General features: G+C 41.3%; 4 protein-coding genes across 10 annotated transcripts; 3 read left to right on the forward strand and 1 right to left on the reverse strand.

Moving 5' to 3' along the window:
- The first annotated feature begins 3796 nt into the window (after window positions 1-3796).
- parp3 (poly (ADP-ribose) polymerase family, member 3) lies at window positions 3797-28499 on the forward strand. 6 transcript variants are annotated; one of them, XM_060919538.1, is made up of 13 exons: window positions 3798-3893; window positions 11104-11306; window positions 14687-14812; window positions 17180-17359; window positions 17563-17701; window positions 18609-18832; window positions 18962-19117; window positions 19798-19875; window positions 20097-20274; window positions 20423-20566; window positions 22513-22617; window positions 24438-24463; window positions 28260-28330. In XM_060919538.1, the coding sequence occupies exons 2-13, from the start codon at window positions 11127-11129 to the stop codon at window positions 28263-28265; spliced, it is 1542 nt and encodes a 513-aa protein (XP_060775521.1). In that variant the 5' UTR covers window positions 3798-3893; window positions 11104-11126; the 3' UTR covers window positions 28266-28330. The 6 variants fall into 6 exon arrangements, with proteins under 6 accessions (XP_060775518.1, XP_060775516.1, XP_060775521.1 ...); XM_060919534.1 differs by lacking the exon at window positions 28260-28330 and adding an exon at window positions 10055-10099 and having other exon boundaries at window positions 3839-3893; window positions 24438-24921; XM_060919535.1 differs by lacking the exon at window positions 24438-24463 and having other exon boundaries at window positions 3797-3893; window positions 28260-28499.
- Window positions 28500-29201: 702 nt separating this feature from the next.
- Window positions 29202-33901, forward strand: gpr61l (G protein-coupled receptor 61-like). The gene has a single exon (XM_060919539.1). The coding sequence runs from the start codon at window positions 30010-30012 to the stop codon at window positions 31285-31287; it is 1278 nt and encodes a 425-aa protein (XP_060775522.1). The 5' UTR covers window positions 29202-30009; the 3' UTR covers window positions 31288-33901.
- Window positions 33902-55586: 21685 nt separating this feature from the next.
- cav3 (caveolin 3) lies at window positions 55587-61228 on the forward strand. 2 transcript variants are annotated; one of them, XM_060919542.1, is made up of 3 exons: window positions 55587-55648; window positions 55758-55894; window positions 60390-61228. In XM_060919542.1, exons 2-3 carry the CDS (start codon window positions 55784-55786, stop codon window positions 60729-60731), a joined length of 453 nt encoding a protein of 150 aa, XP_060775525.1. In that variant the 5' UTR covers window positions 55587-55648; window positions 55758-55783; the 3' UTR covers window positions 60732-61228. The 2 variants fall into 2 exon arrangements, with proteins under 2 accessions (XP_060775525.1, XP_060775524.1); XM_060919541.1 differs by lacking the exon at window positions 55587-55648 and having other exon boundaries at window positions 55655-55894.
- Window positions 61229-62304: 1076 nt separating this feature from the next.
- On the reverse strand, window positions 62305-74979 carry oxtra (oxytocin receptor a). Its single transcript, XM_060919540.1, has 3 exons — window positions 74889-74979; window positions 73653-74646; window positions 62305-63735 (listed from the first exon to the last, which is right to left on the reverse strand). The coding sequence occupies exons 2-3, from the start codon at window positions 74578-74580 to the stop codon at window positions 63482-63484; spliced, it is 1182 nt and encodes a 393-aa protein (XP_060775523.1). The 5' UTR covers window positions 74581-74646; window positions 74889-74979; the 3' UTR covers window positions 62305-63481.
- Between the last annotated feature and the right edge of the window lie 69200 nt (window positions 74980-144179).

The following is a 144179-nucleotide window of genomic DNA, read 5'->3' on the forward strand; positions in this document are numbered from 1 at the left end:
TTTCTTCCGGTGATCTGGTTTCCTTCCACAGTCCAAAGACATTGATACTCTAAATTGCCCATACTGTAAGTGTGAATGAGTGTTTGTCTCTGTGTTAGCCCTGTGATAGATTAGTGACCTGCCCAGGGTGTACCCTGCCTCTTGCTAAAAGTCAGCTGGGATTGGCTCCAGTTTCCCTTGCAGCCCTAATGGATAAGCGGTATAGATAATGGCTGGATGAATAAGAGAGAGGTCATTATTGTAACACCTCTAATTTCCTTTCTGTAGGCTATCTCATCTCTGTTTGTGATAAGGCCCAGGATGGTTGCATCCCAGGACGTTGCTTCCATTTTCGGTTGAGAGTATGCTGTGTGCATTTTGGCTGCTGCTTCTCACCGCAGTTATTTATTTTTATTTTTTTCCTTTTGTGCTTGTATGGTTTGATGTTTGTTCTTTATTTGAATGTTCTTTGATTGAATGTTTTATCCGCCGATTATGGTGTAGTTCCAGACCCAATTTTGGGCGTCAGTTTCCTTCAGGCCTTGGTTCGCCATGGGTGATGCCTGTTCTGCTCACTATGGACTGCAGTGAGCGCATTGCTCTCTTTAACATTGGGGTTGTCCAGCAATCTGTGCAGCGGTGCTTCTGGGCTCGCTTTGTGGATCCATGGCGTGGTGTTCCAAGCGATGCTACCCAGTGGCGTCGTGGTGGCTTTGCAAACGGTGTGGGACATACCTTTAGGTGGGATTGTGGGCAGCTACACCACTGGAATTACATCCTGACACGCTTTTGGCGGACTTTTTTTTCCCTCTGTTTATTTTGTAATTGTAAAGTGACCTTGGGTGTGATAAAGGTGCTGTTAAAGTTAAACTTGTTATTATTATTATTATTATTATTTTTAATTATCAGCAAACTTCAAAATTCTTGTGTAACCAGGGAGTACAGCCAGAGGGTTGAGTACACATCCTTGTGGGGCACCTGTGTTCAGAGTCCAGTTGCCAATTCTCACCACTTGGCATCTGCCTGTCAGCTATAGTGTTGCCTGTCAGATCTTTGAGTTTTGTGATGAGCTTGGTGGGAAGGAAGGTGTTAAATGCTGATACACTAATAAATAAACAATATTCTTACATGTGTAGGCATTCCTTTTCTCTCGCAGCATATATCATTAGAGCAATGGCATCATCCATGGAACTGTTGGTGCAGTATGCAAAATGGAGAGTGTCCATGGTTGTAGACAGGGATGAGCAGATGTGTGTTTTAACTGGCTGTTCAAAGGACTTCATGATTGTGGAGGTCAGTGTGACAGGGCAGTAATGATTCAGGCAAAAGACAACAGGAGCCTTGGGGACAGGAACAATTGTGCTCCTCTTGAAACCTACTGGAATAGCTGAAAGGCTTAAGTGGATGGTGCATGCTCTAAGGACCCGACCATACATGCCAATCATGTCCTGGTGCCTTTCAGGGATTTACCACCTTGAAAGTGTTGTCCACATCAGAGACAGACAAGACTAGTGTGCAGTTGTTCGAGCTCACAGGAAGACAGTTGAGTAGGTATTATTTATCTCAAAGTGAGCACAGTACGTGTTGGGCGGCACGGTGGTGTAAGTGGTTAGCACGGTCGCCTCACAGCAAGAAGGTTCTGGGTTTGAGCCCAGCGGCCGGTGGGGGCCTTTCTGTGTGGAGTTTGCATGTTGTCTGTTGTCTGCGTGGGTTTCCTCCGGGTGCTCCGGTTTCCCCCACAGTCCAAAGACATGCGGTTAGGTTAATATGGGACGGCCTTGGGCTGAGGTGCCCTTGAGCGAGGCACCTAACTCCCAACTGCTCCCCAGGCGCTGTTAGCATGGCTGCCCACTGCTCTGGGTATGTGTGTGTGCATGTGTGTGTTCACTGCTTCAGATGGGTTAAATGCAGAGAGGAATTTCACAAGTATGTGATGAATAAAGTTGTGCTTTCTCATCTACTAGTGAAGTAGACAGGTCTATATTGTTGTTTTTCTCCCTTTGTAGTCTGTTATTGAACACAGGACACTTTACATATGCTTTAGGTCAAACCTGTGGTGGCAGGTTTGGAGTTAATCTTGTCCCTGTAATTAATCCCTTTTAGCTATTCTGATAGCATTCTGTAGGTCGTATCTGGCCTGGTTATTGTACAGATGTCAGAGATTTACCTAAAACTAGCAAAAAAAAAAAAAGTGCTTAAAACCTTTTAGTTTTTAGTGTATTCTGGTGTCTCATGAAGCAAAAGTCTCAGAAATAGTATTTAAAACTACAGTGAATAATATTTGTTTTTCATTGGTAATGACTGAGTCAGAGGAGAAAACAATTTGTATTATCAATATGAAATAATCTAAAAAGACTGAAAGACATCCTTGCTACATTCTCTCTCTCTCTCTGGCATATCACTACAGTGACATGGCTGCTCTGAAAGTTTCTAGGGAAGAATGACAGTAGTGGTTTCCCTTCTACTGGATTATTATAGAGGTTTTTTCCTCTTAACCATTCATACCTATGGGCAATTTAGAGTAGACAGTTAACCTCTCCGCATGTCTTTGGACTGTGGGGGAAACCAGAACACCCAGAGGAAACCCACACAGACAAAGAGAGAACATGCAAACTCCACACAGAAAGGCCCCCAGTCAGCCATAAGGTTAGAACCCAGAACCTTCTTACTGTGAGGTGACAGTGATGACCACAGTGCCACCCTACTTGGTATATTATGTTTGTCTCATCTCATCATCTCTAGCCGCTTTATCCTGTTCTACAGGGTCGCAGGCAAGCTGGAGCCTATCCCAGCTGACTACGGGCGAAAGGCGGGGTACACCCTGGACAAGTCGCCAGGTCATCACAGGGCTGACACATAGACACAGACAACCGTTCACACTCACATTCACACCTACGGTCAATTTAGAGTCACCAGTTAACCTAACCTGCATGTCTTTGGACTGTGGGGGAAACCGGAGCACCCGGAGGAAACCCACGTGGACACGGGGAGAGCATGCAAACTCCGCACAGAAAGGCCCTCGCCGGCCCCGGGGCTCGAACCCAGACCTTCTTGCTGTGAGGCGACAGTGCTAACCACTACACCACCGTGTCGCCCCCATATTATGTTTGTGATATACCAGTTTTTGACCAAGCACACACCATGCAATTTTGCTATTATTATTATGGTTTAATGTGTGCTATTTTTGTCTTAAAACATGTGGACAGAAACCTCACTAATGCAAGTCAGCAACCTAAAACTGCTACTTTAAATACGAATTTCTAAGTTACATATAATTCGTAAATATAAAACTAGAAAACGTCTCGTTATTCTGAAATGAAATTATTCATGCATTGTTATTTTTGTTTACAAATGTTTTTTTTTTGTTTGTTTGTTTCTGGAGTTGTCTCACTTCCGGATTTGGTTGCGAAACTCCCAGATTTCCGACTTGTATTTCCCACCCGGAGGTGGGAATGAGCGGGTTTCCCTCACCGAGCTCTGGCTAGCTCATTGTCCAATCCCCGCTGAAGAGACGAGTGAAGCCATTTGGCCGCCATATTACCACGCACATCGCGTGTATTTGGTTTATGTGTTAAATTTGATACATTTACCCCAAGAAAAGTATTTCTTTACTTTTTTCCCTTTCACTATCTTCTCAACAATTAGATGAATAACATGTTCAGTTTTGCAGAGCTTCCTAGGCAGTGACATGACCGTACCGATCCGATGTGCGTGGTAATATGGCGGCCAGATGGCTTGACTCTGATGAGCCAATGAGTTCTCCAGACTTTTTACGTAGAGATCAGTGGTTTTCTCAGGTGGGATGTGAGAATACCCTTTTGACGTGATTGCAGCATTGGGGTGTGGCTTTACGGGATGCGGAAGTAGCTTCTGCAAGACTCGGTAAAGCAGCCGTTTTGATATTGTGCACTCAGGTGAGGCTGATGTTAACAACATGCTTAAAAAAACTAAATTAATAAGTCTCACATCTTACAGTGTGATTTTTCCATTGTACGGATGTGGAGTTATTGAATGATGAGCTTGTATTGTTTTTGCATGTTGTTGCTAATGCTGCGCTTAAACTGGAATTCTTTTCGTGCTGGTTTCACTGGTTAGTCTGGTAACTGACAGTGCAGTCAGTTGTTGTTGTATTTAAGTCTCTGTGCAAATATCATCTAACAAAATCCCTGCTGACAGACCGACGAGTTACCTAATGGGGAAAATCCGTTTAATTTAGTAGATTTTGCTCTTTCAGTTTCAGAAGAAATGTGTCCTGACTCATTTTTAAGAGTAAAAACCCCATGATCCCATTACTGCTTTATAGGGTCTGAACCGTAGAGCGGCGGCTACAGTTATCGACACCTTAACGATCTTTTGGCCATTGCAAAAGTAGAAAAGACTTTCGATATGTAAATTGTGCATGAATAGTTACTCAAACTTCCACTGGGGAAGAAAAAAAAAAAGAGTTGATTCCCGATTACTTGGTGCATCAGATCACGTGACACCGTTCTACAATTATCGACACCTTTGTTCACAATTATCGACATCCAGATGATTTATTCTTAAAATAATTGGTATGTGGTATTAAGTTAAAATATTTTTATTTAAAATTTGTTTTACATAGACTTTTTTTATATTTAGTACAAAATATTTTTTATATAAATATATCAATGTTGGTGCTTACATAAATGAAGTAATTCTGATGTTTGTAAACAAATGAACTGATAATGTGTCAGAAAATTTTTTTTCCACTTCTTTCTTCTTCTTTTGGCTGCTCCCGATTAGGGGTCGCCACAGCGGATCTTTCGTCTCCATTGCTCCATGTCTTCGGCATCCTTCTCTTCCACACCTGCCACTTTCATGTCCTTTCTCACCACATCCATGTATCTCCTCTTTGGCCTTCCTTGTTTTCGTGTGCCTGGCAGCTCCATCCTTAACATTCTCCTTCCAACATGCTCTGCATCTCTTCTCAGGATGTGCCCATACCATCGTCTCATCTCTCTTAGCTTCATTCCCAAGCTCTCCATATGTGCTGTCCTTCTGATGTGCTCGTTCCTTATCCTGTCCAACCTCGTCACTCTCATCGCAAACCTTAACATCCTCAACTCCGCCACCTCCAACTTTGCCTCCTGTCTCTTCGTTAAGGGTACGGTCTCCAATCCATCCATCACAGCTGGTCTCACTATGGTCTTATACATCTTACCTTTCACTTTTGCTGGGACTTTCCTATCACAAATGACTCCCAAAATCCTTCTCCAACTGCTCCACCCTGCCTGCACTCTCTTTCTCACCTCACTATCGCAGCCCCCATTTTCCTGCACAGTTGACCCCAGGCACTTGAATTCACCAACTTTCTTAATGTCTACTCCTTGCATCTTCACTACACTCTCATCCCCATTCTCATTGATGCACATGTATTCTGTTTTGCTCCTGCTCACTTTCGTTCCAGTGCATCTCTCCAAACCCAACTCAACCTCCTTTCTACTTTCACCACATATCACGATATCATCCGCAAACATCCACTTTCTACCCACTTTCTAAATATTTTCGTAGCTCACATTTTATTCATTCGTTGTTGTTTGTATTAATTTCTAGTTTTGTAGTTTACCAATAAATATCAACAGGCACCTGACATCATAACCACATGAAAATCTAGGTCAAAGGTCACGTCATTCTTCGAGCCAAAATATAAAATGCCGACTGATATTGTAATATGTGGCAGATATTTACAACAAACTGCAAAAAAATAAATTTTTCTGAATGGAATAGAAAAATCTGAATATTTCAAGCATGTAAATTTTTTTTAAAATATGCTTGGAATTTAATTCTGGTCTAATTCTATTTATTGCAATAGGATTCCAAATACTCTATAAACATTCCATTCTGTTATGAATCAGGAAATTATTATAAATCCCAGCACTTTTATTTTTTAAAGTACTTAATCTACTTCAACAATGTTACACAAAGATCGAATAATAATAATAATTTCCGTGTATATAGTGCCTTTCTCAAAACCCAAGGTCGCTTTACAATTATAGGTCAGGATGTCATTCAAATGGTGTAGCAGCCACAGTCCCACCAAAAGGCGCGTGAAAACAAGTCCCGCACAGCCGCCACACTGCTGCCGGGCGACAATCACTCGGAACACTGCGCTATGGATCCAAAAAGCGAGCACAGACGCACTGCCACGCAGAGCACTGGTATGTCCCAAGTTGCTTGCACAGCTGCCGCGACGCCACCGAGCAATATCTCTCAGAACATCACGCCAAGCACTGCTGCACAGAGCGCTGGAGAACCACGATGTTAAAATGAGCAACGAGCTCACGACAGTCCATAGCTAGGAGCACAGGCATCACCCATGGCGAACCAAGGCCTGGAGGGAACCGATGCTCAAAACTGGGTCGAGAGCTACACCACAACCGGCAGACAAAACCACTAAAACAAACATCAAACTACACACACAAAAAAAGGAGAGAAAATAAAATAAAAAGCTCTGGTGAGAAGTGGCAGCCAGAATGCGCACAACGTGCTCTCAACTGGAAATGGAAACCAACGTATGCGAATGTTATAACAGTTGTAAATGTCACTTAATTCCACAGGCTGTCGATAATGGTGGACACCGATGAAAGTGATCACTATTATCGACACCTCATGTGACTTCTCAAATACTCGTTTAGATACAGAATGATGACTGTCAAATGAAAGCGTAAGAAACAAAGTAGGTTTCGACAAGATCATGAAACATCGGTGAATTTGATCAGTAAAATCATGTTCATGATCTTTCCACCATCCTTACCTGTGATGATAACGTCCAGGTTTTCCTCAAATTGCTGATCGTGCTAAAAAAATTCCATCTCAGGTAACGAGCTGTGTCATCAGACGACAAGCTCAAAGGGTGAGGCGGGTCTTCCAGTTGATTGATTAACCAATAATAAGTGTTGTAACTGAAACTCACCTTTGTAAAATTGTTTTTTTATTGGTAAATCTGAAAAGGTGTTGATAATTATGGACTGTCGATAATTGTAGCCGCTGCTCTAGTAAATGGATGTGAAATACTAGGTTTTTTTGTTTTGTTTTTTTAATTGTTGTTTTTGTTGTTGTTAATCTTTAGGTTTAAACAATGTGTGTCCAAGTGATTTGAGTAGTTTTGCATGGTCTAAGAACACTTGACTGTTTACCTCAAGGGTTAATGAAACAGCATTTGATCCTCAGAGCAGTGTCCTTTTACACTGTTGCCTCTCTGACCACGAGGCGGCAAGACAAGTCCGGACAGGTCCCCAGTACCGACTCCTCTCCCTGCTACTGACAGCTGTCATATACGTTCACTTTACTCACACCTTTACAGTTTAGTTATATTTTAAAAGTCCATTTTTATTAAAAGGAATCCTTTAATAAGGCTATTTATATTTTATGCAAACCTTTACAAACATTTGTAAATAATTATTGTTGATTGAAAGTTTTTTTTTTTTTCTTAATTTAACAAACAAGATTTTTAAGTTTATAAATAAGAAGGAAACTGTTACATTTTATGGTAATAAACATTTTTGGTTTTTTTTTAAATATCATGGGAAAGTCTAATCTTGAATTGAGAATTGGATGAATCTTTACATGCTTTATAATACATAGGGCCAAATTACTCAATTCTGATTGGTCAATCAAGGAGGGTTCTTTTCCTTAACACGGGGCCGTATTTCTGAAATGCTATTGGCTAGTTCGTTGCTTGGTTACGGTTATAAAAAATGAGCAAATTTTGTCAACAAAATGGCTGACTCAGCAATGCCGCGTTTCCCTATATTTGACGAAGAAATGACAAACCAGTTGAAAGCTGCAAGCGAAAATGAAAATACCAGTAAAGTACGAATTTTTGGCTTTCCGTGTTTAAGAAACGGGCCGCAGAAAGACAAATAAACGACTCTCTAGTGGCATATGAATGCTGTGAGTTAGACAAGGTGCTATCGCAGTTTTATGCAGAAGTGAGGAAAGAACATGGGGGAAACTACGAACCAGACTCTCTTAAAGTAATTTAGGCTTTTGTAAAGAAGTTCCAATAAAATTTTGTAAACCATTTTCAAAATTCTCGTGTCGTGTCGCCGTGTCATGATGAAAGATGCTTTAGAAACTGATTCAAACGTGCAAGATAGTCTCACGCCCTGATTGGTTCAGAAAATGTGAATGACAAATGTTGTGAACTTGAATGGCTTCCGAAGTATGAATTTGGCCCTATATATTATAAACAAGTAATCATATGGTTCCTCGTAAAACTAAGGATCAATTTCACTCGTGATTTCAAAACTTCGAAATCACTCGTGAAATTAATCCTTAATTTTACTCAGCCTCATACGATTACCTATACTAATCGGCACGGTGGTGTAGTGGTTAGCACGGTCGCATCACAGCAAGAAGGTTCCAGGTTCGAACCCAGCGGCCGGCGAGGGCCTTTCTGTGTGGAGTTTGCATGTTCTCCCCGTGTCTGCATGGGTTTCCTCCAGGTGCTCCGGTTTCCCCCACAATCCAAAGACATGCAGTTAGGTTAACATGGGGCGGCCTTGGGCTGAAGTGCCCTTGAGCAAGGTACCAAACCCCTGACTGCTCCCCGGGCGCTGCAGTATAGCTGCCCACTGCTCTGGGTGTGTGTGTGTGTGTGTGTGTTCACTGCTTCAGATGGGTTAAATGCAGAGGATGAATTTCACTGTGCTTGAAGTGTGCATGTGACGAATAAAGGTTTCTTCTTATACTAATCGTGTAATTAAACTTCGGATCTGAAACAGCCCATTTGTAATGTGTGGCTGGGTTAGTGTTCATGTGATTAGCTGCTACCTGGGCAGGGTCTTAAAATAGCTTCTTCATTCTTGGGCCTATAAATTCAGGAGGAGCAAGACCTTTACTTAACCATTTTTAGTATAAATACACAGGTGGTTATAGAAAATCGTGCATGCTGATTGGTTGAGAAATTTTGACTATTGCTCGATAATCATTATGAGCGACTCGGCAGAATGGCGGCCAATCGCTTTGTCACCGTAAGTGAGGAAGAATTAGAAATGATGAAAGAAAATGTTGGTCCTAAAAGCACTAAAGATACTCCGAAGTTTGGTCTAAAACTATTCAAAGGTAAGGTGGAGTTGTGATTTATTTTATCTCTTTCAAAAGTATTTTATGTGATTTGGCATAGATAAGTGACAGAAGTCTGTGCCGCACCGTTATTACATTTGCGTGATGCCTTTTGAAGTTTGAAATAAATGATTTTTTTGTAAATACGATTTTTAAAAAATTTATAACCTGTCTATTTATTCTGAAACAATTTCCTACTTCAGTGAATAAGAACTGAAATGAATCGACTTTATCTTGGTTATTATTTACCAATATTCACGGAGCCTGAGGCGAATAATTGTTAAACATGAACATTTGTAAAGGCTGCTGTCTGCTTGCAGTCTGTAAAAAGAGAGCTCAGATTTCTTGTCAAATCTATTTTTACAGTCAATCCCACAATAGCTCTTTCCCCTTTTAGATCAGTTTTTTTGTGTTTTCTCAGACATCCAGCTGTGTTACTTCTGTCAAAGTAAGGCCAGGTGCATTCCCTCTATTGTACATTATTCCGCCATCTGCTGTCTAAACAACACAGTTACAGCTAAGCGATTATGCAGCCTCATAATCATGGTTCGTTTTATGTTATATTTCCTCGATTATAATTATCATAAATTTGTATCGTGACTTATTGTCATGCAATTTATCGTTACACACCTACACACGATTATTACCTCGCCCACTACGGAGTAAGCGGGGCAAGGTATTGTTTTCGGTCGGGTTTCTTTGGGGTTTTTTTTGTTACGGGAAAACGGCTGGACCAATCTTCATGAAACTTTCAGGATAGATGGACAGTGGTCTCAAATAGAACCTCAAACATTTTGAGGGTCATCCGGTCAAGGTCACCAAAAAGGTCCAAATCATTTTTTCAGCGATCTCTTCCTTCATATTCATCATAAGTGCTCCCGGGCGAGGTTTGTTTTGCCTAGCAACACTTGTTACACACTGTTTTGTTTTGGACTATATGCAGCTTCATTTATTCGTTCATCTTCAGTAACCATATTCTTCTGGTTAGGTTTGCGGTTAATCCGGAGCCGATCCTGGGAACACTGGGCATAAGGTGGGAATGCACTCTGGTTGGGGCACCCGTCTGTTCCAGCGTACCATGTGTACATATTAGCACATTCCTTCACATCTAGGGGTACTTTAGTGTAGCCGGTTCACCTACAAGCATGTTTTTGGGTGGTAGGATGAAACCGGAGAACCTGCAGTCTGGAACTCACATGGACACAGAGAGCGCGTGCACAGAAACTCCACAGAGACAGTAACCCAAGCTTAGGACTGATCTTTGGACTCTGGAGCTGTGAGGCGGTAATGCTAGCTACACTGTCCGAATGTTGCTTTAGTGGGACCACTTTTGAATGACCCTTATGTGTCAAATCTCAGCTACATTTGGTGCAGAATCATTTGATATCTGCATATGCTTCATAGAGGCACTCTTGGCTTTCATGTGTAATCTTTCCAGCCTCTTCTGTGTATCTACCGTAGTGTATCTATGGCAACATGCTTACACCCGTGTTTCTCAAAGTGGGGTCCATGAAACATAGACTGGTCGGTTGCAGATTTCCAGTTTTATTACCCACAATTATCAAAGTTGTTTATTGTAATAAAAATAAGTTATATGGCAGGAAAATTCAGGCATAATTTTAAAAAATCATCTGACTCTAATGTACATGTTTAAATAATGTGCGTACTTTTTAAATAATTTGTAAAATAAATCAGGGCTCCGTGAGTAGGGTCCCTGATAATATGCCTTGTTTGACACGTGATCTATAAACTGTAGTGTGCTAGCATATAATCTATAGTAACTGCTGATTAGGCATGAAGGCCATTTTATATTGCTTATTTTAGGTAAATGGCCTCCCCACTATAGAGTTTACAGACTACATGAGGTGAAATTGTATTAAATCTGATGGGAACTCTCTCTGCTTCTTGCTGTAAATTTGTTAATCGTGTAAATCCGGCAAAATAGAAGAGGACAGAGGAAAAAGAAAGATGCAGAGTATGAGGTTTCTGGATAAGCTTGCCATCTAACTATGAAAAATGAATTTATGACTGTTGTAGCTGTTCCAGGACAAGAAGAAAGGATGGCGCCAAAGAGAAAGGCAGCATCTGCCACCAAAGCAGGTGGAAAGAAGCTAAAAGAGGAGGCTGAAGCTCCAGTAAAAGACAAGTTCACCTCTGCTAAAGAAGCTCTGAAGGCCACAGGGCCACAGGTTAAAGCCAGCCGGAAACCAGACTGCTCATGTCCCCTATCAGATGCCGAGGTGAGGAGACATAATTTATTTTAAATTTGTTTATTTTTTCAGCTTCGTCATATATAGTTTACAATATATCAAATGAAAAATCTCATCTCATCTCATTATCTCTAGCCGCTTTATCCTTCTACAGGGTCGCAGGCAAGCTGGAGCCTATCCCAGCTGACTATGGGCGAAAGGCGGGGTACACCCTGGACAAGTCGCCAGGTCATCAAATGAAATATATAACAAAAAAAAAATCTCATTCATATATAAACAAACCGCAACAGCATTAAGCCAATTACTGCGGGCCCAACTAAAAATCTTGTAACAACAACTAAATGTATAAATATTGGTGACTAAGGTAAGTATAAGTAGGATGTACAGTTGTGGTCAGAAGTTTACATACAGTGACATGAATGTCATCTTGGATATGAATGTCGTGGCAATATTTGGGCTTTCAGTAATTTCTTTGAACTGTTCTTTTCTGTGGCAGAATGTACAGCATACATCTTTAATAAAAAAAACACGAATTTGGTGCACAAATTTTAATTATCTTTTAGTTTTCTGAACTTATACATACAGGGTCAAAATGTACATACAGCACACCTAATATTTGGGTAAAATGTCTCTTCGCAAGATTCACCTTGACCAAACGTTTTTGTTTACCATGAACAAGCTTCTGGCAGAATTCTGGTTGGATATTTCACGACTCTTCATGGTAGAATTGGTAGCGTTCAATTAATTTTTTTTTTCTTGGCATGGACTCAACTTATAAGCACGGTCCATATATTTTCAATAGGGTTGAAGTCAGGACTTGTTTTAAGCTTAATGTTAGCCTGCTTTATCCTCCACAACCAGCTCTGATGCGTGTTTTGGGTTCGGTGTTCTGTTGTAACTTCCAAGTCATGTTCAAGTTTCTGATGGTTTATGCTGAAGAATTCTGTGGTAGTCCTCCTTCTTCATTATTCCATCCACTTTGTGCAATGAACCAGTTCCACTGGCAGCAAAACAGCCTCAGAGCATGATGATCCTACCACCACCACCAGCTGGCACAGTGTTCCTCCGTACATGGTGGTCATTGTGACCAAATAACTCAATTTTTGTCTCATATGACCATACAGCTGTCCTCCAGAAGGCTTTTTCTTTGTCTGTGTGGTCAGCTTCAAACTTTAGTTAAGCTTGAAGGTGTCAATTTTGGAGCAGGAGGTTATTTCTTGGATAGCAGCCTCTTAGTCCATGGTGATCTGAACTGTAGACAGTGATCCATCAGCTTCCAGTTCATGGCAGGGCTGTGCCATGGTGGTTCCCAGGTTGTTCCTGACCATCCGAACCAATTTCCTTTCAGCTGAGGGTGACAGTTTGGGTTTTCTTGAAGCAAAGTGACTTGGCAAAGTGACTACACCTCACAGTAACTTGGATACAATTGTTTGAACTGATCTTGGAATTTGCAGTTGTTTAGAAATGGCTCCAAGAGACATTCCGGAGCCGTGTACATCTTTCTCAGATCTGCACTGAGCTCCTTGGACTTTCCCATTTTACTGTGTGTTGGTCAATCCAATAAGTGCTGTAAACAAACCCTTTTTATGAAGGCACAGAGAAGCTACCAGCTGTAGTCAATCATGATCACTAACAGGAAGTTAAGAGACCTCGGCCTTGGCAAGATAAGAGACATTTTGAAAGTTTCAGGACCTCTGAATTAATAATCTAAGTGAGTGTATGTAAATTTTTGACCCTGTATGTATAATTTTGACCCTCTGTTGATTTCAGAAAACTCAAAGAAAATTAAAACTTGTGCACCAAATTCTAGTGTTTTTTTTTTTATTAAAGATGTATGCTGTACATTCTGCCACAGAAAAAGAACAGTTCAAAGAAATTACTGAAAGCCCAAATATTGCCATGAGTCATATTCAAGATGACATTTACGTCACTGTATGTAAACTTCTGACCACAACTGTATAAAACGCAGGTTAAATTTACATTAAATAACTAACAACAAGAAGTAGTGAGAGCAAGGCTTCTGCAAGAGTTACATTTCAAACAAGCTGTCTACATGGACTGTTACAATTGTAGTTGTCCAGTGATGTAAAATAGTAGCATAACATGACGCGTTTAAATGAGTTCAGCTTCCAGCTGAAGAAAAACAACCCCAAAACATGATGCTGCCACCACCATGCTTCACCGTGGGGATGGTGTTCTTTTAGTGAGGCGCAGTGCTGTTTTCGCGCCAAACATACCTTTTGGAATTGTGGCCAAAATGTTGAACCTTGGTTTCATCGGACCATAACAAATTTTCCCACATGCTTTTGGGAGAGTTGATGTATTTTTTTTTTTTTTTTCAAAATTTAGCCGGGCCTGGATGTTTTTCTTTGACCCTACCTCATAGTCCAGACATATGGAGAATACGGGAGATTGTTGTCACATGTAGTACACAACCAGTACTTGCCAGAAATTCGTGCAGCTCCTTCAGTGTTGCTGTCGGCCTCTCGGCAGCCTCCCTGACCAGTTTTCATCTCGTCTTTTCATCAATTTTGGAGGGACAGCCAGTTCTTGGTAATGTCACTGTTGTCCCATATTTTCTCCACTTCTTGATGACTGTCTTCTCTGTGCTCCATGGTATATCTAATGCTGTGGAAATGTTTTTGTACCCTTCTCCTGACTGATAGCTTTCAACAATGAGATCCCTTTGCTGCTTTGTAAGCTCTCTGTGAACGCTGGCTTTTGCTGGAGGATGGAACTGAGTAAATGTCTGAACTTTATTTGGGGTTAATCAGAGTCATTTTAATTGATGGCAGGTGTGAACCCAAAAAGACTGAATGCTGTAATTAAATCAAAAGGTGCTTCAACAAAGTATTAGTTTAAGGGTGTGCACACTTATGCAACCAGCTTATTGTACATTTTTTATGTTTTTCCCCCGAACAGATTTGTTTGTTTTTCAGTTGAATTGTACAGGCTATAGGTCACATTAAAGGAGGGAAAAGTTTTGAAATTATTTATCATGGTCTCACAGGTTTTTCTGATTTAAAAAAAATAAATAATTTTAACAGGGTGTATACGCTTTTTTTTTTTTTAACATCCACTGTATTTGTGCTGCATATCCAAAATGAGCACAAACAAGGGTGAGATACAGCGTTCGCCTCACAGAGATACTTTGAATATAACAAGTGTTGAATGTAATTTCATGTAATGGGGTGAACTTCGGTTTATAGACGAGTTGTACTTGGATATGACATACCCCGTTTATTTATCCCCAACCTGACTACTTTATTTTCCTTTTTTTTTTTGCACAGTGACAACCTGCCTACCTTTTTAGATACCCAAGTTTAATAGTAGTAATAGTAATGAAAATCTAATAACACAATAATACTTAAATTATTTCTATTAAATTTTACATTTTTTTGTTTCTACAGGTTCATGAAGATTATGATTGCATGCTGAACCAGACCAACATTGGAAATAACAACAACAAATTTTATGTAATCCAAGTCTTACTGTCAGGAAGGAAGTATTATTGCTGGACAAGATGGGGCAGAGTGGTAAGTTAGGTTATTACAATTCTGTTAGGTTGAATCTGCTGTATGTTTTTTTAAAATAAGAAAAAAAATTAAAACAAAATAAATAGAAGAGGAAAAAATACTATGAATTATGGTGTTAGTGAGGTTTTATGAGTTACTGCTGAAAGCCTGTAATATTCACAATAAGGATTATTATAAGCCATCTTGGATACTATCGTATACCACTACACACAGTGGTGCTTGAAAGTTTGTGAACCCTTTAGAATTTTCGATATTTCTGCATAAATATGACCTAAAACACCATCAGATTTTCACACAAGTCCTAAAAGTAGATAAAGAGAACCCAGTTAAACAAATGAGACAAAAATATTATACTTGGTCATTTATTTTTTGAGGAAAATGACCCAATATTACATATTTGTGAGTGGCAAAAGTATATGAACATTTGCTTTCAGTATCTGGTGTGACCCCCTTGTGCAGCAATAACTGCAACTAAACGTTTCCGGTAACTGTTGATCAGTCCTGCACACCGGCTTGGAGGAATTTTAGCCCATTCCTCCGTACAGAACAGCTTCAACTCTGGGATGTTGTTGGGTTTCCTCACATGAACTGCTTGCTTCAGGTCCTTCCACAACATTTCGATTGGATTAAGGTCAGGACTTTGACTTGGCTATTCCAATACATTAACTTTATTCTTCTTTAACCATTCTTTGGTAGAATGACTTGTGTGCTTAGGGTCGTTGTCTTGCTGCATGACACACCTTCTCTTGAGATTCAGTTCATGGACAGATGTCCTGACATTTTCCTTTAGAATTCGCTGGTATAATTCAGAATTCATTGTTCCATCAATGATGGCAAGCCATCCTGGCCCAGATGCAGCAAAACAGGCCCAAACCACGATACTACCACCACCATGTTTCACAGATGGGATAAGGTTCTTATGTTGAGATGCAGTGTTTTCCTTTCTCCAAACAGAATGCTTCTTATTTAAACCAAAAAGTTCTATTTTGGTCTCATCTTTCCACAAAACATTTTTCCAACAGCCTTCTGGCTTGTCCACGTGATCTTTAGCAAAGTGCAGACAAGCAGCAATGTTCTTTTTGAAGAGCAGTGGCTTTCTCCTTGCAACCCTGCCATGCACACCATTGTTGTTCAGTGTTCTCCTGATGGTGGACTCATGAACATTAACATTAGCCAATGTGAGAGAGGCCTTCAGTTGCTCAGAAGTTACCCTGGGGTCCTTTGTGACCTCGCTGACTATTACACGCCTTGCTCTTGGAGTGATCTTTGTTGGTCGACCACTCCTGGGGAGGGTAACAATGGTCTTGAATTTCCTCCATTTGTACACAATCTGTCTGACTGTGGATTGGTGGAGTCCAAACTCTTTAGAGATGGTTTTGTAACCTTTTCCAGCCTGATGAGCATCAACAACGCTTTTTCTGAGGTCCTCAGAAATCTCCTTTGTTCGTGCCATGATACACTTCCACAAACATGTGTTGTGAAGATCAGACTTTGATAGATCCCTGTTCTTTAAATAAAACAGGGTGCCCACTCACACCTGATTGTCATCCAATTGATTGAAAACACCTGACTCTAATTTCACTTTCAAATTAACTGCTAATCCTAGAGGTTCACATACTTTTGCCATTCACAGATATGTAATATTGGATCATTTTCCTTGATAAATAAATGACCAAGTATGATATTTGTCTCATTTGTTTAACTGGGTTCTCTTTATCTACTTTTAGGACTTGTGTGAAAATCTGATGGTGTTTTAGGTCATATTTATGCAGAAATATTGAAAATTCTAAAGGGTTCACAAACTTTCAAGCGCCACTGTACTAAACAGCGGTAGGTTTCCCAAAAACCTCTTAACACTAAGAGCGTCTTAACTAGGAGAGTGTGTGTTCATTGTACTGTTCGCTCTACCATTTAATGATGATCTTTGTGCTGTGATGCTTTTGGGAAACCCACCACAGTGTGTTGATGCACCAACTATTTTTAAATAACTAATCAGGTATTCTATCTGGTGCACAGTATGTGCTTTTGGATGTGGTCTTGAACAGTTTGTGAATGTTTATTGGCTTGGATTAAAATGTTTGCGCTAACGTTAACCCACATATCCGCAAATTTTATAGCTTAAAGCTACCAGATCTCAATTGTGACCCATTGTCCCTGAGATAGCACTGACTGTGAATTTCTCAGCAGCTCAAGAAAACCACATGAGGAGTTTTTTTTTTTTCACACCTGAGTCAATAATCCTGCTTTAAAAAAAATAAATTATTTTTTTTAAGTTTCTCTGACATTATGGTATAAATAGATTTTAGCTGTTTTAGCTCATTCTCACACTTATCCCTGCCTTTGCACCCCTCTTTTTGTCATGGCTAGGGAGAAATGGGACAGAACAATTTAGCTGGACCATCAAACGTTGATGCTGCCATTAAGAACTTTGAAAAAAAATTCAAAGACAAAACAAAGAATAACTGGAGTGATCGGGATAACTTTGTTTCTCATGCGGGAAAGTACACTCTGATCGAGGTGGAAGGAGACCAGGAGGCTGAAGTGATGGCAAGTCAAAGACTTTCAACCAATTACACTGATATTGCTGTTTGCACTATTTCAAAATTGTACATATTTTCAGATGTTAGTACGAGAAGTAATAGACACTGTTTTAGTGACCACATCCTTTATGAAAATCTGGTATCCAAGGTTTGATGTGCTTGCGTTCCCCATATGCAGAATCATTTATTGTTGATTTGTGAACGTTTCAGGTTGATGCTGTAGGTAGCAGCCAAGCGACAGTAATCAAGAACATTCTGCCTTGCACACTGGACAATGCAACTCAAAGACTCATCCAGTTCATCTTCAACAATGACATGTTCAAGGAGGCCATGGAGAGCATGAACCTGGGTCTGATTTCAGCTCAGCCTGTTTGTCTGGTTTTAGGACTTAAAAAGCTAGATTATATATTGTACATGTGGGTTCCTTATTAAGCATTATTATACATACAGGACACTTTTTCGATGGAATAAAAACATATATTCTATTCCCTTCTAGTGGGTTTCATTAATTTGGTTTGATAGCATGCAATATTGTTAGCATATCACTTATCCTACGTTTATTACATCACTACCCAATGGAGAATGAGCGTTGACTATGGTTTACGATATTGCATGGTTGTCAAAACATGATGTCACATGTCGGAGACATAAAACTTCTGCGCTAGCGAGCAACTGTGACAATTTATGAACAAATATGGCCGCCAGGTTTGCTTCATTAAATACAGAAGATTTTGAGAGAATTTTGAAAGAGAAAGACGCATTGAACACTCGAAAGGAATGTGTATGTATAATAATGATGATATTGGCTGACTTTTTTCATGGGATATCAGATATATTCCATTCAGCTAGCATGATCTTGAACTCGTCTTCGACTCGTTCAGTATCATGCTAGCTGAATGGAATATATCTGATATACCACTCAACGCCAGCCAATATTATTTCAAGATTGTACATTTGTTTTCAAATTTAGATTTAGTTTCTCTGACAACTGAGCCAGCAGTGCTTGATCATCTGGATTGTGGTAATTTATCAGTTTGTGGAATCTGTTGGGGGGGGGAAGGTAAGTTGTGTGGCATAATGTTTAATTTAATTAAGCAAGTCCTTCAGAAGTGCAGGAACGTTGACTTCTTTACTCCGGTTTCTAATGAGGAAAGTTGGCCCCCAAGCAACCAGTTTTCCCTCTAAGCATTGCACTTAAAAGGAAGCTGTTTTACACTTTTGTATTGCACTGTCTCTAATTTTATCCATTTGCACAGACATTAAGAAGATGCCACTGGGGAAGCTAAGTAAGCAGCAGATTGCTAAAGGCTTTGAGGCATTAGAAGAGATTGAGGAGGCCCTAAAGAAGAAAAGTAATGAAAGCAAGTTAGCAGAGCTTACTTCTAAGTTCTTCACCATTATTCCACATAATTTTGGCCGCAATAGACCCCCTGTTATCAGAGATGATGCCATCCTTCAGGACAAGAAGGAGATGCTTCTGGTAAGACGTGCCATGTATATATACTCATTCATTCCATGAGCAAACAATTGACAAACTGTCCACTGTGGAATATTTTACCCTGTTCTGTCAACAATGTTAAACATCTTCCAATGCTATTACTTCTGGTAGGTCTTGGCAGATATAGAGATAGCCCAAAGCCTTAAAGCGGAATCAGAAAAAATGAAGGAGGAGATGGTGGCGACTGTTCCTCATCCTATAGACCAGGACTACCAGTCTCTAAAATGCAACCTCACACTCATGGATAAAAAATCTAAAGAGTTTAAGGTATACGTGTTTATGTTAAAGTTAATAAACGCTTTAGGCAGAAACATAATATTTGCAGATTGTTTTGTGTGTGTGTGTGTGTATATATATATATATATATATATATATATATATATATATCTCATCTCATTATCTCTAGCCGCTTTATCCTTCTACAGGGTCGCAGGCAAGCTGGAGCCTATCCCAGCTGACTACGGGCGAAAGGCGGGGTACACCCTGGACAAGTCGCCAGGTCATCACAGGGCTGACACATGGACACAGACAACCATTCACACTCACATTCACACCTACGGTCAATTTAGAGTCACCAGTTAACCTAACCTGCATGTCTTTGGACTGTGGGGGAAACCGGAGCACCCGGAGGAAACCCACGCGGACACGGGGAGAACATGCAAACTCCACACAGAAAGGCCCTCGCCGGCCACAGGGCTCGAACCCGGACCTTCTTGCTGTGAGGCGACAGCGCTAACCACTACACCACCGTGCCGCCATATATATATATATATATATATATATATATATATATATATATATATATAATTTTTTTTTAATTATTTATTTATTTGTAGTTCATTGTAAGGTTTTACATTTTTTGTTTGTTTTAATACACTCACTTGGCTTTGAACTTCGGTGTGTATTCCATATGAATGATTGCTGTGTCTTTTTTTTATTTGTTTAAGATTATTGAGAAGTACTTAAATGCTACTGGCCAAGGACTGTCCATAATAGATGTATGGCAGGTGGACAGAGAAACAGAAGTAAGCTAAATGAACTCTTATGTATGTACATAATCTACCTTTTATGTCTATAATAATGTATGCCTATAATAATCTCTTGACACACACGATACTCAAACTGTGGTAAAGTCCTCATTCCAGTTCACTTTGCAATGAAGTCTGTTTATCACCGTGTATGCATGTGTGTCTGTACTTATCTGTGTGCTTTTTTTTCTTTTCTTTTTTTCCCCTTCCCGTTGTAGGGAGAGCGCTTTAGCGCCAGTGATGCTTTGGAGAACCGGAAGCTGCTGTGGCATGGCACTAACGTGGCTGTGGTGGCGGCCATTTTGAAAAGTGGTCTGCGCATCATGCCACACTCTGGTGGTCGAGTGGGGAGGGGGATTTATTTTGCCTCAGAAAATGAAAAATCTGCTGGTTATGGTGAGGATCCATGCATTCCTTGTGTAATAACATCATATTAAGTAGGCAACAGTTGTTTCATACTGGTCCTCCAGTTTAGGGTTTTGAATTTGATGCATGAATAATGAATATAGGAATGTCTGTAACGTGTATATATCTATTTTTGCAGTCCGAACATCAAAGGATATTGGCATTATGTTTCTGAATGAAGTTGCTCTGGGCAAGGAATACACCATCACAAAGGATGACTCAAGCTTAAAGAAGGCTCCTAATGGCTATGACAGTGTGGTAGCACGTGGGACACAAGAACCAGGTCGGTGTCCCTTCCACATAGAAGTTACAAAAAAAAAACCACGCATAGTGTTTTCAGGCAATTTGTGTAAGGAAACTAGCTAGTAAGTTTTACTTAAGTATCTTTGAGAATCTGCCACAGTTCTTCTGGAGTCTTTGGCTGTCATACCGCTTCTTTTTTTTGCATGCATTCTTCATTATCTTTTATTTAATGGTGTATTATTTAATATGTTGCTTTCCTTACTGACCTACAGAAAGTTTTCTGTAACTTTTTTTTAATGGGGAAAAGTAATGTGTTTTGTGTTAACTCAAGAATGCAGAAGTAATAAAATAAACCTCTATAGCAAAATTTGTACAAAAATAGGGTGCCTAAAACTTTAACACAGTACTTACTCGAGTTCACAATATTATATGACTAAGCATGATAAAATTATCAACAACAACAAAAAATCTTTACCTTTTATTGGCATTATTTTACAAACCCCATTTCCAGAAATGTTGGGATATTTTCCAAAATCAATAAAAACAAAAAGCTGCGATTTGTTAATTCACGCGAGCCTTTATTTACTTGGCAAAAGTACAAAGAAAAGATTTTCAATAGTTTTACTGACCAACTGGATTCTGTTTTGTAAATATAAACTAAGTTAGAATTTGATGTCTGTAACATTCAAAAGTTGGGATAGAGGCAAAATAAGGCTAAAAGTTTATAGGATATTCAAGTATTGGGCAATTCTAAATTAAGCAGGATTGATTGGGAACATGATTGGGTATAAAAGGAGCATGCACCAAAGGCTCAGTCTTTGCAAGCAAGAATGGGTCGTGGCTCACTGCTTTGTGCCAAAATTCGCAAGATTTTAGGCCTTTCAGAATCTACAGTACGTAATGTTCTGAAAAGATTCAGAGAATTTGGAGACATCTTGGTGCGTAAAGGGTGAGGCCGGAAACCACTGTCGAGTGTGCATGACCTTCGAGCCTCCAGTGGACCTGCCTGAGAAACCGTCATGCTAATGTGACAAATATAGCCACATGGGCTCGGGAGTACTTTGGAAAACCATTGTTATTTAACAGTCTGCCGCTGCATCCAGAAATGCAACCTGAAACTGTATTACGCAAGGAGGAAGCCATTCATCGCTGCCAATTTCTCTGGGCCCGAACTCATTTTAGATGGACCGAAATACAGTGGAAACGTGTGCTGTGGTCAGATGAGTCCACATTTCAGCGTGTTTTCAGGAAAACCAGACAGTGAGTTCTCTGTGACAAAGGTGAGCATGACCATCCAGTTTGTTATGAGAGAAAGGTGCAAAAGCCACCATCTGTGATGGTATGGGGGGGCATCAGGGCCCACCGCTTGGGTGAGTTGCATGTGTGTGAATGTACCATTGATATGGAGGCGTATATTGGGATTTTAGAGAGACATATTGCCATCAAGACATCTCTTCCCAGGAAGTCCATGCTTATTTGAGTAGGACAATGCCAGGCCTCATTCTGCATGGGCTACAACAGCGTGGCTTCGTAGACACAGAGTGCATGTGCTTGACTGGCCTGCTGCTAGTCCAGATCTGTCTCCTATTGAGAATGTTTGGCACATCATGAAGAGGAGAATCAGACAACGGTAACCACGGATTGTTGAGCAGCTGAAGTCTTGTATCAAGCAAGAATGGACAAAAATTCCAATTGGAAAACTGCAACAATTAGTTTCCTCAGTAACACCACCAGGGTAATAATGCCTCTGTCCCAACTTTTTTTTTTGAGTGTTAGACATTAAATTCTAACTTTTGTTTATATTTACAAAATACAATCAAGTTGGTCAGTAAAACTATTGGAAAATCTTTTCTTTTAACTTTGACTTTTGTCAGTTAAATTAAGGTTTACATGAATTAACAAATCATAGGTTTTTGTTTTTATTGCATTTTGGAAAATATCCCAGCTTTTCTGCAAATGGAGTTAGTAATTATTTGCTCTTCTCAGATCCCTCAAAAGACGTCTCCATTGAGCTGGATGGGAAGAAAGTGACTGTGCCACAAGGGAAAGCCATAAAACAAGCTCAGTACAAAAACAGCCATTTCTACAACAGTGAGTATCTAATTTACAAGGAGAGTCAGTGTCGCATCCGTTATCTGCTGGAGCTGCGCTTCTAACTTCTGCTGCAAGGCGACTGGCAAAATATACAGAAAATTGCTCTGCTAATCGTTTAAACTACACAAAATTGCTTTTGTGTATTACATTACATTCCTAGTCAACCAAAGTCTGTCAAGAGTCTGATTTGCTGACAAGTTCAATAAAAAATTAATTTGACTAAATAAAGCCATCAGGAAATTAATATTTGTTGATGAGGATTATTTGCTGAATCCTTTCAAATTACAACCACATTTTTATATGTAGCAGGCATTTTGTTAAGTCTGGTTGTTTTTTCTGCCTTTGGTCAAGACAAATTTTGAGTGCCTTCCTTTTATTATATAATCTGTTTGAATGGTGGTCTGTGTATCCATTATAGTTGAATAGTGCACCTTCTAATAATATCCCATGTGGAGCGGAGATGTTTGCAATATCTGAAGAAGTTTAGTTAAATTGCGCTGGAATTTCCATTTATTCTGTTAGACTGTTCTATACTGGCTCTCTATCCTGACTTTCTTTTTAACTTCTTTGAAGTTTCAGGTTATATTCATGCTTGTGTTCCTAGGTTTTTGTTTGTTTGTTTAAGATGTTCTTGTTTTTTTTGCTTCGGCAAGATTTTATGGTACCATTGTCAACTGAATCATGTGCAGCAAGAAAGGGCCTTTATTCATCTTAGGGTGGAAAAAAATAGTGCTGTCTGGGGGAAAAAATAATTTTACACACTTATTTGTTTGAACTCCAAAATAACTTTTGTTTTATTGTTTAACAATTTTAATGGATTTATATTAGTTATTTATAAACTTTTTTTTAAATTGATGAGTAAGACTAAATTAATTCTAAGAAAAGCACCATAGTACCTGAATACTTTGTTTCCAAGTCAGCTTTTCAAAGTGGTGATCTGCCTGGGGCTCATGTAAAGTCCTTCAGAAAGTACCAGATGCAAATACACCTTGAAAAAAAACCCATCAAACCGCATACAGGATTCCATTTTCTTATTTCATGCGGCTTCTTGAAAATGTTATGAGGTTGTATTTGGCCATTATTCTTTCTGTGTAGTACTTTTGTAGCACATCATCGATTAATGAGAGATGATTAACTACAAAGTTTTTGTTTTTGAAAGTGTGCTCCAAATTGAAGTTTATTATGCATCCCTGGATATCGCACTATGAATACAACATGGAAAACGTTGCCTCTAATGCTTGTTGAAGTCCAGTATATTGCATAGTCTAATTGCATTTTGCTTTAATAATTAATTTTGAAGGAATGTCAAGCTCTAAAGAGTGCCTTGGGTAAACTTCTTGCTGTGTATCTCAACAGGTGGGAAAATAAATACATTGTGCTTAAATCTAGACTTGTGGCTTTATTACTATACAGTATCCAGTAAGTGTCCCTGCTGAAAGTAGCCTAGAACTGGTTACATATACATGTGCTTCGTCAAACCGTGTGTGTGTGTCGGGTGGGGGGGTTGCTTAGCCAGTTCTGAAGTTTGAAAGGTTTATTGAACAAAGTGGTCTTTTTCCACCATGTTCAAGCTCTCTTTAATAGCTCTTGAGCCCTCTAGTGTTTGGTCATCATATACTATCATAGGGAATGTAACACTTACTTTCTTTCAAATATGCAATATCTATGATTCTTCACCTTCAGGCTATGTTATGTAGTCCACGAACAGTATATAATCAGTAGAATTGCCAAGTTGCACAACAAGCTTTGAAGAACTCTTAATTCAGATATGTCACTTATCTCCCCCATTCTGCACCATGCTCTTTTCCAACCTCTAGGCTTGACTGACACACCATCCCTCAAGGTACATCAAGACTCTTACTTGTCCGACCACTCAGATGGTGGAATGAATTTCCCCAGGCTGTCACTTCACCAAGCACTTGAATTAGCACTTGCTTTTCACTTTTAAAAGTTTAAAAATCCATTTTTATTTGCTGTATAAACCTCCCCCCAAGAGAGTTTCAGCTGGATGGTGTTCAGCTTGACCTGTTGAAACGCATGAACATCCATCCATTACCTGTAGCCGCTTATCCTGTACAGGGTTGCAGAAAAGCTGGAGCCTATCCCAGCTGACTATGGGCGAGAGGCAGGTTACACCCTAGACAAGTCACCAGCTCATCGCAAGGCTGACACATAGACACAGACAACCATTCACACTCACATTCACACCTACGGTCAATTTAGAGGCAAGGCAAGTTTATTTATATAGCACATTTCATACACAATGGCAGTTCAATGTGCTTTACAGAAACAAAAACAGTAAACAATAGAGAAATAAAATTACATAAAATAATTTTTTTTTATTCTAAAACAATTAATTAAAAGAATTAAAAGAAAATAATAAGAATTAAACAATAGTAGAAATAAAATAATAAAATGCCAAAAAGAAAAAAGGAGAAAAAGAAACCAGCGGAATAAAATAGAATAAAATTAAAGTAAATTTAAAACATGCAGAGAAAGTAAAGATTATAAAAAATGTAAAAATATTAATTATTTAACAGAAAGCATCTGAAAACAGCTTGGTCTTTAACCTAGATTTGAAGCTGCCAACAGCAGGAGCATTTTTAATGTCCTCTGGCAGTTGGTTCCATAGCTGTACTGCATAGTAGCTAAAAGCTGCTTCACCACACTTTGTTTTAACAACTGGTTTTAATAGTAAATGTTTCTGTTTTGATCTGGTAGATCTGATTGGGTTAGGCCGCTGCAACATATCAGAGAGGTAATTGGGCCCTGTACCATTTAGAGATTTGTATACCAGCAGCAATACTTTAAAGTCAATTCTGTAGCTTACTGGAAGCCAGTGAAGGGACCTTAGAGCCACCAATTAACCTAACCTGCATGTCTTTGGACTGTGGGGGAAACCGAAGAACCCGGAGGAAACCCATGCAGACATGGGGAGAACATGCAAACTCCGCACAGAAAGGCCCCTGTCAGCCACTAGGCTCAAACCCAGAACCTTCTTGCTGTGAGGCGACACTGCTAACCACTACACCACCGTGCTGTCCATGCATGACACACACTTTCTTTTCTTTTTTTTGGAAGAGACTGCAAACCACTTAGAAAGTCTCTCTGCATAAGTAAATGTACTTCAAGCATTTAAATTTATTTATCAAAATATTTGTAGTTGGTGCCTTCTCAATATATCTTGATTAAAAATGAGTGCCCAAAAATGCACTGTCAAATCCTCAGTCTCTATAATAGGATGGTCTATATTGCCTATAAAACATAACACTTTGTTTGGTTGTAATATACAATTGCAACCAGAAGTTTACATACAGTTTAAAAAAAAAAAGTTTTTCCCCTCCATGTCTGACAGAAAAATTGAGGAAACTTTGCCTGTTTTTGGTCAGTTAGGGTCCCCCAATTATCTCATCTCATTATCTCTAGCCGCTTTATCCTTCTACAGGGTCGCAGGCAAGCTGGAGCCTATCCCAGCTGACTACGGGCGAAAGGCAGGGTACACCCTGGACAAATCGCCAGGTCATCACAGGGCTGACACATAGACACAGACAACCATTCACACTCACATTCCCAATTATTATTATTATTATTATTATTATTAATTTTTTTGGTAAAATGTCAATAATTAGAGAAAATTTTGATTACTTTCATCAAAGTCAGATTGTTTACTTACACTTGGTTGGTATTTGGTAGAATTGTCTGAACTGTTTAACTTGGATCAAGCGTACAAGTTTCTCACAAAATCTGGCTGGAATTTTGGCCCATTCCTCCTGACAGAACTGGTGGAGTTGAGTCAAATTTATGGGCCTTCTTGTTCGCACTTGCCTTTTCAGTGCCACCCACAAATTTTCTTTAGGATTGAGGTCAGGGCTTTGTGATGGCCACTCCAATACCTTCACTTTGTTGTCCTTAAGCCACCATCCATCCATCCATCCATCCATCCATCCTGTTCAACAGGGTCGCAGGCAAGCTGGAGCCTATCCCAGCTGTCTATGGGCGAGAGGCGGGGTACACACTGGACAAGTCGCCAGGTCATCACAGGGCTGACACATAGACACAGACAACCATTCACACCTATGGTCAATTTAGAGCCACCAATTAGCCTAACCTACATGCCTTTTGGACTGTGGGGGAAACCGGAGCACCCGGAGGAAACCCACACGGACACTGGGAGAACATGCAAACTCCACACAGAAAGGCCCTCGTCAGCTGCTGGGCTCGAACCCAGGACCTTCTTGCTGTGAGGTGACAGTGCTAACCACTACTGACGCTTTCCTTAAGCCACTTTGCAACTAATTTAGAGGTATGCTTGGGGTCATTGTCCATTTGGAAGACCCATCCACACTCAAGCTTTAACTTTTTGGCTGATGTCTTGAGCTGCTGCTGCTTCAGTATATCCACATAATTTTTTCATCATGACGCCATCTATTTTGTGAAGTGCACCAGTCCCTCCTGCAGTAAAGCAGCCCCACAACATGATGCTGCCACCCCCATACTTCACGGTTGGGATGGTGTTCTGAGGCTTGCAAGCTTCCCCCTTTCTTCTCCAAACATAATGATGATCATTATGACCAAACAGTTCAGGTTTTGTTTTATCAGACCACAGGACATGTCTCCAAAAATTAAGATCTTTGTCCCCATGTGTCGCTGCAAACTGTAATCTAGCTTTTTTATGGTGGTTTTGGAGCAGTGGCTTTCTCCTTGCTGAGTGGCCTTTTGGCTCATGTCGGTACAGAACTCATTTTACTGTGGATAATGATGCTCTCTTGCCGGTTTCAGCCAGGTCTTTCGCTGTTGTTCTGGGGTTCATTTGCACATTTCACACCAAAGCACGTTCATCTCTGGGCCACAGAAGCCGTCTTCTTCCTGAGCTGTATGATGGCTATGTGCTCCCATGGTGTTTATACTTGCGTATTATTGTTTGAACAGATGAACATGGGACCTTCAGGCATCTGGAAATTGTACCCAAGGATGAACCAGACTTGTGAAGATCCACAGTTCTTTTCCTGATGTCTTGGTTGATTTCTTTTTATTTTCCCATATCATCATGCACAGAGGTCCTTGTGTTTGAAGGTGTGCCTTAAAATACATCCACAGATGCAGATGTGCCTCCAATTAACTCAAATGATGTCAATTAGCCTATCAGAAGCTTCTAATGCCAAAACATCATCATGTGGAATGCTCCAAGCTGTTTAAAGTCACGCCCAGATGAAAGTAATTAAAAATTCTCTAAAAAAGTCTCTGTGATTATTCTGACATTTTGCAAATTAAAAAAATTAAAACTGAGGGACCCCAACTGACCTAAAAACAGGAAAAAGTTTCCTCAATTTTATTGTCATACATGGAAAAAAAAAGTTTGTGTCTTTTTTTTTTTTCTAAACTGTATGTAAACTTCTTGTTGGTATTTGGATAGATTTTTTTTTCCGATATTGATTTCTGTGAACGGGTGTATAATAGGACCCAGGGGAGTACTGACACTCCTGAGGACAGAGGAGCATGTGTCTGTTTCAAAGAGGAAGGGGGGGGGGAACCATGGAATACAATGTGTGACAGTCACAACCCTACACACACCCGTAGAGAGAGAGAGAGAGCATCTTATTTAAGACATGAATTTAAGTGGTGCGTCTGTTAATGAACAGCGGTGAAGGCAGAAAGAAGAGAAGGTGGCATTCTCTCCTTGCACCTGGGCCCCAAGGAAGACCAGCGTACATCTGTTCCACAGCTAAGCTCTTGCATCTGATGATGATAATCCTTCCCTTCAGCCACAAGTTGGATAACACATCTGGAATGAGTGAGTGTGAGCATCATCAATTGTGGATAATGCTGACTTGTCTGAAGCAGCAAACAGTCTGTGATCTAGACCACCTTAGGAAAGAAGTGGGTTCTGCCGTGCTCTTTGGCTGAACAAAAACACCAGTGGTTCCTGCAGGTATGAGATTTCCCTTTTTGTGAAGAAAGACACTTCACTTTTGAAAAGTGATTGATTTACCTCAGTTCTCAGCTGGAGTTCGAAATGGTTAAACCAAGTGTAAAACAAAATGAAAGTGAAAATATCAAGTTTAATCAACTCTTAATTTACATTAGCTTGACAAAACAGGAACATGCTGTCACTGCATCTTGGGTTACGTTTCGTTTTAATTATTTAGCATTATTTAAATTAAATGTAGTCGGTGCATCTGTGTAGGAAGTACAGGATGGAAACTTGTGATTTACATAGACAAACAATACAACTGCACTGATTTTGAACAATGAATAAGCCCTATATCCAGGCTGACATGAAAAGAAAAAAATAGCAATACATCTGGAGAGTTCTGCCATCATTAATGCAATGATAAAGAGACCCAGGTTTTGTAATAGTCAGGTGAAATTAAATATTTAAGTTACTCCATGAAATCAAGTTGTACATGAGCTGATAACCATGTACAACAAGATTGAGTGGAATAACTATTTTATTCTATCCACATTCACTGGATTTTGAGAAATGGAATGTTTTTATTTGTATTTTTTTTTTGCAAATTTGATAAATAAAAACTTTAATACAAAACGTCTGATAAAATAATTTACGCTTAGAATGTAAACAAACCAGCGAGATGACAGTAGCAATTTGTGAAAAATGCTATAATATTTCTTGAAAAATAAAAACATATATAATGTATGTATATGTTCTTACCATCAAATGATTGTATTCCATATTTTGTTGCGCTTTTTTTGTATTTTGGGGGGTTTATTTTCAAGTAGGGTTTTTATTTTGTCCTCGGTTGGTTCAACACATTCCGCCATTTTATTTTTCTCTACCCACGGTATATGAGCTGATAGCCTAGTTGGAGAGTAGCCAATCAGAGTGCACGATTGCTCATATCCAGTGAATGTGGGTAGACTAAAAAGTTCTATATCTATTCTGTGGAATAAGCCATTTCTCAAAGAGGTCCCTGGCACATTATTTAGAGTAAACAGATGATACAGATTTGCACAGATATTAGTCAGTTGCTGAGTTTGTTAATCATAGCTAAGACACTTTAAACTGGAATTTTGCTGATAAAACAAGGTACACCCTTCACGATACGTAATGCATTATATTTAATTTCAATACCAGAGGAATAACAGTACATAATTTAAATATTTATTTAATACCACGTTATTATACTACAATATTTATGTAAAAACTTGAACTATTTTACAATTCCACAGTGTGTGTGAATCCAATGCAATGCTTCACATGAAGTAAATTTTAGATGTATGAAGTAATTTAATATAAAACAACCACAACACGTGATGCAACAGTAATTTTATTTGTTTTTCTTTCTTTTTTTTAAGAAGTACAGTTGAAAATCAGAGGAAATGAAATACTTGGCGATGTTGGATCTTGACTTGGCATACAAACTGTGAACTATGGAGAAAGCTGGGCCAGGTTTCCTGACCAATCACACCACTTCAAATGATACAGCTAACCAATGGAGACCCACAAAGCCTACTCCACCAAGCATGGAGGAAGTCATCCACTCCGAGTCCCAAATTAAACATCTAGTGGGGTTGTTTGGCATGGTGACCCTTAACCTTGCAGCCCTGCTTGGCAACACTGGAGTTATTTTAGCCATTGCCCGAGCTCCACACACAAAGAAATATGCATTTGTGTGCCATCTTTGTGCAGTGGATTTGCTTTCTGCCATATTACTGATGCCTCTTGGAATAGTATCGAGTTCTCCATTCTTCAGTACTGTGACATTTACAGTTCTGGAGTGCCAGGTCTACATCTTTCTCAACGTGTTTCTGGTCTGTGCGTCTATTCTTACTGTAACCGCCATTAGTGTGGAACGCTACTATTACATTGTTCATCCCATGCGCTATGAGGTAAAGATGACCATACACCTCGCTGTTGGAGTAATGGTATTCATTTGGGTGAAATCTTTGCTTTTATCACTTGTTACCTTACTTGGTTGGCCAGCATATGGGAATCAAAGCTCCATTGCCGCTACTCATTGCTCTTTGCACTGGAGTCATAGTCGTCTCAGAAAAGTGTTTGCCGTTCTTTTCAGTGTGGTGTGCTTCCTTGTTCCGGCACTCGTGATTTTCGCTGTGTACTGTAATGTCTACAAGGTAGCACGGTCAGCTGCAAGACAACACGTTCCCATGCCCCCCTGGCCCCCTAATCCAGCTAAGTGTCGTTCGGATTCTATTAACAGTCAGACTACCATCATCACTACTACACGGAGTCTGCCTCAGAGACTGTCCCCTGAGAGGGTATTTGGAGGAAGGAAGGCTGCCTTCACACTCGTGGTCATTGTCGGGCAGTTCCTGTTGTGCTGGCTTCCATACTTCGGCTTCCACCTTCACATGTCCATCACAGCACCACTCCAGAGTCCAGGAGACATCGAGGAGATTGTGACCTGGTTGGCATACTCCTCTTTTGCAGTGAACCCATTTTTCTATGGACTGCTCAATAGGCAGATTCGTGAGGAACTCATAAAGCTGAGGAAGTGCTGCGCTTCTAACAGGCCTGTGGAATTTGGAGGCTCTAGTCATGAAGGGTCCATCCAGGAGAACTTCCTGCAGTTCCTACAGAGGACCAGCAGCAAGACTGAGACCAACAGGTCCAGCTGTGCTAACTCCAGCCCCAGAAACACCCTGGACCATGGTGTCAGGATACCCGGACAGATCCCTGAGGAGTGACTAGGAGTCTTCAGACTGAACATGTGCATTCTGTCATATCATTTAGTTGCATATATTTGGATAAAAAGTGGGACTTTGGAAATGTTTGTGTTGTACTAGATGAGTGTTACATTTAACCTAAGCCATATTAATACTGATGAATGTACATATGAGCCCATCAAAAGGTACCATTTTTGTTGTGCAATGGATATGGTAATAAGGATGTCTAAAGTACAGTAATTTAGGATTTATTATCCACTTTGGGTACTTTCTGGTCATCACCCTTACTTTGAAAACTAAAGGCAATAACAATAATTCAATATTAAATGTAACTGTTTTTAGGTAATAATATGGCTTAAAAGATACTTTTCCAAAAGAAACAAACAATACAATTATAAATCCTCCTGAAATCCTGTTTTCATATTATTTTCCTAGTTGTGTGACATTGACAGAATAGACCTTAGTCTTCCGGTAGGCTCCGGTATATCTTGCTAATTCCATCTGCCCGTCACCATGGAAATGTGGCGAGACTGAGTCTTGCATAGCAACAGGGTTCTTTAGAGCTCAGTTCTGCTTGCAAATTGTATAAAATAAAGTGTCCCGTGTAGCTTTCCAACCAAACTAAGCAGGAATAATACATTACCTGCAGCTCATCATGAACTGTACATTCACAGTGTACCTGGATGTGGAAAACCGCTTTTGCTGTTTCTGTCCAAATCCATTTATTACAGCAAGAGACAGAACCATGCTGGTTTGAAGGACTGAAAATCATTACCATGCAACAAAAGTGCTCAGGCAGAGATAACACCATGGGTTTTATGGGCTTTTTGCTGTTTGTGGAGGACCATTACAAACAGAGAATGAAAAGTCCGGAGTAGGCTGGTTTGTCCACAGCAAACAGGAATAATACCTGGGTTAAATGTGCTTTCATTATGTAGCTAAGGCTGTGTAATATATAATGAAGGTAGTATACTGTATGAGTGGTATGTATGCATGTAAACATATAGATACACACATACTGAAGACATTTTAAATCACCTTTTCACTCAAAATTTAAAAACAGTGTATATTACACAGCTTAGTGACATTTTATATCATAAATTTGAAACACCATTTTAAATTTACGACCATTGCGTTAGAAATTGCTCCTTCAAAATCTTCATTAGAGATTCAATAGAGAGCGACCTTGCCTGCAACTTCAAACAATGAGACAGCCATTGGGGCTGAGAGAGAGAGAGAGAGAGAGAACAAGAGAGCAAGTGAACAAGAGACCGATGCACGTGGGACATGATTAGGCATTCATAATCTTGAGCGTCCCTGTCACAATCAAAACAAGGCCGGAACAAAACAACATCTGAAATGATTTAAATACGCTGAGGGAAAATGATTAAAGAGGGGAAGATGGGGAAGGGATGGTACACAACTGCCCTTTTTGTCTCTCTGAATGGTGCAAAGAAAATGAGTTGTGCTATCTGTCCTAGTGTGGTCACAGATCTCAGAAATGCACCTAGTGCCTATGTATCTTCTTCTTTCGGCTGCTTCTGTTAGGAGTCACCACAACAGCTCATCATGATCTACATATTTGATTTGGTAAAGGTTTTTACACCGGATGCCTTTCCTGACACAACCCTCCCCAATCTATTCAGGCTTGAGACTGGCACTAAGTGACTGGGTATTTTACCTAATCTGCATGTCTTTGAACTGTCGGAGGAAACCAGAGCATTGGGAGGGAACCCACACAGCCACGGGGAGAACATGCAAACTCCACACAGAAAGGCCCTCCCATCAGCCGTGAGGTTTGAACCTGGAACCTTCTTGCTGTGAGGTGACAATACTAACCACTGCATCACCGTGCCAACCATCTAGTGGCCAAAAATAATTCCATTCTGAACCTCATAAATGAAGCATGTCATTATTACACAGAAAGCTTGCACACTGAAAGCCTAAATCATTTTACTTGATTATAAAACTAAATAATAGTGTGTTAAGTGAAGTCAGGGCAAATTCTACAATGGCCTATACGGTAAGTGTGTATATATACTACCACGCAATAGACCTGGAGTACGACACTGACAGCACAGAAAATGTGCTTGATTACACAGATGCTTTTATTACTTGCTCCACTACGTGTTTTTTGATGTTCACACTGAATGCATTCCCTGAAGTAGTAATTAACAATTCTGGTCATGTTGCATAACATTTAGAACGGGAGAGATGAGGAGAGGACTCAAATCAGTGTCTGTTCAAAGTGGTGCATGAGGAGACAGGGATGGGGGATGAAAGAGTGGTGGAGGGCGGGAGGAAACTGCGAGTCATATCTGGTTCATGTACCTCGTGCAAAACATTGTGTTCTATTGTGCTATTGGCATTAGACAATTTAAAATATTACCGAATGTTTTCTTTATTGTGGATGACAGTATTAGCATTGTTAAACATTAAATGTGCAACATGAATATGATCCACAATAAAAGCATTTGTTTCAGATAGAAGATGAAAAGATACATGATGTTAACTACTGTACGTTTATACAAATTATCCCACTACTATGAACTGTTATATAAGGGAATTAAGTATTCTGTTTTAAAGATATTTTCATTTCTCCTCCCATCTTTAACCATACAACATTACCACCTAGGTTCTGACACAAACTCCAATTTTAATGTTTTCTATGCTACCATGAATAAAGTATTTTAAAGAATACATTTCTTTACAAGTTCATCAGTAGTTCCCCTTTATGTCTTTACATGTACGTAATGTTGTCCTGGATATGACTTTAAACTGCAACCGGTGGTGAGTCTCAGGTCCTGGAGGACTTGAGTATTGGGGAAAGTGGACCCCTTAATCACCATTGCTCCCAGGTCTACTCTGATCCAGAGTGGTAGCACCTGCCTGGGTTCCAGCTACGGGTTAAATAGTACATCACCCATAAGGTCCTGGCAGCAGGGCGCTTTTCGGTGCATTGTGGCAGATGAACCCACAGGGTCAATGGCGCACCACCAGATGGCATGCGGAAGAGCAACTCAAATGGCCAATGGGTGGCATCACTCGGCAAGTCAGTTGTCACTGCAGGGCAACTTCCATACCCATCAGGTCTGTGGCACTTTTGTGCACCACTTGGCATCAGGTCTGGAGGTCCAGAGAGACAACATGATGGGGGCACGACATTGTTTGTTTTACCTTACCGTGCAAGGCGCTTCGTTAGGAAAGCGCTGCATTTCTGTACATCCTAATGAAGCAAGCATCATCGCTAGCGATGGACAGCCGCCACTGACGACATAATGTAGATTAAAAATGATTTGTCATTTCTTTTAGTACATGTGAAGAGAGTATCGATTTCTACAAATGCAGCAGTCCCTGATTCAGCCCATGCTGTCAACCTGCAATCTGTCATTGTCTATCCTACCTGTAACAGATCTGTTCTGGAAGAACGTGTCTATTATCCTAGTAATTTTGGAGTCTGGTTTAAAAAAAAAACACACCTCTACTACACTGACATCCAAGGCTAGCAATGGTTTGTAATAGTAGGTTATAGAAGGCAGTCTTAATGGGTCCAAAGGTTGGAGAATAAGGGGGCAGTCCGTGAGCTAGTGCATATGAGAGGGACTGGAGCATCACAGAGATTATGTGGATTTTCAGAATGAGTTTGTACTAAACAAATATTATGCTAAGCGCTTCTCTAAAGCTTGTACATTACGAGTGGTCTGTGTTTGTTGTAAGACAGCAAAAATACCTACTGTCTGCCATCACTTAACTTTTATGGATGATATTTTAATTACTTCATTTTCATGGGCTGAAATGCAAATTCATCAACACAGTTCTATGCATTTTTTTTACAAGTTATTTAATGTAGTTTATTAACTTATCATCTGAAATGATGATAAACTGATAAATGCAGTCTAGGTCTTTGTAGTGCTGGTTAAAAGCTAAATGGTCATTAGTTAGCAATGGTGGAGTGTACCAGACTTATTAATCGTTTTCTTTTTGGTTAAACGAAATTAGTGTTGATGAACAAGACATTTCTTTAAACAACAAAGTAGACTGTAAGATAATTATGGAAAGTTACTCAAAGTGATTGTCACTTTTTGTATTACTGTATAATAAATATTAATGCGAAAGCTCACATCATCTTATATCATGAATATACCTCTAACCACATTTTTTACAGAAACAAACTTATGAGCTGCTAGATAAATTAGGTGGCATGGCAATCCATTTGAACATTTAGCAGTATTTATTATGGATTTGGGACATAACTAAAATGAAACACGTATGCAAACAATCACAATCCTTTTCCCCAGTAGAAATTTTTTTTAAACTTCATTTACAACATATGGTCAAAAGCAAACACTTAGAATCCCCCTGAACTCTTTGGCAAATGCAGTGGTTTTAAGTATATATACAGTTCAAGAAAAAAAATAGTAAGAGGCCACTTAATTTTTTTTCTTAAATCAGCATTTCTATGTATGGCAGCCATTTCGTTCCTGTGTCTGTGCTGGAATTCTAACACAAGCACACCTCATTTTACTTAATGAGGTAGTAATTAGGTGATCACCTGAACCAATTCTTATTTAACAAGGAAAAGTATAAAAAACACTGCTGTGGTCATCACTATTCTCTTGCAATAGGACCAGTTTGAATGGCAGAAAAAGTGCTAGTAGTACCTTAAATTTAATTGGAATACAAAAATATCTATTCATCATACCAAAAGAGTTAAAAAGAAAAGTTTTGAGAAAAAGAAGAAAAAGAAGGGGTCACTTCTGGCTTTACTGGCACTGGGATACAGTGAACGTCAGGTTGCGTTCATCCTCAACATTTCAAAGATGGCAGTTCTTAAGAACAAGGAACACACACACACACACACACACACACAGTGGTGCTTGAAAGTTTGTGAACCCTTTAGAATTTTCTATATTTCTGCATAAATATGACCTAAAACATCATCAGATTTTCACACAAGTCCTAAAAGTAGATAAAGAGAACCCAGTTAAACAAATGAGACAAAAATATTATACTTGGTCATTTATTTATTGAGGAAAATGATCCAATATTACATATCTGTGAGTGGCAAAAGGATGTGAACCTTTGCTTTCAGTATCTGGTGTGACCCCCTTGTGCAGCAATAACTGCAACTAAACATGTCCGGTAACTGTTGATCAGTCCTGCACACCGGCTTGGAGGAATTTTAGCCCATTCCTCCGTACAGAACAGCTTCAGCTCTGGGATGTTGGTGGGTTTCCTCACATGAACTGCTCGCTTCAGGTCCTTCCACAACATTTCGATTGGATTAAGGTCAGGACTTTGACTTGGCCATTCCAAAACATTCACTTTATTCTTCTTTAACCATTCTTTGGTAGAACGACTTGTGTGCTTAGGGTCGTTGTCTTGCTGTGTGACCCACCTTCTCTTGAGATTCAGTTCATGGACAGATGTCCTGACATTTTCCTTTAGAATTCGCTGGTATAATTCAGAATTCATTGTTCCATCAATGATGGCAAGCCGTCCTGGCCCAGATGCAGCAAAACAGGCCCAAACCATGATACTACCACCACCATGTTTCACAGATGGGATAAGGTTCTTATGCTGGAATGCAGTGTTTTCCTTTCAGTATTTTTTATTTTGTTTTGTTTGGGTTTTTTTACATAGACACGAGTGTTTTGCTGGGAAATACGCCACTTGTATTTTTCATATGAACTACATCCGGGACATATTTTCCAATATCCTCACTCGTGAGGAAATTGATGAATTGTTTTGATAAATTTGGGTACATTTTGTTTGTGAATGTGTCTATATAATAAAAAGAAAATCACACATTGACCTGAAGATATGAAGTTTATCTTCTCATATTGTATAACTCATATTTTTCATATGATATACATCCCAGACAGAAAATGCTTCTCTCTGTTTCAAATGCAATTCAAATTATGCAACAGTTGTTATTCTTTACTGCATGTACAATATAAAATTAATTTATTATCTTGCCCGTATTAGACCTATATTTTTAGCCTATATTAGATGCTAAATATTTGGTGAGAAAAGTAATTCATGTTTAATCATGTTTAAATAATTCATCACATCACTTAAAAACAGGTGGAACAGTTAGTGGGAATTCGCATTAAAGTAGTTCATACTGTCCAGCAGATGAACCAACTGTCTAGTTAGCTTACTAAATATCTAGCTAATAGGCCTATTCTAGCTTAAAATCTGCTGCCATTTTCAAGTCAGAGATTTTGATTTTGGAGGATTCTTTAAAATAAATTTAATTTGCTTATTTGTGTATTTTAAGTGTTATACTAGTGCAGGGGTCACCAAACTTTTTTCTCTGGGGGCCACATTGTTGTTCCTGACTGTGATGGGGGGCCGGGGTCGGGTCAGCTATATAACATAGAATTGTATGACCCAGACAAATATGACCACCAGCAGGCCTCATTGTGTAGTAGAGATTACTAGCCTGGCACAGCCATCCCCACTACTATATCCACCAGGGGCGATTTCTCAGAGACAACAAGGGAAGCCGAGCTCCCCCTAAAATTCTCTCCCCAAACTGCGGTGTCTACGACGTTGAATTCTCATTAAAACAATAACTTGCATAACATAATATATGCCCAAGATTGTATTTATGTTCATAACTATCCTGTAACTTATTTGAGTGATGTCTGACGAACTTGCAGTTCGCTACGAGAATCACCTTTGCTGCCAGGCTGTAACCTTTCTTATTTCAATGGGCTCTATGGACTGGCAGCAGTGTTGCCAGATTGGGCGGTTTTAAGTGCATTTTGGCGGGTTTTGAACATATTTTGGGTGGAAAACGCCAGCAGTATCTGGTAACACTGACTGGCAGCCAGGTATCCGTTGCAGTCTACGAGACAGCTCTGAACAGCCAATTTCGGCTATTTGTTATTGGTTAAAATCAACAAAATCGTCACTTCCAGGGAAGCCGGGCTTCTCTGGGACTAAACGAGACAGTGGGAGGGACAAGAAGCCGGGCTGATAAAGGATTATTGGAGGTGGTGTTTGAAAGACATGAGGAGGGCGGTACTTCGGCGAGGAACACGGAAGTATGATCAGTCAGTCCCTAGCGGATGTCGAGAAAGTGCAGTCGTGTGCCAAAGTGCTGTCCGAGTTTCTTTTCATATAAACGGTTCTTCTCATTGATGTCTCTGTACATTACTCTGTAAATAAATGTAAATATTACTCGTTGTGCTCTGTTAACTTTCATCCATTCTATCAGTTTGATCATTCGTGAATTCACTCATTTATTTCATTTGTAGTTCAATCTGGTTGTAGGCTAGCTTGAGCCTTATTGGGATCTGCAGTGCTAGCTGCTAACAGAAATTGGTAAAGTCTCTGGAAAGCACAACCAGCTGGTATGACAGGGTCACAGACCATTTTCTGGAAAAGGAGCGGAGGGCAGAATTTGTGTATAAATAGTGTTCATGTTCATGAATGTGAAGTGTGTATATTGTTCAGTAATGTTAAGAGAATGGTGGGCTCTGTGTTATAGGTTATACCTGGGTATAATATTCAAGGTTCTGTGTGTTGCATAGCCTACCTGGTTATGAATTTCCAGACTGTGTTGCAGAAGATGTTCAAGGATGTGTTGCACAGCTGGGTGTTGTGTTAAAGACTCTGTGTTGCATATCAGGGTATGATGTTCAAGGCTCTTCGTTGAATAGCCAGTGATTTTTGGATGTTTGATATTTTTGATTAAGGATATGAGGCACTAGCCTGGCAAGCCAGACTATAACATGAAATGTACAAGCAAAAATACTTTCTGCCACTAGGTAGGGTTGTCTAGTTCACTATGCTAATGGGGCACACTTTTCTATGCTTTGATATCCGGCCTACAGGTTTTACGATGAATGCGTAAAATGGGCTTCCCCTGTTTTAAAAACCAGCAGCCGCCACTGATATCCACACTACTATATCAACACTTGATTCCTGGCACATATTTGTTTATCTTTACTAGTGGTTTGCAAAAGTAGTAATCGAGTCTTCACACTTTGTTTTAATTTGAAATACCACAGATATTCCATTTATTTATTTTCTAATAAAAATAACATCAAAGCTGTCAAGGTAAGAAACATCTGCCTATTTGAGGTGATTGACACTGGCAAAGGTGAGTTGAAAATTATAAATTGTAGGTAGGCCTGTTGATATTAATAATAGTGTGCAGCACTTAATAAAGGTCAAATAAATAGGCCTATAAAATAAATACATTTAAAAAAAAGTGAAATTATAATATGAGCAATAGATCAATAGATCACAGCAGTTGTGCTGTGTCCTGCACGTCATTGCTCTCATCCATGACCAAAGCAAAAAACTCAAATTCTGACGCTTTCTAATTCAGCTGGTCATACACGTTGTCCCCCAAATCTTCGGTTCGCCTGGTCATAGTAGGTGCGTAGAGACTCACCGCATTGAGCGCATCCTTCTTGTCGGGACACACCTTCTCAGCCACAGCAAGCATGCATACTTTAACAAAGTCCCCATCAGTAAACGGCTTTCCATGGGTAGCTAGTAGGTGAGCTACCTTATAGCTAGCTCGGACAGCAGCCTGGTTGATCTGGGTTTGGCAAAGGAATACATTCTGTTGTGCAGCCAGTCCGCATTTCATCCTCCGAATCCTGTCTTCTCTTGTTTGCCCTCGCAAACTAGCATACTCTTTGTGGCGGGTTTCGTAGTGACGACACAGATTATATTCTTTGAAAACCGACACACTTTCTTTGCAAATGAGACAAACTGCACGGTCCTTACACTGAACGAAAAAATAATCGGCCCGCGGAGTCAGCCCGTGGGCCATAGTTTGATGACCCCTGTACTAGTGCATCTCAAAAAATTAGAATACCATGAAAAAGTTCCTTTTTTTCATAATTTAATTCAAAAAGGTAAACTTTCATATATTCTATATTCATTACATGTAAAGTGAAATATTTAAAGCCTTTTTTGTTTTAATTTTGATGATTATGGCTTATAGCTCATGAAAATCAGAAATCCAGTATCTCAAATTATTAGACTATTCCCTAAGATCAATAAAAAAAAGGATTTACAATACAGAAATGTCCAACTTCTGAAAAGTATATTCATTTATACACTCAATACTTGGTTGGGGCTCCTTTACCATGAATTACTGCATCAATGCGGTGTGGCATGGAGGTGATCAGTCTGTGGCACTGCTGAGGTGTTATTGAAGCCCAGGTTGCTTTGATAGTGGCCTTCAGCGTATCTGTATTTTTGGGTCGGGTGTTTCTCATCTTCCTCTTGACAATACCCCATAGATTCTCTATGGGGTTCAGGTCAGGCAAGTTGGCTGGCCAATCAAACACAGTAATATCATGGTCAGCAAACCATTTGGTAGTAGTTTTGGCACTGTGGGTAGATGCTAAGTCCTGCTGGAAAAGGAAATCAGCTCGTCAGCAGATGGAAGCATGAAGTGCTCTAAAATCTCCTGGTAGATGGCTGTGTTGACTTTGGACTTGATAAAATACAGTGGACCAACACCAACAGATGACATGGCACCCCAAATCATCACAGACTGTGGAAACTTCACACTGGGCTTCAAACACCTTGGATTCTGTGCCTCTCCACTCTTCCTCCAGACTCTAGAACCGTGATTTCCAAATTAAATGCAACATGTACTTTCATCTGAAAAGAGGACTTTGGACCACTGAGCAACAGCCCACTTCTTTCTCTCCTTAGCCCAGATAAGACACTTCTGACATTGTCTCTGGCTCAGGAGTAGCTTGATATTAGGAATGTGAAAGTTGTATCCCCTTTCTTGAAGATGTCTGTTCGTGATGGGTCTCGATACACTGACACCAGCCTCAGTCCACTCCTTGTGAAGCTCTCCCAAGTTCTTGAATCAACTTTTCTTGACAATCCTCTCAAGACTGCGGCCATCCCTGTTGCTTGTGCACCTTTTCCAGCCACCCTTTTCAGCAGTGACCTTTTGTGGCTTACCCTCCTTGTGGAGGGCATCAGTGATCATCTTCTGGACAACAGTCAAGTCAGCAGTCTTCCCCATGATTGTGGTTGTGTGTACTGAACTAGACCGAGAGATACACTGTGTTCATACTGTTTTACTCAAACTCGAAATGAAATATTCTAATATTTTGAGATGGATTTTTTTATGTTTTTGTACTGTATGCCATACTGATTAAAATTAAAATAGAAAAATGCTTGAAACATTTTAGTTGATGTGTAATGAGTCTATAATATATCACATTTTCACTTTCTAAATAACCGATGGAAAATATTGAACTTTTTCACAATATTCAAATTTTTTGAGATGCACTAATATATTTCAGCATGCTGTAATCATGTTGTGATTACAGAAGAAAATGCAGCTTACTTAAACACTGGCTTGGGAAACCTAAGAAAATGAAGTGCTTGTACGACAATTAGTTCACTGAATGTATTGACATGCTGTCAATGTATGTAAGCATTGGTACATTTTCCACATGTTGAACATGCACCAGCAGGTAAGGAAAAAAACACCTAGTGTGAGCACAACCTTATTGTGTTTTCAACATCTATTTTTAGATTTTCATATTACTATTTTGCTTGAAGAACTCCTTGGCTGAATTAAGCATATGGGACAGTAGGCTACCAGTTACGTTCTTTCAGAAGAAGTAAGATTCAAAGACCATAATGGCAGATGGCAGGAGTGATGCAGGATACATCACTCACCAAATTGGTACCATGGAAGTGGACCAGATCACAAAGGCAAATTCAAGTAAGGACACTTACTGACCAATATTCTAAAGAACAGTTCACTAAAAATACTTGAGAATTTTTGCACCAGATTTGAAAATACACAGTTGACAGTGGGCTGTTTCACCCTCCTGCAGTTAAAGCATTGGAAATCAATAACATCAGACCAGTAACTACTGAGTACATTATCCACACACTGTATTGTTTACAGTTTCACCATTGACAACCACCACACACAAGCATCCACTGCACAAGGTGCAAGACACCAGCCAATAGGCTATACTGACCACTGAAGTCTTGTTACCGTTTGAGAAACACAGTAGAGATTGTGCATGAGTCAGGATGCCTCATGAGTTTGGATTTGATTTGTTTTGATATTTACTGATTCCAAAAAAGGAGATTACATCCAAAGCCCACTGGGTAAAGAAAGTGATTTGTGCAGGTCTTATTCCATTAAATACCATTTTACCTGCACAATAGCCAATTCCTGGGTTACACTAAGAGGAGTGTCAATGGAGAGTGTTTGTGAACTGGCAACATCTTCCATCGTTCTCAAATTTGATAGACTAAATGTTGTGTCAACACAGTGTTCTGTGGTGAGTTTGAGTGATTTTTGCCCTCAATCAGGATCCTGAGTAACTTGAATCCACAATAAAAAACAGCATTTGTACTTTAATTGGTTATCTTCCTCAGTAGAGTACAGTAGACGGGTATTATCCTCAATTATAATCAGTATCTGTGTTTATGAATAATTCAAACAATCAATAGGGTACAGTGTTAATAGACTCAGGAGAGTACTAGATTGTGTGATTCTTCTTTTTATTGATGAATCTGTATATCAGTGACTCTTGGAAAACTGAAAACGATCAGTACTCCTGTGATTCTTATTCGTAGATAAGGCTAGTGTATTTGGATCTCACTGACAGGGTACAGGTAGAGTAGCAGGGACTTTGTGTAAGGATCATCCTCAGCAAGACTCAGCATCACACTGTCCTCAAGAGGGGGCAATATCAACATTTTGGAAGGAAATCACCCCAGGTAGTCCTCCAGTTAGTTGTCGAATTATGACTATTTATGTAACTTATATAAGTTGTCTCAAATACTTGTGTAATCTTAATAATGATTTTGAGTTTACCACAAAGTTTACTGCTGGTCCATAATTTGTTTTAACAACTTCTGTACTTTGGCAACTTGCATTAATATTTTTGGGTAAAGTGAACATGTTACTCTTTCGGACTTTATTATTATTCATCTCATCTCATTATCTCTAGCCGCTTTGTCCTGTTCTACAGGGTCGCAGGCAAGCTGGAGCCTATCCCAGCTGACTACGGGCGAAAGGTGGGGTACACCCTGGACAATTCGCCAGGTCATCGCAGGGCTGACACATAGACACAGACAACCATTTACACTCACATTCACACCTACGGTCAATTTAGAGTCACCAGTTAACCTAACCTGCATGTCTTTGGACTGTGGGGGAAACCGGAGCACCCGGAGGAAACCCACGGGAAGAACATGCAAACTCCACACAGAAAGGCCCTCGTCGGCCATGGGGCTCGAACCCGGACCTTCTTGCTGTGAGGTGACAGCGCTAACCACTACACCACCGTGCCACCCTTTATTATTATTATTATTATTATTATTATTATTATTATTATTATCTAGGGGGAAACAAAGAACAAGGATAAATTGGCCAACCTGCATGCTATCAACAACAGCACAACATTGCCTGTTATAGCCACATACACATGCAGGCATGTATAAAATTTGCTAGCAGTATTTTGAGATTGCATCTAGATAACAACATGGTGAACAATTTTTCAACAAAGTATTCTACATAAAATATCCTCAGTAATAGAATATCACATTTGAAAGAGAAAAGCCATTTGGATCTATTTGGAACAAACAAATGTAAGAAAACAGTGACACTTTTGCCTTTCACTTTTTGAATAAATCAGTAATGTCAGATCATCAAAAATGACTGAAATACATAAGTAAAATAATCTAAACAGAATCAACAGACCACAGTAGAGCCACATAAAAAGGTTGGCGATAAACCAAGATAATATATTACCACAAATACACTGCAAAAAATGGTATCTTAGCAAGTGAAAATATCTTGAAAATAGTTGAAACTATCTAGCATTTCCTATTAGAAGAATACAAGACACCAATTCTGAGATTATTAAACCTAGTTCTAGATTGCAACCAACTTATTCTAAGATGTCTTATCAAGCAAAAATATCTGCCAGTGCAGCAAGATAATGTCACTAGTATTAAGTAATTTTCGACTCAAATTCAGTTTTCAATTTTTTGCAGTGTAGAGTGTCACATCCACAGAGTTTTCCCTGCCTTGTGGCCAGTGTTCCCAGTATGGGCTCCAGATCCACTGTGACCCAGACAAAGATAAAGCAGTCACTGAAGAAAAATGACTAGAATAAAAATGGCTTTATAAAAATGTCCATGAGAATTTTACATTTCAAATGTGTGGCTGGTGATAGTGCAGTGAGTTTTAAAGTATGAGCCACTTTAAAAAAAGAAAAAAAGAAAAATAGCAATTATTCCACCCAAACTTCATACAACAATTATGAATCATTTAAGAAGCATTTAAATTAAGAAGGTCTCATCTCATCTCATTATCTCTAGCCGCTTTATCCTTCTACAGGGTCGCAGGCAAGCTGGAGCCTATCCCAGCTGACTACGGGCAAAAAGCGGGGTACACCCTGGACAAGTCGCCAGGTCATCACAGGGCCGACACATAGACACAGACAACCATTCACAGTCAATTTAGAGTCACCAGTTAACCTAATCTGCATGTCTTTGGACTGTGGGGAAAACCAGAGCACCCGGAGGAAACCCACACAGACAACATGCAAACTCCACACAGAAAGGCCCTCGCCAGCCACAGGGCTCGAACCCGGACTTTCTTGCTGTGAGGCGACAGCACTAACCACTACACCACCGTGCCGCCAATTAAGAAGGTGACATTTGGAAATCTTGGGGAAATCAACTATGTTTGGTTATTCAGCTAGCATACAGTACATGAAATTTTTGGTCTTTTTAAAGTATTGACAAAAAAAGTCCCACATGGAAAAGCTTTCTTTGAACAGCTTATTATCTATGTTGGAATTAAAATGTCTTGTCTACCTAGAGATTAGTCTTAGTAATTCTGAATTTCATTATTTCTCCCTTAATTTCAATTTGCTACTTCTTTCACCCAGACTGTTGATATTTTAGAGATTGTAAAGATTATATGCCAGTTAAACCTGTATCTGGCCAATAGGGGGTGCTACAGAGCCACACAAAAATCAACAGATAACCAAACGAGAGTGGTGGGTAAAGAAAAGTTGCTTTGCGTCAATATCACAGCACAAAAATCTCTCTATCCTGATCAGCCCAAGAAGCACTAAACACACAATACATGGATCAAAAATCATTAAAGGTCTTAAAGCAAGTGTGTAACACATAAAATGAGTATTACTTGAATTATAGTAGTACACACAGAGCAGGCCTACTTGTTTAAAAAAGACACAAGCGCTCTCTATTTCTACAATTCAATCTGTGCTGTTGAATTCCACCCATCACCTTTAATGAAAATCTTAATAAGGTGCGGGTGGCACGGTGGTGTAGTGGTTAGCGCTGTCGCCTTACAGCAAGAAGGTCCGGGTTCGAGCCCCGTAGCCAGCGAGGTCTTTTCTGTGCGGAGTTTGCATGTTCTCCCCGTGTCCGCGTGGGTTTCCTCCGGGTGCTCTGGTTTCCCCCACAGTCCAAAGACATGCAGGTTAGGTTAACTGGTGACTCTAAATTGACCGTGAGTGTGAATGGTTGTCTGTGTCTATGTGTCAGCCCTGTGATGACCTGGCGACTTGTCCAGGGTGTACCCCGCCTTTCACCCGTAGTCAGCTGGGATAGGCTCCAGCTTGCCTGCGACCCTGTAGAACAGGATAAAGCGGCTACAGATAATGAGATGAGATGAGGTGCTGATGGCATTTCAGCTAGAGTCCAAGGTGCCAGAAGAATCAGCATGTAGAAAGTGCAGTAATGCGCTCATGTTAGCACTAATGGCTTAACCTCTTCCTCAGGGTTAGAGCCTCCTTCTTCTTCTATCAGCCATACTACCAGAGTAAGACTCATTCCACAGTGCCAAACCACAGCTGGAACATATTATGGATAAGGACTGTACATTAAAAGACGTAAGGATTGAAATGGAAAATATTGTAGAACATGTAGGAATTTCTCTTTTATTTTTTTCCAAGGATATTCCTGGAATCTCAGTGAAGGAGAAAGCAGGAAACCGAGACAAAAATGATTCTATTAAAAAAAGTGTGAAAGTACCCATTAAAGCTAGACAGCCTTTCGATTTCATAAAATCAGTGAAATTTAGTTCCCTCTGAAATTTGGTCTTGTTTATTTCTGGAATGTCTCAAACACCCCCCCCCCCAAAAAAAAAAAAAAAACAGACCATTCTGTGGCTGGGAAATTATTTTGAGGGATTTCCCTAACAAATTATGTTCATGAAATTGCTTGCTTCATGCAGTCAAGCAGACAGAGGAAGTCCATGTGCACATACGCAGGTTTACCTGCTTCTTCTTCTTCTTCTTTTCCTTCTTCTTTTGGGTTTTACGGCAGCTGGCATCCAGTGTTGCATTACTGCCATCTACAGGTTTACCTTGACTGTGCACTGACAGTTCCATCATTCTGTCGCTAAACGAACAGCTGATCACACCAAGGTGCTCACTGACCACCGATATTTATTAGTTTGGTCCTGCGTTTCCTTTCCTTCGCAACATAATGTCTTTTCTTCTTGCTTCCTGTTACTGTAGTCGGTCTTTCATGTTTCATTTGCACACTTATGTCCTCCATTTTTCTCTCCTGTTTCAAATTTGTATCCCACAATGCCTTGTGCGAACAGGGAAAGCCCAACACGTGATGTATGATGTAGTATCTTGAATTGGGTCATGGTGAAGCAGGAAAAAATAGTGGAGAATTTAGGACCACGTGGCTCTAAATTCATTAATTGTTCTATTTTAAAAAGCCTAATAAAATTGGAAGTCTGTGATTTGAATTCAGTAGCTTTCGGTCCACTAAACAAAAATAACTGGGTGTCAGGGAAAATTCTTTTTATGACCTACACTTGAAAAAATCTGAAAGGCAGTCTACCTTTAAGGATAGGGATCCCAAAAGAATTAATGACTTCCTTAAGTTGTCATTGCTCTTCCACCTGTAACCTACCAGGACAAATACAAGAACAGGCTATCCTGAGCAAGATTGCTCTTGCATGATCTTCTCCATTTATGTAAAGGCCATGAGCTTAACCATGAGTTACCTGGATGATGGGCAACTCATGACTCACATCACATTTCAGATAAACCATGTTGATTTAGTCTTTGAAAACAAACAATGCAACATTAATCTATAATAAGTCATGGAAGTGGTTGAAACATATAAGTGGTTATGGTGCTATACTGCCCTCTTCAGTTATATAGTGACTTCACATGACTCCCCAAGTTTGAACGTATCATGTCCTAGTCAAATCATGTTGCTGATCTTGCATAACCTCTGCTTGATAGCAGACAACGTTTTAATTTGAACCAAATGTCCTTCTCTGATGGACATCAGGTATTACTGTAACAACGAACAAATTCAGTCTTTTATGATGAGTCCCAAAGGTACACAGATGTTCAATTTTCATTATAAACCAAAAGCACTTTCATTAATGGTTAATATCAATTCATTAGGAAGGGAATTTGATTCCAACTTGTGTCACTGCCAGGAATACAAAATCAGCATGTAGTACTGTAGCACCAATTACAAACCACACTTACAAGCTAAAGAAAATTACCTTAGAATGATGATTGGCATGCCTTATATATTAAGATTAATGAAATGAAATGAATGCCATATTAATATTATATTTAGCTATATTGCAGAGCATGAACAGTGTCAAATAGTGCCACAAGTCCCCCGGTAAATTGTATACTTTTGCAAAGGTATCCTGATCTAGTACTGCTTGTTATCTTTTACAGCTTGCAACTGACTTGGACAGTCTTTCTAGGTGATGGCAAGAGATTAGAGCTCACTGTAAGTGCATTATGTAGCCATTCAGGAGACCTTCGAGAACATGATTGCAGCGCCTGCACTAGTGCACAGCTTTGATAAGGTGTGGCTGTGGATTCATGCTCTATTTGAGGCGTCCACACTGTTTCATTTATTTGTTGCTGGCTGTGGTTGGTGCACTGTTGGCTGGCCTGCTCTTCTCCATCCTCAGTTTCCTGCACATCTGGTAATTAAGGTGGCACAGGAAGTGAGAAACGTCTCAGCTGCTCAGGCAACTTATTTGCTCATTTCTAACTTAGATGTAGATTTACAAACAAATTTAAATGTGTATGCTTTTAGATTGGCGGCACAGTGGTGCAGTGGTTAGTATTGTCACCTCACAGCAAGAAGATTCTGGGTTCAAACCTTGTGGTCAAATGGGGTCTTTCTTTCTCTGTGAAGTGTGCACACAGTTCTCCCCATGCCTCTGTGGGTTTCCTCCAGGGGCTCTGGTTTCCTCCTACAGTCCAAAGGCATGTGGATTAGATCAGTTGGCTACTCAAATTGCCCATAGGTGTGAGTGTGATTGGTTGTTCGTCTCTGTGTTAGCCCTTGATTGTTGACCTGCCCAGGGTGTACCTTGCTTCTTGCACAAAAAATCTGCGATTGGCTCCAGCTTCCCCCCAACACTGATGGATGTTTCTCATTTCTTTTGCGGGAGTGAGTTGGACTCCTAGTCACCACTGTGAGACTTCTGCTGATGAACATGCAGTGGGTAAAAGTGGTGTGAGCCAGTGTGTTGGACCTTCCCATCTCTCCCTTCTTCTTCCTCTTCTTCTTCAGTCTTTGAAGATGCTGTGGGTCTATGAGTATTCACCGGACAAATGACTAACTCACGACAGTCCCAACTCACCCAGTTACTAAATTTAACTTTTCGACTCTTCTACATTCCTGTGCTTTAACTAGTAAAACTGGTTGTGAAGTTTTGGGCAATGAGTTTTACTTACTTACTTACTCACTTAATATTTTAACAGGATGCTTCTTCACCAGAGTGATTTTCAAGAAGGTCCTGTAAACACTAATTACATGTTACAAGATTGCGAAAAAAAAAAATTTAACTAATTGAAACAAATTGATAAATTAACATTATAATAATTTATGGTTGTAAAAATTTGAATCAGATGCATTGAAAGACTTTAAAAGAATTTAGATTTAAACTGGGAAATCTTAGAGCACTGTTTAATATCGTCACTTAGATTCTTCCATTCTTTGATGGCTTGATATGGTATCTAATTCAGTTTTGTGTACCTAACTATCACTAGATGCCTACAATATCAGTCAAATTATGGACACGCCTTCTAATTCAATGTTTTTTAAATTTATTTTTATTAATTAAAAGACACTTCATGTCTTAAAGTAATGATGGATGCCATTTCTCTTTACTTAGTTGAGCGGTTCTTGACATAACATGGATTACTACAGTTGTGGAATTTACTGTATTTTTATTATTTACTATTTGATCTCAAACACATTAAAAAGGCAAGAAATTGCACTAATTAACTTTTGACGAGGCACATCTGTTAATTGAAAAGCATGCAGGTGACTACCTCATGAAGCTGGTTAAGATAACCAAGAGTGTGCAAAGAGTCATCAAGGTAAACACTGGCTACTTTGAAGGATCTAAAATATGAAACATATTTTGCTTTGGGGTTTTTTAAACACTTTTTTTGTTTCCCATATAATTTCATATATGTTCCATAGGTTATTTCATCGTTTTGATGTCTTCAGTATTGTTCTACAATGTAGAAAATAGTCAAAATACAGAAAACCCTATGAATGAATAGGGGTGTCTAAACTTTTGACTAGTACTGTAAATGTACAATATTTATATACATTCATGTCATTTTAAAAATAAATTATGGAAAAATGTAAACCATAAATGACAATGTCCTCTGGAGCCTTATAGTCAATTACGCAGCTTTTTGCTAGATGAGGTCATGATACTCACTTCCCTGTTGTTATAAACATTTGACTCTGGCATGTCTACCCATCAACTGTGTGGGGTATTTTTGTACCTCTCTCCACTGAGACTCGAAATCCACCCAAGCACACAGAACACAAGTATTTCTCTCATTAGTAGACCAGCAGCGATGTTGCTTCTCTCCACTTTTCACTTTTGGTACTACAGAATAATGAAGAGGGAAAATTCATATTTCATTATGACAAACCAACTTCTGATTTGAACTCCTGAGCATTTCCACAAACATGTAACATCAGTAAATGTATGCTAATATTGAAGAGGAGGCTATAGATTTTATTTTTAGACAGGGTTTTGAATTTTACAAGGATCGTTTAGGTCTTTGGAAAGTGTTTGCGTTATAAATCACTGTGTATTCACATGGAGCTTTTTAAGATTCATGAAGCATTCTGCTATCTGCCATGAGGCTTCTACGGCTGTCTAATCAACACAAGCCATGACTGGTGTGGAATATTTCAATTATATTTCCCACAGTAATTTCTGTAATTAGTAAAGCAAATCAAACTCCCACATAAAAGCAGAGACTACTTGTGTCATACGGTATTTGTAGTTGGGACCTGATAGGAAATAGGACCTGAATTGATCCCATAATGTAAATGTAATTTCCCTTGTGTCCTGCTGGACTGACAGCAGTTCATAAATAATGTAATAGTTGCATGATGCTGAGGAGGCTCAAGGGTAAAGGACCTGCCCTGTGACTAGAAGTTTGTGTGTTTTTACTGCTAAACATTTACACTGGAATTCTACTATGCTTGCTAGGGTGCATCAGTTGCCCCCTAAAAATGAAAAGTTCCTCCGATCATGATGCATTTTTGTTTTTATGTTCCTTTTGGTAAGAAAACACACTGGGTGAAATATTTTGACAAAATTCAAAAGTTTAATGGTGGCACCAGGAGCTCAAAGTTATGGAAAAAGCTGCTATTTTATGACTTTTATGACAAAATTTCGATCACTTTTCATGAAACATTATGGCACCTTATAGAGTATACCAAATATCTTAGATACACATTTTTAGTATATATTCTAAATATATTATCAAGCACAGTTTGAGTTTTAGCTGTTCATTGAATCATTGTTCAACTACTTTTAAACAATACAAATGTATTATGAATCACATTAATGCTTCTCAATCCCTTGCAAAGGTTCTTAACATGATCTCTGGCTCACAAGAAATCAATAAATGGAGTCCAACATTGTGATTCAAACCTTACGCGAAAACATAAAATAAGCGTTTTTTTGGCAAAAAATGAACCTCATGGTGCCACCATTAGACTTTTGAATATGGTCAAAACATTTTACAGGATGTCTTTATTGGTGAAAAGGAACACCTAAACAAAAATGCATCAGATTTTATGAAAGTGAGGGCAACTGATGCACCCTAATGCTTGCAAGTTAACAGTTGCACTTACACTCACTGGTTTAATGAGCCGTAATAGTGGTTTGAGGTTTGTGCAAGTTCTGCTGGTTGTCAGTACTGTGGCTCTTGTTAAGTGGATGTTCACAATTTGTTTAATAAGGAGCTATTTTTGCTCTCTTACTTCTTGATGAAGTATTGTTTCTTCACATGATCCTATTTTGTGTGTCTGTGTTCACACAGACATAGGCCCTCAGACGACACACATTATCACAATACATACAATGGGTATATAGAGGCAGGGCCGTCGACAGGGGGGGACAACCGGGTATTTTGTCCCAGGCCCAGGCATGAGGGGGGGCCCAGAACTGGTCCCTCATGAAGATGCCATTAATCATTCTGTTTCATTTCAAAATGTGTTGATTTGGGGGAGAAAAATGTACTATATTTGCATTCAATGAATGATTTCTGGTTCTTTTGCCTTTATTGTCTTCGAAAATAGATTCAAGAACCCACCTACCACCCCTAATGCAGAAATGGTTTGGTCTTTGATTAAGGCGCCAAATAACACGGCACTATTCCATCATAACGCTTCGACAATAAGCGTGCGAGCCCGTTTGCCAACATGCACAAGTCAGGAGCAAAGAAAAGAAAAGAAAAGAGAAAAAGAGATGAAGAAGCCAAGAGCCTCAGGGGCTCACTGCATAGATATTTTAGAAAAGATTCAGATGATGCAGTGGGGCAGCTGAGCCAGGTAAGACACAGATAACTTTTTTCCAGCCCCGTAATGTAACCCCAGCACACGCGACGCGCCATTCATAATTATAAAGTAGGGGATAGCAGGGTACACTGAGTGAACACTGAAATGCACAGGGCATTGAATTATTTCATAAACATATCGGTTTAATAACACTGTGTTGCATATATCTCAATGAAGCAAAGAATAGCACATTGGCCCGCAATCATATCCAAATGTTTTAGGCACGCTTGCTGAGCTGCGCTGAGCTGGACTCCGGTTAGCTGAAAGCCCGTGGAACGCTGCCTCTTGTTAATTAAACCTTATTTTGTTGGAAATCATCCCGTGTAGATACGACGGCATGTGAAATTGCCAGCTAGATAGAGTTTAATGTAACGAATGGGCTATAAATGGGGTGTTTTGAGGTTAGTCTGTTGCAAAACATTAAACTTTCGCTTAGACTGGATACTCTTCAAACAATTCCCTTGCTCAAGTGAAAAATGATAGGCCTGTATGAAAAGCGCAATTAATGAAAGTAGCCTAATAAGCCCTAAATGAATAAAACAACCTCTGTTTTATTGTTGTTGCTTACACGTTAAGATTTTGAAATCTTCTCGGTCCAGTTCTATATCCAGGGAACGTTGTAATCCTTTTGGTTTATCCGTAATAAACGTGTCAGCCCCCAGGTCAGATAGGCTAATGTTACGTGGTTGGGAGGGTGTCAATTTTTTTTGTAACATTCTAAATCGAGTACGGAAAGGACGTTTATGAAAAACAAGACAAAAAAATACACTGAAAAACTCACTGTACACATCACTAGTGGTGATGCTTCTATGTTCAGATTTTGGGAAAGCCATAACTCCGTTCTCATTGAGGCCCAGTTCCATCCCGTAAACAATCATTTTGGTTTATCAACTACTTGCGCTCAAACATGTCACAGGAGAGGCTCAATGGGCTGGCTATGCTCTCTATAGAGCGCGAACTTGCAAAGAAGCTGGACTTCAATGACCTTATTGACGACTTTGCCACAGCAAAAGTCCGGCGCATTGCATTTCGCACCTGAATAGTTGCAGACTAAGGAAATGTTCAAACTGTAAATATGTTGAAATGTTGAAATAAAATGGTTGACTGTTATAATGGGCTTGGAATACCTGTTATTTAAGGGTTGGAGTGAATGGAGACTGTGAAAAGAGGGGTTGGGTGTGGGTGGTTGCTGTGTGGCGATGTGAGTGCGCGCGTATGTGTGTGTGGGGGGGGGCACTCAGATTATTTTGTCCCGGGCCCAGCCAAAGCTGTCAACGGCCCTGTATAGAGGGGAGCCGTCAGGGCCTTCTCGGCCTTCAGAGAAGGTCCAAACATCTTGGCATTTCAAATATTATATGTAATTGCTTTCATTCCTTCATAATTTCATTATAATTATTCTCTTCTAATTCTAATTTGGCCTCATTTTCTATCAAATTTGCTACAGAAATGAAAGGTTACTGTTCTGAAAACATTAAAATAGAGTTATCCAGTGAGATTTTTTTTTGTTTGCTGTCTCGAGGCTGAGAAGAGTTTAGAGCCGTTTCACTTATTGATTAGGACTTCATTACCAAGACAGGAGGCCATGGCAGTGTATGTTTTATGTAGGAAGTGAAAGATGAATTAACCAATCAGATTTTGATTCAGGCGGCACGGTGGTGTAGTGGTTAGCGCTGTCGCCTCACAGCAAGAAGGTCCTGGGTTCGAGCCCCGGGGCCGGCGAGGGCCTTTCTGTGTGGAGTTTGCATGTTCTCCCCGTGTCCGCGTGGGTTTCCTCCGGGTGCTCCGGTTTCCCCTACAGTCCAAAGACATGCAGGTTAGGTTGACTGGTGACTCTAAATTGACCGTAGGTGTGAATGTGAGTGTGAATGGTTGTCTGTGTCTATGTGTCAGCCCTGTGATGACCTGGCGACTTGTCCAGGGTGTACCCCGCCTTTCGCCCGTAGTCAGCTGAGATAGGCTCCAGCTTGCCTGCGACCCTGTAGAAGGATAAAGCGGCTAGAGATAATGAGATGAGATGAGATGAGATTTTGATTCATAGTGGGAGGGACCAAAAATGTATCACCCAATGTGAGCTTAACTGCGAGTCTACGCCATCAGCGCAGCAGTGAAGTCACCTTCCAGCCAGTGTAGCGTTCGTCAGTAGTGTTAGGGAATGCTAATAAAGCAGTCAAGCCAGTGCTATCAAGAACAAGTAGCACAGGCTAACAACCAGGAAACTAAGATTTCTGTCTCCAGACTCTTCTTCCACACACACTTGCCACAGTATTTTTCACTCAGACTTAGTATTCATTTCACTGTGTAATGTACTTTTAAAAGTATGTACAAAAGTACATAAAAGTGATTTTAAAAGATTACTTTTAAAATCAACATCGACAGCTACACACAATGGAGCTACCTGGCAGCCTGCCGCTAATCCCTTTCAAAATCCTTTGCTTTGTAGCTTTTTTTTTTTTTTTTTGTGCGTCTAGCTAAGTTTTGGCTGAGCTCAAGTCTGAGCTTTAATAGTAACGGTTCACTATTGGTATATAGATGTGTGAAAATGTATTTAGCTTCATTGAATCAAATTAAAAACATTTAATCGTTTTAGAAAAAAAAGACATTTTCATTGCTGTTCTTATTTTGTGCTTGTTTTAAACTCAATTTAATTGATCAGACAAAAATAAATCCATTCCATTAATTCATTTCTATACTGATTATCCATTGCAGGTAATGGGGGAAGCTGGGGCTAATCCCAGCTGTCTTTGAGTGAGAGGTGGGGTACTCCCTGGGCAGGTTGCTAATCTATCACAGGGCTAGCACAGAGACGAACAACCAACCGCAAAGCTAATGTCTGTCTTTCACAACACATAATACAGGGTGTACCAAAAATACCAAAATTATTCTCTCTTATACTTCACTTACAATGGATACTTCATCTACCACATGGATGCTCTATGTACTTCCACTAGCACATGAAGTGTTACAGTATTGCAGGGTGTTAGTACTGTCTCTCATCACTGAACGAGTTCTTCAGAGAGACTGTAAAACCACTGTTTGTCTTTCATATTGCAATTATATATAAGGTGCATTTGTCACAATTAAACCTTGGATGAGGCCTCTTTAGTTCGGTGACATTAAATAATGACAATTTTCTCTTTGACGATAGAGATAAGAAAAGATAATTAACAGTAGTGGCTATACCACAAGCATACTCATAAACTATCACCCCTCCGTGGAAATTTATGCCACTGTGCAACTCCTGCCTGGTCGACCTCACAGCTAAGTGTTAAATCTGACATGGCCTCTTGATTTCTCTTTAAGCACTGCCTTTACAAACGGTGCACATGATATAGAGTGAAAATGATGTGTGGCACAAGGTAAAGGGGTTGAGAGAGACAGCAAGTGAGGGCGGTAGTGAAACACAGGGACCCTTTATAGAGTAGAGGCTAGTCTAGTGCAGCTGTCCTCTAACATTCCAGGCGTGTCCTCAGATCAGCGACACAAGGTTTAGAGGCAACTGTTCACACACTCTTTCTGTTTAGCTGCTTGCTCACAAGGGCATCAGATCCCCTTTATTCAAACCCTTCCTTGGCTTAACTCTGCTCCCATTCCAGCCAGTGCAGGGCCCGAGGCGACCACCATGGCGAACCAGTACAACATCGATGAGGAGAAGATCCTGAAGGACAGTCATACCAAAGAGATTGACTTGATCAACAGGGACCCCAAGCAAATTAATGAGGATGTCGTGAAGGTACGTGGAAGCTCACACCTCTTTTTAATCCAGTGTAGTTCAATGAGCTGAATATGGATTAGAGGCCTGGTTGAGTAAGGAGGATTTCTGGTCTTCTGAGGTTAAAGCTGAAAATATCAAATTAGCATGTAAAGAGCATTAACATCTCAAATGCACACAGTGTCAGTATTCCCAGGTAATTTAGCTTTGTTTTCTATTGAACAGCTCTGCTTAATCATGCAAACAAGTGTTTTCATTCATGACAGCTTAACTGACAGTATTACAAATAATTTGATTGAAGTTGGTCCGTAGAGACAGATCTGTTTGCGTGCACAGCTCTATGTACTGTTGCTGCAAGCCGTGACCCAAAAATAGCCCCTAGACATACTTCTGCCAGGCCAGACTATGCTGCTTTTATTTATGGAAGGCATATAGGGTGGGACAGCTAGATCATGGTTGCCATTTCCGCTGATATCTCAATTTCTAATATATTTATTAATTTGTCATATTTTATAATTCATGATCCATGTAAGGAAGTGTTTACATTGCTTAAAAGAAATGCCTGTATTTGGTGGGAAGCTCCATTATGATTGGTGGAATTGAATGAGTCAAGCTTTATACATGCTGTGTACTCATGTTCATAGCAACCTCCATGTGTTGCATTAATATGAAGCAAGAGTATACAGGACTTGGATCATTTCCATCAATATTTATGGAATTATAGTTTTATTTATTTTTCTAAAAAGCCAACTTCAGGTTACATTTCCAGCAATTTTACATCTAAACAGTGTTTTTCTTCCCCAAACAAAAAAGGTACATTTATGATAAATGTTGACTGTTACTGTTTACAGATCATAGTCTTAGAGGTTTTAATAAGACACTATGAGTCTTGAAAAAATGATACTATAAATGCTGTGGGTAGAAATTCTGAAAGAGTCCAGGCATATTGTGTTTTCTCCATAGATAAAGAAAATAGAAGAATTATTGTGCAGGACATTCTTCTGTTTTTACTTGCTATCTACTCTCCTATTTTTTATTAAACAAGCATGTGATTGTGTTTTAGGCAATGCAGCATGTCAAAAACAACAAGATTATATCTGATTTGGATTGAGATCGCTTACACTAATGAAGACATGCAGGCTTTTTCTGCAGAGTGTAGCTACAGACCGTGTTTAATTATAGTGCAGTAACATTATTAATCATAGCATTTGATTGGATTTACACTGATGACAGGTTCTCACATGTCAGATCAAGCTAGACATGTAAACGGTTCCCTATATTCGAGCAGATATGTCGAAGCCTACAAGTCCTGTTATAAATATAGCTGCTTTTCACAGACAGAGTTTGACAGACTGAAATAGTCTAACATGATGCTCAGTGGAATTTATTAGTAGTTCATATGTTCAAGACAAATCGCCAGTTAAGGGAGTAAAAATAGAAGAGTGAATATGCTGCAGTTCTCTCTTAGAGAAATGAGCTGCATTATTTGACCAGCTATAGAGGAGAAATACCATCACCACCAATAATTCAATTAATGCCAAGTCCCTTTCCTCAGAACTGTTTTGTTTTAACAATGCTGTTAAATGTTTCAATGATGCTGTCAACTTAACGCTTGCCAATAAGATGTGACAAATTAAATATGGTCTCAGCGTGTTAGCAAGGAAGGCTCTGAATGAATTACTTGACAATTACAGTCTGACCTTTTGTACTGAAAGGTTTCTTCTGACCTTCACTTATCTAATAATGTTAACCCTCATGCTCTGTTTGGGTCTACATTTACTAAATTTTATTGCAAACCTGAAACTTTATGTATTTTTCAAAAAAACAAAACATGAAGACTTGTGGTATTAAATTCTGTTTGTATTATTATACAGTTATGATTTTGGACATTTCACCTGAGAGTAATAATAATAATAATAATAATAATAACAACAACAACAGTGGTATATTTATACTTACATGATGTTTATCTCCTATTTGCACATACACCTCTGCACACATACTTTTCAATGACATTGCATTCCTAAATGCATTTATTTGGGGAAGCCGTAAGAGAAGCAGCTTTGGGACCAAAAGGTCACTGGTTCGATTACCTGGACCAGCAGGAATGGCTGAAGTGTCCTTGAGCAAGGCACCTAACCCCCAACTGCTCTCTGGGCTGCTGGGGTATGTTGTACATCAGTCTGGATGTGTCTGCTACAACCCCGATTACAAAAAAGTTGGGACAAAGTACAAATTGTAAATAAAAACGGAATGCAATAATTTACAAATCTCAAAAACTGATATTGTATTCACAATAGAACATAGACAACATATCAAATGTCGAAAGTGAGACATTTTGAAATTTCATGCCAAATATTGGCTCATTTGAAATTTCATGATAGCAACACATCTCAAAAAAGTTGGGACAGGGCAATAAGAGGCTGGAAAAGTTAAAGGTACAAAAAAGGAACAGCTGGAGGACCAAATTGCAACTCATTAGGTCAATTGGCAATAGGTCATTAACATGACTGGGTATAAAAAGAGCATCTTGGAGTAGCAGCGGCTCTCAGAAGTAAAGATGGGAAGAGGATCACCAATCCCCCTAATTCTGCGCCGACAAATAGTGGAGCAATATCAGAAAGGAGTTTGACAGTGTAAAATTGCAAAGAGTTTGAACATATCATCATCTACAGTGCAAAATATCATCAAAAGATTCAGAGAATCTGGAAGAATCTCTGTGCGTAAGGGTCAAGGCCGGAAAACCATACTGGGTGCCCGTGATCTTCGGGCCCTTAGATGGCACTACATCACATACAGGCATGCTTCTGTATTGGAAATCACAAAATGGGCTCAGGAATATTTCCAGAGAACATTATCTGTGAACGCAATTCACTGTGCCATCCGCCGTTGCCAGCTAAAACTCTATAGTTCAAAGAAGAAGCCGTATCTAAACATGATCCAGAAGCGCAGACGTCTTCTCTGGGCCAAGGCTCATTTAAAATGGACTGTGGCAAAGTGGAAAACTGTTCTGTGGTCAGACGAATCAAAATTTGAAGTTCTTTATGGAAATCAGGGACGCCGTGTCATTCGGACTAAAGAGGAGAAGGACGACTCAAGTTGTTATCAGCGCTCAGTTCAGAAGCCTGCATCTCTGATGTTATGGGGTTGCATTAGTGCGTGTGGCATGGGCAGCTTACACATCTGGAAAGACATCATCAATGCTGAAAAGTATATCCAGGTTCTAGAGCAACATATGCTCCCATCCAGACGACGTCTCTTTCAGGGAAGACCTTGCATTTTCCAACATGACAATGCCAAACCACATACTGCATCAATTATAGCATCATGGCTGTGTAGAAGAAGGGTCCGGGTACTGAACTGGCCAGCCTGCAGTCCAGATCTTTCACCCATAGAAAACATTTGGCGCATCATAAAACGAAAAATACGACAAAAAAGACCTAAGACAGTTGAGCAACTAGAATCCTACATTAGACAAGAATGGGTTAACATTCCTATCCCTAAACTTGAGCAACTTGTCTCCTCAGTCCCCAGACGTTTACAAACTGTTGTAAAGAGAAAAGGGGATGTCTCACAGTGGTAAACATGGCCTTGTCCCAACTTTTTTGAGATGTGTTGTTGTCATGAAATTTAAAATCACCTAATTTTTCTCTTTAAATGATACATTTTCTCAGTTTAAACATTTGATATGTCATCTATGTTCTATTCTGAATAAAATATGGAATTTTGAAACTTCCACATCATTGCATTCCGTTTTTATTTACAATTTGTACTTTGTCCCAACTTTTTTGGAATCAGGATTGTAAATGCCTGTAATGTAATGTAATGTACATAACATGACATGATACATTTACTGGCCACCTGCTCATTAATGCAGTTATCTAATTAGGCAATCATGTGGCAGCAACACAATGTTAATGTTCACAACAAACATTAGAGTGGGGAAAGCTCAGTGACTGTGGTTGTTGGTGCCAGACAGACTGGTTTGAGTATTTCATAAACGGCTGTAACTTACTCTTTATAACTGTGGTGAGCAGAAAAACATCTCAGCATGCACAGCACATTGAACCTTCAGGTGGATGGACTACAAGGGCATAAACCTACACTGGGTTCATCTCCCATCAAGAAAGAACCTGAATCTGAAGGTACACTGGGAACAGGCTCACAGAAACTAGACAGTTGAAGACTGGTAAACAAAGAAAAAGTCATTTTCCATTCTTTACCTGTCAAAATCAATGAGATCAAACCCTTTCCCCATTCTGATGTTGATGTGAACTGGAACTCTTGACCTGTATCTTTATGATTTTATGCATTGTGCTCCTGGTATGTGATTGGCTGAGTGGATAATTGCATGAATATGCAGAGGGTACAGATGTTCCTATTTAAGTGGCTGGTGATTGAATATTAGGAATACATACATTTGAGTTGATAGAGTCAAAAAGTCCTGAGTCTGTAGGACAGTTATTATTAAGGATTAAACAGGTGTGGTGTTACAGGTGTTAATCTCCCTGCGTAGGTAGACTTTGAGGATGTGATTGCCGAGCCTGATGGCACACACAGTATGGATGGAGTGTGGAAAGCCAGCTACACCACCTTCACCATCTCCAAGTACTGGTGTTACCGCATACTATCTGCCGTCTTTGGTATCCCAGTTGCTCTGCTGTGGGGATTCTGCTTCGCCTGCATCTCTTTCTGCCACATCTGGGCCGTCATGCCCTGCATCAAGAGCTACCTGATTGAAACCCAGTGTCTGAGTCGAATCTACTCGCTCTGCATCCACACATTCTGTGACCCCTTCTTCGAGGCACTGGGGAAAGTATTCAGCAGCATACGAGTGATGCTTCGCAAGGAGGTTTAGGGGTCACAAAAACAATGTTCACAATGGCTGCCAGGGAAATTGGGTGTTCTTTTGGTTTTGTTTTATTTTTATAAAAGAGATCAGACCTTGATGGGCTTAAGTCTCATCCCCATTGCCTTTATATGAATGAAGAGTAGGTAGATGTACATAATGGTGACTGAATGCTGCTGCTTAGACAGTTTTTGAGGTGTGGTCAGAGGTGTTTAGGCAGTTCATCTGGAGTTACTCACCTGTTCAGAGAAATATTTATGTTGAAGAGTATTTGAGCGTTGAGAGCAGATGACAAGTCTTATGCGTTTATGTGATAAGGCCTTTTCTCTGTATGCTAATTAAACATTATTATTGGGTACAAGTTTATTACTTTTATGTATTCCTGTAATGTTAAAAAAGAAATGAAAGAAAATGAAATTGCGTGTGCAGTAATATGATTCTCATGTTCTTACCTTCCTAAATTAGATAAATCTAAATGTTTTGATTTATCACACATGTGATATGGACTGTGCGCAAAATAAATATATCTTAGAAAGTCAAACTGTCCTACTCTTCTTTTTAAAAATAATAAATATGAATAGTTTTGTTTCTGAATCTAAATGATCCTGATTATCTTATTCTGATATCATCTTTAATTCATAGAACAGAAAATAATTATTCTGGCTGTTTTCAAAAGTAAAAAAAAAACGACAGTGTGATTTAGTTTACGAAGGATAAACTGATATTTTTGTGAATGTCATAATGATAATACAATTCTAATTCAAATAAATTATACTTTATACATCAATTAGGCTTTCTGGATACTGAGAGATACCCGAGCTCTGGACATGATTGAATTAATTGCAAAACCCATCATTTACTGTGCCAGAGATGATCTATTCTGGTTTATTTTCCATCCAAGTAAAAATCCCTTGTTTGTATGTTCATGCTTTTATGGTTTGATTTGTAACAGAATCTTTTTAAAGAGATTATTATCTGAACACAGTGAGAAGTGTAGATAAACGGCAACTCTCTATGGAAATGACACGTGCCTGAAAAGAGGTAAGTGGGTTCAGCTTTTTCACTACTCCTTCTCTGATTTTCAGATAAGTGAGCTGATCTTATGAGCTTCCATCTATTGTGTTATTGTTTACTGAATCCAAATTTACACGCAAAGAATCCTGTTGATATCGAGAATGTGAATCTCCACATTCACCAGTCACAGTATGCACCAGGACTCTGAATAAGGACAAAAGAGAACTCATGTTGAGTTTAGCGATGTCTTGACATAGTGCCATGCTAATAAATAAAATAACTCTGGTGTCTAAAAATCCTGATTTAAATAAGGCCAGCAAAACAAAAGCTGAAGATGTTTCTCCTTCACTGATGAAACAAGAGATGGAAATGGCACTAAGCTTTCATTTACCTATGTAGGTTTAAGCTAAAAACATTCAGTCATAGACGCATTTGTTAGCACATACACTTTATTTTTAATAAATTACTCCATATTCTGATTTTTATCTTAATTGTAAATATGTATGACTGCTTTTCAGAAGTAAAATTCAGTAGCCTTTTGACTGAGAAAGAAAAATTGTCTGTAAAGAATAGAATTAAACATGGTGAAAGAAGCATAATCATTGAACAATCATTTTACTGCTGGATTTGTTTTTGTTTTTTTTTTTAATGAGACATTAGGAATTCCTGTCTTACAGCATGCAGCAAGTGAAGAAAATGATGCTAGGTTTCTGTGTTGTTGGACAAAACACATTGCCTTCAAATATCTGTTAAAGATGCACCAAAAAGGTAAGGCCAACTCATTTTTTAGAGAAATATTCAGAATTTTTTTTTTCAATAAACAAGCGTTATGTCATTGGGGTCATGCTTTCTGTTAACATCTTTTTGTATGTTTAAAAAAAAAACTAGCAATGAAACTGATCCAGAAGATCCTGCTGGTTGAATAAAACCAAAGAATCTAAATAAGTCATGAGCAAGGAAAGGGAAAGTAATACTGAGCTCTTAATGGACTCCTAAATAATTAAAAAAGCAAACAAAACAGAAATATGTCTTTTAAAAAATGGACAGAAGAAAACAAAAGCAAACTTGTGAATTACTGCAGGCATTACTGCTGTCAGGTTGATACTGAAACATGGAGTCAAGTCCTCATCATTGATCTGAACTTTTCATTGGGTTCACGATTCAATTTTCCCCACGATATATTTGAAAAATATTAAATGAAGAAAATTTTATTATAAAAATGCAACATTTATATTCCTATTTTTTTATCACCTTAAATATTCCTTTTGTTATTAAATCCGCAAAATGCATGCAGCTTTCACAACATTTGATTTTGAGTAACAAGAAAAGTAAGCTATGAAATATTTCCTTTCTTTTTTGAGAATGAACGGAATGTTGATGAATGACAATACTGACTGAATAATATGCTCATATGTGAGAATCGGAAAAAATGACCCATAGTTTTTCAAAAAAGCCTTCTCTATTGGAAGCCAAAATGCAAACCGATTTTAATATGGAGCCAAACATTTTCTTGGCTGCATTTATGGTAACATGCCATCTGCTGTGACATTACAGTCACCCTCTCCTCATCCTGATGGTGGTCTTTTTTTCTGTCCAGGAAGTGATCACAGCAATTGGGCCAAAGCTTCCACCTGATAGTGAGTTTCATTAGGCTCCTCTCAATATGTTTACAACCATCTGTGCACATCATTGTTCCAATCTGTATGGGTCTATGCCCAGTCCTCATGTGTGAGAAGTGTCAGTGTTTATGTGGATGATGTCTGGGTAATGCTTCTTTGGCTGCTGGTGCTCTTCATGATGTAAGTGGAGTAGTTGCTCTTGCGGCTCGAGTTGTGATCCAGATCACAGCGGCACTGAGAGGACTTCAGGTAAAGTGTCGGACAGCATAGAAAGTTCTGCTTCAGGTCATGGAACAGGTGTCCAGCGAAGCACATGTAGATCCAGGGGTTACAACAGCTATTCAAACTGGCCAACAGCATGGAGATGATGAAGGGCATTGCTGTGAGAGGAGAGATAAACACAGTTTATTGCTCTGAACTCCTGAACTCAACAAGCCATGATATTCCAGGATTTAATTTCAGTTTCTTTAACGATAAATCGCCAGCATGTTTTAATGTTCCATGTACGAGCTGTAGACCTCATGCTGTTGGTCTATGAAACTACGAGCAGAAAGCATTCATTTCAATCAACAGTGTGTTCCTTTTTTGCTCCGTGTCTGGGCTGAAGATATCTATACGTTGAGCAGATGCTTCCATACATGGTGTGGATATCCATGCTAAAAACAAGAACTCATCTGAAGAATCTAAAGCATGTAAACACTTCCGCTATTTCCTTTCCTATGAGATTTATCTTTTTTCTTTGTTTATTTGTTAGTTTGCTTTCTTCATGAAAGAGAAACCTCTTCTTTTTCTTACAAAATGTGCCTTTTGTGGTTATGAATAGTTAAAGTCAAACAAATGTATTAAGTTATCCGGAAAGTCTGGACAAAAGTCATGATGTACCGTGATTACAACTTTTAACACAAGATTTATATAACGGCAGCACGGTGGTGTAGTGGTTAACGCTGCCACTTCACAGCAAGAAGGTCCGGGTTCGAGCCCCGTGGCCGGCGAGGGCCTTTCTGTGCAGAGTTTGCATGTTCTCCTCGTGTCTGCGTGGGTTTCCTCCGGGTGCTCCGGTTTCCCCCACAGTCCAAAGACATGCAGGTTAGGTTAACTGGTGACTCTAAATTGACCGTAGGTGTGAATGTGAGAGTGAATGGTTGTCTGTGTCTATGTGTCAGCCCTGTGATGACCTGGCGACTTGTCCAGGGTGTACCCCTCCTTTCACCCGTAGTCAGCTGGGATAGGCTCCAGCTTGCCTGCAACCCTGTAGAACAGGATAAAGCGGCTAGAGATAATGAGATGAGATAACAACATAACAGATATTAATCAGCAGTTACTTGCTTATGTCTTCTAATATCCAGGGCCGTGGTCATCATAGGGCATCACACAAACATATATTTACACCTGTTGTCAATTTAGTGTAGCCAATATACCCACTAGAATATTTCCAGGATGCAAAAGGAAACAGGAGAATGTGGAAGAATCCCATACGGACATGCAAAACTCCTCACAGGCAATAACTCTTACAGGCGCACAGGAGGAAACCAGGAACCCTTAACTGGCGAGGCTGCAGTTCTACTCACTGCGCCACCATGCTGACATGACCAACAAGAAGTTTATTAAAACTGAACCAGTCCTACCAGGAAAACCCAGTTTCTTTCCTGGCATTCTGTTTTCCAGTTTGGTGCTGTTTTAGGCTGAAAAATAACTTGAAGGGAAAATACAGAAATTTTGAGAATCAAAAGGCAACAAATATAAGGTCTATCTTTCCACAAAATAATGAGGCTACTATGTTACTGCTCTCGAAAGATATTGGGCTTTCTAAAATATATACTACATCAAAAGAACTAAGAGAAGATGATATGGACCTGCAGTCTAGAAACATTTAGAGCAGATCCACAGCAGCCAGGTTAACCACAGCATAGTCAATGTGTTAACCGTTCACAGATTAGCCTCGTCTTGGAACAGGTTGTGCTGAAAAATTGTAAATATCACGGCAAATTGAAAGTTTTATGTAATACAGAAGCAGGTTTAAATGTGTTGGATGCATGTATATTTTCTTTAAAGAACTCCACCTTCTCATAATCGAGCAGATTCATTTAGTACATTATTGTTATATGTATAGCCCCCTTCACATAGTCAGCATTTAGCCACAACTATATTACAATTAAAGCTCTTTAATTGAAAATTAATCCTGCCTAAAAAAAGGTGAAATTCATACCATAGTCTTCTTTGTGCAAAGATTGAACGTTTTCATTTTGTGCTTGGCTTCCATTTTTGAAACTGTACCATTTCACAGCATGAAGAGCAGAGCACAGGAGATGACAGTCCATGATAAACACATGGTAAAGGACTTAATTAGAGCCATGAGTCGAAATGTTTTGGCAAAGAGAATCAAACGATCAGTTCAGCAGAATAAATGTCCCATGAGATTGATGTGAATTTTCTTTTTGTCTCCAGCCCAAATGTCTTGGACTGTAAAGGACTGCAAATCTCTCAGGGTTATGGAACAGAATTCAGCAGAGAGCAGCAGCTACAAAGCCATGTGAAGATTCAATAAACTGGACTGCTTTGAAGCTACATCCTGTTTTGGCTGTGATAACAGAGGGCTTGGACAGCAGGACGGGTAACTTCTCTTTTGTAACTGCAGTGTTGGAGGATATAAACGTATAAAAGCAGATACCATACCCTCACAGACCTGCCATGGAACTAAATAACTGAACCATCACTCACTCAGTGAATTTCATCTCTCATCTCATTATCTGTAGCTGCTTTATCCTGTCCTACAGGGTCGCAGGCAAGCTGGAGCCTATCCCAGCTGACTACGGGCGAAAGGCGGGGTACACCCTGGACAAGTTGCCAGGTCATCACAGGGCCGACACATAGACACAGACAACCATTCACATTCACACCTACGGTCAATTTAGAGTCACCAGTTAACCTAACCTGCATGTCTTTGGACTGTGGGGGAAACCAGAGCACCCAGAGGAAACCCACGCGGACACGGGGAGAACATGCAAACTCCGCACAGAAAGGCCTTTGCCAGCCACGGGGCTCGAACCCGGACCTTCTTGCTGTGAGGCGACAGCGCTAACCACTACACCACCGTGCCGCCCCCATTCAGTGAATCAATTCCCTAATTCCTCACACACGGAATCACACACTCACTTTGATCATTTGCTCAATCACTCACTCATTCACTGAATCACTCACACAACTCCCTTACTGACTCACTCACTCACTCTCTCAATGAATCACTTACTTCTTGCACTGAATCTCTCACTCACTCATTCACTCACTCAGTGAATCAACTCCCCAATTCCTCACTCACGGAATCAACCTTGATCAATTGCTTAAGCACTTAATCAAAAATATTCCTTTTTTAACACAAATGTTTAGTTTTTTTTAAGTTATAATTGCATTTTTTTAAATTGTTGTTGTATTTTATAATTCTTTGTACACCCTGGTTATTTTATTTCCACTACACATCAATGGAAATAAATCCCCTATTGGACTTTTTTGCGTAATCCTTGGTATAATACATGGTGGTACAATTTTTACTCATTCAAGTCAAGTCAAGTTTATTTTTATAGTGCTTTTAACAATAGACATTGTTGCAAAGCAGCTTCATAGAATTTTAATGACTTTAAACATGAGCTAATTTTATCCCTAATCTGTCCCCAGTGAGCAAGCCTGTGGTGACGGGTGACAAGGAAAAACTTCCTCAGACGACATGCGGAAAAAACCTCGAGAGGAACCAGACTCAAAAGGGAACCCATCCTCATTTGGGTGATAACAGACAATGTGATTATAACATTTTTAACAGTTTTAACATGAAGTCTGTTTCGTTGGAGTTATAAACTGTTTACTGATGGAAACTTGAGTGCAAAACTGCTCATAATACTGCAGTCCTAAAGTTAGCAATTTAACTGAAGTCCTCAGCCATAAAAGCATGTAAGTGTCCAGAGCGTCTTCAAAGTGAGACTTTCAACTGTCCATATTCACCATTGTATATTTTACAGTTTGTGAGTTGATGTATCTAATGTACTCTGTTTTTCTACCAAATAAACAAAACAAACTCACTCATTCACGTCATTCACTGAATCACTCACACAACTCCCTTATTGAATCATTCACTCACCTCAATTGCTGAATCACTAATTCACTCTCACTCACTCACTCACTCACTCACTCACTCACTCACTCACTCACTCAATGAATCACTTACTTCTTGTACTGAATCTCTCACTCACTTACTCACTCACTAAATCATTGCATTTCTCACTTGCCTCATTCAGTCACTCACTGTACCACTCAGTCACTCCCCTCGTTCCTTCAATCACCACAAGAACATACAGTGGTGCTTGAAAGTTTGTGAACCTTTTAGAATTTTCTATATTTCTGCATAAATATGACCTAAAACAACATCATCAGATTTTCACACAAGTCCTAAAAGTAGATAAAGAGAACCCAGTTAAACAAATGAGACAAAAATAGTATACTTCATCATTTATTTATTGAGGAAAATGATCCAATATTACATATCTGTGAGTGGCAAAAGGATGTGAACCTTTGCTTTCAGTATCTGGTGTGACCCCCTTGTGCAGCAATAACTGCAACTAAACGTTTCCGGTAACTGTTGATCAGTCCTGCACACCGGCTTGGAGGAATTTTAGCCCATTCCTCCATACAGAACAGCTTCAACTCCGGGATGTTGGTGGGTTTCTTCACATGAACTGCTCGCTTCAGGTCCTTCCACAACATTTCAATTGATTAAGGTCAGGACTTTGACTTGGCCATTCCAAAACATTCACTTCATTCTTCTTTAACCATTCTTTGGTAAAACGACTTGTGTGCTTAGGGTCGTTGTCTTGCTGCATGACCCACCTTCTCTTGAGATTCAGTTCATGGACAGATGTCCTGACATTTTCCTTTATAATGCGCTGGTATAATTCAGAATTCATTATTTCATCAATGATGGCAAGCTGTCCTTGCCCAGATGCAGCAAAACAGGCCCAAACCATGATACTACCACCACCATGTTTCACAGATGGGATAAGGTTCTTATGCTGGAATGCAGTGTTTTCCTTTCTCCAAACATAACGCTTCTCATTTCAACCAAAAAGTTCTATTTTGGTCTCATCCATCCACAAAACATTTTTCCAATATCCTTCTGGCTTGTCCATGTGATCTTTAGCAAACTGCAGACGAGCAGCAATGTTCTTTTTGGAAAGCAGTGGTTTTCTCCTTGCAACCCTGCCATGCACACCATTGTTGTTCAGTGTTCTCCTGATGGTGGACTCATGAACATTAACATTAGCCAATGTGAGAGAGGCCTTCAGTTGCTTAGAAGTTACCCTGGGGTCCTTTGTGACCTCGCCGACTATTACATGCCTTGCTCTTGGAGTGATCTTTTTTGGTCGACCACATCTGGGGAGGGTAACAATGGTCTTGAATTTCCTCCATTTGTACACAATCTGTCTGACTGTGGATTGGTGGAGTCCAAACTCTTTAGAGATGGCTTTGTAACCTTTTCCAGCCTGATGAGCATCAACAATTTTTCTGAGGTCCTCAGAAATCTCCTTTGTTCGTGCCATGATACACTTCCACAAACATGTGTTGTGAAGATCAGACTTTGATAGATCCCTGTTCTTTAAATAAAACAGGGTGCCCACTCACACCTGATTGTCATCCCATTGATTGAAAACACCTGACTCTAATTTCACCTTCAAATTAACTGCTAATCCTAGAGGTTCACATACTTTTGCCACTCACAGATATGTAATATTGGATCATTGTCCTCAATAAATAAATGACCAAGTATAATATTTTTATCTCATTTGTTTAACTGGGTTCTCTTTATCTACTATTAGGACTTGTGTGAAAATCTGATGATGTTTTAGGACATATTTATGCAGAAATATAGAAAATTCTAAAGGGTTCACAAACTTTCAAGCACCACTGTAGATAATAATGTTGTACGGATTGCTTGTACTTCAGCTTTTATAACCTTTTCTAAAATTCTATTTTATATATATATATATATATATATATATATATATATATATATATATATATATATATATATATATATATATATATGAGGGGCTGATGGATACTACAAAACATATAGTAATATATAAAAAAGAGGACACTATATAAGAACATTGTTGTTGAAGGACTGTGTGGTTTCACCAAATGTGTTCTTTCTCTTGAACTATAAAGAAATAAAAAAATTTTAAACCACTTTCTTTCAAGTACAGTGTTCTTTTACATCATGTCCTCTCTCAAACAGCTTCTTGAACATCTTGCAGTTGAATGAGTGTGGTTTGCGGACTTTGTCACTCAATTCAATTTCCTTCTATCAAAATTATTCTTCTTGATTGAAAGGACAAAGACCGAGCAGTTTCTCCAGCGATTAAACTGGAGACCCAGAGTGCCATGACGATTACAATTTCATGCAGGTTTTCATCTGCAAGCTAAATACAGTAAACGCTTTCTATCAGTCTGAGGAATTCACCTGGCAGACAGCATGCTGTGGTTATCTCCATCCAGTCTGACTGAAAATCAGTTAAGGTATAAGCAGTATTATAAGTAAGATTATCCTGAAGAAGCAGCTCAAAGCAGCTATCTCAGACACCTCATTCATATCTAATAATATGAGTGGAGGAATATAATTCAGTTGGTAAGTTTATACAGAATGAAATGTCACCACAAACCCTTTGTCATTCAGTGGTCATTTTTAATTTATAAAGTATACAGATGAAAACAGATAAAAAATTGTGATTTCTTTCCCTTATCTGTCCATAATTCTGCTTTTCTGATGTATCTGATGCATACCTTTCACTTCATACGGGGAGATAAAGCTCTCTCCTTTTGTTCCTTATCTTAGCTTCTTCTATCTCACATCCAAATCCCCAAACGTCTCTGATTCAGCCGTCATCAGAAATTTTAGTTCATCACTAACTTTGCCCAAAAGCATGGGGAATCATCTAAGGACAAAACATGTATTATTCTTTCATATTAATCAAGCTGATTTAGACTCTAGCCCTGCGATAATCTGGTGACTTGTCCAGGGTGTACCCTGCCTCTCGCCCATAGTCAGCTGGGATAGGCTCCAGCTTGTCTGCGACCCTGTACAGGATAAGCGGCTACAGATAATGGATGGATGGATGGATTTAGAATCTCTATTATATTACACACAGACCTAAACCAAGAACACAGACTCATTAATATCATAGCCTACTTTGTGTTAAATAATTTGGATATATAATAATCTTACATTGGATAACACATTAAGGTACACTCTATACCTCAGGTTTTCTTAAAGAAAAAAATGTAGGATCAGTTTAGGAGCATAGTTCCTGGAAGAAATTTTCTGACCACCCACTCATACAAATAGAAAAATATTACATTTTAAATGTTGGCATTTTTGTACATATAAAGACTCGGGTATTTAATTTATGTTCATATTTAATGTGTAGCACACTGGGGCATGCTTTACATCTGAGTCAGAGAACTGCAACCTTGTCAGACTGTGGCTGTTAATGCACTCGCATTTAATCTCAGTTCTTGATCACAAGTGAATGTGACATCTAGCTGAAAATCCTGCGGGCTCTGTGGTATGGTAAGCAACTGCATAGTTTCACTAACACCAGCCTCTTGTTAAATACTATAGCTGTGTATGACTTACTGGCTATACTCTCAGGACTTCACTCAATTTATCTTCCTTTTTAATAGCGACTGTCTACAGCTTTCTCTGCACCCCGCAGCATGGGTATCATTTTCTTCAGCATCAAACAACATGATACAGTACTCAGATCTATCATTATGAAACTTTCTCTATTATAAGCCACTGAAATACAAACGACTTTTATTTTATGCATTAAGAGCAAAATAAAAATATAGTTTATATTGATGAACATAAATTTTGGTTAGATTGTATGTGTAGTATATCACTGAGGAGTGAGTTTGTCGGAAACGTGTTCTGGTTGTTTTCTGAGCACACTTTCTAAAGGAACATTTGAGTAGTTTTTCTGCAACAATCTGAGATTAAGAGAGATTTTAAAGGTTTGCTAACATTTTAAAATATACACGCAATTAAATCCTAACCCTAAAAGTGTCAATATTTGTGCAAGTCCATAGTAGTTTGAATTAGCTATTGAAACTAAAATCCAAACACACAACACAACTTGTTTTGATATACGTAGATTGCTGTTCATATGTCACAAGTTTGACCTCCAAAGCTTTCTAGGAATTTATTTTAAAGAATCGGGGCAGTATTTATCACAGCCATATTTACTGAAACATTAGAAATGCTGTCCGTTGCTGGATATCATTTGAGAAATATAGTCCTCAGCAGCAGCAGCAGCATGGGTTTTGTCCTTGGCTTGGTGGGATCGTGTATGAATTACATGAATTCATGAGTTCTTGAAGAACATGAATTATCTCTCATGCTGCACATGGCCATGATTTAAAGGGTTGTACTGCTGTTAAATATTAATAGACTGCATTTGCCCGACACTATTCTTGGCCTTTATAGGTCCTTGGGTAGGTGTATGATCAGGACTGAATTACAGGTAAAACACTCATCACAGTAGTGATCGATGAAGACTAACAAATTCAGTCTAACTAAAAGATGTATGATAATTCTCTACAGGCTATTATCAGTGTTTTTCTTTAAATGCAATTATTTGTTTGATAAAAAAAGAGTACAGAGGTAGACTGAAATACTGAAAATGGTTACATATTTGTAGAGTAATATGAATATATTTAGAACATACCTTGATCCCCCCCCCCACACACACACACACACACTTTGCACTTTTATCTTTGCTTGTATTTAGGATATGACTATAGCCCTAAACAAGCCCAGTGCTGAATGAATAGTATGAGGTCGGAATTACAGAGTGGGGTTTTGCTCTGCAGGGACAGTGATGAAGTTTCATTCTTTATCAAGCAGATCTGATAAACTTTAGGTCTATGTAGACCATATAATAACGTGATTATGGTATGGATTGTGTTCAAATCCCAACTGACCAAAACACATCATCACGCAGAGTATTTTTTAACATAGTGGCCAGATTTGGTCTCCTAGTCAATGCCAAACCAGCTTCACTGGGAGACCAAATTTTAAACCAAGTTATGTTAGATTGATGCTGAAAGATAAAACTGAAATGGGATTATGGGAGATGCTTGAATTGCCGGTCCAAATTCATAAGACTGTTTTCTTTGGATTGGAATGTTTAAGAAATATTGAAGTTGGGTTGTCAAGACTGTTCCAATTTCCAAATTATAGACTAAATATACAGTTATTTGATACTATGTTTCACATTGAGCAATAAAATTGAAGATTTTCTTATTTCTTATTTTTCACTGTTTCTTAAAATACATAATATTATGAAAGTTGATAAAACAATAACAAACTCTGTGTGGACCAGACATCTGCAGTCGAGCTGTACAATGAGCTTAAGAAAGATGGATCAAATTTTAACTGACCCAACACATCCTCTGTTCCCAAAGTGTTTAAGAAGCACCAGGTCTAATAACAGATTTCTGCAGAGGCCAATCAGGACAGCGAGATCATTTGTACCCACAGCAATAAGACTATACAATAACATACCAAAAACATCTGCTGCACTTTAGTTCACTCATCTGTACAAATTTCCTTTTATGTATTTTATTTATTTTATGTAGTGCACAGTTTTTATTTCTTGTTTTTATCTCTTATTGTTTTTATCTTACATCACACCTTTTATCATAGATTTATTTTAATGTGGTATGTCTATTGTCTGTCTGTCTATATGTCTTTGGTATGTTTTGAGGAGATGTGCAATATGGACCACTTGAGTTTCCCCCTGGGGGATAATAAAATTTATCTTGACTCTTGACTCATAGTGTAATTTTAATATTTTACCATACTTATGATGAAGTTATGGTAACTTGGCACTGCATTAACTATGTTGATATTATGCTGGCTGAAACGAGGATTCGTAATACGGCAATTTGCATCACAGAATACGCCGCAGCGGTGCAGCCGCATGGACTCTGGGGCTGTGATTGTATTGCCCAGACCAGTTGGTCTCCTCGTGGAAAATCCTTAAAAAATGCTCTGCGCTGGAGACACAGTTTGCGCAAAAATTAAGCATGAGAAAGAGAATCCTTTACACGTTCGGTCATTTCCAGCCTTTTTAAAAATAAATAAGAAACTGTTTATTCGAGGTACCCTCTTCTTATTTTCTTTTAGTAAGAGCAGTCAGTTTTGGCGCTGAGAGAAAACACGGTGCGCTGCGCGCGCTATGAAACAACTCACCCTCCCGGGGCGCAGCTGGATCCCACGCTGACCACATCTGCACGGAGAAAAACGGAGTCCAGCACACGATGTAAGCCAACACGATGACGAATGTCATTTTAACTGTGGTGATCTTGGCTTTGGAGATGAGCCTGACGCTGCTGACGTGCGCCAAAAGCACGCCGTTGCGCGCGGCTGTGGGGCTCAGAGTGACGACCTGCTGCTCGCGCCTGGTCTTCAGCTTAAAGTTCTGCCAGATCTTAAAGCTTATGAGACCGTAGCAAATGCTCAGGATAGCCACAGGAATGATATAGACTGTGAGGCTGATCCAGGTGATATAGGCTTTGGCGCCCCACGGCTGCACAAAATCTCCCCAGCAGTCGTAGACTCCAGATCCGACCTCCCGGAGAGAGAAGATGTAGACCTGCGGGATGCTGAAGAGCAAGCTGAGCACCCAGGAGAGCAGCACGAAGCAGCGGTCTTTTCGCTTGTGCAAAGAGCGCAGGGGCTGGCAGATGGCCAGGCACCGATCTATGGACATCAGCACGAGCATGTAGGTGGAGGCGAACATGCCGACGATCTGGAGATACTTCACAAGCCTGCACAGCAAGTCGGGCCCGTAAAAGCGGAAGGTGATGTCCCAGATGAGCTGAGGCAGCACCTGGAAGATTGCCACCACCAGGTCGGCGATGCTCAGGTGCTTCATGAAGTAGTACATGCGCGACTGGCCGTGCTTGGCCGTGTGGATGGCGAGCAGCACGCACAGGTTCCCAGCGAGGGCAAAGAACAAGACCAGGGCCAGCACCGTCACCTCCACTTTAGCCACCTCCTCATTGCGCTTCAGCGGATTCACAGTCTGATTGGCACCATCCGTGTCGTTGCCCAAGGTGTAATTTCTCCACGACTCGTTCAGAGCCCAAGTGTCCTGCTCTTTAAGTGTTTCCTCCATGGTGCTGCCACGTCTGGATGATGATGCACTGCACAGGAACTTCTCCACAGCGCGCGCCGCGTTCTCCTAAGTGGAGCACATGATATCTTCAGACATGCTGAGGATAAGACATGCCTCAGCCAGAGAGGGAAACTATCATCACATTGGGGGCAAAAAAGTAAATCAAATAAACAGTTTAATCTATGACACTTCTAGGCTAGTTATCCCTCACTTTAGACTAAAAACATATACATGTATAATATAATGTATAATCTTTCAATTCACAAGATTCAATTTGAAAAGGTGCAGCTACAGATCCGACTACTTACAGATGCTGTGCATTTTGCAGCCGGTCTTCAAACTGACGTTAGTATAAGAGGAAAGTCCTGGAAGAGAAGCCCCGACCACCACTAATTCCCCCCCACACAGAGAGAGAGAGAGAGAGAGAGAGATGGATTTATACCCGTGAGATCAGCACAGGAGCCTACCCAAGGCTTCCACTAGATGTCCGGAAGCTTCATTGCAGTAGATAAAGAGCTAAATCATATATTCTATCACTGGAATTATAGAATAAACAATTTAACCCGCATAGACTAAAATAACTTCTTTGCTTCACCTCGTCACACAATAATGACACGTTGTGTGCAAATATTATTCGAACACCATGATGCGTTTCAGTAAATAAATAAATAATTGAGAGAGAGAGAGAGAGAGAGAGAGAGAGAGAGAGAGATTCATTATTCCATCTGCTACAAAAGCATTGAGACAACCTTTATTGTTATTCAGTATGCAATAAGTGTACACCGAAATACATTTCATTGCAATTTGGCTCAGCGCAGAAATAAATATGAAGTGTATTAAATGAAATTATGAAGCAGCAAAAATATTATAAAGTGCAGTCGTATAAAGTGACCTGTGGAATTAGGAATGTTCAAGTTATAAATAGAAGTTTAGAGTTTGGGTTTGGAGTTCAGCAGTCTGGTGACCTGGGGGAAAAAGCTGTTACAGAACCTAGATAAAGTTATTCATTCATTCATTCATTATGAGCTGGAAAATTATCCATCCACTGAGTTCCCCGACATCTCAAACTACCTGGTGCTGCAGACATCGTTCTACACGGATACACAGATGAAAACCTGGAAGGGCATGGATGAGTACAACTTTTTATATGTACGTAGCTGGGTTAAAGATCTGGGAATCAGGGTAGATACAAGATAAATCCTGTATCATTTTTGCCTGGGTAAATAGGAATTTCTGTACACGTCTTTGGGAAGGATGCTAGGACGCTACAAGTTTTAGTATCTGGTCTAAACAAACCAAAGTCGCTTGATTCTCAATCCTCCCTGGTATTCTCTTCAAGCAGGAATCGCAGATCCATATAATTTACCCACAAATGTATTTATTTATTCAGCCCCCGTGCTCTGTGCGCGCGTGCACGGGTTAAATGTGACAAAATAAAGGCTTGTTCTTCTTAATTTACCCACAAATGTATTTAGTCCACTTGAAAAGTCTCATCTTCATCCGCTTATCCGGGGCCGGGTCGCGGAGGCAGCAGTCTGAGCATGGAAGCCCAAACTTCCCTTTCCCCAGACACCTCGGCCAGCTCCTCGGGAAGAACACCGAGGCATTCCCAGGCCAGCCGAGAGACATAGTCCCTCCAGCATGTCCTGGGTCTTACCCGGGACCTCCTCCCGGGGGGACATGCCTGGAATACCTCCGCAGGGAGGCATCTAGGAAGCATCTGAAAGAGATGCCCGAGCCACCTCAGCTGATTCCTCTCGATGTGGAGGAGCAGCGGCTCTACTCCGAGCTCCTCCCAAGTGACTGTGCTTCTCACCCTATCTCTAAGGGAGTGCCCAGCCACCCTGCAAAGGAAACTCATTTTGGCCGCTTGTATCCGTGATATTGTTCTTTCGGTCATTACCCAAAGCTCATGACCATAGGTGAGAGTCAGAACATAGATCGACCAGTAAATCGAGAGCTTCGCCTTTTGGCTCAGCTCCTTCTTCATCACGACGGACCAGTAAAGCGACCACATCACTGCGGAGGCTGCACCGATCCGCCTGTCGATCTCACGCTCTATCCTTCCCTCACTCATGAACAAGATCCTGAGATACTTAAACTCCTCCACTTGAGGCAGGACTTCTCCACCAACCTGGAGAGGGCAAGCCACCCTTTTCCAGTCAAGAACCATGGCCTCGGACTTGGAGGTGCTGATTCTCATCCCAGCCGCTTCACACTCGACTGCAAACCGCCCCAGTGCATGCTGAAGGTCCTGGTTTGAAGAAGCCAACAGGACAACATCATCCGCAAAAAGCAGAGATGAAATCCTGTGGTTCCCAAACAGGATTCCCTCCGGCCCCTGGCTGCGCCTAGAAATTCTGTCCATAAAAATTATGAACAGAACCGGTGACAAAGGGCAGCCCTACCAGAGTCCAGCATGCACTGGGAATAGGTCTGAATTACTGCCGGCAATGCGAACCAGACCCCTGCTCCGTTCGTACAGGGACCAGACAGCCCTTAGCAAAGAGCCCCGAACCCCATACTCCCGAGCACCCCCCACAGAATACCATGAGGGACATGGTCGAATGCCTTCTCCAGATCCACAAAGCACATGTGGACTGGTTGGGCAAACTCCCATGAACCCTCGAGCACCCTATGAAGGGTATAGAGCTGGTCCAGTGTTCCACAGCCAGGACAAAAACCGCATTGTTCCTCCTGGATCCGAGGTTCGACTATTGGCTGAATTCTTCTCTCCAGTACCCTGGAGTAAACCTTCCCGGGGAGGCTGAGAAGTATGAGTCCCCTATAATTGGAGCACACTCTCCGGTCCCCTTTCTTAAAAAGAGGGACCACCACCCCGGTCTGCCACTCCAGAGGCACTTTCCCCGACCTCCACGCGATGTTGCAGAGGCGTGTAAGCCAAGACAGCCCCACAACATCCAGAGACTTGAGATACTCAGGGCAGATCTCATCCACCCCCGGTGCCTTGCCACCGAGGAGCTTGCAAACCACCTCAGTGACTTCAGCTTGGGTAATGGATGAGTCCACCTCTGAGTCATCAGCCTCCGCTTCCTCAATGGAAGACGTGATGGTGGGATTGAGGAGATCCTTGAAGTATTCCTTCCACTGCTCGACAATGTCCCCAGTTGAGGTCAACAGCTCCCCACCCACACCGTAAACAGTGTTGGCAGAGTACTGCTTCCCCCTCCTGAGGCGCCAGACGGTTTGCCAGAATTTCTTTGAGGCCAACTGATAGTCTTCCTCCATGGCCTCACCAAACTCCTCCCAGTTCTGAGTTTTTGCCTCCGCAACTACCTGAGCTGCGGCATACCTGGCCTGCCAATACCCGTCAGCTGCCTCAGGAGTCCCAGAGGCCAACATGGCCCGATAGGACTCCTTCTTCAGCTTGACAGCATCCCTTACTTCCGGTGTCCACCACCGGGTTCAGGGATTGCTGCCACGACAGCAATCTAGGAGGGGCACTTGAAAAGTATACGGCAAAACAGCTACTGGATTTGGGACACTATGACATGCTGAACTATTTAGTATTTGCCTTCAAACTTGAAAAAATTTCGTGCCCCACTAATGCTTGAGAAACACTGGCCTAGATGACTCGCCAATTTCTGTCTGACAAACAAACAAACAAACAAACAAACAAACAAACGTAAATCATGATTTCAAAGATGGCAGAAAAAAGAGGCAATGAGTAGTGAAGGAACCTTGTTCCTTTTCAGAGCAAGGTGAGTGTTTTATAATAGTATTGTTCATTCTACAGGGTTCTGGTGCTTTGGGCTTAACCAGCTCCAGGAAATTGTTCAAATTTCTAACAGCAGTTAGCTAGCTGCCTGAAGTATTAATATTAGATCCATCTTGTGGACCATTTTGACCTTGTGTGTTTGTTGCAGCTGCTTCATTTATACAAAATAAAAAGGGAAATAAATCAAGATAAATCATTCCTTCAGAACAGAAAACTAAAGATTTGTGGGTATACACTGCTATTACATATACACTATGCACCCCAGAATTCATAATTACAGCCCTGCCTGAAACCTTACTGCAGGCTATTTTCCATGGTGAAATAGTCCTGCTTGTGTTTGTAAATGAAATATAACATATTTGATTGAAGCCGCTGATTGCTGAGCTCGTGCCTGAGGCACATCACAGGAGCTCAGAGCAATGTTCATAACTCAGAAAATCATTCCCAAGTCCTGTCCAGGATGCTACAAAACAGCACAGGCCTGAAAAATTCATGGAGTGATGTAGATTGGTAGAAGAGAAGAAGAAGCTTTTGTTCATCACATATAAATTACATCACAGCACAAATTATCTTCACATATTCCAGCTTGTTAGAAAGGTGGGGTCACAGCACAGGATGAGCAGACAGTGCCCTTGGCAGAAAGAGGGGTAAAGGCTTTGCTTAAAAACCCAACAGTGGCAGCTTTCTGGTGCTTGAACCCTAAACCTTTGCAAGCTGTAACCCAAAGCCTTAACCACTGCACAATCCCACCAGCTGTGTTTATAATTATGAACCTGGAGATAACATCATAACATGTCTTTTTGATTAAGAGGCACAGACAGAAATGGGAATAAAAAAAATATGGTTGGCCATAGATATGACTGACAAATTAAATTAAAAAAAGTATTTTTAAGCTTAGCCACCATGAACCATCAGAACAACTTCAATGGACCTTGATATAGATTCTACATCTCTGGAAATGTACTGGAGAGACAGTTCTTCTGAAAGATATTTCCTCAGTTCTGTTTTGATCATGGTCATAGAGAGCACCATACATATCAGTCCAGAATCTCTCAATTGTTTTGTGAAATGGTGACTACAAAGGCTACAACATACTATTTTGATTACTTTCATACTCCTCAAACCATTCAGTGAGCCTTTGCACCCTGTGAATAGTAACACTGTCATTCTGGAAGAGACTACTCCCATCAAGATAGAGATGCTTCATTATAGGATAAAGATCAAAGTCAAAGTCAAAGTGAACTTTATTGTCAATCAGACCTTGTAACAGAATTACACAGAGGATTGAAATGTGATCCAGAAATGTTGTCAAGTTTGAGGTAATGTAGTCCAGAATAGTAGTTCCAGAAATGTAGTCCAGAAATGTAGACAAGTTTGAGGTAATGTAGTCCAGAATTGTAGTTCCAGAAATGTAGTCTGGTGCAGTATGTAGTCCAGAAATGTAATATAAGGTGCAGTATGGCAAAGTGCAGAATAGCAGCATGGAGATAAATAAGTATTGTAAACTTGTAAACAGTGGGTGGTAAAAGAGAGCAACTGGACTTGCTTGAAGATTCTTGAAGACGTTTCACCTCTCATCCGAAAGGCTTCTTCAGTTCTGTCTGACTAGTAGGGAGTATCAGGTATTTATCCTCTCATGGATGAAAAGCTCATCTAAGGTGTCGTTGAGTCATCCTGTTGGTGTGGGTCACTGGGGTCTGAATGTGAATGGCCTCGAGAGCCCATGTTTACATTAGACCGTATCAGCGGATCATCAGATTAACGTTTTTAAAACGATTAGTGTGCACACAGCAACACCAATACACGATTTGCGTGCACACAACAATACCAATACACGGATACGCTCGGCTCCGCAGGCATCCTGCGCTCCAAATCACTCCGCCCTGAACAGCGAGTGCCCTCTGGAGGGTGCGCACTCCGGCCCTGCGCAGCTCACAGAGCGCGCGAGTGAAGCACACTAGCAGTGTTTTCGGGACTGAGCTGCTGTGTGTGTGATCCCAGCGCATATCACTTACCACTTGCAAGTGGAAGGATGGCAAGCCTAAAGACAATCATAACTACACAATGGGCAGTATTTGCATCAGTATTTGCAGTATTTTCATACTTTTATACTCTTTAATGAAAGGTGATACAAGGCGGAAGTCCGCGCCGTTTTTCAGCAGTTGCGTCACATGACCAACGCCAGCGAATCAGGAAGGTGGATGTCACAGTGACGTTGTCCAATGAGACGCCAGCTAGAGCTCAGCACAGCGTATCCGCGTATTCTGAATGTTTACACAGCACCGGAGCTGACACGATCTGGATTGAATACGTGGACCCTGGCGGATTCCCGTTTCCCGGCATTTCCAGGCGGTTTAATGTAAACGGACAGTGCATCCGCGAAGAAAATGAGACAGATACGGTCTAATGTAAACGTAGCCAGAGTCGTTAGGGTGATCAGTGGATTGACCATTAAGGTGATCAATGGAATGCTGATTCTTTCTGTCCTCCTGTATGCCACTGAAAACATCTGGATTTTGGTGTGCATTCAGTTGTCTGGGAAGTGTGCAAAGGACTGCATTGTAGGTGGCTGATAAATGATGTCTTAGACCCCCACCTCTGTTCAGTGATGGCCATTCCAGGTTGACAAAAATGGCTTCTTTAACTCCTCGCTCATACCAACGATCCTCTCTGGCTAAAATGCATACGTTGCAATCCTGAAAAGAGTGTCCTTTGTTGTTAAGATGAAGGTAGACAGCAGAGTCCTGGCCTGAGGAACTGGCTCTCCTGTGTTGAGCCATATGCCTGTGAAGCAAACAGGACAACGTAGTGTATGCAATTCAGTGCAGTGAGGAATGCACAGACTCGTATATTGGTGAGACCAAACAACCGCTTCACAGGCGTATGGCTCAACACAGGAGAGCCAGTTCCTCAGGCCAGGACTCTGCTGTCTACCTTCATCTTTGCTCTCTTCTACCAACCACAGATGACTATGTGACTGAAGCACCTGAATCCATGCTACAACAATAAACCCTCAAAGTTACTTAGACCGTTTCCTCTTGCTATCTTGTTCCAAAACCTATGGCCAGTTGGGCCTGCTTTACATTTTTATACATGCCATAAAGGATAGTATAATGTTAACAGCTTAACTGTATTATGCAGTAATCTGCCTGGAAGCATTTGCACTCTTTATATTTTTCCATTTGTTGACTCAGAATTTCTCCTTCATTTTGTCTCTGTTGGCAGTCGCACTTAGAAAAATCCCCAGTGCACATAGCTGGACACAAATTCACAATGTTGTTAGCATGGGTTAATTTATGGGTGTGTGTTCACAAAACAAATTAAAAAGTGAGGAATGAGTTGAGCTACAGTTTTAAACTACTATATACTCACTATACTTGGAGGAAGACGTACTGACAAGTGATATACACAGCTTTTCAGTTGATGACCAAATGAACGTACAAAGCTGAATGAATGAATGAATGAATGAATGAATGGGTGGCATGGTGGTGTAGTGGTTAGATTAGATTAGATTAGATTAGATTAGATTAGATTAGATTAGATTAGATTAGATTAGATTAGATTAGATTCAACTTTATTGTCATTGTACATGTCACAGGTACAAGGCAACGAAATGCAGATTGCATCTAACCAGAAGTGCATAGAGGTAAATAACATAAGTGTAATATACATAAATATAAATGTACAGGAATTACAGGGTATGGAATGGTATAATGATATGATATTTACAGTATGTTCAAAATGTGCAATATGAATGAACTGTAGTGCAATGGTATGATGCATAGATATTTGCAGTATATACAAAACACGGTAAGAATAAACAGCAGTGCAAATTGTGATAGTGCCATGAAGTCAGTTCAAGTCAATTCAGTTTCTTGGGGGGTGGGGGTGGTGTTGATGAGTGTGTGTGTGTGTGTGTGTGTGTGTGGGGGGGGGGGGGGGGGGGGGTTCAGCAGTGAGACAGCTGAAGGAAAAAAACTGCTCCTGAACCTGGTGGCTTTGGTCCGAAGGCTCCTGTAGTGCCTTCCAGAGGGCAGGAGAGTGAACAGTTTGTGTACTAGATGGCAGGAGTCTTTGTTGATGTTTATGGCTCTCCTGAGACATCGCTTCCTGTAGACATCCTCAATAGCCGGAAGTGAGGCTCCCACGACACGCTGGGTGATCTTCACCACCCTCTGCAGTGCCTTCCAGTCCAAGACAGAGCAGTTCCCATACCACACTGTAATACAGTTGGTTAGGATGCTCTCGATGGTACAACAGTAGAAGTTCACCAGGATGTCTGAAGAGAGGTGTTTTTTCTTCAGAGTCCTCAAGAAAAAGAGACGCTAATGAGCCTTCTTGACCAAGTTGGAACAGTTGGTTGTCCAGGTGAGGTCCTGTGAGATGTGGATCCCCAGGAATTTGAAGCTGGTCACACGCTCCACTGCTGCACCACTGATGTGGATGGGTGTGTGTGTGTGTCAGCATTCCTCCTGAAGTCCACGATGAGCTCCTTGGTCTTATTGATGTTGAGCAGCAGGTTGTTCTCACTGCACCACACAGCCAGGCGGTCCACCTCCTTCCTGTAGGCTGACTCATTGTTGTCCTTGATGAGGCCTATAACTGTGGTGTCATCCGCAAACTTGATGATGGTGTTAGTATAATGTACAGGTCTGCAGTCATGAGTAAAAAGGGAGTAGAGGAACGGGCTCATCACACAGCCTTGTGGTATGCCGGTGTTTAGGATGAGGGTGGAGGAGCAGTGATGGTCTAAATGAACATGTTGGGGCCTGTTGGTTAGAAAATCCAACAACCAATTGCAGATGAGAGCACTGATGACCAGATCTGTGAGTTTGGTGATGAGCTTAGAGGGATGACAGTGTTAAATGCTGAACTGAAGTCTATGAACAGCATTCTGGCATATGTGTTGCCATTATCCAGGTGCGAGAGGACAGACTGCAGTGCTAGGGAGACTGCATCTTCTGTGCTCCTGTTCTTGCGGTAGGCAAATTGGTGGGGGTCCAGGGTGTGGGGGGGGGGGGGGGGGGGGGGGGGAGAAGACAGGATTTGAGATGTGCCAGGACCAGCTGTTCGAAACACTTTGTAATGAAAGTGTTAGCACTGTCACCTCACAACAAGAAGGTCCTGAGTTTGAGTCCAGTGGCTGGTGAGGGCCTTTCTGTATGGAGTTTGCATGTTCTCCCTGTGGATTTGCTCCGGTTTCCCCCAAAGACATGCAGGTTAGGTTAATTGGTGTTTTTAAATTGACTGTAGGTGTGAATGATTGATTGTCTCTATGTGTCAGCCCTGTGATGACCTGGTGACTTGTCCAGGGTGTACCCCACCTCTTGCCCAGAGTCTGCTGGGATAGGCTCCAGCTTGCCTGCGACCCTGTAGAACAGGACAAAGCGGCTAGAGATAATGAGATGAGATTATATACAGGTAGTCGTCGACTTACGACTGCGTTTGGTTATGACTGACCGGTTGTAAACCGATCTGGTCGTAAGTCGGCCTATGTTAAATGAACGTAAGTATATTGTGATGTGTAATGATATTGTAATCATCTTAAAGTCTTATTTTATCAACATTTTCTTATTTCATTACCTTGGCTCATTATTTGGTTTAAGTCAAACACTGCATACTACACTGCGTACAGTACAATTCGTTTAATATGTGCAAAACAAAAAATACGAAATACAGGTGTGAAAAATAGAAAACATTTTAGTTTGAAACATACCAAAATGCAAATGTAAAACATAGCAAAATACAAAATTTAGTGACCACTGGCATCACTGGTGCTTGGCTGTAGGTCATCTATGTCATCATCAGCTGTTGCAGCGCTCGGGCTGGCGGGAGCATTTGCTCGTTTCATAAACCAGGAGCTGGGGCGTAAACTGTATGACGGAGTGTGCGAGGGAGCGTGAGAGAGACTGCACATGTGCCTGGAGCTGGGGCGGAAACTGTCGTATGCTCAGCTGGGAAACACTTGCCAGTCATAACCAGACGGTCGTAAAGTCGATCGGTCGTAAGTCGCATAGGTCGTAAGCCGACGACTACCTATATATATATATATATATATATATATATATATATATATATATATATATATACACACACTGTATATATATATTTTTTTCTATCCACATTCACTGGATATGAGCAATCGCACACTTTAGTTGGCTGCTCTACTAATAGGATATCAGCTCATATACTGTGAGTAGAGAAAAACAAAATGACGAAGCGCATCAAGTCAGATATATCACTTTATTAAGTATTTAAAAGAAACAGAAATAGCTAAAAGATCTCATCTCATCTCATTATCTCTAGCCGCTTTATCCTGTTCTACAGGGTTGCAGGCAAGCTGGAGCCTATCCCAGCTGACTATGGGCGAGAGGTGGGGTACACCCTGGACAAGTCGCCAGGACATCACAGGGCTTAGCTAAAAGAATATATATATATTCCCCCCAATATCACCTGTTCCACACTCCAGCCCAGTCGGTGGCAGTAACGCACCTTTAAGTTGGTTTGCCAACCACCAAAAAAAAAACCTAAAGAAGAAGAAAATGGCAGAGAGCGTTACCGAACCAACCGAGGATGAAATAAAAATTCTAAAAATAAATAAACCCCCCAAAAATACAAAAAAGTGCAACAAAATATGGAACATATATTTTATATATTTCAAGAATTATTATCACATTTTTCACAAAATGCTTCGGTCGTTTTGCCAGTTTGTTTACATTCTAAGTGGAAATGATTTTGTCAGACATTTTGTATAAAGTTTTTATTTATCAAATTTGCAAAAACATAAAAATAAAAATGCTCTGTTTCTCAAAATCCAGTGAATGTGAATATAATAATATAGTTATTCCACCCAATCTCGTCATACATGGTTTATAGCCAATTCGGCTGTCAGCTCATGTATGACTTGATTTCATGGAATAACTGTTAAATATACTTATTGATTGCAGTGTAATTTGTTTCTGAGCAAGCCATAATTCTCATTAAAACTACCTACTATTCTTTCTTGCAAATAAAGTCAATAAAAATTATGACAGTTTTCCTGCCTTGTAACCCTATTCTTTGAAACTTTGCAACAAATTTATAAGTATGATACTAATTTTGGTTCTTAAGTCCATATTACCTGCCTGGAAAATCCTCGCTTTATCAGACGAGAGCACAGAGTGAAAAGCATTCACTCTGGATAATGGGTCACTCTATGCAACTGAAGCCCTTTTGTAGACTACTGCTAAAGACAGTGGCATTTCATCCTAATGACTAATTGCTCAGACTACATATCTACATTTCTCCATAGTTCATTAAATTAGTTATTCTCTTAATGTTAAATTAGCTATTCATTATAAAGCGAAGAAAAAGAAGAAGAAGAAGAAGAAGAAGAAGAAGACATCACATTCTCTTGATTATACCCTGGCCACTGTTTAAATGTTTATATGAACCAGTATGTGAAAAGGGAAAAATTATGATACCAGTTGGCCAATTAGGATCAAAATACACTTTCCCACCATTAGCCCAAGCACCTGCAATGTTCAGTGGAAGCTGAGGTCTAATATGCACCATAAATTTTTGCAGCTGTTTTCTTTTTTGGAGGTCTTTTATATGTGACCTTCAAATCACTCTATAATATGGTACATTTTTAAATAATAGTAGAAAACAGTGTTTTTTTTTTTTTAAATAAGAGTCTATGTCAACCCAATCTAACACTTTCAATATAAGCAGCACTTGAAGTTCAGATTTTAAATTGACAGGAAGATATTGAGAGTTTGGTAGTTATTGTTCTGGCATCAATAATGGACCAAGCCAATCTCATGATCCAGTTTTCAGTTGAAATTGCACTACACCTCAATGTAACACCTCAACAAAGATGACATGCAGTTTGAAAACTTGTCCATTCTCAGTCATTCTTAAAAGCAAAATTCACTGAAGCAAGGTTCTTAGTACAGTACATTATATCAACCAAGTATTTTCTGTAAGTCAGTAAATTAAAAGTCCGTGTTTATCAAACTACAAAAATCTCTGAGGGAAAAAAAAACACTTCACAATCATAAGTCCAATTTAAATGCCCATCAAAACACTTCACAGGACTATAAAGACTATTGTGAAACTGACTGTACATATGCTGTAGATAAGTCTTGGGATACTGAAAACATAAAAGAGAACTCAGGTCCGCATGATACTTTTGGAGTTTGTTCAAAGAGTTTAGGCCATCCATCCCCTGAATCATAATCAGACACCAAGCTGAAGGAAATGCCACTGTTCTACAAGAACTTGGTTCAAAGTCAACCCTCTGATCCATAGCAACCAGAATACTGATTAAGAGAGAGTGTCCTTTCATGGTTTATTGATGTGCTGTTCTTAGTTGCATATGTACCAGCAATTTTTGAGATTATGTGTGTAATTATGTCACATCAATAATAATCAATAGATAATCCATATATGTGAACTGACAGCTCCAGGGTCTTGGGTAGCTGTCTGCACAGAGTTTTGCATGTTCTCCTAATGTCCGTTTAAGTTTCCAAGCTCCAGCTTCTCTGGTTTCCAAATAAATCTTGTATGCTAATTATATTAAAGGAAAATTCTGGGTGTAAAGGACCACACTAGTCCTTGTAAGTGTTTTGTTATTTTCTTGAGTAAAACTTACATAAATGTGTTTTCATTTGTATTTTATGTTATTTACGAATATAAGATTTAATCAGCGGGCGGCACGGTGGTGTAGTGGTTAGCGCTGTCGCCTCACAGCAAGAAGGTCCTGGGTTCGAGCCCTGGGGCCGGCGAGGGCCTTTCTGTGTGGAGTTTGCATGTTCTCCCCGTGTCCGCGTGGGTTTCCTCCGGGTGCTCCGGTTTCCCCCACAGTCCAAAGACATGCAGGTTAGGTTAACTGGTGACTCTAAATTGACCGTAGGTGTGAATGTGAGCGTGAATGGTTGTCTGTGTCTATGTGTCAGCCCTGTGATGACCTGGCGACTTGTCCAGGGTGTACCCCGCCTTTCGCCCGTAGTCAGCTGGGATAGGCTCCAGCTTGCCTGCGACCCTGTAGAAGGATAAAGCGGCTAGAGATAATGAGAATGGGATGAGAAGATTTAATCAAATTTCTGTTTGTGCTTTAGAATGGTTGGGCTATGAGGTTGAGTGAGTATTGTATGTGTGTGGATTTGTATGGACTTGGGGTGCTGTTTGTCCTTTAAGTGACACCGTAGCTCCACAAGAGGGAGACCTGTAAAGGTAGCAACCAGGTGTGATTAATTAAGAAGCTGCTTTGTTTGAGCTTGAGCTAGAAAGGCTTGATGTCCATGCTTCACTGCAAAAGAAAAGGATATTTTGACGCCTGTTTTATAACAGAAGAGAAATGATATGTTGCATCCTTGGTGAGCGCAGTGAGGTATGTTTTGTTTGAAGTTTTTGTAACTTTGTATCAAGTGTTGGAACCAAATGTGAATGCCTTTGTTTTAATATTGATGTCTCAATTAAGAAATGTTGTACCTGTGAGAACGGTATGGTGATTTGCTGTTTGTTTGCTGTTTTGTATACCATGATATAGTTTTCACGGTGCTATGGGTGATGTTGGACTGACTTTGCTGCAAGTAAAATAAAATACACCTTGAGCATCAGTCGAGACTCTCTTTGGGATCCAAGGGTTGCTACAGTGAAAACTCAGCGCTACATCTGGGTCGTCTGCTGGGTTGTTCCTGCCGGTTTCGTTGCGGAAGACAAGGCCTTTTGTGTTACCATCTTAAACAGAGACTGCAGATGTGGTGAGAGAATTCTTATGAAGAGACAATTCCAGATGAACTGAACCTTTTTGGCACAGTCCTTCATCCATGGGTACAGTGACTTTGGTTATGAATGAAGTTTTGAGTTAAATGTTTGAGAAGACATGGCTATTTAAAATGCTTAAAATGGAAAAGTAAAGTGAATGTTTAATGGTTTTATTTGAATGTTTTAAATTTTTATTTGAGTGTTTCAAATTACATGGTAAAGAGAAGCCTTGTTTACATTTTGAGGTTAACACAAGCCAGCTCAGGCCCATATTGAATGCAGTTTAAGTAGTAGCTTAATGATTTGTGTTGGGACTATTGGGTTTTTTTTTTCCCTTTAATGCTTAAAAGGGATTGGTGTAATAGAACACAAATTAAGTCCATTTCAGTTTTATCACATAAAAAGATAACTGCAATCACACAGTTTTAAGTTCAGAATGTCAGTGACTGAAGAAAAGGGTAAATCCACTGGTGAGAGAGACCTCTCTGAAGAACCTCCAGCAGGAGAAGAAAATTCAGCTCGCACACAAGAAGTAGTCTCTGGTACTCGTGAAAGGCAACTCACTGACAGAGGCAAACAGATGCGTGAAGATCAAGCTAAAAAGCATGTAAGAGCATTCTTAAAATCTTATGAATCCTGGAAAGGGATAGCAAAAGAATGTAGGAAAAGCCTAAAGCAATTCTGTTTAAAGGAGGATCTTGATAAAATAAATGAGTACATTCAAAGTGGATATGATCGTGTACATCAGAATTATGAGCCACTGCAGCGCAATTCAACTAACACTCAAGACATTGTGCGGAAAATGGATGCTTGTAATACACTAACCACAGAAATATGTGATATAGTGAGTAAACGAATGGAAATGGGCGTTGCCCGTGATACCTTTTAAAGCAGAGGTTGAAAAGCAAAGAGTGAGTGATTTTAAATAGAGATGAATACAAATCCATCTTTGGTGGGACAAACACTGAAAGTGTCATCTCAGAAGGGACTGAAGGATTGGATGACATGTTTGTAGCCAATTCTAAGGCTTACAGTAAGCGAGCAGAAGCAGATCTTGCAGCCAAATTGGAGCAAGCAAAGTCTATGCAGGAGATACAAGCTCAACAGAGTAAACTCATTAAGTTGGAAAGTGATTGGAAACTCCATGAGTCACAGGTGATGGTACAAATGAGGCAAAAGCAAGCTGAAGTTGAGTTGAAACTAGAGGAGGAGAAATCAAGGCTGAAAATTATGCAAGCAGATATGGATGTCAAGATGGCTGCAGCTCGGGCTCGGATATATGACAAATTTGAAGGTGGAGTGGAAAATGAAGTGAGGGAGTGCCATGAATTAGGCCCTGCTAAAACCACTACACTTATGAATTCAAATCGACACCTGAGTGTAGGAGCCACAGTGTTGCACACACCATCTCATAGTTTAACAACCACATTGGCTGACGCAATTGCAAGTTCATTAAGTTTAAATCGCCTTCCTGTTCCTGAACCAGCTGTCTTCTCTGGTGATCCTCTGAAGTTTGTTGACTTTAAAATGTCTTTTCTAACCTGAATTGGTAGAAAACCTATTCCTGCCAGTGAAAAGATTCTTTACTTAAAAGGCTAACTGACAGGAGATGCACGTAAAGCAGTAGAAGGGTTCTTCTACCGGAGTTCTGAAGATGCATATGAGGGTGCCTGGGCAGTTTTAGAGGAACGCTATGGAAATCCATTTGTTGTACAGAAAGCATTCAGAGACAAACTTATGAAATGGCCTAAGATTAATTCAAATGATTCTTCTGCGTTAAGAGAGTTTGCAGATTTCTTAAGTTGTGTAGAAGCAATGCCCCATGTTAAAGGATTGGCCATTCTGAATGACTGTGAGGAAAATCATAAACTTCTGAAAAAACTGCCAGATTGGATTGTGCGCAAATGGAGCAGAATTACTGTAGAAGAGCTTGATACATCAGGGGAATATCCAGCTTTCAATCACTTCACAGAGTTTGTGTTAAAAGAGGCACGAATAGCCTGTAATCCCATAGCCTCTCCCTTCTTTCTGAATTCTAGAACCCCAGAAGAGAAGCCATCTAAAAGAGCAAAGGCTCTTAGCACAAGTGCCCAATCAAAAGATTATACAAAGGTCTCAGAACGTGTATTATTTTCAAGACCCAGGTTGCCTTGCTTCATCTGCAAAGAAGAATCACATGGTGTAGCCAAGTGTCCAGTCTTTGCTGCAAAGTCCATGGCAGATAAACAGACATTTGTACATCAGAATCATCTTTGCTTTGGATGTTTGCGTAAAGGTCATATCATAAAAGACTGCAGGACAAGACATATCTGTGGGGTGTGTGGCCGCCGCCATCCAACCTGTTTGCATGATGAGAGAAGGAGAAAACCTGGAGAAACTACGGTGAAAGATTCCACTTCAACAGAGGGGCAAGTAACTCAGGATATCCATAAAGTTAACTCCCATGCCGTCATTAGAGAGGCATCTGCTACTTCAAGTATTGTTCCTGTTTACCTGTCATCTGTGAATGAACCTAAAAAAGAAATTCTCACATATGCTCTTCTTGATACACAGAGTGATTCAACCTTTGTCCTGGAAGATCTTGCCAGAGAGCTGAATGTAGTCACTCAACCATTGCAACTGAAACTCAGCACAATGACTGCTGTAAATAGTTATTCCCAGTCAAAGTGTGGTTGGCCTGCAAGTTAGAAGCTTCCACAATGACAATCATATTCTGTTACAGCGAGCATATACACGTGACTTTATTCCTGTTGATAAATCTTGTATACCAACTAAATTTACAGCATTGCAATGGTCTCATCTTAAACATCTGGCACACGAGTTGCCATCACTTCAAGACTGTGATGTGGGCCTGTTGATAGGCTATGATTGGCCTTTGGCTCTGGCGCCTTTAGAGGTCATCATTGGGGATGAAAATGAGCCATTCGCGCAGAAGACTGAGCTGGGGTGGAGCATCATAGGTGCAGCAAATCCACATCTGGACAGACAAGGAAGCCAGAGGTTCGTGTACAGAGTTCTAGTGAGGGAGATTGCTGTGCCATCTCCTGCAGATATTCTGAGAGTTCTGGAGTTGGACTTCAGTGACAGAAATTCTGAAAGCAAACTTGTTTCACAAGATGATGTGCACTTCATTCAGCACCTTAGTAAAACAATACGACAGAGACCAGATGGTCATTTAGAGATGCCTCTTCCGTTCAAAGGCCAAAGCCCTCCTCTACTGCCAAATAATAAAAAACTGGCCATAATTCGTCTTCAGCATTTGAAAAGGAAATTAAAAGCCAATCAGCAATTCCATGATCATTACAAAGTCTTTATGGAGGAAGTGATTAGCAATGGCGATGCAGAGCCAGTTCCAGAGGCAGTAGTTGAAGAGGTCTGTTGGTTTATACCTCATCATGGGGTATACCATCTTAAGAAACCTGGCAAGCTAAGGGTGGTCTGCGATTGCTCAGCTAAATTTCATGGCATTTCCCTCAATGACACCTTACTGACTGGTCCAGATCTCATTAACTCCTTGGTGGGAGTTCTCTGCCGCTTCAGAAAGGAAGCTGTCGCCATCATCTGCGACATTGAAAGGATGTTCCACCAATTCTTTGTTACAGTACACCTGAGAACCGTAGTTATTTGAGGTTTCTATGGTGGGAGCATGGAGACCTTGAACATGAGCCCAAAGAATACCAGATGGCTGTCCATATTTTTGGTGCTGCGTCTTCCCCAGGCTGCGCCAACTTCGGCTTGAAGTATTTGGCACAACAGTACGAGTCTGACTATCCTTCCGCAGCTGCCTTTGTCACAAACAGTTTTTATGTTGATGATGGGCTGTTGAGTGTTCCCTCAATCAAGGAGGCCTCTGAATTGATCATTGAAGCCCAGCAGTTATGCAATAAAGGGGGTTTAAGGCTCCACAAATTCAATTCAAATGAGAGAGAAGTTCTCAGCTGTGTGGATCCATCCGAGAGGGCAGCAGGTGTTGAATGCCTGGATCTCAGTCAAGATTCTGCCTTGCTGGAACACGCTTTGGGCCTTCAGTGGTCAGTCCAAAGTGACCACTTCACTTTCAATGTAAATATGAAGGACAAGCCTGACACTCGTCGTGGCATTCTGTCAGTAGTTGCCTCTTTGTATGACCCTATGGGGTTTGTGGCCCCATTTATTCTGAGTGGAAAGTGTATTCTTCAGGAGCTGTGTCGCAGGAGTGTCCAATGGGATGATCCACTTCCTGATGATTTGCGCCCACGGTGGGAGGAATGGAAAACTGGCCTTGAAAGGCTGAGAGAAGTTTCAATTTCTAGATGTTATTATCCACCACACTTTGGCAAGATCGTGAGTGTAGAACTGCACCACTTTTCAGATGCTAGTTCTGTGGGATATGGTGCATGCTCTTACCTTCGATATAAAAATGACCACAACAAAGTCCACTGCAGCCTTGTCATGGCCAAGGCTAGGGTTGCTCCTTCAAAGGTCATCAGTATTCCTCATCTGGAACTTTCAGCTGCTGTGCTTGCAGCTCGACTGAGTGTCTTGCTGAAATCAGAATTGAACATGAACATTGATGATGAGTTCTTCTGGACAGATTCTAAAGTCACTTTAGCATACATCAATAATGCGGCACGGAGATTTCATGTGTTCGTTGCAAATCGTGTCCAGTCAATAAGGCAGAATACTAACCCAAACCAATGGCATTATGTTGATACTGCAGAGAACCCAGCGGATCACGCCTCTAGGGGGCTTAGAGCATCGGAGATTCCATTAAATAATTGGCTATCTGGCCCTGAGTTCTTGTGGAAAGAAGAGTTTCAATTTGAACCCTGTGCATCAAACAATCTCATGGTTGGCGACCCAGAGGTGAAGGCTGTCCAAGTGTTTACATTAAAGATGAGCAAGTGCACAGACATGCTCGAGCGCCTGTCTAGAATTTCATCCTGGACAACACTCCTAAAGGTAGTGGGAAGAATTAAAAGACTTACCTCTGTACAAAAGTGTCTCTCAGATGTGGTGACTGTCAAAGAACGTGAAGGTGCAGTCAAAGTCTTGATTAGCCTTGTCCAACAGCAGTCATTCAGCCAAGAGATCAAAGCACTTGAAATGGGGCACAGTCTCCCAAGTTCCAGTCCTCTCTTTAGGCTCGATCCAATCTTGAAGGAGGGCATACTCCGTGTTGGTGGGAGACTGAAACATGCAGCTCTCAGTGAAGAGTTTAGTCACCCAATTATCTTGCCCAATAAGGGTCACATTACACAGCTCATTCTGTCACATTATCACTCTAAAGTATGCCATCAGGGCAGAAGTCAAACTCAAATGGAGCTCAGAGTAAATGGATTCTGGATCCTTGGTTGCAGCAAGTTGGTCTCTAAGCTCATTCACAAGTGTGTGCTGTGCAGGAAGCTGAGGCGTCCTGTTGAACAGCGGATGGCTGAGCTGCCCAAAGACCGTGTTGAAGAATCTGCTCCATTCACAAATTGTGGTATGGACTGTTTTGGCCCATTTATCCTTAAAAGAAGTCGCAAGGAGCATAAGAGGTATGGCTTGATACTTACCTGTCTTTATTCCCGAGCTGTGCATATAGAGATGTTGGAAGACCTGTCCACGGATTCATTCATCAATGCTCTTCGGTGTTTCATCAGTCTAAGAGGAGCTGTGCGCCAATTCCATAGTGATCAGGGCAGAAATTTCATAGGTGCCAAGAATGAATTAAGAGAATCATTCAAACAGTGCAACAACCAGGCCCTGGAAAATTTCCTGGCTGAGAAGCAGTGTGAATTTGTGTTCAACGCTCCCTCAGCAAGCCATGCTGGTGGGGTTTGGGAGCGTCAAATACGCACCATTCGAAATGTCCTGAATGCTACATTGGCCCAAAGTGCAGGTAGGCTTGATGATGCCTCTCTGAGAACATTGTTCTATGAGGCCATGGCTATTGTCAACAGCCGCCCTCTGAGCACAGATGGAATAAATGACCCTAACTCTCTTGAGCCTTTAACACCTAACCATCTTATTCTAATGAAATCAAAGTTGGCTCTTCCACCTCCTGGGAAATTTGTAAAAGAGGATGTATATGGCACCAAAAGATGGCGCAGGATTCAGTATCTGATTGAGCAGTTCTGGAGCCGATGGAAAAGGGAGTACCTGTCTAATATCTCCATAAGGCAGAAGTGGCATGTTCCCCGACGCAATCTGAAAGTGAATGATGTGGTCATTGTCAAAGAGGAAACCCTTCCAAGGAACCAGTGGCAGTTAGGATGAGTGGTGGAAACGATTGTTGATAGTGATGGCTTGGTGCGAAGAGTTAAAGTGCAACTAGGGGCCCAGAGGTCAATTAAAACTAGTTCTCCATCTAGACCCTCCATCATAGAAAGACCAATACAAAAGCTGGTTCTGTTACTTGAGAGTGAATAGTTACAAAGAGTGTACACACATACATACACACAAACACATACCATACAAATGGTTGGAATATACATATCTTACTGTATTTTGTGAACATGTTTTATACTTATTTGCACATATTGGTGTGGTGATTGGTCCTTTGGAATTTGAGAATCATGTGTGATTTGTGGCAACATGACATGATTGGTGGGAGTGTAAAGGACCACACTAGTCCTTGTAAGTGTTTTGTTATTTTCTTGAGTAAAACTTACATAAATGTGTTTTCATTTGTATTTTATTTACGAATATAAGATTTAATCAAATTTCTGTTTGTGCTTTAGAATGGTTGGGCTGTGAGGTTGAGTGAGTATTGTATGTGTGTGGATTTGTATGGACTTGGGGTGCTGTTTGTCCTTTAAGTGACACCGTAGCTCCACAAGAGGGAGACCTGTAAAGGTAGCAACCAGGTGTGATTAATTAAGAAGCTGCTTTGTTTGAGCTTGAGCTAGGAAGGCTTGATGTCCATGCTTCACTGCAAAAGAAAAGGATATTTTGACACCTGTTTTATAACCGAAGAGAAATATGTTGCATCCTTGGTGAGCGCGGTGAGGTATGTTTTGTTTGAAGTTTTTGTAACTTTGTATCAAGTGTTGGAACCAAATGTGAATGCCTTTGTTTTAATATTGATGTCTCAATTAAGAAATGTTGTACCTGTGAGAACGGTATGGTGATTTGCTGTTTGTTTGCTGTTTTGTATACCATGATATAGTTTTCACGGTGCTATGGGTGATGTTGGACTGACTTTGCTGCAAGTAAAATAAAATACACCTTGAGCATCAGTCGAGACTCTCTTTGGGATCCAAGGGTTGCTACACTGGGATTTTCTAACCTGTGCCCCATTTTTGGCTCAGCCTTTGGCTGAAGCCTATAGAGGCACCTGTCTGTATATTTAAGAGTTTAAGCGTGTTTAAGAATATAATTGGCATGCCAGCCTCAGGTAGCGATTTCACAGCTGTGGTGTGGTGCCACTGCATACTGACTACCACAGGCAATTGCTCTAAGACAACAAGGGAGGCTCAGCCTCCTCTAAAAATGACGAACATCGTGTAGGATGAATTGCGCTAGGCTTATGTTATAGCCGACCTTATAACATTTGCTATTTCAGATCCAGAATCATAGAAATGTATTCAACCCAACTACAGTGTGAAATCATTCCGTTATAACTTTAATGTGTGCGTGAGTTTTTCCCTCTCGTGGCAGCACGATGCAGCCCAGCCTCAGTGGACTTCAATGGCATTTGAGAGCTATGCGCTTTTCAATCTCAAAATGCAAGACAGTTATTGGACAAATACTGCGAAAACACCTGCCCACGGACTCCCAGCCTCACATGTGAGGGACATGGCAAAGCTTTCCGCGAGGAGACTGCTGATTGGTGAAAGCGGCCGGATATTTTCTTTGACAGCTCGTTTCAAATAATATAGACAGGCAGCGGTGAATTTCAGTTCAGTCCCATGCGGATTCGCAAGTGGTATGGTGTATTGTAAGAGATCAGCTTACATTTCGATTTCATTCATTACATACGGTTTCTACCAGCTTTTTTAGTTTGTATATATTTTCACTGTAAATAAAGTGTAAATATAGTGTTGTCAAGTTTGCTATCTTAGTTCCAGAAATTTCGTTTATTTGAGTGACTGAACTTGAACTTGAGGGGGCTAGTCAGCTAGCAAGAAAGCTGCGCACGGATGCCAAGCATTGCTGATTTAATTTTTGCAAAGCCATTTGCCAGTCTTCCTTTCGAGGAAAAAATTAAAATTAAAGAGTAGGGTAGACCAACACCTCAAATTGACTTGGTGAAAAAGGTAGGGAATAATACTCGTTCCTTTCAGCTCTCCTGGTACGAGAAAGTGAATTGGCTAACAGCAAGTGACCCACATCAACAACAGTAAATAGGCTACTTTAGTAATATGTCATGGATGGACCAAAAATATAGAATCTATTTAAAATGTTTATGCTGGGTATATTATATTGGAATATATATTTCTCTGGATATGAATTAAACACAGCTACAATTTGGAAAACATTTTTAAACAAAAACACAGCCGAGAACATTTCACACTACAGACCTGGATTAAAAGTGAAGGGTTATCAAAATTGTCAATAAAACATTTCTCAGTCAAAATAAGTAAAATATAGGGAAAGTGTCATTGAATGAAATATGTGGCACCCAGCTCTACTGCTGAGGTTCCTGACAAAGAGCTGCTTTCAATAATGATCAATTTTTAAACAACATGCCACAATTTTAAAATATAAAATGTTAAAATATTCCCCTCCCCCCAACACCACCATCATGTATACTGGACAGTAGGCTAATGGGCCAAAATAACCTGTTATTTCAGTTTGTGACCCTGCCAACAATCAGCCAGATCTGAGGCAAGAGTATGGGCAAAATTTATTTTTCTTTTAAAATCTGGAAATATCATAACCGACCAGCCTCCCCTGTTTGAAAGACTACCAGCCACCACTGCTGACTACGTAAGTGCCATGTTACACAACTTCAGCTCATGCTGTAACCCTCCGTGGCTGAGCAATCGAGAGTGCTGTCCATGAATGGAATGGATTTTGCAACGTTGGTTTGAATCCTGGCATCGATGTAAAAGGCTGAGCTCAGACCTGCACAGGTCACTAGTTCTATCTCTTTGGGTCCATATATTCACTAGGGACAAAATTGAACATATCCTGGACAATCCTTCAGGGCAATCATCTGCATCAAAGTAAACCATTTCTTTTCACCACTGACAGGCTCATAGTTTTATTAAGTCATGTCAAGTTTATTTATATAGCACTTTTAACAATAAACATTGTTGCAAAGCAGCTTTACAGAAATATATACATTCCAGATCTAAATTTTCAACATATGAAAATATAAATTTATCCATAATGAGCAAGCCAGCCGCAATGGCGGCAAGGAAAACCAAACTGCCTGAGACAACATGAGGAAGAAAATTTGAGAGGAACCAGATTCAAAAGGGACTCCATCCTAATTTGGGTGATAACATGATTATAAATGACTCACTTCTATAACTGTGTTCTATATGGTCAAAAAATGAAATTGTGTAGCCAGGAAATTCATTATAGTTTTTACTTGAAGTCTATTTTGTTGAATTATCAACTGCTCACTGATGGAGACTTGAGTATAAAACTGTTCATGGCAACTACAATCCTAAAGTTATCATGGCAATTGCAGTCAGAATCAGAAATCCAAATCTGAATCAGAAAAAAGCTTTATTGCCAAGTAATTGTTGTAACTACAAGGAATTTGGCTTGGAGTTGAGGTGCTCAATAAATAAATGCTAAATAAAGACAGTCTGTTCTAATAAAGGAGCTACATGAGAACGGTCTATTCTAAGATATTAAGAAATAAGAACTAAATAAACAAGATAAAATAAGATAAAATAAACAACTGAGCGCACCAAAACTCCGAGGCAGCCATCCATGGCGCCATCTTGAAACATAAACGTCCTAAGCCATTGTAGTAAAACTGTTTGTATTAATTGTCCAAAGCCATCTTCTAAATGTATCATTAGGCTGCCCATATGGGTCCTGCACAGAACCGAAGGAATGAGAACTTCAGCCAGAAGTAGGGTATCAGGATGGATCAGGGGATGTACATATGGGGCTGTCCTCTCAGAAATGAGGCGATAAGAACTCCAGCCAGATGGAGGGCATCAGGAAGGTCTGAAGAGCAGGAGAGATTCACATCACTGGTATCTCAGGAGTGGTATGTATAGTGAGAGAGAGAGGGAGAGAGACAGAGAATTGTTAAGTAAGTTCATTGTCACTGAACAGTGTACACTGTGCACTGAGTGCAAGCAGGGACTCCAGCAATACTGCCTATGACAGCATAATAAAAAGGTAAAACAGAGATTAGATTAGATTAGATTAGATTAGATTAGATAGAACTTTACTGATCCCTTTGGGAGGGTTCCCTCAGGGAAATTATAATTCCAGTAGCATCATTACAGGATAAACAGAGAACAGAAATAGAGAAAAAACTTCTAGATAAATTAAATTAAATTAGGTATTTGCATATACAAATATAAAAAAGAATAAGAATAAGATATGGGGAAGGGGGGGAGGGCCAACAGAAGAGGTATTGCACATTATATTGCACATTATATTGCACATTGTCCAGTATTGTTTATTGTCAGGCTAGGCTACTGCTCCTTCCCGTCCTCTGTCCTCCTGTTACCCCTCCTCCCCTCCAGAGAGGAGTTGTACAGTCTGATGGTGTGAGGGACAAAGGTAAGGTGCCCTGGGACATAAGTGGCCAGTCACTCCACCGTCAGCAAACCTGAGTGAACGCATGAGAGTGGGGGGGTCAACAGCATCCAGACATCCCAGTTTACCAAAGCACTCTATGCCCTAGAACCCTCCAGATAAGCTCCTTTACCTAATATAAAGCTATTAACAAAAAGCCTGACTAAACAAATATGTTTTCAGCCTAGATTTAAATACTGAGACTGTGTCTGAGTCCTGAACAAGACTTGGAAGTTTGTTCCCTAAATGTGGGGCATTGTAAGAGAAGGCTCTGCCTTCTGCTGAAGCCTTCACTAATTGAGGTGCCAACAAATAGCCTGCACCTTTTGATCTAAGTAGGTGTGGTGGATCATAACAGACCAGAGTCTTTATTATAAGTGTCTTAGAAACAATCCTCACAGAGATACAGTACCAGCCAAAAGTATGGACACAACTACTCTTTTATAGGTTTGTCTGTATTTCAGTATCAGAGTCAGAATCAAGTTCATTGCCAAGTACATTTTCACATACACATGGATTAAAGCAAAAAAAAAAAACATTTTGACTGAAAATTTACGGGGGGTGGGGGGGGTTATGGGTGGATTTCGATGAAATTCTGAGAATGATTAACTTAGAACTGATAACTTTATTATCAATTAATTAATGGATTAATATATTCAATTTATTGCACTTTCTTTCTATTGCTTCCGTATATTATTTTTTGTGGCAAACCACACAAATGCAAGCGCCTGGAATGTTTAGTTTTTGCACCATGAACTAAATGGCTTTCCGTTTTCACCTATTTCGTACAGCCAAGCCCACCTCCACTTGTTTTTTACACCTTTATCGATGGCAGACACATCAGTGCCTTCTTTCATGCAAAGCGCATCCATGCTGCCGAAACCGAAAGCAGAATGACATGCTCCTCTGTGCTCGATGTCAATATAGAAAAAAGTTTGGATCTTCGCTTAAATTAAAATTAAAATTATAATTTGACCTTACTTTGTGTTGAATACGACTTCAAAAACAAGTCAAGATTTTATTAAGAGAAATATTTTGGCCAACACGAGTGTTAAGTTCCCTAAAAGTTGGCTGCTATCTACTTTGCCTCGTCTCGTCTCGTCTTCTTCCGCTTTATCCGGGACCGGGTCGCGGAGGCAGCAGTCTAAGCAGGGAAGCCCAAACTTCCCTTTCCCCAGACACCTCGGCCAGCTCCTCGGGAAGAACACCGAGGCGTTCCCAGGCCAGCCGAGAGACAGTCCCTCCAGCGTGTCCTGGGTCTTCCCTTCTACTTTGCGTTCGTTCTCATTTTCCTCCATCATTTCATAGGCCAGAAACAGATGTTTTGACGTAATTTAACTGAGTAGGCTATGATTATTATTTAACCGTAGTCTTCTAGACATTTTGACTGTTTGGGGCATTGAACGCTGGTGTATGATTTTGAGGGAATAAAGTTTAGCGCATGTCGGAGCATCATTGCGCTCGCAGCCTCCAACTCCTCAAACAGCCTTTCAATTGTGATATAACGTAGGCTATAAGGCACGGTTCGAACATACCTTACACACTGGCCTAACGAAAATAATAATAATTGGGGCGTCTGCTGATTTGTTAGCTATAAATTTAGGTCTAATTACTTCTGACAGTCTGCAAGCATTGCACCGTCGGGTCTTCAAGTCTGGCTGAAGCAGAGGAGCGGGCTTTCCGGGCTTTATTTTAACATGCTCTATTTCTATATGTCCAGGTTTGAACTGAGTCATTTTGGCAAGATTTAATTTAATACAAAACAGAAATGGTCAGACACAAGCACGCCAAGCACATGGGAATGGATTTTGCCAATTTTGACAGCGCATGTTTTTTTAATGCCGCACCGTAGACAGCGAACGTTTAAACATGATCAAACATAGGAAATGAACGACACAAAGCATGGCTCAGAAACAAAAAAGTGAAATAAACCCTGCTGATAGTTGATGGTGTTGCAACACATCAGTGTTCTAACCCAATCTCTACCCAACCACCCGGCATTTTAATTCTCCTCGGATCAGCACCGACCTCACATTTGGCCTTGGGAGAGTTCAGTTGACGGAAATCCGTCACACGACGGAAAACTTTAATCCATGCATACAAGGAATTTGCTTTGGTGTTTCGTGCATGAACAGTTAAGATAAAGTTAAGTAGAGACAAAAGTAGAAATATAAGTAGAATAAAAATATGAAGAAATAAAAATCTGAAGAAATCTAAAATATACAACCCCGATTCCAAAAAAGTTGGGACAAAGTACAAATTGTAAATAAAAACGGAATGCAATGATGTGGAAGTTTCAAAATTCCATATTTTATTCAGAATAGAACATAGATGACATATCAAATGTTTAAACTGAGAAAATGTATCATTTAAAGAAAAAAATTAGGTGATTTTAAATTTCATGACAACAACACATCTCAAAAAAGTTGGGACAAGGCCATGTTTACCACTGTGAGACATCCCCTTTTCTCTTTACAACAGTCTGTAAACGTCTGGGGACTGAGGAGACAAGTTGCTCAAGTTTAGGGATAGGAATGTTAACCCATTCTTGTCTAATGTAGGATTCTAGTTGCTCAACTGTCTTAGGTCTTTTTTGTCGTATCTTCCGTTTTATGATGCGCCAAATGTTTTCTATGGGTGAAAGATCTGGACTGCAGGCTGGCCAGTTCAGTACCCGGACCCTTCTTCTACACAGCCATGATGCTGTAATTGATGCAGTATGTGGTTTGGCATTGTCATGTTGGAAAATGCAAGGTCTTCCCTGAAAGAGACATCGTCTGGATGGGAGCATATGTTGCTCTAGAACCTGAATATACCTTTCAGCACTGATGGTGTCTTTCCAGATGTGTAAGCTGCCCATGCCACATGCACTAATGCAACCCCATACCATCAGAGATGCAGGCTTCTGAACTGAGCGCTGATAACAACTTGAGTCGTCCTTCTCCTCTTTAGTCCGAATGACACGGCATCCCTGATTTCCATAAAGAACTTCACATTTTGATTCGTCTGACCACAGAACAGTTTTCCACTTTGCCACAGTCCATTTTAAATGAGCCTTGGCCCAGAGAAGACGTCTGCGCTTCTGGATCATGTTTAGATGCAGCTTCTTCTTTGAACTATAGAGTTTTAGCTGGCAACGGCGGATGGCACGGTGAATTGTGTTCACAGATAATGTTCTCTGGAAATATTCCTGAGCCCATTTTGTGATTTCCAATACAGAAGCATGCCTGTATGTGATGCAGTGCCGTCTAAGGGCCCGAAGATCACGGGCACTCAGTATGGTTTTCCGGCCTTGACCCTTACGCACAGAGATTCTTCCAGATTCTCTGAATCTTTTGATGATATTATGCACTGTAGATGATGATATGTTCAAACTCTTTGCAATTTTACATTGTCGAACTCTCTCATCTCTCATTATCTCTAGCCGCTTTATCCTTCTACAGGGTCGCAGGCAAGCTGGAGCCTATCCCAGCTGACTACGGGCGAAAGGCGGGGTACACCCTGGACAAGTCGCCAGGTCATCGCAGGGCCAACACATAGACACAGACAACCATTCACACTCACATTCACACCTACGGTCAATTTAGAGTCACCAGTTAACCTAACCTGCATGTCTTTGGACTGTGGGGGAAACCTGAGCACCCGGAGGAAACCCATGCGGACACGGGGAGAACATGCAAACTCCACACAGAAAGGCCCTCGCCGGCCCCGGGGCTCGAACCCAGGACCTTCTTGCTGTGAGGCGACAGCGCTAACCACTACACCACCGTGCCGCCCCCATTGTCGAACTCCTTTCTGATATTGCTCCACTATTTGTCAGTGCAGGGGGATTGGTGATCCTCTCCCCATCTTTACTTCTGAGAGCCGCTGCCACTCCAAGATGCTCTTTTTATACCCAGTCATGTTAATGACCTATTGCCAATTGACCTAATGAGTTGCAATTTCGTCCTCCAGCTGTTCCTTTTTTGTACCTTTAACTTTTCCAGCCTCTTATTGCCCCGTCCCAACTTTTTTGAGATGTGTTGCTGTCATGAAATTTCAAATGAGCCAATATTTGGCATGAAATTTCAAAATGTCTCACTTTCGACATTTGATATGTTGTCTATGTTCTATTGTGAATACAATATCAGTTTTTGAGATTTGTAAATTATTGCATTCTGTTTTTATTTACAATTTGTACTTTGTCCCAACTTTTTTTGGAATCGGGGTTGTACAATTAGAAAAGAAATAAACATACTTAAAGAGTACGTGCCATGGCTTATTTAAATGACCAAGCTGTACAGTATGTGCCAGAATGTACAATAAAAAGTCACAGAATGAAGATGGTGTGACATGTCATGGAAGGTGCAAACAGCAATCCAGAGGGGAAGTGCGTTAATGTGACGCATTGGGAGTGTGTGTGAGTCAGTGGGGGCCTCTACAGGCCAACTACAGTGGGGAAAAAAGCTGACCTTGTGGCATGAGGACCACAACTTCCTGCCAGAGGGGAGTGTCTTAAAAAGTTTGTGTCCAGGGTGGGAGAGGTTGGCTACGATCCTTTCTACCCTCCTCAGGGTCCTGGAATCATACAGGTCCTGAAGAGATGAAAGATTGCAGCTGATCACCCTCTCAGCAAAGCATGATATGCTGCAGTCTGCTGTTATCCTTGGCAGTGGCAGCAGCATACCAGACATGATGGAGGAGGTGAGGATGGACTCAATGATAGCAGTGTAAAAGCGCACCATCATTGTGTTTGGCAGGTTGACCTTCTTGACTTTTTCTACATTGATTTTGACTATTTTTTAATTTGTAGAACAATACTGAAGACATCAAGACTATGAAATAACATATGAGAACATGTATGGAATTATGTGGTAAACAAAAAAGTGTTTAAAATAAAGAATATGTTTCATATTTTAGATTCTTCAAAGTAGCCAGCTTTTACCTTGATGACGCTTTGCACCATGGGCGTCGCCACCATTGAATGTGACATTTCATAATTCTTCGTTTGGACCCCCCCACATTTAACATAAAATATTAGTTCACCCAGTGCTGTTTCTATTGCTTCGTGAAAGAATTCATTCCACTTGATTGATAAGAGAATACACAGACCACTGAAAATCCACTCCGGGTTTTCCGGGCGTTACGTACAACAACTCACCGCACGCTAGGGTGACCACCTGTCCCGCATAGCGCGTGCGCGTACAGCATTTGAAGCTGAATTTATGCGTCCCGCAAATTCAGAACGTGTCCCGCATAATCGATGCTTGCTGAGGGGGATGTCGCTCTCCCCAGGCCACCCAGGCAGCCAAACGAATATTACTTGACATTTCAGCACACCACCGTCGCCACTATAGACTGTAGAACAAAACCACACACACACCCCTCACAACTGACTGGTTGTTGTCAACTTTTTGTTGTTGCCATGACACCGCACTCACGTGCACAGACAGTAACGAGGGACGCAGGTGCAACGCATGCATTGCTTTCATATTAAAAAATGGAGAAAGGTACCGGGGAGATGGCAGGTGAGGCACCGCCACCTCCAGTTAAAAAGAGAAGGTGTATGTACAGGAAAGAGTGGGAAAATGAATATTTGTGGCTGAAAGGGGTTGAGGGGGATACCGAGAGGGCTTTTTGTGACCTTTGCAAAACATCTTTCTCAATCGGACATGCATGCATGGATCTTAGTTCCATGGCGGGGAATACGATGTGAAACGACACAGGCTCGCGGAGACTCACAAGAAAAGTGTGCAACAGAAAGAAACGTCTAAATCTATGGGTGCTTTCCTCCGACCTAAAAACGACTCTCTAGCTGACAAAGTGACTGCGGTTGTGAGTTAAGAGACTTTTTTTCTACTGTTTCTGTGGTGCTGAGCCACTACAATTCCTGTTAATCCACTGAAAACTAAATGGAGACTTGTCTCTATTCCTGCTGTTCTGATGCACTGCAAAGCCTCAGACTCAATATTATATTATGATTGATTTAAAGTGAATAAATTGTAATGGAAAATAAATAAAATTGAGTAGCTTCAGTAAAGCATAAGTGGAAGTGTGTCTGTCAAGTCATTGAATGGTCAAAATATTATGAATGTTTATTTAAAAAAAAAACACATTTGGTGGCCTGTTCATGACCATACATCACCAATAACAGCAGAATAGGGTATTATTGATATACCATGTAAGGTAGTATGTGCTAGAAATGCGTAAACCACTATCTGTGAGTCTTCCAGCGGCCGGCACGGCACAGTGGGGGCGGCGTCCCACATTGTCCCTCAAAAATATACCCCTTGTCCCCCCTTGGGCTTATGAGCAGCTGGTCACCCTACCGCACGCGAGTGAATCTCAGCGCGAGCAGACATTTTGTTGCAGCTGCTCGAGAGTGGAGGAGGTGACGTCAGCCCCATTGCCACCTCACAATGTCTAGCTTTTGCTAAAACCTTATCCTTTTGTTATATGCCCTCAAAATTAACCCTAGGCCGCGTTAAATTAATGTTCAACTAAACAGTGAAATAAGCTTAGCCTAATGGGGTATTCTTGATTGATGATGAACTGTTTGCAGTATTTGCTCCCTCCCCAGACACAATGGACATAAGGACATTCTTTACAAAGAAGCGGAAAGTCAGTCAAAATTTCCCCACAGGACAGGGTTTTTTGTCCCAATGGAAATGTTAGTGCAATTAGCTGGCTAGTCAATGTTAGGAGGTGTATCAGCTAGCTTAATGTTACCCAGCAAACACACAACATATATACAACGTTGTGGTTAGGTAGTGGTTTGGTAATGTCAGGGAAATATGTCGTTGTTATGCATTTCCCTTATGTATTTTGCCATTTTAGTGTAATGTAATATCTGACCAGCGGCCATCATAAAAGTTCAGAATAATACCTTTAAGTTCCTTTGCATATTCATGATTACATTTGATTCAGGTAATGCATGTATTAATCTTCTATTTCATCCTGTGAAACTACAACACATGACCTGTTATGATTGCCAATTGTACTAGTACATACAGCTTATATATATCTCGTCTCATTATCTGTAGCCGCTTTATCCTGTTCTACAGGGTCGCAGGCAAGCTGGAGCCTATCCCAGCTGACTACGGGCAAAAGGCGGGGTACACCCTGGACAAGTCGCCAGGTCATCACAGGGCTGACACATAGACACAGACAACCATTCACACACCTACGGTCAATTTAGAGTCACCAGTTAACCTAACCTGCATGTCTTTGGGGGAAACTGGAGCACCCGGAGGAAACCCACGTGGACAGCATGCAAACTCCGCACAGAAAGGCCCTCGCCGGCCACGGGGCTCGAACCCAGATCTTCTTGCTGTGAGGCGACAGCGCTAACCACTACACCACCGTGCCGCCCTATATATATATATATATATATATATATATATATATATAAAAAACTACAACACATGACCTGTTATGATTGTGAAGTGTACTAGTACACATGGCTTTTTATTATATTTCACATTTCTAACCTAACCTGGTTGATGCAGCTATTTTTTTGTTGTTGCTGAAATAAATGCACCGACTATGCAAAATATTGTTGCTTCTTCCATGTTTTCTGCATAATATTACTCAGGCTTTGTAAGGTAGTAGAAAGGATATGAAAATGTAAGGTGGTGAGAACGTGCCCATATGAGTGTGAAAGTATCCATAGGGTAGTGGGAAGGTCCCCATAGGGTAGTGGGAAGGTGCCCATAAGGTAGTGGGAAGGTGGTGTGTACGTAATTTCTCTACGTAACTTTACGACGGTAAAAACATTGCTGGTAGTCCAGAATTTTACATAGTAACTATGTAAAAACACTACGTAACATCTACCAAACCACTACGTTGTAAGTACGTAGTTACTACGTTAAATTGTTACCTGGGTAGCTATCATTTAATTCAAACCCAGTAGGCCTGCCTTATTGTAATGCCAAGAATGAGGTCAAGTCTGCTCTGATGATATTTATTGATTCCCTGTTGTGAGTTGAAGAACTTGTTTTGTCTGGTCTTTGCCAGTTTTCTGGAAAGTAACACAGGAAATCAGTGTATGGGGAAGGAATAGTAGAAAGGAAAGCAATGGAGAGAGATGGATGTTATTCCAGGTGGATTGTGAAGGAAAGGGGGATAAAAGTTATGAAGTGGTAGAAATTGTGGTGGCACCAATGTAAGAAGGAGTTATATCTATAAATCTATTTGTTATACTAATCTGTAAATGTTACTGTAGTACCACCATTGCATGTAGGTTGACAAAACTGCACTTGTTCATTGTGTGAAGTTCTCTTTTATGCGTCATTGCTTGACACCGTGTAATTTTGTGTTATGAAGACTGCATGATGCCACGTCATTTTTGTTATGAGTATCACTAAATCGGAGAAAAGTAAAATGCACCCACTAAAGTCACTGTTGGTGGTTAACAAAATTGCACCTGTTCATTGTGTGAAGTTATTTTTTATGTGTCACCGTTGTGTGATTTTGTGTTATGAAGTTTGCATGATGCCATGTCATGTCTGTTCATTGTGTGAAATTATGAATATTCTTATTTTTAAACATACAGTTGAGTGTCATTGTTGCTTGGCACAGTGGCATGTTGTGTTACATCTAAAACTAAATAAAAAAGGAAACACAAAATAAAAAGAAGAATGCACCCATAAAGTCATTGTTGGTGATAAATTGTGTCACATTCATCTCATTATCTTAGGCGTAGCAGTGGGTTTAAAACAGGCTGATGAATATATGGACTAGTTGAATGAGGACTTATTGTTGAGTCTCTAAAATAGTCATTGAATTAAGTGACTTTTGTAGGTAAAATTAGGTGTTTAACAACCTGTTAAAATACACCAGAATGCAGGAAATGGCATCGAATTAATTAAAAATTTTCTGGGGGAGGACCCCCCGCCAGTGTGTCCCCCCCACATTAAAAACTATTCTGACGCCTCTGCTTTGCAAACTATTGGCATTATCTTAACCAGCCTCATGAGGGAGTCACTTGGAATGCTTTTCAATTAACAGGTATGTCTCATCAAAAGTTAATTAGTGCAATTTCTTGCCTTCTTAATGCATTTGAGAACAAAAAGTAAATAGTAGATAATAAAAATACAGTAAATCGCCCTATTCCACTCAACTAAGTAAAGAGAAACGACATCCATCATTACTTTAAAACATGAAGCGTCTTTTCATTAATACAAATAAAGAAAAACCACTGAAAACTTTTGACTGGTGCTGTACACCTGTGTCTGTTTACCTCAATAACTATAAAGAAACTGTAGAAAATGACCATTTATACAGCCACTGTTTTACCTTTTTCTTCTTCTGGTCTCTGATGCAGTGCCCTATTCAGTGCACATAGTCAATTATTGCACAGGGGCTGTTTTCTGAGAAGAAATCATGCAGAATTTGTGAAGAAGTCTATTTCCAAAGTACTGCTAATTTTTCAGTCATATTTTAGCTGATTACGACGATATGGATCAGAATCTGATGGCTGTCTCTATTTATTTGAGCCAGAACAGATAAAAAGCTCCAAGAAAATGAAAAGAGGACGAGCAAAGAGAGAGAGGAGCACTCTTTGCACTCTTCATTCAATCCCAGCTAGGCTCTAATATCTCATCTCATTATCTCTAGCCGCTTTATTCTGTTCTACAGGGTCGCAGGCAAGCTGGAGCCTATCCCAGCTGACTACGGGCGAAAGGCGGGGTACACCCTGGACAAGTCGCCAGGTCATCACAGGGCTGACACATAGACACAGACAACCATTCACACTCACACCTACCGTACGGTCAATTTAGAGTCACCAGTTAAGCTAACCTGCATGTCTTTGGACTGTGGGGGAAACCAGAGCACCCGGAGGAAACCCACGCGGACACGGGTAGAACATGCAAACTCCGCACAGAAAGGCCCTCGCCGGCCACGGGGCTCGAACCCGGACCTTCTTGCTGTGAGGCGACAGCGCTAACCACTATGCTACCGTGCCATTTTACTGAGGTATTTGATCGCCATTTCTCCGATTTTGATGAATTTAGAGTCTAATAATCTATAATTAGATATTAGGACGTGGTTATTTTTACACACACACCTGCTGTACTTGGCTTCCCAGGAAGTTCAGAAACAGAACATGCAAACTCCGCACAGAAAGGCCCTCGCCGGCCACGGGGCTCGAACCCGGACCTTCTTGCTGTGAGGCGACAGCGCTAACCACTACACCACCGTGCCGCCCCAGCCTCTAATATCTCTAAATGTATTGGATGTGTACAACCCCAATTCCAAAAAAGTTGAGACAAAGTACAAATTGTAAATAAAAATGGAATGCAATAATTTACAAATCTCAAAAACTGATATTGTATTCACAATAGAACATAGACAACATATCAAATGTCGAAAGTGAGACATTTTGAAATTTCATGCCAAATATTGGCTCACTTGAAATTTCATGACAGCAACACATCTCAAAAAAGTTGGGACAGGGGCAATAAGAGGCTGGAAAAGTTAAAGGTACAAAAAAAGGAACAGCTGGAGGACCAAATTGCAACTCATTAGGTCAATTGGCAATAGGTCATTAACATGACTGGGTATAAAAAGAGCATCTTGGAGTGGCAGCGGCTCTCAGAAGTAAAGATGGGAAGAGGATCACCAATCCCCCTAATTCTGCGCCGACAAATAGTGGAGCAATATCAGAAAGGAGTTCGACAGTGTAAAATTGCAAAGAGTTTGAACATATCATCATCTACAGTGCATAATATCATCAAAAGATTCAGAGAATCTGGAAGAATCTCTGTGCGTAAGGGTCAAGGCCGGAAAACCATACTGGGTGCCCGTGATCTTTGGGCCCTTAGACGGCACTGCATCACATACAGGCATGCTTCTGTATTGGAAATCACAAAATGGGCTCAGGAATATTTCCAGAGAACATTATCTGTGAACACAATTCACTGTGCCATCCGCCGTTGCCAGCTAAAACTCTATAGTTCAAAGAAGAAGCCGTATCTAAACATGATCCAGAAGCGCAGACGTCTTCTCTGGGCCAAGGCTCATTTAAAATGGACTGTGGCAAAGTGGAAAACTGTTCTGTGGTCAGACGAATCAAAATGTGAAGTTCTTTATGGAAATCAGGGATGCCGTGTCATTCGGACTAAAGAGGAGAAGGACGACTCAAGTTGTTATCAGCGCTCAGTTCAGAAGCCTGCATCTCTGATGGTGTGGGGTTGCATTAGTGCGTGTGGCATGGGCAGCTTACACATCTAGAAAGACACCATCAATGCTGAAAGGTATATCCAGGTTCTAGAGCAACATATGCTCCCATCCAGACGACGTCTCTTTCAGGGAAGACCTTGCATTTTCCAACGTGACAATGCCAAACCACATACTGCATCAATTACAGCATCATGGCTGCGTAGAAGAAGGGTCCGGGTACTGAACTGGCCAGCCTGCAGTCCAGATCTTTCACACATAGAAAACATTTGGCGCATCATAAAACGGAAGATATGACAAAAAAGACCTAAGACAGTTGAGCAACTAGAATCCTACATTAGACAAGAATGGGTTAACATTTCTATCCCTAAACTTGAGCAACTTGTCTCCTCAGTCCCCAGATGTTTACAGACTGTTGTAAAGAGAAAAGGGGATGTCTCACAGTGGTAAACATGGCCTTGTCCCAACTTTTTTGAGATGTGTTGTTGTCATGAAATTTAAAATCACCTAATTTTTCTCTTTAAATGATACATTTTCTCAGTTTAAACATTTGATATGTCATCTATGTTTTATTCTGAATAAAATATGGAATTTTGAAACTTCCACATCATTGCATTCCGTTTTTATTTACAATTTGTACTTTGTCCCAACTTTTTTGGAATCGGGGTTGTAAATATTTCACATTAAAACAAAATATTATTATTATTATTATTATTATTATTAAAACTGTCTTATAATGTCAGGTCATATACTACTCCAAATCAGAAAAAGTTGGGATGGTATGTTGAAATTGAAATTAAGAGTGAAAATTTTTTTTAAATAATCTTTGACCTGTATTTCATTCAAAACAACACAGCAGCATATTATTTGATGTTTTACCTCATTATTTTTTTAAACAAATACTTATTTCAATTTTGATTCTTTCAACACATTTCTAAAAATGTTGGAACAGTAAAGCATTTACCACTTTATGATGTTGCTATTACTTCTCATAACACTTAAAATATATGTTTAGGGACTGAAGACACCAAGTGATGAAGTATTTCAGATGATATTTTGTCCCATTCTTCCTGCAAACAGGTCTTAATGTGTACAACAGTATGGGGTAGTCATTGTTTTATATTTTCATTTCAAAATTCGCCACACATTCTTTATTGGGGACCGAGGGGACAGACACCCTCTTCTTCCACAGCCATGCCTTTGTAATGTGTGCAGAATGTGGTTTTGCATTTCTTGCTGAAATATCCCTGGAAAAGATGTCGTCTTGAAGGCAGCATACGTTGCTCCAAAATCTCAATGTACTATTTTGCATTAATGCTGCCATCACAGAAGTGTAAGTTACCTTTGCCAAGTGTACTGACACAACCCCATACCATGACAAACCCTGGCTTTTGGACTTGTTGCTGGTAAAAGTCTGGATGGTCCTTTTCATATTTGGCCCGGAACACATGGCATCCATTTCTTACAACCCCAATTCCAAAAAGTTGGGACACTGTGTAAAACATAAATAAAAACAGAATGTGAAGATTTACAAATCATGTAAACCCTATATTTCATTGAAAATAGTACAAAGACAACATATCAAATGTTGAAACTGAGAAATTTTGTTGTTTTTTGAAAAATATATGCTCATTTTGAATTTGATTTCAGCAACATGTTTCAGAAAAGTTGGGACAGGGGCAACAAAAGACTGAAAAAGATGTGGATTGCTAAAAAAAAACCTAATTTGGTTAATTGGCAACAGGTCAGTAACATGATTGGGTATAAAAAGAGCATCCCAGAGAGGCAGAGTCTCTCAGAAGGAAAGATGGGGAGGGGTTCACCACTCTGTCAAAGACAAACAGTGCAACAATTTAAGAATAACATTCCTCAATGCAAAATTGTAACGTATTTGGGGATCACATCATTCATGGTACGTAATATCATTAAGATTCAGAGAATCTGGAGAAATCTCTGTATGCAAAAGACAAGGCTGAAAACTGACATTGAACGCCTGTGATCTTCAGGCTGTCAGGCAACACTGCATTAAAAGCAGACACGTGTCTGGAGTGGAAATCACTGTATGGGCTCAGGAACACTTCAGAAACCCATTGTCTGTGAAAACAGTTTAACTGCATCCACAAATGCAAGTTAAAACCAGATATAAACAATATCCAGAAACACCACCACCTTCTCTGGGCCCGAGCTCTTTTACCATGGACTATGGTGAAGTGGAAAATTCTGATAAATCAAAAGTACAAATTCTTTTTAGAAATCATGGACACCACGTCCTCCAGGCTAAAGAAGAGAGAAACCATCTGGCTTGTTATCAGTGCACAGTTCAAAAGCCACCATCTGTGATGGTATGAGAGTGCATTAGAACACATGACATGGGTAGTTTGTACATCTGGGAAAACATCATTAATGCTGAATGATATATACACATTTTAGAGCAGTATGCTGCCATCCAGACAAAATCTTTTTCAGGGAAGGCCTTCCTTCTTTCAGCAAGACAATGCCAATCCGCTTTCTGTACATATTAAAATTGCATGGCTCTGTAGTAAAAGAGTCCAGGTGCTAAACTGGCTTGCCTGCAATCCAGACCTGTCTCCCATTTAAAACGTTTGGCACATTATGAAGCTCAAAATACGACAAAGGAAACCCTGAACTGTTGAGCAACTAAAATTGTATATCAGGCAAGAATGGGACAACATTTCTCTTTCAAAACTACAGCAATTGGTCTCCTTAGTTCCCAAACGTGATGCAACACAGTGGTAAACATGCCCCTGTCCCAACTTTTTTTGAAACGTGTTGCTGACATGAAATTCAAAATAAGCATATATTTTTAAAAAAGCAAGAAAATTTCTCAGTTTCAACATTTGATATGTTGTCTTTGTACTATTTTCAATGAAATATAAGGTTTCCATGATTTTCAAATTATTGCACTCTGTTTTTATTTACAGTTTACACAGCATCCCAACTTTTTTGGAATTGGGGTTGTACAAAAAATACCTGGAATACTGATTTGTCTGAACACAGTACATGTTTCCTCTGTGTGATGGTCCATCCCAAATGCCTCTGAGCACAGAGAAGTCAACGGTGCTTCTGGACACAGTTAACATAGGACTTCTTTTTTGCACAGTAACTGACATTTGTGGATGTAACTCCATATTATAGTGCTTGACAAAGGCTTACCAAAGTAACCCTGAGCCTGTGTGGTTATCAGCTATAGATGAATGATGGTTCTTGACGCAGTGAAGAACCTGCATCATTTGAATTGTTGAGTGTTTAAATACATTTTTTTGTTAGATCGGGTGTGGGTATTACAACAGTGTGTGTGACCTTTTGCCTCATCCCTGTAAATTCCAGTCCACAAGGTTTCATTTGCTTGAAACAAATATAATTCACTAATCTGATGAAATATTGACTTGTTCCTTCATATTACTCATAACCTTGGGATATTTTTTGATGAGCAGCTCATAAAAATTGCATAACAGAAATAAGAAAACAAGGTAAATGTCTCTGCCATCTTAACAGATACATTATCTAAGGTGATTCTAGACTTTATTTTGGAAGCTTTAGCCCCCTTAAATTGTTAAATTCTGTAATCTCTCTTTCTGTGAAAAGAAGTGCAAAATCTAATAATCACAGCAGCGGTAAACAATCCGCAAACTGTCCCAAGGTTTATCCTCTTAATTTCGCAGTTGATTTGTTTGAACTGAACCAAAGTACCTTTCCATATCTTTGTCCACACTGTAAGTCTCTACCAGTGGTGTAGTCTACTTTTTTGCAGTGGGTATACTCAGTGCAATATATATATATATATATATATGCAAATATATATATATATGCAAATATATATATATATATATATATATATATATATATATATATATATATATATATATATGTACTATTTTCAATGAAATATAAATATATATATATATATATATATATATATAAATATATATATATATATATTTATATATATATATATATAAATATATATTTATATATATATATATATATATATATATATATATATACACACACACACACACACACATGTGCGTGTTGTGGCTATACTGTTATACTTGTACTCATCCATCTTGTAACTGTCCGATAACCTGAAAGCAACACCTGATGAGCACCATCACTGCCTAATGCAAAGTAATATGCATCTTGAAACTGGTTTTGTGTACAGATCTACTGTATGCAAAACAAATGTGGTTTAAATGTACAAAATTTATAAAATTTTGATTCACCGTTCAACTTAAGATAAGTGGGCTTTTCCATCATTGTTTTTTTTTTTCATGTATCAAGAAAATTTGACATATTGACATGTAAATTAAACACATATCACACAATAATATATTTTTAACATATTAAATGCATTTCTTATTTCTTATCTATTCAGCACATCAGCTTAAATGAACAAGAAAACATCCTAGATGTGCTAAAACAAATGTTTGCTTCAAAGAAGAAAAAATTAATTTAATTAACAAATGCGCAATGCCCTTCAGTGTGTTAGTCCACAAGCCCTGCAAAAAAGGTCTACAGGACTTTCCAGGTGTTTTTATATTCTGGCATTTGAGGTCTGCATTGCCTCCTTGGTTGTGCTGCAGAGTGATGGCTGAGGACACTTCTGAAAACACTGAAATAGTGTCGTTTGTTTTCGTTTCATGATTTCGCAAGCTTGATTGAATGCTAGATAATGCCGCGTGGTCTGTCATGACTGAATAAGCACTGTTGCTTAGCAACAAGTCAAAGGCAGACCCCTTCGCATGTTTGTAAACAAACCGACCGTTGCCAGGATGCGCGCGCAGCCTGGACTCAGAAACAATGGCGCTGCCCACAGACCGGCATTATGAGCTGTCAGATTATGCAAAACAATTGTCGTTACAAGATCGAGAATGCTACATAAATAAGTTAACTCTAACAAGTGGACATCGCCTACCGGATCCGCATTTAATTAAAGAGTGGACGGACGATGTTAGTAAGTTCCCTGGTATACAATGGCCAGATATATACTCGTACCTTATTGACCAGACTTCAGTGTACACCCACGAAAAACTTCGTGCCTACATCATCCAACATATCCACAATGATGGTGTAAAGAGTGCAGCTAAGAGAACTCAGAGCTGCGTAAAAAGCGAGAGGCAGAGAGCAGAAATGAAACTGAACGGGGCGGGAGCTAGGTTAGAGCAGTCAACGCAAGTTGGCATTTAGAGTGAGGGCACACAATTTTACCTTTCCATCCTTGCTTTAAAATTGTGATTTTCGGCATACACAAATAATGATGGCACAAAATCTGGACTGCTTGAGTCAAGCGAGACCTCTCCTACAAACAAAATTGCATGCAAAGCTAAGTTAACATGCTAACAATATTCACTACATTGTGTAACTATGACCCAGCTAATCAGACAAACGTTACCAAAGTATTTTGCTACATCAATAAAGGAAGACTAGAAAGAATAGAAAATAAAGATTTAATAAATAGCCTGATCTTACCTGTGATGAAGTGGGCGCTGCAAACCCGTGCATTTTTGATAGTGCTTTCATCCCAGTCTACACGTTTGATGGCTTGTAGCCATAGACGTCGGCGATTTTTTTGGAATGGGTGAGATCCTGCTGGAATTCTGTACATTTTAACCCCATCACTGCTACGATTCTGACACCCGACAACACAACAACTAGGCCTTTCTTCCAAATATTTCTTCTTGTCTCTACACAGCAAAATCCCCAGTGTTGAATTAACACCCAGAGTGTTGATTTAACACCCTACTGTGTTTATATAGGTCCAATTGGACCCAGATGAACTCTCATCTCATCTCATCTCATTATCTCTAGCCGCTTTATCCTTCTACAGGGTCGCAGGCAAGCTGGAGCCTATCCCAGCTGACTATGGGCGAAAGGCGGGGTACACCCTGGACAAGTCGCCAGGTCATCACAGGGCTGACACATACACACAGACAACCATTCACACTCACATTCACACCTACGGTCAATTTAGAGTCACCAGTTAACCTAACCTGCATGTCTTTGGACTGTGGGGGAAACCGGAGCACCCGGAGGAAACCCACGCGGACACGGGGAGAACATGCAAACTCCACACAGAAAGGCCCTCGCCGGCCCCGGGGCTCGAACCCAGGACCTTCTTGCTGTGAGGCGACAGCGCTAACCACTACACCACCGTGCCGCCCAGATGAACTCTGAAAGTGTTAATTCAACACTGAGGAATTTGCTGTGTACGGTCGCTGAGTCTTTTTTGGGTCCAGGCTGCGCGCGCAATTTCCTCTTACGTATGAATGACGTTTACTGCGAAGGGGGACGGCTGGCTTGACTAACATAGCAACAGTTGCTATGGGGGGCGGAGCTCCCGGAAGGGTCAATTCTGTGCTCTTGGATCAACTCGCAACGCCTTGAGTGCTGAGTCGGGCTCTGTCAGCGTCTAATAAATGAAGCCCATAGGATTTGAATTGAATCGGCGCTTGTAGCGCTAAAGCGCGTTTGGTGAACACACAGGCATCTAGGAATGGAACTGTGGAACATTCATCTGACAATGTTGACGTTAGTTTGGCCAGTTCAAATAACGAATATATTTTTCGGTATGCGCATACGCAAATCACTGAGCTCTTCAGTGAGTATACGGAAATCGCTGAGCTTTTCCAGTGGGCATACGGCGGATACCTGCGTATCACGTAGACTACACCACTGGTCTCTACATGATCTCTCTCTCTCTCTGGGGGATGTTTCTATGAAGTTACTCTGGATTTGGTTATGGTGGATTAAAAGTGCTGCCTGACTGGTTAAATGTAATGCTACAGCCTCACTCATTTGTGTTAATTTGAGACTCCCTAAACTTTTAATTCCTTATAGTGAGCCAGATAACCTTTGCAGCGTCTGATTATTTGATGTTTGTTGGCTAACGTTCAGAGTAAATGAGGCTGCGGCAAAGTCTGAACTACTAGAGAAGTGTAGTTAACGGATGAATTACAAGTAAGCTAGCCAGCAATCATCTAGATAGGTATTCTCTCTCTCTCTCTCTCACTCTCACACACACACACACACACACACACAAACATTATGAGTGAAAATGTTTTTTCAGCATTGCACAAAGAATCCTTTCTGGCAGCTATAAATTAACATGTAAGCAGAACGTTTGCTGCTGCTGCTACACTGGCAGTCCAAAAGACTTTCTCAAACACCTACTTTGTCACAATGATGAGAAAAAATGTATGCAAACATAAAATGAAGTGAACTGCATTGGTTATTAGTGGCTTAGCAGTATTTTGTGGCCTCTAGCCTTGATGACCTCATCACACTGTTGCCATACTTTTGTGGGTAGTTGGGTCTGTGATATTGGACTGTAGTGAACTAGCTAATACAGCTGCCTGGTGTAGACAGTTCAGCTACAGTGGTGCTTGAAAGTTTGTGAACCCTTTAGAATTTTCTATATTTTTGCATAAATATGACCTAAAACATCATCAGATTTTCACACAAGTCTGAAAAGTAGATAAAGAGAACCCAGTTAAACAAATGAGACACAAATATTATACTTGGTCATTTATTTATTGAGGAAAATGATCCAATATTACATATCTGTGAGTGGCAAAAGTATGTGAACCTCTAGGATTAGCAGTTAATTTGAAGGTGAAATTAAGGAAATTCAAGACCATTGTTACCCTCCCCAGGAGTGGTCGACCAACAAAGATCACTCCAAGAGCAAGGCGTGTAATAGTCTGAAGGCCTCTCTCACATTGGCTAATGTTAATGTTCATAAGTCCACCATCAAGAGAACACTGAACAACAATGGTGTGCATGGCAGGGTTGCAAGGAGAAAGCCACTGCTCTCCAAAAAGAACATTGCTGCTCATCTGCAGTTTGCTAAAGATCACGTGGACAAGCCAGAAGGCTACTGGAAAAATGTTTTGTGGATGGATGAGACCAAAATAGAACTTTTTGGTTTAAATGAGAAGTGTTATGTTTGGAGAAAGGAAAACACTGCATTCCAGCATAAGAACCTTATCCCATCTCTGAAACATGGTGGTGGTAGTATCATGGTTTGGGCCTGTTTTGCTGCATCTGGGCAAGGACGGCTTGCCATCATTGATGGAACAATGAATTCTGAATTATACCAGTGAATTCTAAAGGAAAATGGCAGGACATCTGTCCATGAACTGAATCTCAAGAGAAGGTGGGTCATGCAGCAAGACAACAACCCTAAGCACACAAGTTGTTCTACCAAAGAATGGTTAAAGAAGAATAAAGTTAATATTTTGGAATGGTCAAGTCAAAGTCCTGACCTTAATCCAATTGAAATGTTGTGGAAGGACCTGAAGCGAGCAGTTCATGTGAAGAAACCCACCAACATCCCAGAGTTGAAGCTGTTCTGTATGGAGGAATGGGCTAAAATTCCTCCAAGCCGGTGTGCAGGACTGATCAATAGTTACCGGAAACGTTTAATTGCAGTTATTGCTGCACAAGGGGGTCACACCAGATACTGAAAGCAAAGGGTCACATCCTTTTGCCACTCACAGATATGTAATATTGGATCATTTTCCTCAATAAATAAATGGCCAAGTATAATATTTTTGTCTCATTTGTTTAACTGGGTTCTCTTTATCTACTTTTAGGACTTGTGTGAAAATCTGATGATGTTTTAGGTCATATTTATGCAGAAATATAGAAAATTCTAAAGGGTTCACAAACTTTCAAGCACCATTGTATGTGACCAAGTGCATATGAAAGTAGGTCACTTAGGTAAACAGAAGTGCTGGATGCACACAATTGACAGAATAAGCTCTGGATATGGTTTTCTTACCCCTAAAAGGAGAGAAAGTGACTTGGATTGACACTTATGCCCAGTTTGTGCATTTAATAATATACATTGCCATCAGCAGCAGTGCAGTGGTTAGCAGTGTTGTCTCAAGGTTCTGGGTTCAAACCTTGCAGCTGACAGGGGTCTTTCTGTATAGGAGTTTGCATGTTCTCCTTGTGCCCATGCTGGTTTCCCGCAGGTGCTCTGGTTTTTCCTCCTACAGCCCAAAGACAAATGAAAACCAAAATCAACTTGGATCAATTCTAAATTACCCATAGGTGTGAGTGTGAATGGTTTGTCACTTTGTTAGCCATGTGATAGATTGGTGACCTGCCCAGGGTGTGCCCCACCTCTCACTAAAAGGCAGCTGGGATTGGCTCCAGCTTCCTGCCGACCCTGATGGATGTTTCTCATTTCTTGTGCAGGAGTGAGTTGGACTGACGCACTTGACCAATTTGTGTTTCCATTAATTTATGGGCTGTTTCACAATCATGGTTGTCTTTTTGAATCACACCAACTAACTCCTGGAACTAGGCGTAGCACAGACAGTCACCAGCCACTTTAGTAGGAACACCCATACACCTGCTGGTTTATGCAGCTCTCTAATCAGCCAATCCCTTGACAGCAGCACAATGTATAAAATCATGCAGATACAAATCAAGAGCTTCAGTTAATGTTCACTTCAAACATCAGAATGAGAAAAATTGTGATCTCAGAGTGTGACTTGGCAAAACTGTGGCATGGGTGTTGGTGTCAGATGAACTGGTTTGAGTATTTCACAAACTGCTGATCTCTTGGGGTTTTCACACACAACAGTCTCTAGAGTTTACACAGAATGGTGTGAAAAACAAAAAACACTGAGTGAGAGACAGTTCTGTGAGTGGAAACGCTTTATTGATAAGAGAGGTAAGAGGAAAATGGCCAGATTGGTTCGAGCTGCCGGGAAGGATATAGTAACTCATATAATCACTCTTTATAACCGTGGTGAGCAGAAAAGCATCTCAGCATGCAACAGCAGAAGATCACATTGGGTTCCACTCCTGCCAGCCAAGAACAAGAATCTTAGAATCAACAACAAGTTCCTCTTAAAGTGGCCGGTGAGTGTATATGCTGGAGTTTCTGTTACCTTATTTTACAGGGACACACCAGCCTGACCTACAGCAGTAATGTCTCTTATAAGTTCTTATAAATATATTTGTAAGAATCAAATGTGGGCTCAGTTTTGACCTTGTGGTAATTTAATTTAATTCGACTTTAATTATTACACTTAGATTTTACTGGTTAAATTCAAAATTGCATTTTTTTTAGCAGTAACTAGGTTGTACTGTACTTTTGGATGTATACTTTCATTCACCATAGAAAGATATTTAAGTGGAAGTTACATTTTTTTTTGTAAACTAAGTGCCTCCAACAGTATCCTTTGTCTGTCAAAAATGTCCTCACCAGAAAATGTTCACTATATGATGAAGTTGTAAATGATTTTTTAAGAAAATATTTGTCTCTTTTGAAACAAAATACTCTGTTGTTGAACAGTAAAAAAACAGGATTGAAACAGATGCAGCAGAGCTTCACATATGGTTGAAATGTGTGTCTGTCAAAAAGTCAAGTTAGTTTATTTGTATAGCGCTTTTAACAACAGACATCATGTTCTCTCGGGAAAACCACAAGGATTGTCACCACTTTAGTTGTTATTACAGTTACTATGATATACAAACATTGCTGCACATCCATCCATTATCCGTAACCATTTATCCTGTGCAGGGTCGCAGGTAAGCTGGAGCCTATCCCAGCTGACTACGGGCGAAAGGTGGGGTACACCCTGGACAAGTCGCCAGGTCATTGCAGTGCTAACACATAGAGACACAGACAACCATTCACACTCACATTCACACCTACGGTCAATTTAGAGCCACCAATTAACCTAACCTGCATGTCTTTGGACTGTGGGGGAAACCTGAGCACCCGGAGGAAACCCACGCGGACACGGGGAGAACATGCAAACTCCACACAGAAAGGCCCTCGCCGGCCACTGGACTCAAACCCAAAACCTTTTTGCTGTGAGGCGACAGTGCTAACCGATACACCACCGTGCCGCCCACATTGCTGCACAGTACTTGAAAAATTTGTACTTAAAATCACATCCATTTTAACAGTTTTCTCTTTGTGTACCTTACTCTTGTGGACTATAAGAAAGTGGGACAGTTTTAGAAATACACTATATGCTGCTGTCTTCTCATCACAAGTGACATGCCCAGTATACGATCTATAGCTCTGAAATTCTGCGCAATTAATTTCTACCTCAAAAGGTCATTTTTGGCAGTGGAGAGAAACAAAAAAAATCTGAGGTTTGATTTTTGGATGATTGTGAAACAGCCCTTATATTGCCATTACCATGAGAGAATGGGAAGATAAGGCCAGTCTCTGTTTCTTACTAGCCCCCTTTACACAGCCTGCTCAAGGTGAGAATTTTATGTCTTTATTTCGCCCCCCGTTCTGTATAAAACATCCGAATGCAGAACAGGGGTCTGTGTTGTTCCGCCTCTGAGCCAGAATGATTGGTAGTAACGGAGCCAGAATCAACGTGTGTGTAAAAGGGACAAACGGCAGGGTAGGAAAAGGGTGTGATATTTTTTGCATTGATATCCTTGTTTCTGAGATCAGCATAAATTCAAATGTCTCCATCTACAGCATCTTAGGTCCACACACTTTTCTGCCTCAAATCATTTCCTAATTCTCTTCACTTATTCACTCAACATGTTTCTGATCACATAAACATGTTGCTTGCACTTCTGTCTCCACTTTTCTCTCTCTCTCTCTCTCTCTCTCTCTCTCTGTGTGTTTGCAAGCACAGTTTTCTGTGGCACTTTCCCCCCCGGCTTGGCTAAAGGACACAAACATTTTATTTATATATGTTGAGACTATTACTTCCCTTAAATGTGAATTATTTAATGGAAGTGATTACATGTTGTATATAATGCTCAGCAACTTTGCTTGTGTTTAAAGAGTGGTATAAATATGTACGGCTAACAACAGCACCTCAACACTCAGTTCACCTCAGTTGTTTTGAAAGCAGTGTTAGTATGCTTGGGGTATTCATATTTCTGACACGTAGATACATCACCCTAGACACCGACACGCTGTTGTGACATGTCACACCTCTGGTTGTGGAACGCCAGCTTGCAATATAAAAACACACACTGGCACAGCTTCATTCCAGCTTTATTTGGTTCAGTGTAAATTATTAAAGTTGGAATATTGAGGTGTCTTCTTTATGCCACTATTATGGAATGTCTGTGTAAAAATGAATACTGTTTCTGTCTAACTGTTTATGGCAATTGTATTCATGTTTAATACAATGTGGCTGTCGAATTTATTTGTCCCAGTACTGATTTTAAATAATTAATGTTTTTTAATGTTGAAGTTTCCATTTCATGTTCTTGCTGCTCCGTCTTTTGCACAGTTTTGTACAAGGCTGGATCTGCTTCCACTCAGTTGCACTCTTCTTGTCCTGTTCCTGTTGTGATTTCACTCAACGGCCTTTGTGTGTGAACAAGTAAACCTTCTGCTTTGTGTCATGCTTCAATTAAGATGTTATCTTGGTGTCTTATCTGGTTTGAGTTGTGCATCTGGTGTTGGGTTTGTTCATTCGTTCTCGTGTTTTTTTTTCCTCCCTCTCTCTCTCTCTCTCTCTCTCACTCTCAACTGTATTGAGTTGGCACATGCTGGCAGATCCAACCTTCTTGTTTAGGGGAGAGGTGCTTTCCATGTATTTTAAGCTGGTACCGGTACTTTAACAGCACAGAATATTTCTACCTGAGAGAGCATCACAGAACTGGTTGGGAGAGATTTATTTACCCTAGGTTGTTATTTATTGGTTAGGCTAAAAGTTATGTACTGAAAGTTGGCCTAGTGCTTAGCGTGTCTGCGTCTTGACCGGGAGACCATGAGTTCTACTCGCAGTTGGGTTATACCAAAGACCATCATAAAAATGGTACCTACTGCCATCTAGCGAGGCACACTGCAATACAGATGTGAGTAGGGAGTCAAACTTCCGTGGTTATCAGAGGACTGGCCCCCACTGTAACCCTAGCTATGTAACAGGCAAGAGGCCGAGAGTTATAGAAACGGAGATCTGCACTGCCCGATGTGCCTTAAAGGCCTGGTTAGTACTTGGATATGAGACTGCCTGGGAATACCAGGTGCTGGCACAGGAAGAACTTTGACTTTTGACTCAAAGTTATGTTAAAAAAAAAAACCTCAAAAACTGCCAGACAGTACAATTTAATAAAGATTTTTTAATGATATAAAGTAACTGCTTCCCATGTAGACCCATATGTTCTCAATAGGATATCCAGTCCCTAGGCAGCGGATGAAAGTGGACGGTTGAAATTGACCAGTAAGCCGATATTAGCATTCAGCCTACCATCCACTTTTGGAAAAGAAAAAAAAAAATCCAACACCTTTTGCTGTAATGCACCTGCAGACCATAATACCACCCTCGCTATACTTTACAGTTGTCTGTGTGCATGCCTTCTGAAAGGATATGGATATCAATAGTACAAGCCCTAATTATAATAATACTGTACACACAAGTGCAGCTACCTGATTAGCTCTCATAAGTAGCTTTAAGTGCTTAAAAGTCCAAAAGCACATCAAGCTTTTTTGCAACCAGTATGGTGCCCGGGGTGTGAGGTTAAGTCATTGATATCCAGGTACCGGAAGTTAAGTGTAGCTGATGTAAACACACTTGTTAGCCTGGATTTAGTAATTTATCATCCTCCTCACAGACTTACCCATCACATCTATGTAGAAGAAATTTGGATTCATCACTAAAGATCATGTTTTCCTATTCAGCCAGTAACCAGTCTTAGTTTTCTCTAGCAAAATCTTTTTTTTTTTTTTTAATGTGTGCAGCTGTAGGATTTGCTTTCCTTCTTGAGCTTAATCTTGTTTGGGTGGAAGACATTGAGATCTACACTCCATACTCATCTCTGCTTTATTCTGAGGGAAAGTTTTAAGCCCGTCAGACTTTTGTTTTCTGACCAAAATGCTGCCGACTCTTATCGTGCATTTTCTCTTTCCAATCTCTTGGTCCTTCACTGACCCACTAGGTCTTTGCTTCTTCAGGGTTCTTCTGACTGTAACCAACTCTAAGAGCAATTTCTCAGTATGAATATCCTTCCTCGACCAACACACAATATTCCTACAATTTTTCTAGTCTTATTGTTGGCTTTGGACCCATTTTTCTCACTTTTTCTTCACCAATCAATAGTGACACTGCCTGTTGAGTAAAATCAAATAGCTGTACATTCTTACCTATTTTTGGACTTTATATCAAACAAACCAGCATTCAGTGATCATAACAAACCTTTTCTAGCAACTGAATATATATTGTATCATTTCCATGCAATCAGTACAAAGCCTCTGGCCACACCACTGATAAAATACCTAACAACCATGCAACAGTTATTAAACAAATACATAGTCTCACTGTCATTCTTTTCATCCTTAAAGTGAACAGATGTGATAGATCCCTTCAAACACATCAAAAACAGTTGCTAAATGTCAGAGCATTACATATGCACCTGAGCAAATCCATTTTAACTGCTGGTATTAAAGAGATGGTATACTTTGCTACCTTGATGGTATAACCTTGCATTCAAGCGACAAATACACTTTATGCACAACCCCAATGTGGAAGTTCGTAGGAGGGGGAGGAGCACAGAAAGACGGCAGGCCAGAATAAAGTTCCATAACTCTTTTTATTTTGCTCTTTTCAGATGCAAAAACACTCTCTTCCATACATACATATACACACACACCCAAGTATATGGTTCAGGAGAGAGAGCTCTCTTCCTCTGCTCTCTCTCACTTTATATAGGGTGCGGTCACTGGGAAGACACACAAACACAGGTTAATTGACATCAGGTGTAGTGATTCTGCCACTTACCTTCCCTGACTCCGCCCTCCTGTCACAGACCGGTGCTTGACCACGCCCCCGCTGCCACATATCCCCACCGCCCGACTCAGGCCGGGCAGCTGTCCAGCCTGCAGCCGACTCCCCCTTGATGGGAGAGAAAGTCCACAACCATCTGCGCCCCCAGCCTGTGGATCACCTTGAAGTTGAAGGGTTGGAGTACCAGATACCAACGGGTGATCCACGTGTTGGCATCCTTCATGCGATGGAGCCACTGGAGGGGCGCGTGGTCTGAACAGAGGGTGAAAGGGCGTCCCAGCAGGTAGTAGCGGAGGGCAAGGACCGCCCACTTGATCGCGAGGCACTCCTTTTCAATCGTGCTGTAGCGCCCCTTGCGTACTGACAGCTTTCTGCTGATGTACAGCACTGGACGGTCCTCCCCCTCCACCTCCTGGGACAACACGGCCCCCAGCCCTCTGTCCGACGCATCCGTCTGCAACATAAAAGGGAGAGAAAAGTCAGGGGAGTGTAACAGTGGCCCCCCGCACAGTGCAGCCTTTACCTCAGAGAAAGCCCGCTGGCATTGCTCCGTCCACTGGACCGGATCTGGTGCCCCCTTTTTAGTGAGATCAGTCAGCGGGCTGGTGACATCCGAATAATTAGGTATAAACCGACGATAGTAGCCAGCCAGCCCCAGGAACTGTCTCACCCCCTTTTTGGTCTTGGGCCTCGGGCAGGCCGCAATTGCTGCTGTCTTGTTAATTTGGGGACGCACCTGCCCGTTGCCCAAGTGGAAGCCCAGATACCGTACTTCCACCCGCCCAATTGCACACTTCTTTGGGTTGGCTGTGAGACCTGCTCGCCTCAGCAACCTCAGGACGGCCCTCAGGTGTTGTAAGTGCCGCTGCCAGTCATTACTATAAATAATGGTATCGTCGAGGTATGCGGCCGCATAGGTGGCGTGGGGGTGGAGGACCCTGTCCATCAGCCGCTGAAACGTAGCGGGTGCCCCAAACAGCCCAAAAGGAAGTGTGACAAACTGGTGTAAGCAGAACGGTGTGGAAAAGGCCGTTTTTTCTCGAGATAATGGAGTCAAGGGGATCTGCCAATAACCCTTTGTCAAATCCATCGTCGAGTAAAAGCAAGCCATGCCTAGCCAATCAAGCAACTCATCAATACGAGGCATTGAGTACACGTCGAATTTAGACACCACGTTGACTTTTCTGTAGTCCACACAGAACCGGACCGACCCGTCGGCCTTGGGAACCAAGACCACTGGGCTGCTCCAGTCACTGTGGGACTCCTCGACGATGCCCATCTCAAGCATGGCCTCGAGTTCTTCCTGAACCACTTTTTTCTTGTGTTCGGGTAGCTTGTAAGGGCGGCTATGCACTACCACCCCCGGGGGCGTCTCAATGTGGTGTTCTATGAGGTCGGTGCAGCCGGGCAGGGGCGAGAACACGTCCGAAAACTCGGTCTGCAACTGGGCAACCTCCGCGAGTTGGGTCGGGGAGAGGTGGTCTCCACAGGGGACCGGAGAGGTATGCGATGCCAATGCTCCCTTTTGAACCTCCGGCCCCAGCTCCGCCTTCTCCGGAACCACTGACAGCAACGCTACGGGGACCTCCTCGTTCCAGAGTTTGAGTAGACTGAGGTGGTAAATCTGTAGCGCCCCACCCCTGTCCGTTTGCCTCACCTCATAGTCGACATCCCCGACTCGCCGTGTGACCTCAAAGGGTCCTTGCCACTTGGCGATCAATTTGGAGCTCGATGTGGGCAACAGTACAAGTACTTTATCTCCCGGTGCGAACTCCCTAAGGCGCGTACCCCTGTCGTACAGGCGGGTTTGCCGTTCTTGGGCCTGCTGCAAATTCTCCTGGGTTAGGTGTGTGAGTGTGTGGAGTTTTGCACGTAGGTCAATAACATATTGAATTTCATTTTTACTTGGTGAAGGTCCCTCCTCCCAATTTTCTCGCAGCACATCTAAAATGCCGTGCGGCTTATGCCCATATAATAATTCAAATGGGGAGAACCCCGTGGAGGCTTGGGGGACCTCTCGCACTGCAAATAACAAGGGTTTGAGCCATTTATCCCAGTTATGTGTGTCCTCACTTACAAATTTTTTAGTTATATTCTTGAGGGTGCGATTGAACCGTTCAACTAAACCATCCGTTTGTGGGTGATACACGCTGGTGCGGATCGGCTTAATACCTAATAACCCATACAGTTCGTTCAGTGTTCGTGACATAAACGAGGTGCCTTGATCAGTCAGAATCTCTTTCGGGATTCCAACTCGGGAGATGACGCAGAAGAGTGCCTCCGCAATACTGCGTGCTGAGATATTGCGAAGAGGTACTGCTTCCGGGTATCACGTTGCATAGTCCACCAGAACTAATATAAAGCGGTACCCTCGTGTTGACCGATCTAATGGCCCAACGAGATCCATCCCAATTCTTTCGAACGGGGTCTCGATTAATGGTAGAGGGCGCAAAGGCGCTTTTGGAATGGCCGCTGGATTTACTAACTGGCATTCGCGGCACGCCATACACCACCTACGGACATCGCCGCAAATCCCCGGCCAATAGAATTGGGCCATTATTTGGGCTAGTGTCTTATCCTGCCCTAAGTGTCCAGCCATGGGATTAAAGTGAGCCGCCTGGAATACCAATTCCCAGCGGCTTTTTGGAATCAAAAGCTGTGTGATTTGCTCTTTCGTCTGAGTGTCCTGCATCACTCGGTATAATCTATCTTTCATAATAGAAAAATAGGGGAAGGATGGGGTGGCGTTCGGCAGGAACGTTTGACCATCGATTACTCTCACTTGGTCAAACGCATGCCGCAGAGTCTCATCTCGCGACTGCTCTAATGGGAAATCCGCCAGGGATTCCCCGAGAGAGGGAGGAGGAGCCTGTGGCTCCTCACTCTGACGCGGAGATGGCGTAGACGACTCTGTGACAGCTGCTCCCGCCAAGGCGACACCGGGACCTCCCCCTGCTGAACTATGGCAGGACCCACTCTTCACTAAATGACTCATCAACTCCCCGAATCCCGGCCAATAAGTCCCCAAAATTATCGAGTGGGTGAGGCGAGGATTAACCGCCACCTTTACTATAAATTTTTCCCCTCGGAAAAAAATGTGGACCGACACCAAAGGGTAGCTCTGAACATCCCCGTGCACACACAACACCTTCACCCCCTGTGCTCCCCCCAGTGCCTCGTCTTGCACCAGGCTTTGGTGAATTGAGGTCTGATTACAACCAGAATCCACCAACGCCTGATATGTATCCCCTTGGATACTCACCGGTATGTGATACGCTCCGGCCCGATCGGGGGCAGCTCCTGGCGTGTCGGGGATCCGAACCACCGTGCCCACTTCCACTGGCGAACACTGCTGTTGGAGGTGGCCCAGCTCCCCGCAGCGCCAGCAAACTGGCCCGGGCTTCCTCTCTGCACTGGCGCTCACTCACCTGAAGGGGGGGAAGAGACAGACACAGAAGGGAAAAATGGGAGGGCACCATGGGTGCGACGGGCCGGCTGGGGTGGGGCCGGCCCCCGCCTCCGCGGTGGGGGAACAGGGTGAGGACGAGACACAGGAGGAGAGAGGGGGAGAGAGAGAGAGGAGAGAAGAGGATGTCCGCTGTCCTGCCGTCGGAACAGCCGCCAAATGGTCCTCCGCCAACTTGATGGCCTGATCCAGCGACGCCGGGCGGTGGCACTGGACCCACTCCGCGGTTCCCTCTGGCAGGCGGCCAATGAACTGCTCCAGCACCACCTGATCGAGGATTCCCTCGGCGTCGCGGTTGTTGGCCCTCAACCACCGCCAGCAGGCATCCCGGAGTTGCTGGCCAAACGGGAACGGCCGGCCGACTTCCTCCAGCCGCAGAGCGCGGAAGCGCTGTCGCTGTTGTTCGGGGGTGCACCCCACCCCCTGGAGGACGGCCCGGCGAAGGTCCGCGTAGGCCAGCCGGCGGTCGGCGGGGAGCTGTAGTGCGGCCAGCTGCGCCTAGCCCATTAGCAGGGGGAGGAGGCGCGCCGCTCGCTTTTCCACCGGCCAGCCCGAGGCCTCTGCTGTCTGCTCGAAGAGCATGAGGAAGGCCTTGGGGTCGTCCTGCGGGCCCATCTTAGCTAGGGTGAGGGAAGAAGGGCCCACGGCGGTGGAGATGGTGGACCCCGCCGATGCGAGGAGGTGCCGGAACGCCCATCGATCTTCCTGCTGCACCAGCACCAGGGCCTCGAACCGGCGCTCTTGCTCCTTCTGGAGGGTGACTAGCGGCTGGTGCTGGCTCTGCTGGGCCGTGGCGAGGGTGTGGACCAGGTCTGCGAAGGGGGAGGACTCCATGGGGCTGTTCTTTTCCTGTGCTCCGTCCCGGGTTTCGGCACCACTGTGGAAGTTCGTAGGAGGGGGAGGAGCACAGAAAGATGGCAGGCCAGAATAAAGTTCCATAACTCTTTTTATTTTGCTCTTTTCAGATGCAAAAACACTCTCTTCCATACATACACACACACACCCAAGTATCTGGTTCAGGAGAGAGAGCTCTCTTCCTTTGCTCTCTCTCTCTCTCTTTATATAGGGCGTGGTCACTGGGAAGACACACAAACACAGGTTAATTGACATCAGGTGTAGTGATTCTGCCACTTACCTTCCCTGACTCCGCCCTCCTGTCACAGACCGGCACTTGACCACGCCCCCGCTGCCACACCCAAATCAGAAAAAGTTGGCACAGTATGGAAAATGCAAATAAAAAAACAGTGATTTCTAAATTTACTTTGACTTGTATTTCAGTGCAGACAGTATAAACCCAGGATATTTAGATAGATGGAAGGCCCAATTTAATATTAGCATGAGCTAAACTGGTTATTAACCTTCTGAAAATAAAGTCTCATCTTATTTCATATTTTGTCTGCTCAACTTCATTTCATTTGTTAATATACATCCATTTCTGCATATTAGGCCTGGAACACATTCCAAAGTGGGATGGGGCAATTTAGGGCTAGTAATTAGGTAAAACAATTAAATAATCATATGATTTGAAACAGGACGGCATGGTGGTGTAGTGGTTAGCGCTGTCGCTTCACAGCAAGAAGTTCCGGGTTCGAGCCCCATGGCTGACGAGGGCCTTTCTGTGCAGAGTTTGCATGTTCTCCCCGTGTCCGCGTGGGTTTCCTCCGGGTGCTCCGGTTTCCCCCACAGTCCAAAGACATGCAGGTTAGGTTAACTGGTGACTCTAAATTGACTGTAGGTGTGAATGTTGTTGTCTGTGTTTATGTGTCAGCCCTGTGATGACCTGGCGACTTGTCCAGGGTGTACCCCGCCTTTCGCCCGTAGTCAGCTGGGATAGGCTCCAGCTTGCCTGCGACCCTGTAGAACAGGATAAAGCGGCTACAGATAATGAGATGAGATGAGATTTGAAACAGGTGATCATCATCATGATGACTTGGTACAAAATCAGCATCCAGGAAAGTCCTAGTCCTTGAGGAACAAAGATGGGCTGAGAATCTCCAGATTGTCAACAAATGCATGAAATAAATTACTGAAATATTTTACAATGATGTTCCTCAAAGAACGGTAGGAAGAGATTTGAATATTTCACCCTCTATTATGCATAATATCATTAAACAATTCAAGAAATCTGGAGGAATTTCGGTGCATAAAGGGCAAGGGCACAAGCCTAAGCTGAACACCTGTGATCTCCGATCCCTCAGACGGCACTGCATCAAGAACCATCATTCATCTATAGCTGATATAACCACATGGGCTCGGGATTACTTTGGAAAACCTTTGTCAAGCACTACAATACAGAGTTACACCCACAAACTTTCAAAATTTACTATGCAAAAGGGAAGCCTTAGGTTAACTGTGTCCAGAAGCGCCATTGACTTTTCTGGGCTCGGATGCATCTTAGATGGACCATCACACAGTGGAAATGCATATTGTGGTCAGATGAATCAGTATTCCAGGTCTTTTTTGGAAGAAATGGATGCCCTGTGCTCCAGACCAAAGACGAAAAGGATCACCCAGACTGTAACCAGCAACAAATCTGAAAGCCAGGGTCTGTCATGGTATGAGGATGTGTCAGTGCCCTTGGCAAAGATAATTTAAACTTCTGTGATGGCAGCATTAATGCAGAAAAGTACATTGAGATTTTGGAGTAACACATTCTGCCTTCAACATAACTTTTCCAGGGATATTTCAACAAGACAATGCAAAACCACATTCTGCATACATTACAAAGGCATGGCTGTGGAAGAAGAGGATGTCTGTCCCCTCGGTCCCCAACAGAGAATGTGTGGTGAATTTTGAAACAAAAAATGTGACAATGACTCCGTACTGTTGCACACCTTCAGACCTGTTTGCAGGAAGAATGGGATAAAATAACACCTGAAACACTTCATCACTTGGTGTCTTCAATCCCTAAACATCTTTTAAGTGTTGTGAGAAGGAATGGCAACATTACAAAATGGTAAATGCTTTACTGTCCCAACTTTTTTAGAAATGTGTTGCAAGAATCAAAATTGCAACGTGTTTATTTTGAGAAAAAAAAAATCATGAGGTAAAACCTCAAATAATGTGCTCTTGTATTGGGTTGAGTGCAATACAGGTCAAAGATTATTTACAAATCATTGTTTTCAGCTTTAATTTCAATTTCAACATACCGTTGAGGTTGTACTTTGTATTTGTACTTTGTATAAAATTCTACAATCACACTAAGTCATGGAGTGAACTGAATAATTGGTTCACCGCAGTAGAGTCACTTCCGAAAATATTTTACTACATATTAAAAAAGATCGAGTCATCTTCTTACTCAGCCACACCAACACGACACATGAAAGGGAACTGATTTTAGCTGCCAGTCATGAAGTAATGCATGCAAATGAATAATAAAACTCATTTGCTTTCACAGGAAAGCCAAAATGAAGAGAAGAAAGGATCTTTAAAGAATATATATATATATATATATATATATATATATATATATATATATACACAATGTTCCCAATTCCCAACCTAACCTCCCCATGTGTTCATGGTCATTGTATATAAGATTTATAAACCAGTTATATGGTTATTTCTGCCATATTTTAGTAGCTGCTACAGTAAAATATTCAATGAAGATTTTATTGTCTTTAAATGGAATACTATAAGGCCGATAGTGAGTGTCTAATCCACTGTACAGCTAATCAGATATAAATTGATTTCCGGAAAATGAAGTCAGTTCCAAATGAGGTGTTTAGTCATAACTAATCTAAAGTGATATTTAGTACCTTAGGGAAATTGGAGAGAAGAAACATTTCTCAGTATCTGATTTAGAAATAAATTCTTGTTTTTCTTTTTTTTATTCATTGGGAATGCATGATGCTATCAGCTCTTAGAGACATTCTCTGGTTGCGTGAGGAGCCACAATTTTGTAGGTGGTCAGTGAGTTGGAGGCTCTGTGTGTGCGTGTGTGTGTGTGTGTGTGTGTGTGTGTGTGTGAGACTAATAGCTGACTAGAACCATATTTAGGCAGAGCTCTGCGTGAAGGAGAAAGGAGACTCACTCCTTTTCACATTAGGCGCATGCTCAATGTCATGCGTCAGCTCCATGCCCCTACATATCTAACAAAGTCAGCAAAGACCATGTTTTCATCTCATGCTATCCATGCTTATGTTTGTCACAGTGAGGCACAAAGAGAGAGGAGATCATATCCCTGCAGAATGTGAGATAAAATGCAGAAACTATCTGTGCTTTCTATAGCAACAGTCTGATGGAAGAGGTTAGGTATGCCTGGTAAGCACAGTATTGTTTGTACATATTTGGACAGTAACATAATAGTTCTTGTTTTCTTGGTATTTCAGTATGTTGTCATTTGTAATGTAATAATTAAACGCACACCATCCATCCATCCATTATCCATAACCGCTTATCCTGTGCAGGGTCACGGGCAAGCTGGAGCCTATCCCAGCTGACTACGGGCGAGAGGCGGGGTACACCCTGGACAAGTCGCCAGGTCATCACAGGGCTGACACATAGACACACAACCAATCACATTCACATTCACACCTACGGTCAATTTAGAGCCACCAATTAGCCTAACCTGCATGTCTTTGGACTATGGGGGAAAGCCACGCAGACATGGTGAGAACATGCAAACTCCACACAGAAAGGCCCCTGTCGGCTGCTGGGCTTCAACCCAGAACCTTCTTGCTGTGAGGTGACAGTGCTAACCACTACACCACTGTGCCACCCTTAAATGCATACTTCATTTTCAAAACAAGCTGTTCAGAGAGAACTGAAGTGACTATATTGTGAAGAGTACAATCCCTCCTCACTTCCAGTCATATACCTGATTAACCTTGGGATATTTCAGATTTATGTTCCAGTCTGTGATGTGATGAGTGAAAAAAAAAATAGAAACGATGTGAAAAGTGGAAATTACATCTCATACATACATCATCTGTCTGAGATCATAGCCATCACCTTTAAATCACTGGTGGTCTGTCTTCAAGCCTTTTAAAAGGTGATGAATGGAGAAGGATAGGAAATGTCTGCCTTAATCATGACAGTATAGTATAAAGGAACAAAATAAAGTAACAGTTCACTAGAAAAACTGAACAAAGAAGATAGTGAGGTCTAAAAAAGAAAAAGAAAGAAAAATTGTATATTCTTGTATTATGTAGTCCCTTAGTACCTAACAAGACCATGTAATACACAATAATAGCTTACTTTAACAAGACAGTATGTTACATTTATACACTCCTAACAGTATGATCCTGTACACTCTATGGTCAAAAGTATGTGGACACCCGATCATCACACCCATGTGGTTCTTCCCCAAACTGTTGGAAGCACAGAATTGTGTAGAATGACTTTGTATGCTGTACCGTTACAGTTTTCCTTCACTGGAAGCAAGAGGTTCAATTCTTGTGCAAAAGTATCATTCTGAATATTGTAAAATTATGGCTGCGAGAAAAAAAATGCTGTGCACAATATTTTCTTAAAAGCACTGTAATGTTTTTACGACGATGGATGCACGGACAGATGAATGACAGCCTGTCACTGTGTATTCTGACTTGTTCCATACCAAAAGTTCAGGCATGGTGAGGCTTGACATATGAGGTGGTCTATGATGCATACATACAAATTTTCTGCCAATTCTGACTCAGAGTCCCTGACAGAGCACTGACCATGAATTACCATTACATGACTTTTAGAGCTACTCATGCAATAGCTCAGCAAGATCATGGCTCAGAGTATTTTCTTCTCTGACTCCACACTCATGTACTATTCATATTTCGCAATAACAACAAATCCTGTGCACTGTAGCTTTAAAACAATATTTCACACATGCTGTTTTACAATAAACCCACAAAGATTATATAGAAAATGTCTATGTTCAGTCAACATAATCATGCATAAATCATGACTGCAATCTCATAGCTCTCCTTTCAGCTATTAGTTTAACAATGTTCAATCTAACGGACTACTGTTGGAGTTAACAAAATATTAGGAAACAGTACAAGAAAAAAAATCATGTAGAAATATAGCCACAACCAGCAATGAAGGGCCCGAGCACCTTCGGTAGACCAAATCTGGCATGAATCCAACAAACTGTCCAGGAAGAAAACGTCAAAATGCAACAAGTGTCAAAATGCACAAAACCAAAAATAACTCACTTCCTGTTGAGTATGGCTAATACAATGTAAATTACAATTTTGTTCATCTTGGGTCACCCCACACACCTACCAAATTTGACACAGATAGTGAAACTACATACCAAGCAAAAGTCTCAGTGACATGTGGGGGCGCTATGGAGTCCCCCGGATACACGCGGGGCCAAGCCTCTATTCCTGAGTAGCGGTGGCCAGGACTGATGTGTGTACCAAATTTCATGAGTTTTTGCGCATGGGAATCACCTCAAAAATTGCCAAGTCTTGAACAAACAAACAAACACAAGAAGAAGAAGAATCCTTAGGGAAAAAATAGGGCCTTGCACCTCGGTGCAGCGTCCTCCAGTAGGCACCGGAGGCCATGCACCTCCGGTGCTCAGGCCCAAATAAAATCAACATTCATGACAGATTATTTCAATTTCACAGGAGATCTGACCAGCATAAGAAGTAAAGCTTTGTCACTAGGCCTTTTATGTTAAGTTGTTCCAAACTTAATAGCAAAGCCAGGATATGAAAGCAAATGATGCAGCTGTGTTTCAAATATTGTCCTGATAATGATATCTCAGTGATGCTTTCAAAGAGCAACAGCCCAAATCTAAAAAAAAAACAAAAAAAACAGTTGGTGCATCATGTTGTGGTTCTGTTTCATATCTGAGCTCCACAAACTAGTCACATTTGTTCATACTTTCAAGACTACTTTCTAATGCTCTGTTAACTGTTGACGCTTCTACAAAACTACTAGTAGAAATGAAATAAGTGAAACATGGGTATATTCTGCAACAAGAGACAAACAAGTATTTAAAACATAAGGCAAAATCAAAAGAAACTCAGTGTTCTCCAGCCAGGGTGCTGCTTAATGCTAACCAGACGCTAGAAGACTTTGAAAAGACTCTGGAAAGAATTTTAAAAGACTAAAATCTAACACCTTCTCACATCTAAAGATGATGTGTCATTAGACACAGAGTTTTTAGTCATGGACTATGATTTTGCAAAGACTGGTGATCGTGCAGGGTCACGATTTGGAAGACTGCTACCAAATTCCTTCTGAGAGATGTTCCTGTAACCACTTTGATGATGAGAAAGGCAAGAACAATGTGATCAGCATGAAGAAGAGGAGCTCTAAATGAGGCTGTGTACGATTCCCAATTCCAAGTTGGGATGCTGGTAAAATATAAATAAAAGCAGAATGTGATGATTTGAAAATCATAGGAACCCTATATTTCATTGAAAATAGTACAAAGACAACACATCAGATGTTGAAACTGAGAAATGTTTTATTGTTTTTTTTTTTTTTTAAATATATGCTCATTTTGAATTTATTGCCAGAAACATGCTTCTAAAAATTTGGGACGGGGCAACAAAAGACTGGAAAAGGTGTGTAATGTTTATTAAAAAATAATAATTAGGTTAATTGGCAACAGGTCAGTAACATGATTGGGTATAAAAAGAGCATCCCAGAGAGTTTGAGTCTCTCAGAAGTAAAGATGGGGAGGGGTTCACCACTTTGTGAAAGACTGCATGGGCAAACAGTGCAACAATTTAACAATAACGTTCCTCAATGTAAAATTGCAAAGAATTCGGGGATCACATCATCTATGGTGCATAATATCATTAAAAGATTCAGAGACTCCAGAGAAATCTCTCTACGCAAGGGACAAGACCCAAAACCAACACTTGATGCCCATGATCTTCGTGCCCTCAGCCAGCACTGCATTAAAAACAGACACGATTCTGTAGTGGAAATCGCTGCTTAGGCTCAGGAACACTTCAGAAAACCATTGTCTGTGAACACAATTCGTCACCACATCCAAAAATACAAATTAAAACCATATATAAACAACATCCAGAAACACTGCTGCCTTCTCTGGGTCCAAGCTCATTTACAATGGACTGAGACGAAGTGGAAAACTGTCCTGTGGTCTGACGAATCAAACTCTGAAATTCTTTTTGGAAATCATGAACATCGTGTTCTCTGGGCTAATGAGGGCAAGGACCACCCGGCTTGTTATCATCACACAGTTCCAAAGCCAGCATCTGTGATGGTATTGCCGGGCATTAATCCACATGGCATGGGTAGCTTGCAAATCTGGGAAGGCATCATTAATGCTGAACGATATTTACAGGTTTTGAAGCAACATGCTGCCATCCAGACAATATCTTTTTTACGGAAGACCTTGCTTAGTTCAGGAAGACAAATGCCAAACCACTTTCTGCACATATTAACAATGGCATGGCTCTATAGTAAAAGTGTCAGGTGTTAAACTGGCCTGCCTGCAGTCCAGACCTGTCTCCTATTGAAAACTATTGACACATTACGAAGTGCAAAATATGACAAAGGAGACCACAAACAAATTGTTTTCATTGCTGTGTCATTGTTGAGCAAATGAAATTGTGTATCAAGCAATAATGGGACAACATTTCACTTTCAAAACTACAGCAATTGGTCTCCTCAGTTCCCAAATATTTACAGAGTGTTGTTAAAAGTAGAGGTGATGCAACACAGTGGTAAACATGCCCCGTCCCAACTTTTTTGAAACGTGTCACTGACATGTGTTCAGAAATCAGACACGGTCTCAGTGTTTAAGTCTAGGCTGAAAACATATCTGTTTAGTCAAGCCTTTTGTTAATGGGGTTTATGAGATAAAGGTGTAGATCTGGAGGGTCCTCAGACAGAGTGTTTTGGTAAACTGGGATGTATGGATGCTGTCAGTCCCCACTCGCTTGCTCACTCGAGTTTGTTGACGGTGTAGTGGCTGCTGCTTTATGTCCCGGGGTTCCCTCATGCCTGTGTTACCTTCTGGCTCTCCCCTTTTAGTTATGCTGTCATAGTTAGTTTTGCTGGAGTCCCTGCTTGTACTCAGTGCAATATGTATACTGTTCCTACTTATTCAGGTGACATTGGGCATACCTAACAACCTGTGTTTTCTCTCCCCCATGGGATTCATGTATCAGGCATGAGATAGCTCAGAGTGAAAAATCTGAAATAATACTTGTCTTGAATTTTAATATAATAATAATGAAAGGGAAGTCTTAAATCAGATCTTTAGCTGAAAAATCTCATGCGTGAATATTGTATACATACAGAGACCCACAGAAAATAACACAAGTGATGCTTTAGAAGAATGTTTATAATTTCTTAAAATAGTCACAGTGAATGAAAGTATTATTGGATTGCATCAAATGTGTTTTCCTTCTGTAAGCTCATGTAAAAATACAGAGAACTATAATATCATATATAAATTAAATTTTAATAAGATTTGACCAAAATAGTAACAATTCAATTAAATAAATACTGCACTGTCTTAGTACTACTAAAATGCATCTCTCTCACTAAACACTTTCCAACAGAATGTTTAAAAAGCAATAGAAATACGATCAAAATCCTATCGGAACGCATCAAAGGAATTTGCTCATTTGCAAACTTTGAAAGTTTTCAAACAAAATTTAAAAATGGCACTATAAATACTACCACACTATCAAAATATACTCCACAAAGAAATTCACTCAAATGCAAAATTTTAGTACGACCAAAATACACTCACTAGTAATCTTTCACTTTCCAGATAATTCACTTGTAAACGTTCACTTAAAACTTTCAAACATAAATTCAAAATAGCACTAAGACACTACCACACTATTCAAATACACTCAAACAAATTCTCTGTCAGGCAAAACTTCACTAAACACTTTAGAAGTTGTACAGTTTGTTTCTGAAATGGTATGGAAGACTAGTGTAGTTTAATTTCACACTCAAATGTCCATTATATTCTGATTTAAGGCATCTTTACCTTAAAATGTGTAACTGGCTGGTCGAACATTTGCTTATCCATGGAAATTCATTCTCCCATGCAACCTGGTATTTGCATTCATATTTTTTGCTGTTTGGTATTGGGTTTAGTGGCCATGATGAATGACTGCCTGTAAAAAATGTCGGACAGCCTGGGTGAATCCTACATTATGGAACTGACTGTCGTTCTGTTCGTTGATTGGCTAAAAATCAGTTGACGTCAGCAGTGTTTCTCATACGATTCTGATTGGACATAATCGGGAGTATTTTTAACTTGGCGGTAGGGATTTCCCAAAACCGGGAGATTATCCAGTTTTTAACAAATACGATCGGGAGGCGGGAGACGGAGGCTAAAATCGGGAGCCTCCCGCCAAAATCGGGAGGGTTGGCAAGTATGAGATTAGGGATAAAATTAGCTCATGTTTAAAGTCATTCAAATTCTCTAAAGCTGCTTTGCGACAATGTTTATTGTTAAAAGCGCTATACAAATAAACTTGACTTGACATGAAATTCAAAATGAGCATATATATTTTTAAAAAAACAATAACATTTCTCAGTTTCAACATTTGATATGTTGTCTTTGTACTATTTTAAATGAAATATAGGGTTTCCATGATTTTCAAATTATTCCATTCTGTTTTTATTTACAGTTTACACAGCATCCCAACTTAATAAATAGACAGATGTTAATAAATACATTTATTTTGTTAATAACATTCTGATTTCTTCATCCTCAAATACCACATCAACCTTGGATGGTATTAAAGCAGCAACTAGATCATTATCTATTTTTTGCAGGTTGCAGAAGTGTGAATTTCATAAATCTGCCAACTCCTTTTTAGTGCTTAAGGTCTACAGATGAATAAGTATTTTGGTGTTTACCACCCCCACTTTCCCCCTGGCCTGAGCAAACATCAGATGTCCCAGCCAGGGTTAATTTTTTTTTTTTTTTTTGGGGGGGGGGCTCGCCAACACAGGTTCATTTAAAACACTTATGAGCCTTTTGACATTATAAAATCCATACTGTCACCAATGATCAGCAACCCTGTTAAATCTATATAGGATAGTTGGCCTGGCTATCTACTGTATGTAAATCCTGCAATAATTCCATGACAAACTATTTGGGCAAAAATATGTGGACACCTGACCATCTTACCCAAATGATGTACTTGTTGTACATCCCATTCCAAAGTTGGTCTGCCCTTTGCTGCTACAGTAGCCTCTATTCTGTCGAGAAGGGTTTTAATATATATATATATATACACACACACACACACACACACACACAGGCGGCATGGTGGTGTAGTGGTTAGCGCTGTCGCCTCACAGCAAGAAGGTCCGGGTTCGAGCCCCGTGGCCGGCAAGGGCCTTTCTGTGTGGAGTTTGCATGTTCTCCCCGTGTCCGTTTCCTCCGGGTGCTTCGGTTTCCCCCACAGTCCAAAGACATGCAGGTTAGGTTAACTGGTGACTCTAAATTGACCGTAGGTGTGAATGTGAGTGTGAATGGTTGTCTGTGTCTATGTGTCAGCCCTGTGATGACCTGGCGACTTGTCCAGGGTGTACCCCGCCTCTCGCCCGTAGTCAGCTGGGATAGGCTCCAGCTTGCCTGCGACCCTGTAGAACAGGATAAAGCGGCTAGAGATAATGAGATGATATATATATATATATATATATATATATATATATACACAGTATATACACACACACACACACACACACACACTACATTCTGGAAACTGGCTCAGAGAAATTCTCTGAGCATTCGTGAGATCAGCACTGATGTCAGGCAAGAAGGTCTGGGGCACTTCTGCATTCCAGTTTATCCCAAAGGTGTTCAGTGGGGTTGAGGTCAGGGCTCTGTGCAGGCCACTCAAGTTCTTTCACACCAAACTTGGCAAACCATTTCTTAATGGAGCTCACTTTGTGCACAGGGGCACTGTCATGCCCGAACAGGTTTGGGACCCTTAGTTCCAATGAAAGGAAATTGTTGTGCTACTGCATACAAAGATATTCTAGACAAACGTGTGCTTTCAACTTTTGTGGCAACAGTTTGTTGAAGGCCAACTGTGGCAGCGGGGGCGTGGTCAAGCACCGGTCTGTGACAGGAGGGTGGAGCCAGGGAAGGTGAGTGGCAGAATCGCTTCACCTGACGGTAATTAACCTGTTTTGTGTGTGTTTTCCCAGTAAACCGCTCCCTAGTTAAGGAGGCTGAGAGAGAGCAGAGGGAGCGCGACCCGGGATTGGAGGCTGAGTGTGTGTCTGTGCGTGCGTGCGTTAGACTGAAAAGTTATTTAATAAATACGCTGTCTCTACCTCCAAACATTGTCCTGCCGTCCTCTGTGCTCCACCCACACATTGTCCGCGCTACAGTGGTGCCGAAACCCGGGAAAAGGTGGAGCACCAGTTCTGCAGCTCCATGGAATCCTCCCCGTTCGCGGACTTGGTCCACGCCCTCGCCACAGCTCAGCAGAGCCAGCACCAGGCACTCGTCACACTCCGAAAGGAGCAGGAGCGCCGCTTCGAAGCCCTGGTGCTGGCCCAGCAGGAAGACCGAGAGGCGTTCCGGCGGCTCCTCGCGTCAGCGGGGTCCACCAGCGCCCCGGCCGCGGGCCCGTCTCCCCTCACTTTGTCCAAGATGGGCCCGCAGGACGACCCCGAGGCTTTCATCACCTTGTTCGAGCAGGTCGCCGAAGCCTCGGGGTGGCCGATGGAGCAGCGCACGGCGCGCCTCCTCCCCCTCCTGACGGGAGAGGCGCAGCTGGCCGCACTACAGCTCCCCGCCGACCGCCGGCTGGCCTACGCTGACCTTCGCCGGGCTGTCCTCCAGCGCGTAGGGCGCACGCTGGAGCAGCAGCGCCAGCGCTTCCGCGCGCTGCGGATGGAGGAAGTCGGCAGCCCGTTCGCGTTCGGCCAGCAGCTCCGGGACGCCTGCTGGCGGTGGCTGAGGGCCGAAGATCGCGACGCCGAGGGAATCATCGACCAGGTGGCGCTGGAACAGTTCATCGCCCGCTTACCAGCCGGAACCGCGGAGTGGGTCCAGTGCCACCGCCTGGCGTCGCTGGATCAGGCCGTAGGACTGGCGGAGGATCATCTGGCGGCTGTTCCGGCGGCAGGACAACGGATGACATCGTCTTCTCTCTCCTCTTCTCTCTCTCTGTCTTCCCCCCCTCCTCCCGTGTCCCGTCCTCGCCCCATTCCCCCACCACGGAGGCGGGGGCCGGCTCCACCCCAGCCGGCCCGCCGCACCCGTGGTGCCCTCCCGTTTCTCCCTTCTGTGTCTGTCTCCCCCCCCCTCAGGTGAGTGAGCCCCAGAACACAGCTGCAGAGGGAAGGCCCGGGCCGGTTTGCTGGCGCTGCGGGGAACCGGGCCACCTGCAGCAACAATGTGCAGCGATGGAGGTGGGGGCGGTGGTGCGGATCCCCGACGCGCCAGAGGCTGCCCTCGATCGGGCCGGAGCGTATCGCATACCGGTAAGTGTACAAGGGGCTACATATCAGGCGTTGGTGGATTCAGGCTGCAATCAGACCTCAATCCGCCAAAGCCTGGTGCAAGACGAGGCATTGGGGGGAGCACAAGGGGTGAAGGTGTTGTGTGTGCACGGGGATATTCACCGCTACCCGTTGGTGTCGGTCCACATATATTTTAGAGGGGAAAAATCGATAGTGAAGGCGGCGGTTAATCCTCGCCTTACCCACTCTTTGATCTTGGGGACTGATTGGCCGGGATTTCGGGGTTTAATGGCACGCCTAGTAAAGAGTGGGTCCTGCCGGTTGACGGGGGAGGGTCCTGGTGTCGCTTTGGCTGGAGCTGCGGTCGCAGAGCCGTCCACGTCATCTCCGCGACAGGGTGAGGAGCCGCCGGCCCCTCCTCTTTCTATTGGGGAATCCCTCGCGGATTTCCCACTGGAACAATCGCGAGACGAGACTCTGCGACACGCGTTTGACCAAGTGAGAGTAATCGATGGTCAAACGCTCCAGCCGAACGCCACCCCGTCCTTCCCTTATTTTTCCATTTTGAAGGATCGGTTATACCGAGTGACGCAGGACACTCAGACGAAAGAGCGAGTCACCCAGTTGTTAATTCCAAAGAGCCGCCGGGAATTGGTATTCCAGGCGGCTCACTTTAATCCCATGGCTGGACACCTCGGGCAGGATAAGACACTCGCCCGGATAATGGCCCGATTCTATTGGCCGGGGATTCGCGGCGACGTCCGTAAGTGGTGTACGGCGTGCCGCGAATGCCAGTTAGTAAATCCAGCGGCCATTCCAAAAGCGCCCTTGCGCCCCCTACCATTAATCGAGACCCCGTTCGAAAGAATTGGGATGGATCTCGTCGGGCCATTAGATCGGTCAACACGAGGGTACCGCTTTATATTAGTTCTGGTGGACTATGCAACACGATACCCGGAAGCAGTGCCTCTTCGCAATATCTCAGCACGCAGTGTTGCAGAGGCCCTCTTCCACGTCATCTCCCGGGTTGGAATCCCGAAAGAGATTCTGACTGACCAAGGCACCTCGTTTATGTCACGAACACTGAGCGAACTGTATGGGCTACTGGGTATTAAACCGATCCGCACCAGCGTTTATCACTCACAGACGGACGGTTTAGTTGAACGGTTCAACCGCACCCTCAAGAATATTATTAAAAACTTCGTAAGTGAGGACGCACATAACTGGGATAAGTGGCTCGAACCCTTGTTGTTTGCAGTGCGAGAGGTCCCCCAAGCCTCCACGGGGTTCTCCCCGTTTGAATTATTGTATGGGCGTAAGCCGCGCGGCATCTTAGATGTACTGCGGGAAAATTGGGAGGAGGGACCTTCACAGAGCAAAAACGAAATTCAGTACGTTATGGATCTGCGCGCAAAACTCCACACGCTCACCCACCTAACTCAGGAGAATTTGCGGCAGGCCCAGGAACGGCAAGCCCGCCTGTACAACAAGGGCACGTGCCTTAGAGAGTTCACTCCGGGAGATAAGGTACTCGTCCTGTTGCCCACGTCGAGCTCCAAATTAATAGCCAAGTGGCAAGGACCCTTTGAGGTCACACGGCGAGTCGGGGACGTCGACTATGAGGTTAGGCGAATGGACAGGGAGGGGGCACTACAGATCTACCACCTCAATCTGTTGAAACTCTGGAACGAGGAGGTCCCCGTGGCGTTGGTGTCGGTAGTTCCGGAGAAGGCGGAGCTGGGGCCGGAGGTCCCTAAAGGGTCATTGGCATCACGTACCTCTCCGGTCCCCTGTGGAGACCACCTCTCCCCGACCCAACTCACGGAGGTCGCCCAGTTGCAGGCCGAGTTTTCGGATGTGTTCTCGTCCCTGCCCGGTCGCACTAACCTCATAGAACACCACATAGAGACGCCCCCGGGGGTGGTAGTGCGTAGCCGTCCTTATAGATTACCCGAACACAAAAAAAAGGTGGTTCGGGAAGAACTTCAGGCCATGCTCGAAATGGGCATCGTCGAGGAGTCCCACAGTGACTGGAGCAGCCCGGTGGTCTTGGTTCCCAAGGCCGACAGGTCGGTCCGGTTCTGTGTGGACTATAGAAAAGTCAATGCGGTGTCTAAATTCGACGCGTACCCAATGCCTCGTATTGATGAGCTGCTCGATCGACTAGGCACGGCTCGCTTTTACTCGACACTGGATTTGACGAAGGGATATTGGCAGATCCCCTTGACTCCATTATCCCGCGAGAAAACGGCCTTTTCCACACCGTTCGGCTTACACCAGTTCGTCACACTTCCGTTTGGGCTGTTTGGGGCGCCCGCTACGTTTCAGCGGCTGATGGACCGGGTCCTCCGGCCGCACGCCACCTATGCGGCCGCGTACCTAGATGACATCATCATTTATAGTAATGACTGGCAGCGGCACCTGCAACACCTGAGGGCCGTCCTTAGGTCGCTGAGGCGGGCGGGACTCACTGCCAACCTGAAGAAGTGTGCGATTGGGCGGGTGGAAGTACGGTATCTGGGCTTCCACTTGGGCAACGGGCAGGTGCATCCCCAAATTAATAAGACAGCAGCGATTGCGGCCTGCCCAAGGCCCAAGACCAAAAAGGGGGTGAGACAGTTCCTGGGGCTGGCTGGCTACTATCGTAGGTTTATACCTAATTATTCGG

Source organism: Neoarius graeffei, chromosome 4 (assembly GCF_027579695.1).
Source record: "Neoarius graeffei isolate fNeoGra1 chromosome 4, fNeoGra1.pri, whole genome shotgun sequence".
Taxonomy (NCBI): Eukaryota; Metazoa; Chordata; class Actinopteri; order Siluriformes; family Ariidae; genus Neoarius; species Neoarius graeffei.

Coding starts and splice junctions, on each gene's coding strand:
- parp3 (XM_060919533.1), top strand. CDS start 11,127: ATGGCGCCAAAGAGAAAGGCAGCATCTGCCACCAAAGCAGGTGGAAAG. Junction 14,813..17,179: donor GGACAAGATGGGGCAGAGTG/GTAAGTTAGGTT, acceptor TGTCATGGCTAG/GGAGAAATGGGACAGAACAA. Junction 19,118..19,797: donor AAAAATCTAAAGAGTTTAAG/GTATACGTGTTT, acceptor TATTTGTTTAAG/ATTATTGAGAAGTACTTAAA.
- gpr61l (XM_060919539.1), top strand. CDS start 30,010: ATGGAGAAAGCTGGGCCAGGTTTCCTGACCAATCACACCACTTCAAAT.
- cav3 (XM_060919542.1), top strand. CDS start 55,784: ATGGCGAACCAGTACAACATCGATGAGGAGAAGATCCTGAAGGACAGT. Junction 55,895..60,389: donor TTAATGAGGATGTCGTGAAG/GTACGTGGAAGC, acceptor CTCCCTGCGTAG/GTAGACTTTGAGGATGTGAT.
- oxtra (XM_060919540.1), bottom strand. CDS start 74,580: ATGGAGGAAACACTTAAAGAGCAGGACACTTGGGCTCTGAACGAGTCG. Junction 63,736..73,652: donor TCCAGCTGCGCCCCGGGAGG/GTGAGTTGTTTC, acceptor CTCCTCTCACAG/CAATGCCCTTCATCATCTCC.